Consider the following 137605-nt stretch of genomic DNA (forward strand, 5'->3'; position numbering starts at 1 on the left):
ATGCAGGGAAGGTATTCCAGAGAGCCTCGCGATAATATCACCGTCACAGCTTCCACGGTACTTATCCACAAACTCGACCAGATATCTGAGTCACAACCTATCACCAATTCGCCGCCCATGGCCTCATCGTCGAAGGAGGCGACCTCCTTCCCCTTGCGTGCTCCGGCGTTGCGCGTGGCCATCACACCCGTCGCCTTGTCGCGGTTATTGCCAGACTTGAGCTCGTCGGACAACACGCCGATTGGGACGCCTGCCGCGCCTCCGACGCTGTTGGCACCACCAGCCTTGCCTGAGGCCACATCGCCAATCAAGACGAAGGATATGGTCCCCTTGCCCTCTGCCGGATCTTCGATGGCACTGACCTTGACCGTGCGCTTGCTGATAATGCTAGAGGAGACATCCGCCTTCACACTGGCCGGCTTGTCGCCGTGATTGCCGAACTTGAGCTTAGGTTTTTTGGAGATCACGCCGATTGGGACGCCCGTCGCGCCATCGCCAGCGCTGTTGGCACCACCAGCCTTGCCTGCGGCCACATCGCCAATCAAGCCGAAGGATATGGTCCCCTTGCCCTCTGCCGGATCTCCGATGGCACTGGCCTTGACCGTGCGCTTGCTGATAATGCTGGAGGAGACATCCGCCTTCACACTGGCCGGCTTGTCGCCGTGATTGCCGGACTTGAGCTTACGTTTTTTGGAGATGACGCCGATTGGAACGCCCGTCGCGCCATCGCCAACGCTGTTGGCACCACCAGCCTTGCCTGCGGCGACGTCGCCAATCAAGCCGAAGGATATGAGCTTGCCCTCTGCTGGGTCTCTGATGGCGCTGGCCTTGACCGGGCGCTTGCTGATAATGCTGGAGGAGACGTCAGCCGTCACATTGGCCACCTTGTCGCCGTGATTGCCGGACTTGAGATCACGCCGATTGGGACGACTGCCGCACCATCGCCGACGCTGTTGGCACCACCAGCCTTGCCTGCGGCAGCGTCGCCAATCATGCTTAAGGATATGGCCCCCTTGTCCTTTGCCGGGTCTCTGATCGCGCTGGCCTTGAACGTGGAACTGCCGATCATGCTGGAGGAGACTTCCGCCTTCACATTGGCCTCGTCGCCCTGGCGCCTGGCCATCTCACCGACCGCCCCGACAACTTCCTCCTTCCCTCTGGCCTCGTTGCCAATGCTGCCTAGACCCCTCGTTTGAATTTGAATTGGGCAGCCGTGGAACGGTGGAAGTCGACGGGGAGCCGTGGAAGACGACGGAGAGCCGTACTTATATGTGGGTGGGTGAGGCCGGCGACTACACATCTCCACCAACTGTAACCGTTTGATTTCATTAGATCGGACGGTACAGACATTGCGATCCACGAGAACCGGTCGTATCCAATAGATGATTGACATCTGTCAAAACGACCCCCCACCCAGAAGCCCAGCAGACGGCTTGCAGTGCAAGAAAATGGGCCAAGAAATGCTTGCCAGCTGTAACCAGCGTTAAATATATATTTTTTTGAGCATAACCAGCGTTAAATATAAGCACCGTTTGCCCAACAAGTGAAGTCCACAATGGCCAATAAAAGAGGAGCATGATAGATGCCTCCGTTGGATTGGATGCACTGCAGAACGATCCAAGTGATTAGGAACATTCTATATAATACTGTCTCATAAATCTTGCGTTCAGTTAGCGATTTTATAAATTAGATCTTATGTTGATATATTTTGACGACTTTTTCATCCGAAGTTATCATGTTATGGTCACTTGTTTACCAGACTATGACCAGGTGGTTGAGTGTTAATATTACTTGGTTATTAGTTATACACATTTGTTTTTTTAAGGAAACTACGACGGCCAGCCAGCGCCACTTTTAATTAAATGAAAGAATGAGGATACGACGATTACAATGGCAGCATATGCCAGGAGAAACACAAGAAAAACCTATGATCTCTATGCATGCTAATTACGGAAGAAATGCACAACAAGACGCACCGACGATGCAATCGGAAGGCATCGATTTGCCGAGTCCACCCATGCACTATGTCGTCACCGTAGCCGAAGGGCAGCACACAACCAAGGCCTCGCCACAACACTTAAAATATGAAGCTGGCACAGTCGATGGGCCAATTGCCGCCGAGACACACCGTGACGCCGATGTGACGCAGATGAAGTCGAAGGGCGACTCATAGCCAGGATCATACCTCCACAATCTTGTACGGCATAGTCAAAGGGGCATGAGCCACCGAGACCCACCATGACGAAGATGTGTCGCCGATGAAGTCGAAGGGCGACTCATAACCGAGATCATACCTCCACCCTCTTGTGTCGCCGGCTAAGCCGAAAGGCTACCCACCACAGAGAATACGACACGACAGCTACGTGCCGACAGGCAAAGACGAAAGGCATCTCACGCGGAGAGCACACAAAAGAAAAAACAAACGCACTCTCCCGTCGGACACAAACCAAGAACTTAGGTGGCACAAGAAACCACCGAACCTCCGACAACCCTAGGCGAAGCACTCTCAATGACTAAGCACGGAACCAGAAGCGATCTAGAGTCAGGTTCTCCAAGGTAACGCCTCCAAGCCTCCAAGGAGGAAAACGACATTGAGATGTCGTCGTTGCCCGATCCGGCAAAGCAAGATCTTAGGTTTTCACCCTGAAAACTCCAAACATCCAAGCGGAAGGAATTCAGCTCCTCGATGAAGCATCCAACGAGGGAAAGACACCCAAAGGCTCCGCCATCATCGGAAGAGATCGAGAATCCCTGCAAGTTTTCACTGGGAGCTGACATCCAACACACAAGTAAAACACAAGTCCCAGAGCACTAACGGCCGGTGAGAACAAGCACGAAGCCGTAGCAACCACAAGATGAACAGAAGAATGGGGTTGTGGCTTGCAGCAAATTTCACCGGGCCATGCCGGCACCGCCGCATGCGGAAACGGCGAAGAAGCGCCGGATCTAGCCGCATCCGCGCTGTGCAGAACCAGATACGGCCTCCCCGCGCCCGATTCCACCTGCCAGCCCCTCGCCGCCCTGCGCAGGCGCCAAGACAGGGGCGCCGGCAAGAAGGGCCTAGCCCGTCGAGGAGCGGCGGATCTGGCCGGCCATCGCCTCCAAGCGCAGGATCCAGCTGGCCGGCACGCGACTTGGCCGCCGCACGCCTGGGTCTCGACGCACATCACCAGAGAGCTCGCCTACCAACACAACCACAAGAGAAACCAGAACAGAGAAGCCGAGGCACGTCGACGAAGCCTCGCCGCCGCCGTCGGTCGCCCGAGACTTGCCCGGCTGCGTCCTCCGACGGCGACGTGGATGGGGATGAGGTGTAGATGAGTGGTAGCGCCTAGGGTTTGGGGGTCCGCCCGTGCCGCCCAGGAGCGAGCGACGCAGGTGCGTTTTTTCTTTCTCTCAATTATCGTCCAGTTGCCAGCTATAGACATTTGTACCAGGTCAATACCATTCGGTTACCAGTTTGTTGAGCATCAATACTCAATATGTACATATATAATTAAAGACATGGATCATGATCCGATGACATCTTTAACTTGTTGAAACACTTCAATGCTCGCTCACTAAACTTGCAGAACATTTGAATGTCTAAATACATTTTTTTACTTGTTAGCCGTATATTATAATGGAACGATTATTAATAGGTAACCCTTCATAACATGATGATATGATACAATATCTCTAACTTGTTGAAACACTTCCTATACTCGCTCACTGGACTTGCATAACATTTGAATGTCTAAATACATTTTTTTTACTTGTTAGCCGTATATTATAATGGATTGATTATTAATAGGTAACCCTTCATAACTAACATGATAATATGATACGCTAACAAGTAATTCCGGTCGATCGGAGTGAGTAGTTTAATCTAGTCTTGTGTTGAAGCACTCGTCGAGACAACTGAACGGTGAAAATAGATCTTTAATCGGGTTGACGGTTTGGTTTAGAGATAAATCATTTAAAAATCAAATTTAGTAATTGATGCTTTCAGGCGGATGCTTCAACCCTTATAGGTGCAGCTCTATTGGGGACGCCCCGCGCAGGAAAGAGACCGTGTGCTTTGGCCATCGCTTGACCGCACTAGGGCACTGCTCCATGCATCGCCACCACCCACCGAGTCGTTGTCCATGCTTCGTTTTTTTGTTTCGAAAAGGGCATGTACAAGGCGGCGACCACGTCGAAAGTTGGTGGGATGCCGACCCTCTAGGCTCCAGAGGTGCGCTCCCATACACTATCCACGCTATCCAGCAGAAGCTTGTGAGCTTGTCCCTGAGGAATAAGCTGAGGATGCCGGCGGCTTGTGCCTGCTCGGTTGGTGCTTCTCGCTGGCCAAGCACGTCAATAATCTCCCTGGCTCCCTCTAGAGATTAGCCATCGTGCAGATGTCCTTGGATGCCACGACGAGAGGAAGACGTAGACACGTAGTCGAAGAATGGGGCAAAGCGGCTGCACACATCGCGTACTGAGCTTCTTCTCGGCACGTCTGCCCGTAGCTGCAGCAGGGCCTCTGTGGCGTCATCGAGCTCCTTGACATGTTTGTCTTGGCTCCGTTTTTTTCGGCTTCTAGTACCGGCTTCTCCTAGAGGCTGTCCTCACATAGTTTCTTGGAGAAGTCGCATCTCAGATTTAGTTAGGTTTTCAATGTAGTTTACGCCAAACTAATTTGGTAGCCTAACCAAATTTAGGCGGCGGTTTTTCCAAAAAAACTGAGGAAGACAGCTTCAGAAAGACGAAAAGAACCGAAGAAGAGCACTAGGAGCGCGCCGCCGAGGGCAAGCACATCGACGGGGTCGGCCTCCTCGAGCGCGCGCGCCCAGTTGTGGGCCCTGTGGCGGCTGGCGTGCGTGTCCTACTGTCCTCAATGCGGCCGAGGATTGCTACAGAAAAGGTAGCAGGTTTGGGCTGGCAGTGCCTCCTTTCAGCTCGATCCAGTTTTTCTTTTCTTGTTCAGAAAACTAATAATTACGAGATGAAGTTTAAGCGTCTAGTTATTCGCCAATAAAAGAAACATGCCTCATTTTAAGAACTTTAGGGGTCCTTGTGTCGAACATTTTGAGAATTGCACAACTAACCGATTAGCACACATGATTCAAATACTGGTACATATCATATCTCAATTGAGACTCGAGGGCAAACAAGATCATCTCAGGCACTTTAATGTTGCATGATGTGTCCTCTGAAATACAAAATTCTTAAAAGAAAAACGCATGAATGATTGAACAGGGTGCAACAAATCCATACAACGCAGTATTTATGTCCAGTTGGGTTGGTGAGTATAATGAGAGCTATAAGCAGAAATTAGACCCTAGATGAACCCAGCTTGCGCTCGAAGAGACGCCGCAGCAAGTAAATCTGCACAACACTGGCTGCAATAAGGGCAGCTGATTCGAATAGTGCCTTGTGAACCGCCCTCTTGCTCATGTTCTCGTTTACTGCATCACAGTAGGGAAGAAACTCAAGAAGGTGCTGCACTTTTAGCATGATAAGTTTAGTTGGTAATGTCAAATACGCAAGTCAAGAAGACATGGTAAATGGTAATTAATTCCTGCATCAAAGATTAGACATCACGGAGAAAGATTTTTCAATGGAAGGACTCTGATTAAACATGATTCTTACATAGGCATGTGTTCTGACGTTCCTAATTAGTGGAGTACACAGTAGTTCCCAAAATTCAATACAGCCATATCTTCGCAAGTTGGTAAGTGAAGATGGTTCTGTTGGTATTTTTACACTAATGATCAAATAACAGGCTGGACCTCCTAACAGTAAATATTTGTCATAAGTAACATTAGACATTAAGTTACAACTAAGAGCAGCTATTTCATACAAGAGTGAGTGAGAGGACAGCAAAATAGCCTTAAAATGTTACTCCCTCCATCCCATAATTCTTGTCTAAAATTTGTCAAAAAATGGATGAATCTATTCCTAAAAAGCGTCTAAATACATGTAATATTTCGACAAGAATTATGGAATTGAGGGAGTACAATTCAGTAGTACTTAGAAGAGAGCGTGCAGACACTTACGTATTGCTTGGCGGTCGGTTTGGGCCTCCAGCCAGTGTTGTTCAAACTGAATGCTGTAGAGAGCTTCGTCCAACTTAAGGATTTGTGCAAACAGAGGACTAAAATGCTCTGTTATTTCAGAAGGAATCAGTGTAATGTTGTTTATTAGACAAGTTAAATGAAATAAAAGGGAACTCTTACCATCTTTGGCATGCTGGTCAAAATATGAAAAATGACCAACATGCACATCAAAGTCTACAGTTTCATGATACGGGGACTTGTTAGTGAAGCAGAAGCGGTGGACACCTCTCTTCTGAACTACGAATTCAAACTTATCGCTAGTCTTGGCACGGGAATCATGGATTTGGTTGCCATTAGGGTCTTTAACCTGTAATAAATTATGACTGAACAGGCTTCGCCCAATGGATGTGACTTGTAATAAAATAGCTTAGTAAATACAGAGATATTTAGAAATACGAAAATAGTTAGCTAATTATTGTTCCTTCCAACAGTGCAAGCAACAATTTCACCATACTATGGGAAATTGGTGTCTTGCACAAATGGACGATGAGTCTGGTGAGGAATAAGAGAAAGAAAACCATACCACAAGATCGACACCATCCTCAGAATAATGCCAGGGAGTTTCCGCCTTGATCACAACAAAAGATACATGAACTGTATCCCCTTCATAATCAACATTGTGAGAGAAGCACTCTTCTCTATCCATCACAAAGCGAATAGCCACGGCATGGCGCAATAAAGGCATGAGACATAGAACCAAGAAATAAATTAATCTCAAACTCCTCCCGTCCATCAGCTTACTGCAGAAATACAAAAGTAACAACATTATATGCTATCCAACTAGGACTGGAGGATTAACAAACGACTTTGATGCAACAATAAGATGTCATTCAAGACAGTTGGACTAGAGCTTCTCAACTCATACTCTGATAATCAAGGCCACCAAACTAAACACAAACATATAGCATTTGCCTCTCCAAATTCGCATGACTGTAGTACTCCCTCTGTTCCATAAAGATTGGCACGGTTTTGAACTAGAGCTAGTTCAAACCCACGCCAATCTTTATGGAACGGAGGGAGTACAAGATTACATTAATTCACTACAGATTGTGACATTAAATGACTGTCAATATGACAATTTATCATGAACAGATTAAGGGGTGAATTAACCCAGCACCTTCAGTGGATTGCTTAATTCATAAGATAAGACACAGTCGTGTACAACTACAAATTCTACTCCCTCCGTCCCAAAATAAGTGACGTGGATTTGTGAGAGTACATCACGGAAAAAAAAATCTCCCTGAGGTCGCGACAGCTCTGACACTGACTGATCCACGGTGCAAACACACCGAAGCTAGGTAAGAGTAAGAACTGGCGCATTAGCGCAATGGCCATACGGCGAGCCAAGATTTCCCGCTAGATCTAGACAGCTCTAAAAAAAATGCGCGCATTCTCCGTCTCGGCGGGGAACTGGGGATGCGGAATGAGACGCCGCCATAAAACGTTGCATCTTATTAGTAAGGAAACTGATTCGAGCTGATTCGCAGAAAGTAGGAGCGGAATCGAATCGCGTATTGGGGAACAAGGATGGATGGGCCGAGCTGACCTTGGGTGCAGTACGCGAAATCTTTCCCTTCTGCCGGAGATGTCTTGCAGTGTGAGAACGGGGGCTCCCGCCGTTCCGGAATCGGAAGGGAGGAGGTTCGCTTCAACGGAGAGCGGAAAATACGTAGAGCTCACGAGAAGTTGCCTTTCCAGTGGCTTACGCTATGGCCTTGTTCAATTGGGCTTTCTTGGAATTTGCGCGACCACGGCGTGAGACAGCGTGTCAATATGTGGATGTAGCCACGACGTGGTGCGCAAGATGGGCCGGGAAATTGCACCACGAGCAGATATTAGGCCGCACGGACAGCCCAACAAACTTCGTTCCTATACTGACTTTTTTGCTCTGATCCTTTATGTCCGAATTTCTCGGCGACGCGCGTTATAAAAAGGAGGCCTTTGGAGTGACAACATGAATTAAGGATGACCAAAAAACAGACTGCTGTGAGACAAGTTCAAATAAAAATAGAGCGTATTTTTTCCAGAAACACAAGCTCTGCACTAATTTGACACGCTCAAGACAGCTAGACTTAGGGAAGGATATTATGACATATACTCTATAGAAACCAAACATAACAACCACTTCTGATCTTTGCATAGTTTCCCACAAGGTCTGGCGAACACAACAAAAATCAGAAAACCATAACATGATTCCACAGCGCTAAATGAGTTCGAGTTCCTCGTCAAAAACATGACAATGAAAGGGAAACTAAAGAAGAGCATGCTTTGCACAGGCTAGAATTAGGTCATCCGCTGCGCAGCCTCCTTGGCGATGAGCCTTTCCCTGGCCTTGGTCTTAGCTTGTGACTTGGAGCCCATGACACCGCCTCCCCACTTCTTCCTGACCTCATCGAACTTGTCGTTGAAGTTCGCCTGCAGCATAGTAGCCAAACAATTCGTTAGAATAGCACCAAAAGGAAGACACAGTAATGCATAGGGTTTCATGAGTTCCATACCTTGATAGCCTCCAAGATCTTGCTGAAGTCAAGCTTATCCTCATTCTTGACGGTGGTCAGGCACAGAACGGAGGAGGTCTTCTTGTGAACAATCTACAAACGATTATAAGAGAACAGTGAGCATTTGTTCCCAGAAGACCAGTGTAGAACAGAGGGCAGCATAAGAAAATATACCGATCCAAGGCGTGATTTTCCTTTAACAATGCAGTAAGGGACCTCCATCTTCCTGCACAGGGCTGGGAGCCACACAACAAGCTCAATTGGATCAACATCATGAGCAATGACGACCAGCTGGGCTTTGCCCTACAGGAGGAAGAACAACAATTTATCAAAAGATTGTCCATGCACCCACAAAAGCTAGCTATGAGTACTGAAAATGAGGAGAAATCAAGAGAAAACCAAGAAAAGTACCTGCTCAATGAGGTAAGTCACATGGTTAAGGCCATACTTTACAACAATAGGCTTCTTCGCCTCGACAGTTTTTCCTTCAGTCTCAGCCTGGGCCCTCTTCAAAAGCCGCTCCTTCTTGGCAGCCTTGTCCTCAGGGCGGTACTTCAGAAGCATCTTAAACAAGTTGGTAGCTGCAACAAGAAAATATATCAGACATTTGCAACAAAGTTTTTGAGCATATTAAAAAGATGAAGGAGAGAAATTCAAGTTTAAAACATTTTCAATCCTTTTTTAGACATTTCAGCATAAAGAGCAAACACATCTACCAGAATGTGCAACAACAGCAGCAACTATTACTCTAACAATTAGCGACCAAATAGAATCAGCTAATGAACTAAACCACAATGACATCTTGTACTGATTACAAACTCTTTAGTAACATCAGATTAATGTCAATATCAGTGAAACATTAGACAAGCTTAAATAGTCTGTTGTGAAACCGCAAGTTGAAAAATCAAAAACATATTCTAATTCATGTAAATAGAAGGTTCCATTCATTAAAAACATCACATGTAAATTAACATATCAAAGAAGGTAGTGTTGACCTTTTTAACTGGCAGAGACCAGGTATTTAGCACACACAACATACATACCCCTTAATCATGCAACATTAGGACTCTCAATGTCACCTACTCGAAAACTCACTTGACTATCTTCATCAATTTAGGAGTCGTCCATTAAACTACTGAACTGTAACAACCTAACAATAAATCTGCCAACGACATCACACATGACAGGATTACCAGTCAAGTGAATGCACAAATAAATGTATATACCGAGGTTCTTGTCGAGGGTGCGGGTGAACTGGTGGAGCGCCGGGGGAACCTTGAGGCGCTGCTTGAGGATGCGGCGCTGGCGCTGGATGCGCACGACCTTGGGCCACTTCACGAACCGGTGGAGGTCCTTCTTGGGCGGCAGCGCGCCACCGATGCCGAACTGCTTCGGCCTCTTCTCGAACAGCGGGTTCGTGACCTTCTCCTGCAACCAAATCCAACAAAATCACGCACGGTACAACCAAGAATACACAGAGATTTCAAGCGATAACAGAGCGTAGGGTGCCGTACCGCTTTCTTCTTCGCCGGAACTGGCGCCCTGCCGCCTCGCTTCGGGGCCTGCGAGATTTGCGATCCACACTCATTAAGTCATATTCCAAGATTCACACATGAATTCCAGGCAAACGTTAGAAAGATAAGCTATCTACGAGACGGCTGCTCCTAAGATCCACAAAGATGGCTAAAAACAACGCACACAGAATCGGCTAACACTCCAGCCTTTTGACCGGTAGGAAATTGGAACAGCAGCGACATACTTGGACCAAGAAGGAATCGACGGCGGGGACGTACCATTTCGCCGACGGGGAGCTTGCGGTTCCGCGAGGGGGGCGGCGACGAGGGGTAGGAGGTGAAGGAGTAGGCGGCGAGGGGTGCTCCGGGGCAGTTTTATAAAGGAAGCGTATAGCCGGCGTGGACGTTTTCTGAACGTCGGATGCGAGGGGTAAGCGAGGGTTGGCAGGTCTCGGCCGTCCAGTGCCAGGATTAGGGTTTATGTGATCCCACCTGGGCCGTGGCCGAAAGACAGATTGGAAAGTAGACGGGCCGGGCCGGGCCGAAACAAGATGGGCCGGTTTGTTCAAGAAAGTGTTTTCTGGAAGAAAAATAATGTTGATTCGAGTCGAGACGATTGCTTGGAAACTTTCAATTTCAACCCCTCGAACATTTTAATAACGTAGGCGCCGGTCCGTCCATCCAACCTTGAGCCATGGCGAAGAGGCGGAGCGAGCGAAGCAGCGAGGCGAAGCCGCGGGAGTCGCCGTCTTCCGCAGGAAAACAGAAATCACATCTAGTTGTAAGTATTCAGCATGTAGCCTTGCAAAATTCATGAGACTCCCGGGGTTTCCCTCTGCTATTTTTGCGGTATTTTGGGGATGCCGACACCAAGTCTCGCGGTTCGTTCTTCTTCTTAGTTCTTACCTAGGTCAGAGAAATTTGGGGATATGTAGAGATGTGCTCCCTCTGTCCCGTCTTAAGTGACTCAAATTTGCTTTTCGTCACTTAATGTGAGACGGAGGAAGTAGTTCGTACATGGCCTTGGTGTGTATGTGTATTTATTTTCTTCCAGAATAGGCGATTGGTGGTAACTTTATTGTGCCTGCATATTGTGATGTCTTGGTTAGTTCTTTCTTTAGTACTACCATACCATGAGAAATGCTGAATCGATATCAAATTGCATAACTGATCTGAGTTTCAAAAGGAGCTGCAGTCACTATCTGTGCCAAGTTTTTATCTTCGTTACTAGTTTTTCCTTTTTTAAGTATATTTGGTTTGCTGCCATAGGCTGGACTTGTACCTTCCAAAATTACTTAACGGTTTTGTTCCCCTTCTTTTCTTCCTTTTTAATCTTGTATTTACTTCTTGGTTGAGTTCTTCTCGACCACTTTGGCAATGAAAAGCACGATGTGCTCTTTTCGTCAAAAATAAATAAATTTGCTTAACGGAACTTCAAGTCTTCAACCCGCTTTTTATACCACTATACCAAGACATGTTGCCATGTATAGTACTGGGCGTTTCACCAAGCTCTTGGCCCCAGCTTTTCAGATAAGTTGGAGGTAGTGAAAACAAGATAGATCCAGCTTTTGACTCTGGAGGAGTCAAATTAAGATGGACCTTAACTCATTTTTTTTTAACGCTGGCACACTCCTGTTGGTGCTTCAAATGCTTCGAAAGTTAGCGTTGTGTTAATTAGTCAATGATTAAGGCAATATTATATAAAGATCTCTACATCTACATATCGTTCCCAGTTGTTCGTGGGTCAGAAAGTGTTAGTTGCAATTATATAAAGGAGAGGTTAGAGATAACGTGATTATGCCTCTAGAAACCTTGGAGTACAAGTGTTAGCTGGACCCAAAACTAATGGCTATATCTTTTCCATGCCATTGAATATATACAGTACCAGAGATTTGACAAACCTGGCAATGGTCAATGTTGTAAAGGCTGTTTATCAAGAGTTCAAGACGTGGTAAACATACGCTTTCCTGGTTTGTCTTTGGATATTCAAAATATCCTCCACCTATATTTTTTTTCTTCTAATCATGATAGTATAGTGCGGCAACTGTAATTCTGTAACTGGGTTGGACTGATTGGTTGGAAGTTCAAACAATAGGAAAAAGCTAGATCAATCAGTTCATTATTCTTATTATTTTTCTGGAATACCTATACTAAGCAGTTGGCATTGGCTGCTGTCCCCCCCCCCCCCCCCCCCTCAATCTACTGATGCTCGATAGCAGGCTGGTGGCCTTCAGTGCTCTGAATGAAACAAATAATACGGAATCGATAAGCTTGTCTGGGTTGCAGGACGTCTGACTCAGCGAACCTGGAATTCCAGTTCTTCTAACTGTTTGCCAGCAAGCATCAGATGCTGCCGGGAAAAGAGCCTGAAGCGCTGTTGAAAATGATAGCTTGGATGTTGCTGGTATGTACAGCAATGCACTAATAAAATAGCTTTGTCTTGAATAAATTTATGTGCCTAGAGTAATTAATCTTAGTCTTTCCTTTCCGTTGCTGAGACTTGGAATATACTGGAGTATTATACAGATGGCAAATCTTCCTTTTAGTAGACCAAAATGGAACAACCATGGTTGGTTGTTTATCTACTACTACTTGTCCCTTGCTTTTTTTTATCTTTTTTTTTGCGGGGAGCATTTTTGTATCCATACCATTAAACCAATATAACCGAGTTTCCCTGTTTTTGGTTCTTTAAAGTGGTAGGGTTTTTTTTTATATATTAGATCATGTTATTGATGCTAAACCTCTATTGTTGTGACGTGTGTCTAGTCGGCAACCTTTTTATGTGCTGCTAGCTTAGGGATTAAAATATTTGGAATATGAATTGAAGCTCTGTTGTCCTGTGTGCCAATGGACTTCAGATAAGTTCTGATAGCAAATCAGTGAACTATAAAAGAAGTCACTATAGTTGATGAATCTAGCTCGTTCGGCAGCCCTCATTTCATTTCATTTGGTAGAAATGAAATAAAAGAATCGATAGGATTTATTTGGTTGATTTGAATTCAATATTCAAAATCATGTTTGTCTGGCACATGAATTTTTAATGCAAGACTAAACCAGAGGAATGATGTATTTTGGAGCGAAATTGGGGTTAGGTATAGGAACAACTCCATAAAATTTCAGATTGAATTACAGTACCCTATTCTATGCTAGCCAAACAAGTTGGTTTCCTAGAATCCAAAATGAATTATAGGATTCTATACCCAAATGATGGGAACCAAACGAGCTTAGAGTAATTCCATCTGAATCACTTGCAATAGTGTGAGATATATTGAAATGTGCAATTTTACTTTGATATTTCACCATACAGACCACAAAGAACTGACAAAAGCTATTTTGCATTTGTAAAATACTTCCATCAGCAGTTACCACAACTTTGGAGGGGAATACACATCAACATCTAACATTACCTCTGCTCGCAAAGAAAAAATGAGAAGAAAAATATCTAACGTTGCCCAGTATATTATGAGGTTGTTTACCATACTTGGGAAGCCTAAGGTTGCTATCAAGGTTTACAATATAGTTTGAGAATATGAGCTCAACACAAATTCAGAGCTCGCCAACTCAGCATATAATCCAATCCAATGCATGCTATGACCGGCCGATGTGGACCAGCCGGCCGCCGGTGCCTAGCAGCCGGTAGGCGGACTGGCCCCTCGCAAGGCCGCACCCCTTCCCCGCCGCCGCCTTCCTACAGGCCGCCGCCTGCTTCTCCTCCCTGATCTGCTCCAGCACGCCAGTGAACGCCTCGGCGTTGCACGGGAGCTGGAGCGGGCCTGTGGCCGCATACCCGAACACCTCCTCTGCCTCCTCCAGCAGCGCCACGAACAACGGGTGGTTCACGCACTCGGTGCGCACCACAAACCGCTGTCTGCCTGCGCCGACATAAACTGAGAAACAGCCCTCTGCTGGCTTCTGCCTCGCCGTTGGCGTGCTCCGGCATCGCTCCAGAGTCTTGGTGATCAGCCCACCGGCCTTCCTCCCTCTCACCTCCGTTGCCGGCCTCTTCTCCGCAATGCCCATGAGGTCCCCACTCGTGAAGCACCGGTGCACAAAACTCAGCAAGCTAGGTGTAGCTAGACGCTAGTTACTTGAAAGTTGCAAAAAACTTTAGCAAGCTTAGAATTTTGGAGGCGGAGAGGAGAGGGGTGGAATGACATATATATGGAGAGACGGATCGACCAAACGGTGGCTCTTCAGAGAAAGGCCATTTAGTGGTAGGGAGACGATGAGAGTGACCCAAGAACTTTTCTTTTACTAGAACACGCAGAAGACTTGGGCAGCATTTCATTAAAAAGAGAGAAAAAATCAAGAAAACAGTCAGGCAATTATTGCGTATATAGAATTAAGGTTGCGCCTTGTATCTTTTAGCGGCTCTTGTCCTATATTATTCCATGATACATGCATATATTAGTAATAATTTTAATCAGGGTGCGATTTGGCAGGCTCGGAAGGTTAACTTAAGGAGGAGCTGCACAAAGCCTGCGACCGTGGAAACGGGTGACATCATGGACGTCGACTCAGATGGGCAAAGGCGCGTCATGGCAATAATGCATTAGATTTAGCTGCAAATTAATTAAGCCTATCTGACCTGTGTGCATGATTGTGATTAGTTTGGAGGTGTCAAGCTCCCCAACCACAAGGCTTGTTTAGCTTAGCGACTCTGTTGTTCATTTTCTGTATGCATACAACGCTCCAAACCGACCGTTCCTCCGTAGGTTTGTTTTGTGGATTCAGGCTTGCAATTGGGCGTCTGTGTTATCAGCGCTCTAGGATCTGACACCTGGGTCCAATAATGCACGAATGATACTTGATAACTTATTACTGGATAATGTTTGTGTAGATTTAAGGGAGCTAGATGTGTGTCTCCACCTGATTGCTGGAATACTGTTCAACCTTGAAGCCGTTGGCAAGAGTTTTTCAGGAAGGGAAACTTCTCTTCTGAACGCATGAAAACAAACACCATGTCGTCTCTTATTTTTGTTAGAACCAGAGATGAGATAGAATCAATTTAAATAAAGTACAGGATAACTTGCGAACTGAGCCTAACTCAGGTGGCCTGGTTCTTTCCTTGTGGTGGAATCAGCCCACGCAGGTTCAAATCCGTCAACAGCGAGGCGCTTGCGGTGACTTCGTCATTCTGTCAAGATCAGCCGGTTCAGTTTTTCACAGGTGTTCATATGGGTAAGGTGTGAGTGTACGCGCGTGTTGTGAGCGTCTGTTTGTACTGTGCTTCTAAAAAAAGTACAGTGTACTCCTGTCTATCTTACCCTTTTATTTCTTCTTCTTTTTTGACGGCAAAACCCCTTTTACTACTCTAAAATAAGCGTTACGGAATATATCTGAAATCAAAAAGAGGTATTCCCTCCGTTCGGAAATAAGTAACCCGGATTTGGCTAGATTCATATGTATTTATACACTAAAACGCATCTAGATACGTATGAATCTAGGAAACGGTATTTGCTTCACGCAGACAATGCTCGGAACTAATCTTCATGAAGTCGAGAGACAGGTGATAACAATCGTCAAGGATTGCCGCTGTGCACCATAAGATTGCAAGCCCGTTTGTATCTCCCTCAGCACAGCGATTCTAACTCACGAGCCATGAGGTCCACACGCGTGTTGGTAGGATCCAAGAGAAAAGCCAAGGCAGCGATTCTGATTCACTCTATTTGCAGCAATCAGTTACAGGCACGCGTGCAGCTATTCCTTCTCGCCCACACGCAGATTGGGCAAACTTCCAGGTCCCTTACGTGGGGCGAGCAGATAGCCGACGAAGCATTTTATGTCAATTCGTGGGTTGTATGCCTCTGTTCTTACACTAGCTAGAAACAAACAGAGCACGCTAATGGTCGTGGCTAGGATTAATCACCACGTCGGTCCATGCATTCATCAGCTCAATGAATTACACACCGTGGCATCATGGTACTACAACACATAAACTACCCGGGCTAACCAACAAGGCTAAATTCTCGTGTCTTGTAGTAGTCAAGCTTTCTTCACTGACCCCGGCCAAAGCCTATGGCCCGGACGCCGCTGCCTGGGAAGGCGCCGATGCCGGCTGATAGAGCGGGAACGGCAAGAAGGGCGGCCGCAGGAATGGCACGAGCCACTCCGGCACCGGGAACGGCCACGGGAATGACACCGTCCCTCCTGCCGGGAACGGGAGCCCCCGGAACGGCGGCCAGAGCAGCGGCATGAGCGGCCAGAAGAAGAGCGACTCCCCGAAGCCGCCATTGCCGCTGCCGCGGCAGAGCGTGGCGTCCCGCTTGGCGGGGCGGAAGTTGAGCGCGTTGAGGTTGAGGAAGCACGACGACGCGCCATTGCGGGGGCGGCCGCGGAGAGCGATGTGCTGCGAGGAGCCGCGGAGGCCCGGGACGGCGCAGGCGGAGGAGGAGCTGCGGAGGAGCGTGGCGCGGCACGAGGACCGGAGCTCGTGGCCCTCGCGGCACTCGAAGCCCTCCACTGGGGGAACGTCAAGCTTGTACACGCCGTGCTGGTCCGTCATCCGCTCCGCCTCCAGGGAGATCATCTCCGACAGCGTCGAGTTCGCCTTGAAGCTGCACTGGATCAGCACCCGGGCACCTGCACGGAACCATCCATGGACATCAGTGATGGTGGATAGATTAAGATTCAGTAGCTACGTTGTGTGGAGTGGCAGCCAGAGCTAGCAGGGGATCTGTTTCAGTGTGAGGCCGTGAGGATGAAGCACGCTGTTCGTATCTCATAGGCGTGCAATGCCTTTGCAGCTCAGACACACGTGTGTCAATCTTAAATCTCTGAATTGTTCATGTCATAGACAAAAATTTACTCGCAACGCCAAGTTAAGTTGCTCATCTGCAAGCAACATGAATCAATACCTGTATGCCAAGCTTTAAGACAGGAGGGCCTGCCTCGTGAAACTTCAGTTGTAAAAACATCTTGTCAAGCATGAGTCTGAGCTAAACTACGTTTCCAATTTTGGGAGCAATGCAATAGACTAAACATACTGTACTACTGTAAATCCAGAACATTACACAGACATATTTATGTGGTTTAATCAACTGTTGTATTCTTTAGCTTCGTAAGCAAATCAATATAGCAAAAAAGTATGCCTAATGCCTCCTCATCTCATATCAGGTCGTCAGAGTTCAGACTACAGAACACCTTAAGTCTGAAGTAACTTGTGATGTCTGCTTATCAGTTTTCAGTACACCTCTAAAAGCCAAAACAAAAAGGAACGAGGGTACAAATAGCTAGTCCTCCTAAGACATCTGACATCTATAGCACTGCACATGGAGCAACAGATACACACAGCCTGTAATAGTACCTGAAAATACAGAAATTAATGTAAAAGAAAAGAATTGATACGGAGTACTTGATTAGCTAGCGCATTCCATTACAGATCAAGCTAAGGCAATGCAGGACGAGACAGTGGCCGAAACCAATGCAGGAAGAGACAGGGTTGCACGGGATATTCTGTTCACCTTTGAGGAAGAAGCTGTGCTTGGAGAAGGTGTTGTTGGAGCAGGCGTCGCAGTAGACGGAGCCGACCACGGTGATGTTGTTGGGCAGGAACGGCCTGGCCTCGGCGCCGCTGACGAGCGTCAACGCAACCGTCGCCACCAGCAGCGCCATCAACGACGGCACGGCAACAGGAAGAACTCTGGAGCTCGCCATTGCGGCCATTACGAGATCGGCCTAGCTAGGCAGCAATAGAGATGAGGTAGCGGGGAGAGTGACGAGGGAGCAGGGGAGGGGGGGGAGAGGAGGTGAGGAAGGATACAAGTGCATGTGAATGGGCTTGGACTGGCGCGGAGACATGGAGAAGCTGGTCAAGCACTAGCTGCTGCTGTGTGGTGTTGTGGTCTCCTTTCTTTTTTCCCATTTTCTTTTGCTCCGTGAAGGTTGAGATAGCATTTGTTTGGGTTTACCCGTTTTGGGACCAAGTAGAATTCTGAAACATGCAATTTAGGGCGCATACTTCAGTGCGAGATCACTAAAAAAGTACATAAACTCGCAGGCTTCACATGGTTCTGGATTTGCTTAAGCTTATGGATAAGACTAATCTGTTTTAACATGTCCAATCTCCTGAACAAGGCGTGCAAGTGTCACCAAAATCTGTGAACAACTGAACATGTGTGAACAACCTTGCAGAGAGCACGGAGACAATGGGATTTTGGACTGGGCTGCCGCCTGCAATGGGCTTACTAGACGGGCCATGTTCACGCGCAGCCTGTTGACCGACTACTGGGCCACGGTAGCTAACCGTAGGTGAACGAACACCAAAATTTCCTTTGGTTGCTTTGCAAGAAGAAGAACTGAATCCAAAAAGGTCCCACTTTTGTAAAGGTTCAATTTTCATTCTATAATTTTTGTGTGTGCAAAATAAATATGAATTTTCAAGAAACTCTACTTTTCGTCCTTAAACCGGTTTTTAGGTCGATTAATTCAACAACCAACTTCAGTTTTTTTTTTCGAAAAGGAAGATAACCTCCGGCTTCTGCATCGACTTCATGACATGTTTTGCCTATCTTGTCATGCCTCTTCTTCCTTTTTTCTCTCGGGTTTTGACAAATTGGAGAACACAAAATGAAAAGACGTGTTCGAGTATAAGCGGATTGCGTTTTTTTGTCATGATCTCAAGCTGGGTGAATTGACTTGGTGCATGCAACTTTACACGGTATCAGAGTGAGTAGGTCTAACTCTACAAGAGGAGAAACGAGAGAGAATCGACTTGTCTAAGTTGCGTCTATTTTACTATCGGTTCGAACTTTTGAGTGAACTGGTTAGGTGCACCTGTACATGACTCTAGAGAATGGCGGAAAGAAAGATAATCTCTTCTTCTTTTTTTGCAAAGAGAAAAAAAAAGATAATTGGCTCGTTTAAGTTTACAGCATTGAGAAAAGCGTCTGTTTTTACCCAAGATTTACACATAAATTCTTCGCATCCATGATGTGTAGATAATTAAACCGAGGGTAACAAACAGTTTCTGGCCTCGCGCGGGGGGCGTACGGCCGGTTGTTGGGCGCGCACTCGCTCACCTCGCATCGCCTGCAGGCCGACACGACACACGTACGTACGTCCTGGCGCGATCCTTGGAGGGAGTTCACTTCCACAATATTGCCGGTGGATCCAGGGGCGCGCCCTATCCTTGTAAGCTTTTTTACGGCTTGAACCTCGAAGCATCCTCCACCGCGCGCATCGCCTTTCAATTCCGTAACCTCTAACCTAGCTAGTCCTGTGGCTAGTGCGTCGGGTTCTTTCGGTGATCGAAATCAAGAACATGCCATGCTCGCTTTAGTTTCCGTTTGCTTTTGTTCTTGTACATGCATGAGCTAAAACGGACTCCCGACACTCCGAGATTGATATGCACTTTGGCACTTGAAAAGAACAAACAGGGACATTTCACATTTGTTAATGCAAACTAAACACGGGATTAATTCATCATTAATTAGTGGCAGTACAAGCAACGACGAGAGTACGTACGTGCCTGATCTGTTTACAAGCTTATTGCCCAGGGCATGTGAATGGTAGCATATTGCCCAAGAGAACCTCTGATTAACAACACACGAATGTAAATTAACCGTACACAAAACAAACGACTGCAATGAAAGCAGCTGAATGATTAAGCAATACTACCCGTTTTGTTTAGATGATCGCAATACTACCAGTATATATACGTATTTCTATTAGCGGCCGGCCGTGTTGCCGAATCATGAGTGAGTGTGGATTAAGCCTTGGTCAGAAGGCCTTGATGTATCCCTTGCGCGGGGTGGGCGTCCCGATCTCCTGCTCCATCTTCTGCAGCTCCGCCAGCACCGGCAGCGTGCTCACCGTCAGCATGGCCACGGCCGGGTGCGTGCCCGCGGGGAGCTCCACCTCCTGATCCGCCGCCGCCGACGCGGCGGGCTCCGTGGACACGTCGTCGATGGACGTCGGCAGCACCAGCGCCGACGTGCCGGGCTTCCGGTAGCAGAAGTAGAGCGTCATCTGGGCGATCCCGAAGAAGAACCCGCCCACGTTCGGCAGCTGCATGCATATTTTGGCATAGTTTAATTAATCAGGAAAAGACATGCATGCATGGATGTATGATTAATTAATGAAAAAGGAACTGATTAAGTGTGCAATGATATTTTTACCGTGACGTAGATGTCCTTGGTAAAGAGTCCGTAGAAGAACCAGGCGACGGCGCTGAGGGTGAGGAAGAAGGAGAGCGAGAAGGGCATGTACTCGGCGCTCTTCGTCTTGATCACCACAAACTATATATAATCAACCAGTTAATGAGATCAATTCTGATCGACTCCGTTAATTAATTAACCAACTATATATGATAAGTAGCTTTGATGTGACTTTTAAGTTCAATAAAAATTCCCTATATCGAAAAAAGAGTATGATAAGTAGCTTACGATGACGCTGAGGGGCGCGACGAAGACGGCCATGGAGAAGGCGAGGCAGATGGAGCCGAGGACCTTGACGCGGTGCATGGGGGCGACGAGGAAGACGGTGACGGCGACGATGAGGGAGAAGGCGGCGACGTTGAGGAGGAGGAAGGAGGCCAGGGTGCGGAGCCTGGCGGGCCTGGGCGCGTACACCAGGTAGAGCACGATGTAGGCCGCCTCCACCACGCACCCGAAGGCGTTGATGGTCAGCAGCGGGCTGGAGTTGGTCTTCACCAGCGCGTACAGGATCCACAGCGTGCAGCTGAAGAGCGCCACCACGTAGGGAACCGAGCTGAACCCCTCCGTCGACTTCTTCCGGTACACGCGCAGGAACGTCGGCCTGTTTTATTTGTTTGTTTGTTTATTCCCCACGCAAGCATGCAAAAATCAATTACAACATTGACCAGAACATGCATGTATGAATGGCACTTACGTTGGCGCGAGGAACACCAGGAAGGAGATGATGTTCCCTGCATAGATCGAAAAAGAAACAGAGAAAAATGTATGTCAGTAAGATTCATGTCTCACAAAACATTCCTGCATATACATGCATGGCGATGGATGTGCGAACCTAGGATGCCGAAAGCAGAGGCCCATGGGTGAGCCATGGAGAAGAGTGCTCCAGCCATCCTGCGGCTCTCACACAAAAAGACTAGCTAGCTTGGAGCTCCACCGGCCGGTTGAGCAGAGGTACGTACGTATCTACCAGTGCAAGACAGAACACGGCTGCACGGTTACAATAGTGGAAGGCTAGATCAGAGATGTTTGCATTGACCTCTGTTCTTCTCCTTCCCAAAGAACAGGGCAGGAGAGAAGCCAATGCTGGTGTGGTTTTCTGTAGGGGAATGGGTCGTGTATATATAGCAGAGCAGAGAGCACGAGTGGTCTTCCGTTCGATTTAGGTCTCGTGCAAGGGTTTGGTTAAGCGTGCCTGCATATCAGCGTTTAGATGCGTGTATGCAGGCTTGCCAGATGTGCTATGTTATCAGAATTTGGACACATTACCGGAAGAAAAAAGGTGGCTATCCGGCCGTTAAATTCTTGACTTCCATGCCATTGCCATGCATGCGTACGTGGCTTCCACAAGGACATGCGAAAATAGTAATACACACGTGTACATAAGTAAGCTAGCTTACTTAGTACGGAGTACTCGGCTGAGAGCGTGTATGGGCCCGTGCCCATCGGTCGATTAGGTACACAACACAGTACAGTGTGTGTGTCTAGCTTGAGCAAATGGAAGCATGAAACTTATGTATACATCTCAAAAGTTTATACATTTGGAAAACTATTCGGCGGCGTATATACCTACGTGCACAAAATAACACAGGCATCATCGTGCGTTCATGCGCACGCGCGGTTAAGTAATTAAGACATGTCAATATCGATTTTGCATGCGGCTATACAGACATAGGGAGCTGAACCAAAAAAGTGCAGCAAATGGCCGGTGCAGGCCAGGATTAGGCATTTTCCTTTCCAGTGTGTCCATCTGTGACAAGCCAGCGCTCAACAATGCAGCTTGCTAGCCGGTGTATCCCCGCCGATGCGTGTATATGATTCACCATAGATACAAGCCGCCGCCGCCGGCCCTCCCTCCCTGGTCGCCGCCCGACGGCCCGAGAGAGCGGCGCGCCGGGCAAAGTCCGTGCGGCGTCGGCAGGGCCTATTCGCGTGGTGTGAGAGTGGAGACGGAGGGCGGACCGACGTGCGATGGTCTGCCGCCGGCATCGCCGAGCAGACGTGGCTGTCCGGATTGTGCGACGGAGGGCAGATCCGGCACGAGGATGGGGGTGGAGGGGCGGACTCCGGTGAGTCGCTCGTTGGCAGCGCCTCTCCTGGGCTGCAGATCGGCGGTCGGGTCCATCCTTGGGGCTCTAATGCCCATGGCCGTGGTGGTGTGGATGCAGTTGCGGGCCTCGGAGGTCATGACACTGGCTTTGGTTGCGGCAAATGTGTTGGCTTTCGTGTTGGCGACGCGGGAGTGGCCAGCGGCCAAGAAGGAACGAGCTTGCGGCGCTAGTTTCTTGGGTTGTCCTACATGTGGTTGCGGCCAATTGTTCCATGACCACAATGGTGGTCTTGGTTGGGGACGGATCAGTGGCTTCGCTGGAAGAAGCGGTAGTGGTACCAACTTCGTTGGAAAAACTAGTGGCGCCGCCCAAACTAATGTCCTGTGCTGCTTTCAAGGGCCATGCGGAGGTCCTCAAACATGAAGGCGGCCATTGTTGACGATTCTTCTGACAATGCTGCGGCGATCGATATGGTAGCATCGTTTGTTGGTGATACCATGCTGTTGGCTACTGCTACGAAGAATGACAGATGAAGATAGATCCGACAAGTGACCTAGGAAGGCCGATGATCTGAATTCCCTTGAAACTGCTGAAAGGGTGTCTCTTTGACGAGTTTTGAGGTGACACCAGGACGACAGGTTGTGAGAATTTTTTTCCCTAGTTTGTTGTTATTTTGAGTTGTAATCACTGAGATGTGATATTTTCTACGACTTCAATAATGTAAATGGTGTGTGCATTTTAATGCAGAGGCGGGACGAAAAGTACTCCTTTTGTGGATGTTGGGTGAGTACTGAGTAGAGTACATTGGAACCAGGGGATCCCAAGCGTCCACTCAGATTCTAGTGGCTACTGGCTACTTGATTCAGATGATGAGATATTGAGATTGTACGTCGACCGATCGAATTTTTTTCCACGCAGCTGACTAATTTGTTTGCATCCGTTCGATGAGACGGGAAGACGGGAGTATGTTAGAAGAAACGACTCAAAGATAATCTGGGTGGCCAGGTACAGAATTACCGTGACACCAGGTGTCCAGGTCCCTGCGTGACACTACATGTAGGAGTATTAATTTGTAGCATAAAATAGGGGAATTAAGCAGTGCATGCAGGGCATGCATGGTCTTCAGCCTTCACTCTTCACCTCTGTGACATGCATGGCATTAATTAATCCCTAATTAGTTGTAGCCACCAAAATTACCCATCACTATCTTAGTTAAGTTACCCATCACCATCGCTTCGCCTGATCTCTCGCACCCTCTCTTGTTTATCTCGTGTGCCTTACTTTACAGTTGCATCGCATTTGCTGCATGTACATCGATCGATCGATCGACCAACGTTCCGGAGTCCAGATCGACTCCAGAAACGTCTGTTACTTCTAGAGTATAGTTATGTACATTTCGCAACGGAGCTTTTCTGCTTGTTGTCCACTGGCGAGGAGACGAAATCACGAAACGGAAAGAAACGTTTGGGTGCTCGTTTCACTGGCGCTGATCGGTCGATTACACTTGCATGTAGAGTCCTATGCTGCGCTGACGACGGCTACTGGACTACTGGTCCAGTGGCTGAATAATGCAGCTAGCTGCGCCGGGCGCGTCGAGAGACGTATGTGCCTTTCACCGAGATCGGGTCGACTGGCAAAGCTGATGGCGATGGACACAAGTGCCTGCGCCATCCATCCATCCTATGCATGCATGCATGCCACTGGTCAAGGTGGCTGGCGGCCTGCTAGTGGGGTTCGTACGTGTGCGACTACACGAGCTTGGAGAATCTTTGCCGGTAAGATCGGCGCCCGCGCGAGTAAGTGGCATGTAGTATCATTGTTCGTGCGTACCATGTTTGTGGAATGTGTGGAGACGCGAGGGCAAAAGTGTCCGTACTCCGTAGTGCTACTAGACAGGGTTAGCTTGGGATGGCTACGAAAGTTTTTGTTTTTTGACACGCCATCCATATGTCCGTTAACTCTGAATCGAATTACCACGCAAACACCAGAGTAGAGAACACGCACGTTTAGCCGTTTTACTAGATCGAGGCGTGCAGGGATGGAACCCGCAGCAGGTTTAGCAGTGGGCAGAGATGGTGCCTTTCCATATCCTTATCCGTTTCCTTTAAACTTATCCGTTTCCCGTACCCGTATCCGTCAACGGGTACAAATTTTTCTCGTACCCGCTACCCGTCAGAGTAGACGGGTACCCACATGTAAATCTATCCATGCAAAAATTTGATCACATAGTCATAAATAACAATATATTCCTTGAAAGTAATAATATATTTCTCAAAAAAACCGCAACAATCTTGTCGTAAACAACCCAACCTTAGCACAATATAAACAACAACACATAAAAAGACAATGTATCGTTAAGAATGGCAACACCAAAATTACAAAAGGTGCAACACATTGTGAGTCTTTTTTCTCTGTAAAGATTGCACTCATACGATAGTTGGTATATGAGTAAACTACTATGTGTAGTTTGCACCGCGTTGGCACGTACGGCTAGCTGCATATCCTGGTCCTGGGTGCTGCTCACACACAGCTCACTGTGTGTTTGCTGCACACAAGCGCGGGATCATGGATCTTTTCTCCTTTTCGACACTCACTGCGATCTGCTCTGCGCCTCTGCCACTGAGCGTATCATAGCTTGCAATTTGCCAGTTACAGCGCCCATTGTCTCTCTCTCTCTCTCTCTTTTTGAACAAGTGCCCATTGTCTCTCTGTTCTGCTAGGGAGATGATGGGTGTGCGAGTGTAACGATACCAACAAATATGTCCACGTACGTGCTGTGGTCGAGTTCCTTTGCTCTTTCCCGTGAAGAAAAGAGTACCACGGCGTTTCTGTTGCCAATTTGTGTTTGAGGACGCCGGCCGGTGCTGCTCAACGTGGAGGAGACCAGTAGGCCAATGCACTGCACCGCATTGCCCCTCCACTTCACCTACCGCTCGCCTCTACTTGCGACCGGACAGGGTAACATAGATATTTTCTCGTCACTTGCCCTTGCTTGGATGGTCTCTGCTGTTTCTTCACACCATAACATGCTTCACACCAAACTTTATTTCTACAAGAATACGTACATAAATAAACACAGTACTTGGCTGTGCTCAGATGGTTGGAACGGGTCGTTTTACACTTCCACTTCATTGGGTGATCCATGTGGTTAAGCTTGCAGTAACTGCCAACAAATCACGAAGCAGCAGCAGAAAGGAGATGGAATTCAGGAAAAAAATTTCTTTATAAAAATCCAACATTAATTTCTGACTCTGGACCAATGCTTGAAAGTTGAAAACTACTCAACGCACTTGAAATAGTCGGCGCAGCAACCGACACCACCAAAGTTCCATGGGGAGCAGCTAGGAAGGGAACCAATGCTACAAGAGCAGCAAAGTGCAGTCGAGCAATTTTGACCTTTGGCGTTGGAAAAGTAACAGCACTGGCTGAGCTGTGGAATCTCTCTATCCAGTGGAGCCCCTCGATCGACGAGTGAATGAAAGAATATACGCATGGAGATTTCCATATTCTAGAATAGTTTGCACGACCTGGCTCCTTGTAGCCTTGCAGCCTGCAGGAGAGCATGCCCTGACGATTGTGACTCGTGATTCCACCAAACCTGTTGGCCTTCACGAACTTTCACAGCTTAACATGATTTCCCTGATTCCAACGAAGCAGCCTCCATATCTCTTACACTCTTAATTTTAATTTTCGGCAGCCATGTCTCTCACAATTCACGATCCTAAAGTAGATGGATGTCGAAATCTAAACTGCTATCGAAAACACGTGGCAGATGTCGAAAGTCTCATCAGTCATCTAACTTGCTAAATTCAAGTCTCACGTTGCTTGAATGGGTATGTTGTACGTACAACAGATTTTAATGTCGCTTGAATGATGTATGTTATCAACTGATATACCTAACTGCTTTAACCCATCAATTATAGAAATCCAATTAATTATAATCAATCTCAATAGTTCCAAATCGTGACTAACTTGGAAACTTCCGACCAGTTACAAAAACCATCTATTCAATACAAATCAATCTCACTAATTTAAAATCACATGTAGACAATTTTTCTCACGGATAGTTTTTCATGTATTAGTCACATGTAGACTAATTTAGTAGGCACGTGTATTGCAAGCACACAGTTACTGGTATACACTAAAAAATACATGGTTGCGAACAATAATATTACTGGCGCGAAAACAAGCAGCAAACCAAAGAGAGGAAACTTTCTTACACTGTTCCAATAATATATATATACAGATAGGTAATCCAACTATCCAAACCACGCGTAGTCAAAGCTCTTCTGTTATCTTCTTCGCATAAAACACCAAACAAGTGCGTCAGAAGAACTGATGCTCTTCCAGGATGAAACAACAGACACGGGTAAGAAAGCAGCTGACTCAAATCCTAGGTGAAAAGCACAAGCTCACAGAGTACACTAAAAGTTGGCCCTTCGTTGTTGAGATCAGACGGTTGCTCACTGTTGAGATGAGACCCAATACGGCGTCAGGAGGTGGAGCCTGATTTGTTAATGAGTTCCACTGGTGGTGCCATGGCCGCTACTGATTGAGCCCCAGGTACCATCTAAAGCTCCCATCTGCACGGCAATGCTGTCCATTGACTCTGAGGTCCCACTTCTGTGCCCCCAGCTTGATCGTCTCGAATGCATACCAGCCCTACCTTCCATAAGCTCAACTGGACGGGCTTCTCTGCTCAGATCCGGGGATGCATGGGCTATTCTGCCCTCTTTCTCATCCAACATGCCCCCAAGACCAACTTCTAAATCTCTTATATCAGCTGCTGACCGAGGTTCGTCCCATGATATTGGCTTCCTACCCAATTCAAGATCTCCAACAGGTTTGCCCATGTTTGGGCTCATAAAACCCCTAGCTGGTGCACGTGCTTGCTGCAAACCTTGCTCTGCTGGGACCCTTGCTCGGAACTTGTTCTTTGAAGCAGGGACAGCAGTGCAGAAGATCTCCAGAAAGTTGTTCACAACACCTTTGTTATATGGGTTGGCCCGTCGGTCATATCGATATCTAAAGTTCTCGTAGGTAGTCTGCAAAGGCATAATCAGTTGGATGAAAAGATTACCAAGTTGTCACAAAATGCTTAAAACACTAGTAACTTATGAAACAGAGGAAAGAGAATCACCTGGTTGGTGCTCATCAGGTAGAAATGGAAGACAGAAAGACCACCAACAAACCACACACAAATAAAGCAGTAGATGATCAGAACCATGGATGGTGGTGTCTTCAACATTGCCTTCCAAATCGATAAATTTTCTGCATCTCTGATCTTGATTATGTACACCCAGCAGAAACCAAATACGTAGAGGCAAAGCAATGTGGTCGAGAATACGAACATATAGAAGAAACGATAATTACGCTGCATCAGGTAAGCTGGTAGTTAGCATTGAGTAATAATTAACAGTAGCAATAGAAATCCACCATGAAGAATAAACCGTGAGGCAACATACTTACCAGTCCAATGCATTGACCAACCCAAGGGCAGTGATGATCAAAACGCTCGACACAGTTGTTACAGATAGAACAGTGGGAGCATCGAGGCGGTCGGTACAGCATGCAGGTGTCACAGTACTTGACCTTTACAACAACCCCATTCACAAAAACATCCTTTGTCCGTGGCAAGCGCAATTGTTGTGGAGTCTGACCATTTCCAACATCATTGTTTGCATCAATGGATTCAGGTTCAGGAGGATGAGTGTTACGAGGAACTATACCAGGATCTCTACCAGAGGTAAGAAGCAGCAGCGTCAAATCCTGGAAAAGAGAAGGAACAAGGGTTCAGACAAGCATACAACAGTTCATATTCGTATGAAGAGAGGTCCAAAAACAGAAGTAACAATTTTATCCTTTTAGGCCTATCACAGCCTCCCCTCTACCATGTGCCTTTTCTCAAGTCCTGTGTGTCCTATTAAAAGGATGCACAAGAAGGGTCAAGTGACAAGAGTAAGCCCGTTCCAGCAACAGAGCACGGTCTTTAAAAGATTAGACCAAAGTGACTCACAGGTGTGCCAAAACAGAAACTATGACTATTGTGCAAACATACTCAGACTGCAGCTAATCAAAGCAAAATACTCCCTTTGAGTTGCCAAGAAATTGCCGCAATGACGTCCATTCTAGTAGACATATGTATCACGATCTTTTGAATACTTGATTCTGTTCATATATTTTTTGAAATATTTTATTACTATTTTGAACAAAGTTAGGGGCTGCAGGTTAAATAACTCATGCAATACAAAAAAAAAACTTCTGTAGCATGCTCGTGCATTTAGCTAGTAAAAATTACGACAACTAATCCAGATCATTGATCAAAGACTAGACCAATATTGAACAAAAATTCGACAACACAGAAAAGTTACATCTCACTTATATCCACTGCTTTGAAATTACTTAACAGGGGAAATAGTTGTGTACATAAAAGCCTAATTCTTCTGCTTTTTTTACTATGATAATCGGATCCCATTTGTTCCAAGATTTTGGCGATTGCCCCCTACTTCCCTTGGAGCGACAGTTAGAAACCTAATTATACTGTTGACATGGTACATGGCATGATTCCCAATTACCATTTTCCAGAAATATGACGTGTGTGTATGTTGAAAGAAGATGAAGGACTCGAGAAAACTACTCATTATCAGACATACTCCCTCCTTTTAGTTTGTAAGGCCCATCTCAAAAACCTCAAATTTTTATAGTATGTAAGCCTAAGCCCATTTGTCATGGGAACAAGCAAACTTTGGTCTAGTACCTAATGGCATTTCTTGGTTAATGTGAATTAAGAGATAGGCCTTGCAATCTGAAAGGGAGGGAGTATGTACTATGATATCACCTTGCATAACCCCTTGAGTGTTTTAATGGTAGGCCTTGTTTTATGTAACACTATATGGTTTCCTTTAATAAACTGGAGGGGAGGCCTCTGTTTTTCAAAAAAATGATATCACCTTGCAGTTCTATGTCACTTTTGTCTTTATTCAACATGAGTAACTTCTGAAAAGGTTATGCAAAACTTTATCTAGAAACAGGATTGGAGTTTTTTTTTAAAACACCAGCCAAACTAAGGCAGGAAAGTTGGCATGAGAGAAAGAGAGAGGAAAACCCAGAGGCCAGTGGCGGCTTCTCCTGCTGCTCTGAGCTCCAGCGCCTCCAGATCTGCCCGAGCAGGGCGACGCTGGCACCTTCCTGAAGCTTCTCCTCTCCATCTCCTCAAGGTTATCTTCTCTCTGCCATCTTGCACGCAGTGTTGCCACCCCCTAAGCTGCTCTGTTCTGTATTTTGTATTTTCTCTCCCCCTCAATGGAGGCAGCATGCAGGCAGAGAAGGGAAGGGAAGAGCTGGTGGAGAAGAAAGAAAGAGAGGCAGCGCATGTGGGAAGGCACTGGATAAGACTATCACAGTGGGGAAGAGTTCATGCGCTCTGATTTGCATCATCTTCTTTCTTTCTTTTATTTTTTAAATGTTTTTCCATTTTGTGCAAGGCAGGAACTTTCTGCAGCTGTTTTCTATAGTAGGTTAGGTTGGGCGTTGTTACTTAATTTGCTAGTGTGCTAGTGAGTGTGTGCTGTGACTTAATTTGCCATCAAACTAAGTTGGTGTTGTGATTTAATTTGCCTGCCATACTAAGTTAGTACGTGTCTATGAAGTCGTCTCGCCACATGCCATAAGTGCTAGTTGTAAACTTGTAAACGGGGTTGACCACCACGATTCGTCATATGCTTTAAAAACCATGATGAGGATGCAAGGGGGAATGGTGTAACTGTCAATAGGAACTACGGAACTTCAGACTAGCTGGCCAAGATTGTTCTAAAATGATAAGAATAAAGCAGAAATGTAGTATAACAATACTTACATATATTGTGAAGACAACCACTACAACCATAACTGAAATCCCCCAGTGATCAGGGAAGTCATTAGTCAGATGCCTGGCCACAAATATACAGAATACCAACACTGGAGCGAGAATGAGGAATACAGTGAGAAACAAGGATCTCACATCAGGTCCAAATATGAACCGGCCTTGCAGGAGAAATTCCTGCAGAACATTCAAAACTGACATCAACAAAGACCAATTGCTGAAAGTATGAAGCTGAAAGCAACAATTGTAAATGCAGAGGTATTCAAATTGGCAATGAGGACTGATTCAATTTGCAGAAACTTGGCCCATTCGAATATCTCTCAATACATCAAGGTAAAGCGCTGCTAATGGAAAATAAAAGCAAAGAGCAAACCAAAAGCTCCAAAGAGCAAAAAATATCCGAAACTAAAGAAGAATCAAACATGTACTTGCAGCTTTGTGAATAGGAAGTGGCACCTCTGCAGGCACTATATGCCACTTGGATGTGTCTCGTTAGTTGTTACCATGAGACTTATGAAGAACTTAGTGAGGACAATTAACTGGGTAAGTTCTCTAATTTGCGACAAAATGGAAGGCAATTTCTACAATTCTATCCAAAATCAATGAAAATGCAAAGCGCTGTCTTCCAAATGCACCCTCTCTCCTTGATAGTTTTGTCTTGCCTGGATCCCTGATTCTTTACAAAGCCACAGCTATTACATGAATAAAACACAGCCAGGGCATGGTCGTCAATAAGTTTTGGCCTCAACAATGCAGGACTAAATTGCCCATACAGCTCATTGACAAAATGTATTGAGGATTACCTAGCACCAACTGATAAAGGATGCTGGAACAGATCATTTGTCAAACCTGTTGGCTAGCCCAATAATCTAGAGAAGTAAAAAAGGATCGGTATGATAGGAAAGATATAGACATGCTTATCCTTGGACGAGTGTCTCTGTCAACACCTGTTAAATAGATGGAGAACACATTTATTTATTGACTGCACAGAGGCCTATCTGTGTAGATAAGGTGGATTTTACCACTAGCACCGAATGTAAAATGCATCAAAATCATTTCCTTAGGTAAACTTGCAAGGATCAGCCTGTAATGTAGAGCAGAAACACCACTCTCCCATTATGCTTAAGCACCGGCTTCCGTCAGTTACCCAACTGGTACAGCAAAACATATCTCCACCTGGAGAGTTTTACAATCCCACAAAAACTAGTATTTTCCACCATAAGCAATCAATGTACTTATAAATATAAACTCTTTCATAGTTGCAAGCCTGCAATCTACATACCATGATTCATACAATCATACCAGAGCAAAGAAACGCCATTATTGGCAACTAAAGTATTTTCATTAAGCAACCTAGTATATTTCACACTACTTGAGCAATATGCTGCTTTGCACTGCATGTACTCGATCATGCCCGAACAAAGGAAATCATGAACCGTCACTACCTTGGACCAACATTCCTATCACCTGGAGCATGTTTTCTTTCCCTTGCTTGTGATGATTAGTCCATCAAGTTAGAAACGCAGCTTGGCCATGCCATTTGATACAAGCAAACTAACAGCAACTATATTTTCCAACTAAAAACCACTACAGCACATCCCTCGGTTCAATGTAACTCAATTTGCTGCGATCCGGTACCCTACCCGCGTATTTCCAAACCTTGCAGGGCCACAGATTCCAGACAGGTGAACCAAGCACATCAGCAGAGCATCTAATTCCCTACCCACTGGAACAGAATCCACGCACGAAGCCGTTGCTAATCATCGCACGGGCGACCAGATCCAGATCCGATGTGCGTGAGCACACAGCATCAAAATAACAGAGGCCAAGAGCGAGAGCGCTTACGTTGCTTCCCCGCCAGACTTGGTAGACTCTAGGCTGCTCCGCAGAGGAACCAGCCCCGCTGCGGGACTGCGGCGCGTACATCCCCGCCGCCTGCACGACGACTGCCACTTCTCCTGCTGTACCTCCGCCGTGCCCGAAACCCTAGGCTGCCTCACCGGACCCTCCCAGCAACCACCACCGCTCCCTCCTCCTCTTCGATGACGCGCGGAGTAAACCCCGAGATCTCCCCGCTCAGAGCGCGCCCAGACCCAACGCAGCCACGCCGCCCAAGAGCAAGCGCCTCCGGGGACGGCCTCAAACCACCCGAGCTGGATAAGGCGGCGCGGCGGCGGCGGGCGCCCGATGCGAAGGCGGAATGGGGAAGCGAGCAGGAGGGGAGAGGGTATGGGTTGGGGGGGGGGGGGGGGGGGGACGAATAGTCGTCTTCGAGGAGCACCCACGAGAGAAACAGAGAGATGTGTACGCTCGCTCGGGGGACAAGTCGGCGTGAGCCAGTGGTGGGGCTGCGTGGTTTAGTCTCCCGGGGTTTGCAAGTGGGGCCCGGATGCCAGGGCCCGAGGCTTAATAATACGTTTACTTTGGAGCTATAGGAGGAGGATTTTGTTGACCTTTTATAGTTAGCTGCTGATGGCACTGCTGCTGTGGCGGGTGGGTGAGCGGATGAACGATCCCCGCATTGATCCCGTCATTTGACTTGGCTGGAGTTGCCAAGAAAGATGTTGGTTGGAGAATTTCACCATGTTCTACTTGTGATACTATAATAAAAAAAAACAATAGATTAACCGAGTGGGTGTTGGTTAAGACTGATTTTTAGCGATGGCAGTGGTTAAATTTGTTACTGTCTCCTGTTCTAGGTCCATTTTGGTTGGCGTAGCTGGTCTCTAAGATGGTATCCCAGCAAAACGATTCTTAGTTTTCTAGTTTGGGGTTGCTAAAATCTGTTGCGTTGAACTTCTTTTATAACGTGTTGTGAAAAATATATACGAAAATAGATTAACTCATCCTAATGCACCTCAATGCTAAACTCATCCTAATAAAGCAGTGTTCAGAAGGCCAAATGTTTGCTCTCGCGTCTAAGGAAGCAAATGCTCATAGGAGGAGAAGATAAAGGGAAGAAAGAGGGGTGGAGGAAAGGTAGGCTGACTGGCGATGATGGCTGAAGCGATCAACACCAGGCATCCGAGGCTCTCCAACATCGAATGGGTAAATTAATCTAGCTAGCGCTGAGGAGTTTAGAGTGATTCTTGATCAGGACGTAGACACCCTTCCTCGATACCATCAATGTCAGTGGTGTTGATGAGACTACGATTTGGTGGTGGGGGAAGAAGAAAGAAGGAAAGGGCACTCGGGTAAACAGGAAGAGTGTTTTGGAGTTGAGACAATGCACAATGGTGATAGGGAACGAGAGAGGGGTGGCGAGGAAAGATGCATGATGAGCAGGGTACTCACGCTAAAAACCTTGGGTGAACATAGTCTTCTTTTTCCAGTAAAAAAGAACATAGTCTTGCTTTTTGTGAGATCGAGATAGGCAATCAGAGGGGGGTGAATGATTGCGCGGAAGCAAATTAAAACTTTTTCCGAAAGTTCAAACCCTAAATCACCTTTCTGTCCATGATTGTCCGTGATAGTAAAACAGCCGTAACTTTTGATTGGATGAACCAAAAAATATGTATGAGTATGCAAAAAAAGTATTGAAATTATCTAACCAACAAAACAAGAACCAGCTCAGTCGGACGTACCAATCAAAAGATATAATCGAAACAGTAACATCTGACAGAAAGTTACGAGAATTAATCTATAATCGATTTCGAGGAGTAACAAAAAAGATGAAATAATCGCGATCTTTCCTTGATCTCATGATAAACCTGCAGCAAAGTATTATGAACTCGTGATAAATCTGCAGCAAAGTGTTAGAAAGATCTAGTACGAATAATCCACGAAGATCCGAGAAGAACAAAGATGACACCGCCAACGAATCTCTTAATTGCAACGATGTCGATCGATTATAAAAGATACAACCATGCATCCAAGAACTCTCCAATAATTGATCTAGATCCAAAGCTCTGAGTACCCTCACGTCCCTTGCTAAAACCCTAGCTAGGACGCCCTCTATTTATAAGGGAAAATTCGCGACCCTAAACCGAGTCTCCTCTGTCCCGGTCGTTATTCTGCCCGTGGGGCCCACATACGACCTCGGATTGAGATAACTCCAAAAGCAAAGTTGTTCGCCTCGACGACGCGCACAACTTTCATGTGAACCACTTTTCCATCGGACGTCATCTTAATAATTCTACTGTTTAATATTTAAACAGCTCACATCCAGCCATGACTGGACCTACATGTCTTCACGTCTATGCCACTCCATGCCATCAAGTCTTCTTGTGATGTTTTCAAAACTCAACCATCACGTGTCGAATATCTCCAATACCATACATTTCCGGTATAAACAACGTACGACAAACCGGTGCCCTTCCGGATCATCGTAGCGTTCACTTACACTGTTCCTTCGCACGAACATCCCGCATGACCTTGATCCCTCGACCTCAGCTCCTCCCAAGCTTCGTCCCTCGATCCTGTCATCGACCACGTTCCTCTAGCTCCGGCAACACCTGAAAGTGAATACACAAATAACCAGTACGAGCACAAGTTTGCGACTTGACTCAGGGTAAGTTTCACACAACTCACGCCATGTTTTCATATAATAAACTAATGGATCAACACACCACTAGCAAAGCACTAAGTCCAAACAAGATACATGTCATCACATAAGTATCCACATTACCAAAGTATCCACATCAATGTTTCACCTCAAACACTTGCCAATGTTACACATCACCTATGATTTCACAATCTCCCCCTTGATGAAAACATTGGCAACACTCTTTAACACTAGACATTGAACATTGATTGGCACACACAATCACTTAACTCTCAAATTTTCAAGGTTTTGAAAAGAAAACGAAAAACATCAAAATGTTGGAGAACACCAATAAACACCAAAATATTGGTAAAATATGGTATGTATATGTGTTGAAATCTCTCCCCCTTTGACAATGAATTTCATCAAAACCACACAAAAATATTTTTCCCCCGCTTCAAAAAACGTTTCTTTAAACTAAAAGCGATTTTTTTGTCATATTTCATTTTTTTTGTACTTGTAAATCTAAGTTGTTATGATCAGCAAGGCTCACTTGTTGCTGCACCTAGAGAGTGAATTGAGGGAACTGTGCAAGCATAAGCATTTCTCACAGCAGCAGCGCGTGCTCCATGTTAAATCATAAAGCAAAGCTCGAAGATATCGTTGCGCTAAATTTCAATTTCATATGATGTATTTAAAAATTTGATTACTGAAAATAGTTTAGAAAAATATATGTCGTAGCACGGGGCTTTGACACCGGGGATGCGCGGGCACCCCCTTTTTGGTTTGGCAGTGGGCGGCGGGGATCGCTCCGGCGATCGCCGGCGGGGCCAATGCGAAGCGCGCCAACACACAATGAACACGAGCGCGCGTTTTTACCCAGGTTCGGGCCACCCAGAGGTGTAAAACCCTACGTACTGCTTGTCTGAGCTTGTATTGACAGAGGAACAAGCGTTTACAGGTTGCCGGAGCCCCCGGGTGCTCTCTTTTTGGCTAAGCGTCCTTTGCTACTTTGGGCTACTGGTAGTGTGGTACTATGAGTTGGTCCAGCGAACCCTTTGACCGTTGGCGGGGGTCCTCCTTTTATAGCCAAGGGGATACCACATGTGCCACGGTGCATGGTTTACAAGTGGCGAGCAGGGAGTTCGGGCAGCTCCTCCTCGGTGCGCTGGCATACATGCAAGAATACTAACCCTGTCACTAGGGGTCTAAAGGTCTAAAAACTACTCTTGAGCAGTCACTGTTTGCTTGACTTGACGGGGAATCCCCTTTCTGTCGGTTCATTAAATGCGCCGTGCACGTCACTCCTTGTCCTGACGAATCCTGCGCCCAAGGTGCCTGCCGCGCGCCCATGTGGCGTCGCTGTTCTGCTTGCTCGGTCCCGCTCTCGCAACGAAAACCTATGCCCGAGAACGCCCCTCCCGGCAAGTAGCTTTCCGGGAGGCGCCCAGGCGGGAATTTTCCCCCGAAGCCCCGCTAGCCCTGCCGGGCTGGTAGCTTGCCGGGCAGCTTGTACACTGCCGCCCGGGGTGTGATCGTCCCGGGGAGCAGGCGAGGCGACCCACGCGTCGTGCAGCGGTGGTACCCCGGGTGCCACTGGTGTGACAGTAGCCCCCGGGCGTGGGCCGGCAACGCCTGTTCCCGGGTGAGCTCCTCCCTGGTCGGTTGGCGGGCTACGCCCTCAACCGACGCATGGGTCCTGAGTCGTCTCGGGCCTGCGTCTCTCCGTCGTCCCAAGGACTTCGCCGTTACGGACGGAGTCGTGGGTGCGAGATTTCCGCCGTAACCCCCCCCTTAAACACGGGAAGTTAAGGCCACTCTTCGCATTATCCCCACGATTCTTAATTATCCCAGCGCACCCGTAGGGTGCGGATGCGACCGTTACTGAGCAGCGGGGTGCTATAAGGCCTCACTGTTGCGCCGAGGGATAAACACTTAGCCCCCCAACCTTTCTCCTCCGTCTTCTCGTTCCTTGCGCTCACGAACCTTGCCAGCTTCTACCCACGCTCCCCATGGTGCCTGCCACAACCAGGAAGGAAGGGAAGGCCCCAAAGAAGCCGGCGGCTAGCAAGAGCGAGGCGGCCACCAAGGCCGTCGCAGATAAAGAGCAGAAGAAGCGGGCGATGAGGGCCACGCTCGCCTTCTTCCGGCCCGGCTACAACGGCGAGGCGCTGGACAAGATCCGGCACGCCGTTGCCTCCGGGTTCAACGAGTACGAGGAGACCCTGATCTTCCCCGCCGGCGCCGAGCACCAGGAAAACGACTTCCGGGTGTTCGGGCGCTTCATCCTCGCAGGGTTGGTGCCGCCGTTCTCCCTGTCCCTCCATGCGCTCATGGAGTCGTATCAGTTGCGGGTGGCGCAACTCCACCCCTCCTCCCTCTATCTCCTCGCCATCTTCCAGTTCCTCTGCGAGGCGTTCGTCGGAGTAATGCTGTCGGTGGCGTTGTTCCGGCACTACTTCTACCCCCGCATCGATAACGCGAAGGCGATGTCGTCGGGGGTGGTGTTCCGCGCGCGCGACCGGCTAAAGTCCGAGTTCATCGTCCGGTCGGAGAAGAAGATCGAGAAAGAGTGGCGGGGCGACTGGTGCTGGGTCCGCGTGGAAGACCCCGAGGAGTTCATCTACGCGCCCACCGAGCTGCCGCAACCCAACGGCGGCTGGCGGGATCGGTACCACCGCGACGCCGATCTCCTCCCCATCGTGGAGAAGATCAAGGCCCTGCGGCTAGCGGGGCTCACCGACCTCGATGTGGCGCGCACCTTCATCAGCCCGCGTGTAGCGCCGCTCCAACTGCGCTCCTGGCCCGCGTGGATGTACACGGGGTCCGGGGACAGGACACGCCTCCAGCACGGGGGCGTGGACAAGGAATCACTCCAGGTGTGGGTGAAGGGGATCTCCGGCGAGGACGTCCCCGTCATGGGGTTGCCGCCGGGGGTAATCTATCTCCACGCCGGTGTTCCGGGGCTGATCGACATCATCGCCTCATTCCCGCCCTACAACGAGTGGGGGCTGATGGACGATTCCCCCATTCAGACGCCGCGTGCTCCTCTGCCTGCACCTCGCGGGAAGCGGGTGCTTGAAGAGAGCGGGGGCGAGTCGGAGGTCAGCTGGCCCTCCATTCCGTCCTCCGACGATGAGGTGGGCCAGCCTGCCGCGACTCGGGTAGCAATCCCCGTGGACAAAGAGGAGGATGAAGAGGAGGATGACGCGCCCTTGATCGTGCGCAGACCAAGGGTGCCTGCAGCGGCGGCGACCGCCTCTGCCACGGCCGCCGGCGCCATGGCGACGAGCCCCCCAGCAGTGGCCATCGGCAGCGCGGTGGCGACCACCTCCGCGGTGGCCGCCAATGCCGCGGCAACTCCCTCGATAGCTCCCGCGGCGCCCCGGGCTGCGGTGACCCCACGGGCGCCCACGGCCCCGCCTGCGCGGGGGCTCTTCCGAGGCTTCAAGCTCTAGCTCAACCCCCCGAAGGACGGCTTGCCGGCTAGCGCCGGCAAGAGGGTGCAACCGTGGCGGCAACCACCGCCGCCACCGAAGCGGCGCTTGGCGACACGCCAGCGGCCACAGAGGCTGCCGGCACGGACTCTTTGGCCAACCACCCTGCTGGGGGCGCGGCAACCCCACCAACCCGCAACCCTCAGGCGCGGGTGCCGAGGAGGCTGCAGCGGAGGAGCGACAAGACGCTCCGCCGTAAGCGGACGACCCCCTGATAGGCCAGACAGTGGCAGCGGGCGCTTCGTCGGCAGCGGCCGCCACCTACAGCACGGACCTCGGCACCCTCGCCGGGGTGGCTTGGAATCCCATCACTTGGGACCCGAGTATTTTCGACAGGGGGCACCGGCTCCTTGACGCTGTCAAGGACCAGCAGCTGGCCTTCGTCAAGGACACCGTCAAGGAGCCCCACGAGATCGCCAAGAGTCAGCTCGGCGAGGTGCGACTGGCCGTGGAGAAGGAGCGGCAGGAACTCTCCCAGCGGCAGGAGGAGACACGCCTCGCTCGGGAGGAGGCACGCCTCGCTCAGGAAGCCCGGGATGAGGCCACCGTGCCGGTCGACCCGAGGAGGAGCTCTACCGGCGACTGGAGGCTCAGCACGCTGAGCAACAGGAAGCCCTGGACTCGCTGGTGGCGGCGCAGGCGAAATCCAAGAAGGAGCACGCGGAGGTGCTCGCCGTGGCTCAGGCTCGCATCGACGAGAAGAGCGACCTGATCAGCAGCTACCTCGGTCAGATCCAGGGCCTCCGCGTCAAGCTGGAGGTGCAGACTAAGGCCACGGAAGACGCGGTAGCAACAGCAGCATGACAGGAGGTAGAGCTCAACTCTTCCAAGGATAGGAGGGCCCGACTCGAGACCGAGCTGGCCACCGTCCGGGAGGAGCTCGTCAAGACGGGCGAGGATAATGTGGCCAAGGCCGCACAACTCTCGGCGCAGGCGAGCCTCCTTCGCAAGGCCAAGCACGCCGTGCAGGTGGCTCAGACCAACCACGGCACGCTGCCCGGGCAGCGGGAGCGGGAGACCAAGAAGCTCCTTGGAATCGCCCAATCGCTGCGCGACCTACTGCCGCGTTTTGAGCTGCGGGCCGCACGGGTGGACGGGATGGACGTCACCACGCTGATCCCGTTCTTCTCCGACTTGGTGGGAAGCTCGCGGCGCTCGATGTGTGGAACTCCAAGTTCTGCAACGAGGAGATCGCCAATTGTGCCCGGGAGGTTGCCAGGACGATCCTTCCGAGGGGGCACCTCCGGCACCCTGAGTTCCCCTTCGAGACGCTGGTGGATGCTTGGTCGGACCGCGAGGATGCCCCCACCCACTGCCAGGCGGTGAGTGGGTTCGTCGACGAAGTGGTCGAGCGGATGCAGCGAAAGCCAGGCCCCGAGCCGGTGGCGAAGCCCCCGGCGGAGGGCGTCGGCAACTAGTCGCCGCCGCCTCCAGCGGAAGCCGCCACAATCAGTCTCCCGCTGCCCCCCGCCGGCCCTTGCCGTTCCTTAGTGTTGTTTTCCTTTGCTTTTGTTCCCTGCAAGTGTGGCGCCTGGCGCCGTTTAAACAATTAATGCCTTATTGGTCTATGCAACTGTTCACTGCTTAATTCTTGTTTCTTGTTCCCGGGGTTGTCTCGCGGGGTGGACCCCTTAGCCTTTGTGTGTTATGCCTTGTGTTGCTGGGGACTCGCGTGCCACGCACTCAATCGGACCAGGGACCCGGGACGGACCCGCAGTGCTGACCTGGGCCGAGTAGCGGCGACGAGCCACTCCGCTTGCGGGATAGCTACTCCCAAGCATGCGCTCCCGGGACGGACCCGGCAGCCGCACGGGGAGCGCATTCCCCCCGCAAGCGTCCTTCAACACCCTAGCCACACGCAGGGTTTGGGCCATGCTAGCGAGGCAACGTTCAGTTTTAGACAGTTTATCGTTCAAGTTTATGCATTTAGCTTTTCGTTCGTTCCTGTGCTTGGAATGCGTGCCGGAGGGATGCGGCAGGGACGCTATGGCAGTGCACCCAGCGGCGCTAGGCACTGATGGCATGCACCACCATAGCGTCGCCGCGGCAGCCCTCGCCTTTGAATCCGCCTGTTTGAGGGATGCGGCAAGGATGCTGTGGTTGGGCAGCCGCCGGCACCGAGCCCCGGTGGCTGCGCCACCACGGCACAAGGACCACGACTGTCCGCAGATGGCAGCGTACGTGGATGAAGTCTGCAAGCTAGAACGCAAGTCCAGTTGCGCAAGTTCTACCCGTGAAGCGGCGGAGCCAGACCCACGCGTGATGCTGCTGCAGCATGCCTCTTGAACTAGTGTAGCCGGACAACCCCCGCTTGTAATCCGCTAGTTTCTATGAATAAAGATAAGTGATTTCCTCTAAATTTCAAGTTGACTCGATTATTGCATGTGATTTCTTCTGTCTCCTGCTCTACGTGCACAGAAGTCTCTTTCCACCCTTGGCTGTGAGCAGGGGGCTGCCGGAGACTCGAAAACAGAAATCCCGTTGCCGGATCACTCCGACACGGGGTCGTGCCGTTGCCGGTTCCCCCGCAACGCGCACCACGCGATAGTAGCGTCTTGGGAACGAAATAGTGCTCACACCCAAGTTTGGTATCGACCCTTCTGTGCCCGAGGGCTGGGAGGCAGGAGGGTTGTCTGTGCTATACCATTTTTCGTGCATTCCGAATTTTTTTTGCAGCATCTCGAGCTTGGTAAGAATCTGACATGCAGGATAAGGATAGGGATTGTACACACTTTGATGCTCGTGGAGTACTCACAGACCGTGTCGTCTAGCGGGGAGCCACTGGCGCATGGCGACCGCTTCAAGGTTCTTACCGCAGGAGCGTGTCGCCACGTGTGCCGTGGTGGCTCGGGGGATTCTTCACCATGCCTACAAAAGGACATGGCGGCCACGGAGCAACTCAGAGCAAAGCTAAGGAGATGGCTACAAAGGCGAGGGAGGCCGCAGAGACACGGTGGGGGTGCATGCCATCAGTGCTCAGTGCCGATGGGTGCACCGCCACCGTGCCCTTGCCGCGCCCCTCCAGCAAGCGTTCCAAGTGCAGAAAACTGATACGTTCGACATGAGAACAGACAGCTAAGTGCATTATCCTAGGCGCCTAGCTTTCTAATACTCAACGTGGGCTCGTTGGTGTGGGTCGGGTCTGGCGTGTAGCTGGAGTGTTAGAAGGACGTTTGCGGGGGGAGTGCGCTCCTTATGCGGCTTGCGGGTCCGTCCCATGGGCGCGTGCTTGGGAGTAGCTAACCTGCAAGCGGCGTGGCTTGCCGCCGCTGCTTGGCCCCAGGTTGGCCCGCGGGTCCGTCCCGGGTCCCTGGTCTGGTTAAGTGGGTAGCGTGCGAGTCCCCGGCAACACAAAGTGCAACACACGAGGACAGGAAGATCCACCCACGAGTCAATTCCAGGAGCAAGTGCCAAATAGAACCAGAAAACAAGATTTCTAAAAGTAGCAAATGATTACATGGACTAATAAAACCATAATTGTTCAACGGCGCCAAGCGCCACTTGTAGGAAACAAAAGGAAAGACAAAAGCTTGCAGGGGACTATGACGGCTGGTTGCCGGGGTCTTTCGCGGGGGGGCTCCGGCTCCGGCTTCCTCTGCATCCGCTCCACCACTTCGTCGACGAACCTGCCCACTGCCCTGGTGTGGGAGGGGCCATCCTCGCTGTCCGACCACGCGTCCAGCAGCGTCTCGAAGAGGAAGTTGGGGTGGTGGTAGTGCACCCGGGGGAGGATCGTCTCGGCGATCTCCCTGGCGCACGACGCTATCTCCCCGTCGCAGAGCTTGGAGATCCACACGTCCAGCACCCCGAGCTTCCCCACCATGTCGGAGAAGAATGGGATCAGGGTGCTGACATCCGTGCCGTCCACCTTTGCGGCCTGCAGCTCGAACCTTGGCAGCAGCTCGCGTACGGCCTGGGCGATCTCGTGCAGCTTCTCGGTCTCCCTCCGCCACTGCTCCGCCAATTTGTCGTGGTTGCCGCGCGCCAGCGCCAACGCATGCTTGGCCTTGCGGAGGAGTTCCATGACCCGCACGATCTTCTTGGCCTTGCCCACATTGTCCTCGCCCATCTTGACGAGTTGGCCCTGGGCGGTGGCCAATTCGGACTCGAGATGGGCGCTCCTTTCCTTGGCAGAATTTAGCTCCTTCTCCCGAAGTGCCAACGCCGCTGCCGCGTCCTTCGTGGCCTTGGCCTGCTCCTTCAGCTTCGTGTGCAACGCTTGGAGCTGGGAGGAGTAGTTGTTGACCAGCTCGCTCTTCTCGTTGAGGCGAGCTTGGGCTGTTGCAAGCACCTCCTCGTGCTCCTTGTTGGCCTTCTCCCGCACCGCGGCTAACGAGTCCAATACTTGCTGGTGCTCGGCGCGTTGGGCCTCCAGCTGCCGGTGGAGCTCTGCCTCGCGGACGACCGGCGCTCGTCCCTGGCCTGCCGAGCCAGGCGGGTCTCCTCTCTCAGCCGGGAGAGCTCCTGCCGCTCCCTCTCGACATCCCGCCACACTTCGCCCAGCTGACCCTTCGCGAGCTCGTGGTGCTCCCTCACCTTGTTGAACGAGGTGACGAACGCCAGTTGCTGCTCCTTGATGGCGTCGAGGAACTGGTGCCCCTGATCGAAGATACTTGGGTCCTAGGTGATTGGGTCCCAAGTCGCCCCGGCAAGGATGCCGAGGTCCGGGCTAGAAGTAGCGGCGGACGAGGGCGAGACCCCCGCGGCCCTGGTCTGGCCGGGGGGGGGGGGGGAGCATCATCCCCTTGCAGGGGAGCCACCTGCTGCTCCCCAGCCACGTCTTCCTCCAGACCAGCGGCGAGTACAGCGAGACGCTCATCTTCCCCGCCAGCGGCAACCACCAGGACAACGATTTCCGGGTGTTCGGCCGCTTCATCCTTGCCGGGTTCGTACCTCTGGGCTCTCATGGTGGCGTACCAGCTGAAGGCTGCGCAGCTCCACCCCACCTCCCTCTTCCTTCTCGCCATCTTCCAATTCCTCTATGAGGGGTTCATCGGGGTGATGCCATCGGTGGCGTTGTTCCGCATTACTTCTACCAGCGCGTCGAGCAGTCGGGAGCGATGTCGTCGAGGGTCTCGTTCCGCGCCCACGACAAGATGAAGTCGGAGTTCATCGTGCGGAGCGAGAAGAAGATCGAGAAGGAGTGGCGCGGGAGCTGGTGTTGGGTTTGTGTGGATGAGCCCGACGAGTTCATTCATGCGCCCACCGAGCTGCCGGCGAGTAACGGCAGCTGGCGAGACTGCTACAGCCGTGACGCGGAACTCCTTCCCATCATCCAGAAGATCAAGGCCCTGCGACTAGCGAGGCTCACCGATCTGGATGTGGCGCACACCTACATCGCTGCAGCTGCGGTCCCGCCCCGCGTGGATGTACACGGGGCCCGGCGACACCACGCGCCTGCAAAGCATGGGTGTGACACCGGAGGTGATCTAGAAGTGGGTGAAGGGAATCATCGGCGAGGACGTTCCATTCACGGAACTGCCCCCGGGGGCTCCATCCCTTCACGCCAGCGCCACGGGCCTTCACGACATCATCGGCAGTTACCCACACTGCAACGAGTGGGGGCTGATGTCCGATCCCCCGGTCCCAGCCCCGAAGCCTCCACCATCCGCAGCCCGTGGGAAGCAAGTGGCCGGGGAAAGCGAGGTGGGATCGGATTCCAGCTGGCCCGGCGACGAGTCCTTCGGCGACGAGGCTGGCGGCGTTGCCGGAGCCCGGACGGTCCTCCCCGAGGCGGAGGGTGAGGACGAGGACGACGTGCCGCTGTTGCGGCGACCAAGAGCGCCAGCGGCTGTGGCCACCTCTGCAACGGCCGCAGGCGCCTCGGTGGCTTCTGCAGCAACCGGGGCTGCGGCAACTCCACGAGGGTCTGCGGTCCTGCCCAAGCGGGGAATCTTCACCGGCTACTCTCGGAAGCTCAACTCTCCAAGGTAAGCTGACGTCTTTCCTCCCCCTTTACTTACAAATTTGTGCTTGTCTTGATTCCTTCGCCTCTCCATTGATGCCTTGCAGGGACAGCGCTACGGCCGAAGCCGGCAAGAGGGGGAGAACCGACGCTGCGCCCGCCGCGCCTAGCAAGAAGCCGCGCATCCGGGCCAGTGTTAGTGCCAGCCAGGCCAGCACGCGGGCCAGCGTGCCGCCACTACGCCTGCCGCCGACCTGGTCCCAGAGGAGGAGGAGCCCGCACTTTCATTCTGATCTTTTTCAAACTGGACTTCCTCTCTATCTGATCTTTTTTCAAAGTGGATTTCTCATTTAGACTTATCACCATTAGAACTTCAGAGAACTGATTATGTCAACGTAGACACAATATAGGATATAACTTGCTGCATTATCAGTATGCGTGTAGTTGGTCCATCCAGCCAGGAAACCAAATAAGAACACTTGTCATGTATGCAAGTAAAATTATGAAAGACAGATTATCAGTATACGTGTAGTTGGCTAATATAGTCAAAGCAACAAGGACAATTTATATTTGGAAGACAGATTCAAAACTGGACCATTGTAGGAACTGAGAAGGCATGCCATTCTGAATAAAAATTAGCACATACATGTCTTTGAGAGAAGATGTGATGGCTGCAACCTGCAGGTTCTGATGTTTACGTTGTCTTCCCAAAAAAGCTTTATTTGACAAAACAGGTAATGTTAGTAGTAAAACAGAAGCAAACACTAAGACAGAAATTTCTTACAAAGCAGCAACATTTCTCCATTAGTTAACTCAGGTCTAATCGGAGCAGAGGAAGCCAAGCTTTGTGGAACAATCACTCGATTGCTTCCTGCTTCCATAGTCGAAGAGGAAATGCATGACACCGGTGGGGAATGAGTAGGTTGTCAGATTCAACGCGCGTAGGGAGGGTGGCTGCCGTCAGAAATGTCGCGGAATCGACAGAGCACGTGGTGAAGGATCTCGATGAGGTACACAGCGGTGGTCGTGGAAATCCCAATTTGGGTTAGAGTAATTAGGCTATGTAAAACGGTTACCTGGAGAGGATTTGGGCATCGCTGAACTCCTTCGTCTTGCCGCCGCTCGCAATCGTCACTGCAAAACAACACCGCCGCATCTGGGACGGGTGGCCTTCCCCAGCTCCCGATCTGGCCGGGACCATTCCGGCACGTCCGAGAACGCGGCGTCCACCACGCTGACGGCGACATGGCTGGGAGAGCAGGCGGAGGGACCGGCAGCTATGGACCGGAGGTGCGCGGATCAGCGTGGCGGCGGTGTGTTAGGAGAGCGGCGGCGGCTAGGTCGATCCAGGCTTCGGCTTCGGCAAGATGTGGCGGGCAGCGGATGAGAGGCGCGATGGAGGGTTAGGAGAGAAGAGATTTGAGAAGAGATGCGGGCTTCCTCCGTGGGGAGCGGCAATGAATCGGGGGCACGGGGGCGGAGCTGCGGAGGGCTCCGGTTTTTTTCCTCTGATTGGTTTTTCTTTCGCGTGCGAGGGAGGCAGACGAGGGAGGAGGAGGACGTACGATGAACTAACACAACTAAAAATTAAGGAACAGTAAAGATAAAGATAAGCGAATGAACGGATTGAAGCAGCCTGTCGCCAAAATCATACCTCCCACCATTTTTAGAACTGGGCTCGTGATTAGGAGAGTCGGGTTAAATCTGCCGTGCGTGGACATCGAGTTCGGAACTGATGCTGCCCATCAAGGCCCAGTCCTGATTAGGAGAGTTGGGCTAAATCTGTCTAAACATAAGTACTCCTTTTTTCTTTTCTTTTCTCATTCTCCTGATGTAAATGCAGCCGCGAACCAGATCCCATCAGCGCTGCAATTTTCTCTTGTCGCCACCACAGGAAAAATATGCGTGCAATCTACGGTCATACAGTACATGCATGGCCCTTGTCAACTTAAAATGAAGGACAATCCTTAGCTACAGAAGCAGAGCAGAGCTGGCCTGTCAGTCAGGCGGCACAGGAAGAAAAAAAAAAAGAACATCCGGTCAAAATTAAAAATGAAAACCTAAACCCCACCAAAAAGCTCGAGCCGACCACAAGATGCGTCCCTCCAGTAAAAAAAAACTGAAACGGCAAAGTGATCGATGGAAAAAGCTGAGTAGTTCCCTGGTCCTGACCAGTTGCTTATTTGGGGACACAAGGCATCAACCTAGAGCCTGTTCAATTTTCCATTACTTCGATGGGGTCCTCTCACCTCACACTAACCCACTACCACTAAACTAATCAGGCTGGTAATTAGAACGGCAGCGTTGCTTGGCCTCACGGGTAACGTACGTACGTCTGTCTCACGACGCACAAGTCAGAGGCGCCCGCACTCTAAAGGCATTGACAATCTGACGGATAGGCGTATAGCGCTCGTAATTAATTGGTCCTTAGCTTTCAGTCTTTCGGCGACGAATGACGAACAGCAAGGCCACTGTTCACGTTACTCCAGACGCACATGCATATATGATCCGTCGATTCGATCTCTCGGCCGGTTTCCGAGTTCCTACGTTAAACATTGGCAGCGGTAGTAATAGCTTGTGTTTGAGGAAACGCAGGGAGGACGTCCCAGCTAACCGACCGATCAGCTCTCCTACTGCTACTAAATCTGATCCTATGATTGATCTTTACCTACTGCTAGCTCAGCTAGCTTCCTAAGCTAGGTAGCCTGCCGCCGGCCGGTAGCTTTCTCTCGTTGCTTGTTATCCGCAGCCATTTCTGCAGCACTCTTCCTAGCTGCCCGGCTAATTGAGGCTTGTTTAAGAAATGGACATGGCAGGCAGGTGACTAATTGGCTGGATTGGCACCAGCTGATCTCTCTCTCTAATATGTATCTGTGTGCATTGTCTAGGCCTGGAAACCCGCATGGTGTCTTGCGGAAACGTGGAGTCCGGCTGGCCTTTTGTCGAGCTAGCTGATGTTGACGCGCGACAGCAAATGGACGAGGAGGGTTTTTCGAGCTCTGGGGAATATCGTATCCGTGTGTGGTTTCGAGCTCTGGGGGGTTCCTGTTTCCTGACGCCAGGCCAGGTTGCGCAGCCAGCCTTGTGGTTTTCGTGTGGGGGTTTCAGTGAGCTACCGGCATTGGGCATCATTGATGGTTGCATGATTGATTGTGCTTTGCTTGAGGAGTTGGAGGTAGCCGACGTACCTTCAGCTCTTTTGGCCTTTGGGCAGGCCAACTTAGGCCTAACTCTGCCTGCCCATCCTGGTTTCTCAAGTGTAAGCCTGAAGACATGCGTGGTCAGTGGCGAAGCTGGATTACCAAATCATTGGGTTCATTGCCTTTATTTATAGTGTAAATTTTCACTAATGAGGAAGACAAAGACTGAGTTAATGAAGGATTTGCTTAATTCATTGGGTTCAAATATTGGGTTCATTTGAACCCAATGGTTATACAACAGCTCCGCCACTGTGCGTGGTAGCTTATGACTGTCATTGAGATGTTCCCATCTGTGTACTTTTCTTTTGGCACTCTCTTAGAGTGTAAATCGTTGTGCTTGTGCTCCAAAACCACGCGATGTTTGCAATGGTTATGTGGACTAGTCGTCGTACGGTACATAATTATCTCGTTTGACGTTTGGAGTACAAAGACGGTACACTATTTTTCTCCTTTTTTTCAACAGCACAATGTAAGATCAAATTTTTTTTGCACATTTATTTTGCGCACTACCATAATAACACATATGCGTTGCCAAGGATTGGCTTATTTGGTTTACATGATTACAAAATCATAGGAATAGGAAAAGTGAAGGATTGTGATGTCATGCAACATCTCTATTCCTTTGAAACGAATTATACACATGCTCAGTAGAAAAAAATCATAAGTTTGAAATTCTGTAAGAATCCTTTAAAATTCCTACAAACCGAATGAGTTAGGTTTTACACTACATGTCTCTTCTTTGGTTACACTCATATCTCCACAACATATGACCCCTTCCATTGGCAAAGGGCTACAACACCCGTTTTGATCGGAAAAAAAAGGATCACAATGGTTGGTCCTAAACTTTTAGCTATGAAATTGCCTACACTTACTCTTAAGATTCTAAAACCATTTACATGAACTTGGACGGACTTTGAATAGAGATTTTGCGGGGTTTAAAATTATAAAGATGGGAAATGCTTCGAAAATAATCAACCAAGATGAATATAATTATCTTTTGTCACTTGTGAAAATGACAAATGATAAATAGACGCCCCCTATCTTTTTTTTCCTAATAAAACATAGGTGGCCACATTGTTGTATGAATTTGTTTGTATCTGTCTCTATATTAATTCAGTGCTTTTCTTAAATGTTTCTTAAACATCGAATGTGCAAAATCAGCCTAAACATGCGATCTAAGGTTTGGAGGGGTGGTTTTGTTTCCGGCGGTTTCCAAAAACTACTTCCTCCGTTTCATAATTCTTGTCGAAATATTACATGTATCTAGACACTTTTTAAGAATAAATACATCCATATTTGCGCAAATTTGAGACAAGAATTATGGAACGGAGGAAGTATCCAAAACTGTGTTGGTGTGCAGCTTAACTAAACAATCTTATAAATATTCTAGTACTTAATATAGACACGATTGCATAATTCAGGATTTAAGACGGACAGAGCACCACACTTTAGGTACAACAAGTGAACTTTTCTTAGTTAAAAATAATAAGTCTAGCGATCAAGTTGCTAGGTAGTAACACTGGAGAAGTTACCTCGTTTGGGTGTAAGACGATCTCTCCTCTGATCTCACCAAAACGTCACTCGCATGACTCGATTCGATTCGCGGCGAGGCAAGCAAGTCCACAAGTTTCATCCATGCTAAAGTTATTCCAACCCAAGCCTGCATCTGGCAAGCAAACGATGACAGGGAGATCGACCAAAGTTAAATTACCCTCTGGCTTATTACCTCGGCTTGCTTGCACCAGTTGGCTCAGTGATCTACACTTTGACATCACACATGCGGCTGCCTGGATTTCTTTACCTCGAAGATCATTGGCCGCCCCCCGGCGGATATACATTCGAGCCCGTTGTTTTCGCGTGGATCTTGTTCTGCTGAAGCCGGTGATTTGGGCGAAGAAAAAGAAGCATCGTAATCTAAAATTTAAAGAGCCCATTGAATTATAAGTTAGTCAGTGGTTTCAATGGGAGCTAGAGACACGATCACACAAGGAAAGCGATTAGCATTAATTGGAGGACGCAACTGCAAAGTCAGAGGCTGATGCAGGTAAATCTATCACCTCGGCTGAATTTTTCTGGCTGTGCCCTTGAAATGTCTGCTTGCCGGTCATTTTTTTTAACTTAGGAAATATCTGCGTGCTCATCATCATCGTGTGGACCCAAGGAGTTCCTGAGATTCGGTAACTTGTGACGTTCGATTGCCCGGAAGGAGGAAGCAGGAAGCAACTAAGCATGAAGCAAGGATTAATTAAGAGTTGCAAGCACATGCACTGGGTAACTTGGTGGGCTGCATGATTGCAAGCACAAACAAGGAAAGGCGCCCGCCCACCGTTCTCTCCAGTTCACACGCTGACACGCACGGTACACGTACGGTACAATGGAGAATGTCTGAAGTAACATCTAAAGCAAGAACAGCAAGCGATGGCGGCTTTCAGTAGCAGCTAAGGCAGGGTTCTGCATAACAATGATCACAAAAGCCAAGCCGCCAAGACAAGTACGTAGCACAGAGCAATGAGAGAGAGGGTCAGAGACCAATAAGTACATACACCTGTATGACATGACATGATTACATTACATCTCTTAGAATTTTCTTCTCTGTGTTCACCTCGTGAATACTACTAATTCTCATTCCGTGGTCGAAAGAAAATGATAATGAATCGGAGACAATTTAAGCGGTGACAGGGACAGGATCTTGTCAAGTCGAACAAGGAATCATGCTTTTTAAGCAACGGGGAGACGGGGCGGCCGACGGGATGGTGTACGATCCACGCCACAGGGGAGTTCGGGATCCCTATAAATCCCCCGCCTTTTCTTCTCCACTCCACTCATCAAACCCCCCTCTCTCTCTCTCGCTCGCTCGCTCTCTCCGTGTCTCTAAAAATTATCGCTGATCAGCTTCTAGTTACAGCTTCACTGCACACAAGCAAAAGGGGAAGCTCTAATGGAGAGGCGGCCAGTGGCAGCAGGGGACGCGGCAAGGCCGCAACAACTGCCGCCGGGGTTCCGGTTCCACCCCACAGACGAGGAGCTGGTGGTGCAGTACCTCCGCCGCAAGGCCCTCGCCCGGCCGCTGCCCGCCGCCGTCATCCCCGTCGTCCACGCCGCCGCCACGCTCGACCCCTGGGATCTCCCCGGTGCGTGACGAAATTAATTGGACGCATGCTCAGATGGAACAAACTGTACAGTACATATCTACTGGAGTAGAAGGTTCTGGAATCTGGAGTAATTAATTTCGTTGCGTTTTCGATTGATCGGTTGTTGCAGGTGTGAGCGAAGGGGAGGCGGCGTACTTCTTCAGCCTGCGGCAAGCGCCGGCGACCGGCCGCGGGAGCCGGAGGAGAGCGAGCAGTGGGTACTGGAAGGCCACGGGGAAGGAGAAGCCCGTGTTCGTGCAGTTCCCTCCTTCGTCTGGGTACGGCGGCGGTAATGGCAAGCGGCAGCTCGTCGTGGGCGTCAAGACGGCGCTCGCCTTCCACCTCGGCAACGGGAAGAAGCCGTCGCGGACCGGCTGGGTCATGCACGAGTACCGTCTCGCCGCCGCGGCCGCCGAGCAGAAGAAGGCGTCTGGAGAGTGGGTCGTGTGCCGGGTCTCTCTCAAGAGCGGAGCAAGGAGGCCAGCCGGCGCCGAAGACCGTGCGCCCCATGTCGTGCACCGGGAAGAACCTGGCCGCCGCCAGCCATCGCCGTCGTTGTCGCCGTCGTCGAGCTGCGTGACAGACACCTGCCAGGTTTCGGACCAAGAAGAAATCAGCAGTAGCCAGTAGTGGACTCGGAAGATGCTCCAACTGCATATGCATGTCCCCTCCCAAAGACAGGCCTGGCCTAGAAGGCATGTTGAAGTTTGAAGTTCCGAACCTTTTCTTGTACCATAATGATGGGAATTTGAGCAGCGGGTTGAAGATGAAGACAGAGTCCATCTGAAGAAAGCTCCGTCAAGCCGCTGCGCCATCAGTGTCAGTTGTAACTTGTAAGCCTCTCTTAAACGGGAAACTGGATCAAGCAAAAACGTCGGTTGCTGCAACTCGTCGATCAGCTGTCTTTTCCTTTGCCTCTTCGAATCACCACTCACCGCCACCATACAACCTGAACGAAAATATCCATGGAACTGGGCACCTGTATTTCGAAATAAAAATTTAACCAATATTAGAAACAACGGCCAATGTTTCCAAGACAAAGTACTCCAGTCTCCAGGGAGAGGGACTTGTCAGGGACAGCACGAGAAACTTTCCGGATTTCCAGAGGCAAAATTAGAGAGACCATGCAACTTATCGGTGGGGCCGGTGACAAACACTTCGCTTGGCCCTTTGCCAGACTGAATCCGCTCCGAGATTTTGCTTTGAATCGAGGCGCGCAGCTAGCGATCACGTCGCAGCGCTGGTGGTAGTTCAGCGGAGTATTTTGCTAGGGAGTAGCCCCGCGACTCTGAACTCTGTAAAGTGACGGGCGCCACAGGGGCCGTTGAGTTGATATGTTGCCTGTTCAGTAATCTTAGGCACAATCGCCATTGTTTTTCTTTACTTAGACCACGATGACGTGCGTTGCCACGCCCGTGAGTTTCGACGATTAATTGATAGGAAAGATATAAATATATAGAGGCGTAGAAAATGAAAGTTATTTTTTCATGAAGTTTATTAGTAATCAAGAGATGAATGTTAGCTAATAGCAGAAAAAATGGATTTCAATTGTTTCCAAATATATCTCAAATGCTGCTTGCCAGATATATTCGACGGCAAAGGATGATTCAAACGCGGTCGGACGGCTTAGGAGAGTGCATGTTGAGAGCTCCTTGAGTGTCCAGCTATGCGAATTTTAATTGTTTTGAAGATATTTTTTGGCCATTGTTTGCCTGATAGATTCATACCATTGTTGCATTAGGCTGGTTGTCGACTTTTATGACTACATGAACAAAAAAGGGGGTATAAGGTATCATCCCACAAAGTTTTAGGTGAAAAAACATCATAGGTGTACCCTGGACTATGAAGATTACAGGACCCTGCATTGGGTCTCATTTCCTTAGTACTGTTAAAATCACATGTCATAATACTATTAGTGCTGAGTTCCAACAGATATCCTGAACATGCTTCATGAATGTTTGGTAACCTGATACAACAACGGAAAATTCAAAGGTAAAAATGGTAAATAGGAACAGAGATTCCAGTGCACCAACCTTCTGGGCCTCAAGTTTGTACTTGTTTTTGTAAATTTATTGGAGTAGACAACAGGAAGGAGCAGCACCTACAGATGAAGGCTTGGACGTCCGTGGAGGCGTGGTCGAATGTCCAGAGCCAACCAACAAAGCATTTGTTGCGCATCCTTTGTCCTTTGCACCTGGCCATCCACTGGAGCATCCGAATCGCAACTACATGCATCTGAGGTCTGGACAAACGCCCGGAGGTCATTGGCAGCAAATTACCCTGCTCAGATCTTGAGAATTGTCAGGATCGTCGCATTAGTGGAAAAAAATGTGTTCTGCAATAGTGCAATTTCCGGCTTGATCTTAGAAAAAAAATTGTTACAAGGAAAATAGAACCAGCATTTGTTCATTCTGCGGTAGCTACATTTAGTGGATCACAAGATTAAAATAATCGGTTTGTCCTTCTTGCACGTAATGACAATAATGTGCGTGTTCTATGCAAACTATGCAGATCTTAAGAAAAAGAACATAGCAGCACATCATGATGCTTGATGCATCTATTGATGCAAATCTCCCATGTAAAATAACACCAAATATCAAAGCTCTGGACCACTTACTCGACACAAATCTGCAGAGAGAAAATTAAGAAAATAAGTTTAAGCACTTCGTACAGTGGAACAAATAACCAATGAAAACAAATGATTTTTTCTTTCTAAATGTCTAGAAATAGCAAAGATCCAATGTAAAAATACACACTCCCTGTTGGAATCTGTCATGCTAATTAAGTGCTAACTGTGCAGGTGTAACTGTCAGAAAACGGTAGTAGGCCATGTTGTCAAACATGATTAAAGTATGTAATCAATATTGTGTTAGAACAATGTACTTAATAGAAAATGCCATTCTGATAATGAGCATGAACCAAAGTTCAGAACCGTGGCCTCTGAGTGCTAAGCTGTCGATGAATCTCCAACTCCAAACCTTAATGTTGTGAGCTTAACTCCTACTTTGAGTTCATCTTCTTTTATTCCTGATATTATTGGATAGGATTTATAAATGACAATATATCAGATAATATGCTTACCGTTACCAAAATACATCATGCGCATATACCAATGTCAGGCAGGGACGACTGCAGGGGTCTCAGCTTTATTTGATGCGATTGACCTAGGAAGCAAAGATTACAATAGTTCTTTAGACCAGGAGCTGAAATTGATAGCAGCAAAAGTACCCTGTCTAGCGTTCGGTGGTGAGGGTTTCCTGCATTAGAATCAAGGACGTGATTCGAGATCAGCTGCAGATTAAGAATCCTATGAACACATGATTAAGAAGCATGGTTGTGCGCCAGTCAGAAAGGTGGGGGGAATGACTTAACTGATTCTTCACCTCTCATATGTATGGAGGCCATGGCACAACGACGGTGTCAAACTCCGGCGTGGACATGAAAGCTGTCGGCGGAGACCATGGCAATGTCGCCCTCCTAGCCCTCGCCTCTGGCATGGGATAAGACGGTGTCGAGGCGAGCGAAATACACAAAGGAGCCTCTTAGGGTATGATATTTACCTTTGATGAAGGCGAAATCAAGGGTCTCGTCGCCAGTTGCAAGAGAGGGCGATAGTGGCGGCTGGACTAAATAGTCGTGAGGATTGAATCGAACCGGTTCGAGCGGTGGGGGAGAGGAGAAGAGGATCTTCCTAACCTGCCACCGCCGGAGGAGAAGGAGGGAGGGAGATGCCTAGGCTCCTCGTCGGTTGCTGGAGTGAGCGCCTAGACCTAGACCCGGGTGCGCGCGTACGGTAGAGGGCAGAGAGGAGACGGAAGGGAGGGGAGGTGAAGCGAACTAATCCTTGCGCGAGGGACAGAGGCAGTGCTCGATCGGGAGGTTCCACGTGCCTACTGGGCTATAAACCGGCCCAATTAACAGGGTTGCTGCAATTTTCCTGGCGAAGCAGCAGCCCAGCCAGCGGGCTTGAGGTCCAGGTGCGTTTGGACGGCCGGAGGCCAAAAAAACCGATTGGACGGCTGAGAGGGGTGATGGCATGAGAACGCTCGGAGTCCGTTCCATTTTGTTGTCTCTACTGAAATGCAGCTAAAAAAAAAGTTAATTTGATATACTCCCTCCGTCCAACAAACGATATCTCAAGTTTGTTAAAATTTGGATGTACCTAGATGTAATTTAGTGTATAGATGCATTCAAATTTAGTCAAAATTGAGGCTTCCTTTGTTGCACGGAGGGAGTATAACAATTCAATTTTTGCATATTCAAAATATGTTACCATAATTTTATTTTTTGAAAGATGAGAATTAGAGCTCCGTGGCATTTTTCAGATACACGAGAATTCTTGTACCATATATCAAATTACGGGTCTCGGCCTGACCCGCCAAATACTCTACAAGTTTTGGTTGGCTAGTTTGTTTGTAAGAGCATCTTCAACAACAAGCCATTACTAATTTTTATTCCATGTGTTGTAATAAAATAAAACCCTTATATGGGCCGGGTCATAAATTCTACGTGGCGATGACCAAGTCAACATTCCGCAAGCATAAATCAAGACGCTCACGTGACACAGTCAATCCTACATGACAAAGGAAGACTAGTCAACAAGGCAAACCTCTCATGCCATGGTCAAAGGGTCAAATGAACTATAGTAGGGGGCAAGAAAGGTGTGAGGAGGGGGCCTTTAGTCCATGGTGGACCGTGGACCAAGCCCCACTTTTCTCACATGGTGCACACAAAAGCTATGAACCAAAGGAGTTACTTTTACCATTTTGCCCCCACTTTTCTCTCTCCCTCAAGAATAGCCATGATCTTTTGTCATGGACCCTTGGGCTATAAATACCCCACCATGGGGGGCATGTACCATTCATTCTCACTTGAATAAACTCAAGGGGAGAGAGCTAGAGAGCCTCTTTGAGAGGAGCTCTAGTTTCGGGATCTCGGGAAGCCTCGTTCGGCCCGAACCCGAAGGAGAGGGAATCGGGTTAGAGTATTAAGGGTATCTCGACCTCGCTACTTGGGAAGCCTCGTTCGGCCCTAGTACGAGGCGGCCCCTTTCGACCTCTCACTAAGTGATTCGGGGAGCCTCGATCGACCCGAACGCTTTGGCTAACGACCCATTCGAAGCCTCTCCTAACATAGAACTAAGTCGCACCCGCAGGATCGACTGAACCTATACAAAAAATATCGACGTGCCAACTTGTCCAAGTGTACGGCGACCTTCGCTATAAGGCCGGCGTATACGCCCTACTTTTATACTCGCACTTGTGCCATCGAGTTTTGGCACCCCTTACTCTAATTGTTGTCGAGAACAACAACACCACGGTTTTTCTCTTCTCTTTTCTATTCACTTCTTTTTTCTAATGGGTCCACATGCCATTTTTTTTTGTTCTTGGCACTTGCGTAGAAGCTGTTACTTCTGCAAGTAACTAGTACTATGTTTTTCTATATGTCTCTCCTCTACATAGGACTAGTACCTGCTAAGAGCATGTTCAATGCAAGGTGCTTAGGGAGGTGCTTGCACAGAAAAAACCGGATTTTATCTAAGCATTGGAGCTTGTGTTCTATTATAAAAATAAGCATTGGTGCTTGAGAATAAGCCGGTTTAATTTTGTAGCACTACCTTAAGCACCTTGCGTTGAACATGCTCTTAGTATCAACCATTGGAGATGCCCTAAGTATCACCCATGGGCATGGGCGGGCCAAGGATATTAATTGAGAGGGGGCAAAGCATGTAAGCATTTGAAAATATGCAATAAGATTAAAAGAATGGGGCAAATGTTTAGCATAAGTGGGGAAAATCTCAATATGTCATGAACAAAATACAAGAGATTTGAGTGGGGGCAGTTGCGCCCACAACCCCTAACGTGGGTCCGCCCATGCCCATGGGACTAGGTCTCCAGTGTACTCATTGGTTTCGTTCTTGAGCGTAATTGCAACTGAAAGTGGACAAGTCTATGGTTATGTCTGTGTACTCAAAGGAGGTTTTTATTCATTATGAGTGTCATCGTAATTTTCGGCTTGAGCTTAGTGCACGCTAGAATGCGCGAGAGAAATAAGTTCACGCCGACAGCTTTCCACTCTTATCCTCATCCATCTCAATCTCTTTTGATGTCCATCTGCATTTTGATTTTTCTTCATGCATTTGCAATATATCATGCTTGCATAGGTTGAAGTAACCCTATAGATGTTGAAAAGCCACATGAGCCGTCAACATTAGAAAGTGAGAATGTAAAATTGTTCATACCAGGTCAGCGATACACCAACCATACGATAAGCTGTGAAACCACCATTTCGTCGATGAATTGATGAAAATATACTTTAAAAAGTTAGAAAGACGGGACTCAACAACCATTGGCTCTATACAGTATGTTGCAACGTCTATCAAAAAGAAAAATAGAGTCACAGAACTATATCCACCGCCAACCGCCAAGACACACACCGAAGAGAAGCAAAACTAGATTTCATCAGATGATTTGTTGGATCCCATCAGATTGGCTACAGAAGTGACGAGAATCGCCGAGAGATTGAAGATCTTTTCAAAGACGGTGGATTGGGTTTTCCGTGTTTCTCGATTTTGTTTTTATGCCTACATGTGTGTTAGGAGGCCCATTATCTTGCTGGGCTCAATTTCAAACAGCCATGCCCTAAGACCCAGTTTATCTGGGCAAAGATGCGGGTCCTACATCATTAAACTGTTAAACTCACATTTAGCCGGGGGCTTTCCTGCAAAACGCGCGCTAAATAAAAAATCTCGCGCAGAGACGTATCCACGCTCTCTTCCTCCTCCACCTACTAACGCATCCCTCCTCCTCCCCATCTCCAATTCCACCTTTCCGAGGCGGCGTCTGCACAACCATCGAATCCATTCCTTCTGCCCGCTGCTCTGATCGCGAAGGGGGAAGATGCTGGGCGCAGCGAGGAGGCAGCTCGGATCCGGGCCCGTGAGTGTCGAATCCCTCCCTCGTCTCGTCTTCCGATCATTTCGCGATGTTTGTTTGAGTTCGATCTGTTACCGACTTGTTGACGGGATCGGTGTTTCGCTTTTGCGTGCAGATGCTGGGGCAGGTGCTGCGGAGGCTCCGCCCGGCGTCCGCGGACGCGGCGAGGGGGTACGCCGCCGCGGGGAAGGAGGTGAGCTTCTGTCGGAACCCTAGTTTTTTAATCGTGCTTGCTGCATTGGTCTGAAATAACGTGCTCGGGGCCGGGGGTTGCCTCAATTGTGTTGTTTCGTTTGTTGATTGGCTGGTGCTTAGTTTTATTTATGGCGTTGGACGATTACGACTGTTGTTATTATCATAATGGTGCTATTAACGAAGCGATTTTTTTCTAGTTTTATGTTGGGGCTGGTGGTTGGTTCTGAAAGTTGTTGGTGGGTCATGATATTAATTCAATGCTCTATATGCGGCTTTGCCTAGTGCAGTGAACTTTGTTTTTTTTAGGGCTGTTTGATAAGTAAAAAGTTTGACTTAGGACAGAGCTAGAACATCTTATATTTTGCACTAGAGGGAGCATGACGTATCCACAGTGTATTGATTAGGTTACTGAAGTAATGGCTGCTGTAATGTTTCAATGTTGAGCCATTAGTCGCTACTTTGATTGTGGTGCCATAATTGAAGTTTTGGCTGTTGTAATGTTTTGATGTTAAGCCATATTGATGCCACCAGTTTCTCAAAAAAAAAAGAATTGTTGCCACCACTGTTTTAGATTTGTATATTTGCAAATTATGGCTACCTTTTGACACGGATTGTGTGGGCTAATGTCCTCTGGACTGTGGAGGGGTAGAGTCAAAGTATGGGAATTGCTTTATCCTAGGGTGGTAGAGCCTATGCTTTCAACAATGATTGTCACACAGCTTAGAAGATGAGGCGTCTTTGTGGCCTGGCTTACATAAATTTGATGTTTTCTTTGTCTATATCGTGATAGTCTGACAGTACCTTATGATTGTGAACTTCTTATTTGCCAATTTACTCCTGCCTTCGTTTGGCAAGATATTTTCCTATTTGCACGATGATATCGAATTTGCTTATGCAGGACGGTCCTGTTCACCTTCCTTTCTTTTTTCTGGTTGTTCTTAAAATGTGATATTATTATCTAATGACCATGCCTATGGTGATATGTTGGTTATACTTTGCATAACAAACACCCATTGACTAACATTAGGGAAATGCTGTTCAAATCATATAATGCCAATGTATTCCTTGCATTTTTCATAACTTTTTTTACAGCAAAAGGCTAGAGTACAGTTTAAGCTCTCTTACAGCACCGCCTTAACATGCGCCAAAATGTCAGAACATAAATACATAATAGACAGCTAGGATCAGATATGTTTTGTCTCTTGCTCAAATTGTCTCTAGTAATTAGTTTATTGTGTGACAGTAACCTTAAGAACATCTGCACCCTAGGGGATCTATGTGTGGAATATAAACATGATTTACTCCCTGAAAGTTAATAACAGCATAAAGGGATTGCACATTATAGAGCCCAGAGCTATGCAGCTTCCGAATCATTTGAGCTTGTTCTATATTTGAAGAGATTTCAGATAGCATTTGCTCTAAATCGTACTTGCGCAGTTACAAAATATACTGCGTATTAGGTTTCGTTAAGATAAGGCTTTGAGCAAGAATTGGGTGTAATAGTTATCCCATAAAGTCCTTCATACTCACCAACTCCTAGTTAGCCAACTGATATTTCCTATGGCCTTCGCAGTTATCCCATAAGCAGTGAGCCATTTAAGAGTTAATGGCCTGGATAGCCCAGGAAGTAACTTAATGATGGATAACAGATAAATTGGGATTCTAGCTAGACAAGCTCTAATGAGCACTACTTTGCCACCATAAGACAGTAGTCTGCCTCCGTCCTGCAATCTTATTGATGATCTTGTCAACCACTGATTGCAGATCTTCCTTTCTTAATTTGCTATGATGAAGTGGTACTCCTAGATATTTAATAGGTAACTCACTAGTTTTATACTCAAATTCTTGATCCGGCACATTAGTATCTCAAGGGGTTAGCAATTGGTATGAGATCACTTTTAGGAAAGTTGATACTCATGCCAGATATTTGTTTATACAAGGAGAGCAACCATTTCAGATTTTGGGCTAAAGCCAACTCATTTTAAAGAAAAATCAAGGTATCATCTGCACACTATAAACTGATTACCCTCAGGTCTGAAGGAAGGTAGGAAACCAGAAATCAGATTATGTTTTTTTTTTTGACCGAAAACAGTAGGAAAGGTCCCTAGTGCGTTATAAATTTTGTATATGGTATGTACAAAAGGCCAAAAATAAAGATTACAATGAGTCAAGCCAATCAGAAATTCCCTCTTCTAAGCTTGGTTTGGCTCTATGCCTAACCAGGATGAAATATTCCTTGAAAGTAGAAAAAATGTCTTCCACATTCCTGGTGGCTGCATTAAAGATGATAAGGTTTCTGTGATTCCAAAGACTCCAAGCAGCCGAGTGTTAAAACTTCCCGGAAGCATGATATGTGATGGAGATGCTGGTTTGCCATTAGAATGTCCACAATGGCTAGTTCAGAATCCCATTCAAGCCCAAGCATCCACCAGAATTGTTGACTGAATTCACATCCAAGGAAAAGGTGTTCAACTATTTCGTCAACTAGCTCGTCACAAAGAACACAATTTCTTTCCTGTACATAGAAGTTTTTCCTAGACATCATATCCCTTGTGTTGATCCTGTCCTGGATCATCAGCCAAAAAAAGATTTCTGCTTTGATAAGCAAACCTATTTCGAAATCCATTTGAAGGGACTAGGAGCATGTTTTTGATTGATGTATCTCAGATAAATTTTATGAGATTGATATCTCATATTGTTCCATGGGAATATCCATGAGTCCTTACCATCATTCCATATTGAAATCAGATTATGCTCAGCAGCTTTAAGCAACATTCTAGTTAAAATAGCAGCTACAAGGTTAAAAGCAGAGAACAATAGAGACACAGTATCTCCCTGCATTAAACCCTTTCCTGTCTCAAGAAATGGCTTTCAACTTCATGATTCTCACACCCACATAACCCTTTTGGATTGAAGTTCTCTGGTTGAGCATTAATATCTTCTTAACTTTTTGGTTTTTACCTGGTACCTTCTCTTTTTAACTTAAGTATCAGAATGAATGGCAGTGGGACTGGATAATATTGTTCATTGGTGTGATTCATAGTATATGTTATTGCCCCTCTTTGTGGGAATCAAAGGATGGTTCCTGGACTGGCCAGTACAAACTGCTTCACAGTTCTGTTGGTCAGATATGTTTCCCCTCTTTGGAAGTCCAGATAACATTTCTATCTTGTTCTTGTGCTGAAAATATCTGCCATTGTATGAGAGTTAGTCTTTTGGGAAGCGTGGTTGGTTGTTGCTTGGGAAAAAGGGAAAGCATTGTTCTTACCTTCGAAGTATTTTTTTTGGACAAGGCAAGTTGCATACAATATTATTTTACCTGTTCAGATCACCGTTCGTGAAGCGTTGAACACTGCACTAGACGAAGAAATGTCCGCTGATCCTTCGGTCTTTTTGATGGGCGAAGAGGTAGCATTTTGTATGAAAACTATTTTTTTTTTCTTTATCAGCTTCTCTTTTTCTAAAACTTCTTATTGGTGGTAGGTTGGAGAATATCAAGGTGCATACAAGGTGTGTAAACTTTTTAAAGATTATTGTTTTGGCGTTAGGCTCATTACCAACTGTTATCAATTTCTCTATGATTATTGATCTTTCATTGTTTTTCTGCAGATTACAAAGGGCTTGCTTGACAAGTATGGTCCTGATAGGGTGCTCGATACTCCAATTACGGAGGTTGGGCTCTTACAATCTTCAAACCTTCCAGCTGTTGCTGACCATTTGTAATTTTTTGAATTGAAGCAATTTTGTTCAAGCATTTATCTGTTTTTTATATGGTTGTCCAGGCTGGTTTTACTGGCATTGGTGTTGGTGCAGCCTATCAGGGTCTTCGGCCAGTCATAGAGTTCATGACATTTAATTTCTCAATGCAGGTCAGTCATCTGATAATATTAGTGTAGCACTATAAGGATCGGTACTTTGATTTTTAATCACTTAATTTCTAATGTTCTGGAATGCCTGTTGGTTCAAGATGCAAGAAGCACAAGAATGGTACAAGCCTTAAAGCATCGCAACGGTTAATTAATAATAATCAACTTAATTTGTGCTTTATGAATTGTGTGATTATCAATGAAGATATCGTGTAATCACCTCTCAGGAAACATTGGTTTTTTACGTTGCTATACTTGGATTTTGATGTAACTGCATGTTCTTACTACCCTTTTTTCTTGCTAGTTTTCTAAAGAAGCGCCTCGCTGTGTACCTTATGTTTGATTGGTAGTAGTTATGTTTTACGAATGATGTTACTAAGATGCTAGGTTAACAGCGAGGCTTCTGAAGCTGATAATAGTTTCTCCAGTTTTTCCAAGACTTACACAAGAAATAGCTTTGATGTTTGACAATTACATATATGTTTTTCTTGTTCGTTATTTTAGAAGCATTCACAAGGTTGGCAACTTTCAGTCTGGTCGTTTGAAAAGCAATTTATAGCCATGGTTACTCCCATGTAGTATAATTAAAGTTTAACATCATACATGTTTTCCTCATGTGGCTTATATGATTCCCTCATCTGTTTGACAAGAAGTTTGTCACTCATGGTCCACTGACCGCCTGCTATATAGAGCAGATAACACGCTTTATATCAGTCTTTCCAATTTCTTTGCCAAGTGAATCTCGTTGCAATATACTTTTCTATTTTTTTTTATTATTTGTATCAATTCAGATTTTAGTTGTTTATGATGTAAAAAAAAACTTAACGATTTGTATCGCACATTCAGGCAATCGATCATATCATCAACTCAGCTGCCAAGTCAAACTACATGTCAGCTGGTCAGATAAATGTTCCTATTGTTTTCAGAGGACCAAATGGAGCTGCTGCTGGAGTTGGTGCTCAACATTCACAGGTTTGTAACAGGGAATGGCTCATCTATCAGTTCATCTTAGTACTTGAGTGATTTTGAAGTGGCTTCGTTTCTTTGTACTGCTATTGCCACCTGCTTGAGCTTGGTTTTAGAAGATACAGTAGCCATGTAAACTATTTGCTAATACTAAAATGTTAACGTCATGGACTGAATGATATATTTTAAGCCAATAGACCTTAATTATCTATACGAGAGTCCTTTATCCAAGTCTGCAATGCTGTCGTCAACTGAACAAAAGAGGTGTGAAGTTAGTTTTTACCAGCTCTAATATATGCTCCATCTGTCTCCCATACATCGTGATAGCATCTATTATTTTAGCACTAAATAATAATGGTTAAATGGTGCTCTAACTATACTAATTGAACTGGTATACAGTGCTATGCAGCTTGGTATGCTCATGTTCCAGGGCTTAAGGTTCTGGCGCCATATTCTGCAGAAGATGCTCGAGGCTTGCTAAAAGCTGCAATAAGGGATCCTGATCCTGTTGTTTTTCTGGAAAATGAATTGCTGTAGGTGCCATCTGTCATTGTTGAGATATTTAACTAGTGACTACTTATCATTTTATTGAGATGTTGACATGTTGCTTTCTACAGGTATGGAGAATCATTCCCTGTTTCTGATGAAGTGCTTGATTCTAGTTTCTCTCTGCCGATTGGCAAAGCTAAGGTATGCTTGTTATGTGCATGTATTTGAAACAAAGTTGTTAGACCCTGGGGATTACGTAACAACAAAAAAGCAAAGTAACCGAGATGCATTCCCTGCTTTGGTGGTTTTCTAGTGTTAATTTTCAATGCATGCATGGTTTCAGTGATAAGATGCATACTCTTTAGATATACACTTCTTGGGATAGAAATAGAATTACTGAACTTCTATGCAGCATACACTTACCTGTGGATCTCTGCTTTCTGTAGATAGAACGCAAGGGAAAAGATGTTACCATTACTGCATTCTCCAAGATGGTCGGTTATGCTCTACAGGTGTGGGATCAGGATGAAAATGTTTTGCATCAACTCTATGATTTGATACATCATTAGCTTCCATTTGTCAATGACGTGACATGTCTTGTTTCGGGAGGAGTCGAATGAACTGCGTCAATGCCCTTTTGGTATTCGTTAAACTGATATGCAAAATGGCCATTTGGAACTTGCATTTTTCTTTTTGGTATTTTGTTCTAATGAAAGGGATGTTCTGTTCAACAGATGGATTGAAGTACTGTTTCAGCATTTTTGTTTTGCCATATTATAAATTTATAATGCTCAATTTGTTTACAGGCTGCAGATATATTGTCCAAGGAAGGAATCAGCGCTGAGGTATATCTTTTGTAAAACTCTATGTTCAGTATATATCCTATCATTTGGACTTTTTTTTATTTCTCTACATGGTACATGCCATCAATGATTCCTTCTTTTCTATGATATTTGTCAATAGGTGATCAACCTTCGATCAATTAGACCACTGGACAGAGCTGCCATAAATGCATCTGTTAGGAAGACAAATAGATTGGTGACTCTTGAAGAAGGCTTCCCCCAGCATGGTGTTGGTGCTGAGATATGGTTCTCTCTCCCTCTCTCTCTCTCTCACACACACACACACACAATCAATACACACAAGATTCTTCTTACACATGTATCCCTTCTTTGCAGCATGTCTGTTGTCGAAGAAAGCTTTGAGTATCTTGATGCACCAGTTGAGAGGATTGCTGGAGCTGATGTACCCATGCCCTATGCTGCCAACCTTGAGAGATTGGCTGTTCCACAGGTCCTGCTTAATGCTTCTTGTCTTTCGTCAGATTTCTTTCTGGGTCTTGTATACACTGTGTGACAATTCTTTCTCTTCAATACATTTTATGGCTTGGACTTCCACATGTAGTGCTGTCCTGCATGACTGCTTGTTTTTCTAGTTGCTTACATTTATTTTCTTTGAAGTAACTGCTTACTAGGTGCTTTTATTTGATCCTTTGCATTTGGAGGTGCATGCATGTATTCGTGCCGAGTTGAATGATGATAGAATGGTTAAAGACATGTTTGAGTGTTACGTGAATTGATTGCATTATCGTTCAAAAATGCATGTCGTGCATGAGTGCATCCAAGAATAAGGAAACACGAGTTTTAGTTCATTGTAATGGTACCCTGTGCATGGAAGCATGATTGCTAGATCATCCCATGGTTGCATTCAAGTGAGGTTGGATATTCGGAATATCTGAATTTTTATGATGAACATTATCTTCTATTCTTATATTGATTGCAAACAGCCATCACCCTGTAATTACCTGCATACTGGATTCATGCATATGTCACAAGTTGTATCTGGAACTAGTCAGCACGACAGCACCTTGTTGGAATAACCTGCAAATCAGATTCATGCATATATCTGCACATTGTATCTGGAATTGTAGTATGTCTAGACTCAGGTTGGTCATTTGCACATACCCTGCTAGGTCAAAATTTTATTTTTCATTTCAATTATCAGATGTGCACTGCCATTTGACCCATAATATGGAAATCATATGGCCACAAATAAAGTGGGGGCACAACAGTGCAACATTGTCAGCACCAACATTTTCCATAGCTTAATATCACTTACTCCCTCCGATCCATATTAATTGTCAAGATATTACATGTATCTAGACGTAAATTTGTGCAAATTTGAGACAATTAATATGGATCGGAGGGAGTACCTTTCTATGGAATGTTGTCTGCCACCCTGTTATGCCTGGAGGTGTCCCTTCATAATTAAGAAGTTGGTGATTCCCTACCCTGTTGTCTAGTTGTTGATACCAGGTGGCTATTCTGGTCAAGGTGGTCACCGCATCACTATTATTTGTTCTGCTGCACTTGATGCGTGGTGTGTGAAACTGGTTTGTACATGACTCTAGCGACATTTAGTGGTCCAAACTCCAAAGTTTAGATGCATTTCTGACCTTACATTATTGACAATGGCGTGTTTTGGTCTGGGGCTCCCATGCAAAGGGAAGGTCCAATGCTGTCTGCCACCAAATTTCTTGCCATAGCTATAGTTTCTTTGCTGCACAAATAGGCCTGTAGATCGGGAAATGCACCAACGTGCTGTCATTAGCAAGAGCAATTAGAAGGAAGCAGTGAAGCATTGTTGTCGTGTAACGTATTAGACTCTGTCCAATCATTGCTCTGTTCTGCTCTACTTAGCATCCTTGCTCTTGTCCCTGCAGGTGGAGGATATCGTACGTGCAGCGAGGCGGGCTTGCTACAGAGCGGTGCCATTGGCGGCAACTGCCTGATCAATTTTCCTTTTACTTTCTCTTTTGCTTTTACCACTTGGCCAGGAAAGAGAAACTGTGTTCCATAATGGTATCCACAATTGCCCAAACTCAAAGCGAGCTGATTTTTGTAGATGTAAGCATTCGTTTGTGCCTGTCCATTTTATTTTTGTTGTGAATTATGCAGCTTACGTTGATTGATTTGCACGGCCAAATCATGCTGGCTATATAAATGGAAAACTGAGGTTCTCGATCAGTTCGCTAATGGTAACGACTAATGATAAAACCGCTGTGTGCGTGCCGTGTGTTTTTGCCCGTGTCTCGTACGGAGTATAAAACTACCGGGCTTTTGCCATGCGTCCTGGTTTTGAACATTTCATGCTGGAAGCAGTGCATGCTTGAATGCATCCTCATTCGTCAGGTCTATTGAATGCAGGTTTTACGAGCAGAAGCCAGGATTCTTTTACCTTGTCACTAATTGTCTTTATAAAAGTAACATCTACTCGTCATCCATCCATCCTTCCGTTCCCTTTTTGCCGTTACTCATCAACAATCACGAGCTGCTCTTACCTACTTTGCCGGTACATCAGTGACGACAACTTTGCTAACTGCAAGCACCAAACGATCCAGTCAAACGTACCGTCATAACTGAGCACGGATTCGGTGCCCGTAAGCCTCACATTAATTATCATCGCCATCGCTGCATCTTCCATAACCTAACAGAAACACGTTCCAATTGATAAAGCTATTCTTAACATGAAAAATAGAAGGGTCGATAAACAACTCTGCTAAAAGAGGTCATAGCTTAGATGGAGTATCTCTTTAGGCAAAAAGGTCACGCACGAGAACCAACAGTGGCAAAACTGTAATCCTGCTCCTAAGTTTCAATAAATAAACAAATCCTTCGTCTAGTATCTTTGTCTCTTTGCTTGCTTTCCGGAAACGCTATGTTTGACCGGACCAGAGACCGCAGCAAGCAACAGCTAAAGAAAGAAATATGGAAGCAAGAAAGGAACAAATGGTCCAATTAGACAGGCACGAAAGGGCACCACACCGTAGCTAAAAAAAAAAAACGGTAGCGACCAAACGCCTTCTGATTGCTCTCTTTGACCAGACAAAGACCGGAGCACGAAACAAAGCTTAAAAGCAACCGGGAGAAAATAAAATTAAAGAAATACCAATAAAGGAAACCGCTCGCACTTGAGCTCGGAGAGAAAGGAGGAAGAGCTCGAGAAAAAAACAATTCCCCATTTCTCCTCTCTCTCTGCCTCTCCCTCTCAGTGGTAGTGGTGTGTCATAGCTAGGGTTCCCTCGCGCGAATCCGCCTCGGCTCGTCGGGCTGCCGCCGCGATCTGGAGCATCGGTTCGGCGGCGCCTGATCCGGACTTGCGGGGGCGGGGATGAAGTCGTCCCTGCGGAAGCTGCGGGGCTTCGCGCTGCAGCGCCAGGAGCAGCGGGTGGACCGCCACCGTGACCACTCGACCGCCGCCAAAGTGGCGGCGGACGAGCTCCTTGCGGCTGCCAAGGTGCGGATGCCGCTTCTTCTTCTTCCTTCTCTCCGCTGCTGCGCGCAGTTGGACACTGCGCGAGTGAGCGAGTGGCGTGGGGTGGGATAGGTGCGGAGATCTTGCGAGGGGAGCCACTGGGCATCTGGTTTTGCAGGGCCCATGCCCGAGCTACTGAGCAGTGTAGAGTGTTGGGTGTCCGTGGGCGATTAGTTCGCGATGCGTTTGTCAGAGTTGGCGTCGTTATAGTGCCTGGTCTGCCATAGACCATACTGCCATGCGAATTGCCTGGGAAGTTTCCCTGTAAGATTGAGTGCCAGCGTTAGGATCTCTGTTCCATTTCAGTAGAAACGGTTTTGGGAGATTGTCAAGACTGAAATGAAAGGGACTAAGGAGCCTGGTGTTGTTTGTACTTCCTTGTTGACGTGTGAATTGTTTGGTTCCTGTGTTGAAATCTGCGAGTTCTAGCATCATGTGCTCACATTTGCTTTGTCATGAATGGAGTTTCATGTAATTCTCCGAGAGTTTCCCTTGATCTCCTCTCCTGCTGATGTGGTGATTTTTGTCCAATTTCAACTGAAATTTTAATGGTTATTCTGGAGGAGTCATGCACCACTGGGTTTTCGCGCCAGTTGTTTTGTTTTGATTGGCAACCTTGCTTCATTTGTTCAGTTAGATGAGAATGTAGTGATTATGCTGCTTACATGCAGTATCACTCTTGAGTGAGAAAAAACTTAACATCTGAGAAGTTTAGCGGCTGTATTCTTGGAGCCAACACCCAGCAGACCTCATGACTAAATGCCTTATAGAGAACTAGGACATCATTATTATTTTACTCTGTTTTGCTATGAAACCTCTACCTAGTTGGATATGACAAGAGACTGCCCCATTTCCAAGTGTCAGTTTGTCGAAGTGTTTAATTGTTCAAAATCAAATCCTGAGTGAGACTATCCTGAATAATGAAAACTGTGACAGAGTGTGAGAAATGATGTGGTGATATTTGTCAAAAGTACAACCCAATCTGAATTCCAAACAAACTCCTTTTTAAAATCTGAACTTTTTCATTGTGTTAATAAGAGTTTATGCATCAGCATTCTGTCAATTTAGTTTCAAACTGCTACTTTATTTTGACAGGATATGGCGGATATGAGGAGCTGTTACGATAACTTGCTTGCTGTCGCAGCAGCAATAGCAAACAGTTCATACGGTATTTTTCTTGTCTGGAAATATTTTTTTTATTTGTGAGATCATTTATATACCTTTATTTCCATGGCGGTTCTAGGTGGATGCCTATGTGTTGTAGTTTTGATGCAAAAAAAACTGTAACTCGTATAGTATTTGTGATATTCCCGCTAATATTTGATCTATATATGTGTCAAACATGGCACCCCCCGTGATAAGATCTTAGATCCACCATTCACTTTGCAGATTTTCTGCAGTACTAGGTGCAAATATTTAGTTGATCATTTTCTTTTGAGTACTAGGGCTAGCTGTCCTTCTTTTTCAAATGTATGGAAAAATCTTGTCTTGAAATTTATTTATTTTGGTTGACTAGGAGTGTATTTAGGAAATAAATTTCATGGTTGTTTTTTCACAAACATATTTCTGGGTTGTTTTACAATTCTGACATTGTGTGACCTCAGTTCATTTGCATTTGTCAAATTTTAGCATCTTTATGTTTGTTGTTTTATGGGGTTACATCAGCTATGATTACTGAGTATCTTTGTACTGTATCTGATTTCAATAATTAGTTGATGTGTGCATGCAGAGTTTTCTGAAGCATTACAAGAAATGGGGACTTGTTTACTGAAGAGAGTCACACCAAATAAAGAAGGAATTAATGGTAATCATTTTGTTTATTCTCTTGTGTGAACTCGTCTGTTTGAGTTATTTGTGGTTATGCTAATACATGCTTATAATCAGTTGTGATGGTAGCATTTTGGATAATAAATAAGTCATGTTCTGCACCCCCAGCTTAAAATATCTCTTGTAGCTACATCAATTAAGTTCTTCAAGGAAGACGAGAAAGTGAAGTAATGCATATTATTTACACTAGCCATCTTCTCTTGCAACTCAGTACTCAGTAGGAAGTACCTTTTAGCTTTCTCCCTTTGCAAGAAAGTAGTCACTATCACATGAAGGAAAGTAAAGAAAAGGGTAAACAAAAAAGGCCAATGTGTCCCTCTTAATGTTGTGGAACATACTATATAACTGTTCATTGCTGCACATTTTGGTGCTTGATGCTTACATTTAACAGTATGCCCTCAGATAAGGTTTTGCTGTTGCTCGGGAAATCGCAATTTGAACTCCGGAAGCTTGTAGATAGTTATGTAAGTTTCTAGTTTCTTATTTATTAAAGCTGCAGATTTAATATGATCTTCTACTGCTGATTTGTTTCATCACTTTTCCTCAGCGTGTTCATGTTCTTAGTACCATTACCGCTCCATCACAGTCCCTTCTTAATGAGCTTCAAACTGTAGAGGTATGGTGTTAAGTGTTCTGTGCGTCTCTTTTATTCTCATGCCCTCTTCTGTATGGTCCATGAGCTGAAAAATATTCTTGGGCCTCATACGACATTAGTTTGTGTTATGAAGGGGCTCATAGCAGCATGTAGTATAGCTCATGGACTTAAATTTCAAATTCAAATCCATTGTGTAGTAAGAGCAACAAAAATGAGGAAAACTGATGAATGAGAATTCAAAAGAAAAAAAAACACGAGTCAAGTTCTACTATGAACAGAAAGCTTTTAGATTTTCTTTCAAAGAATTAGATTTAAAAAAAGGGTACTACTCCCTCTGTCCCATATTAAGTGCCGAAATATTACATGTATCTAGACATATTTTAGTACATATATACTTCCATTTTTAGACAAATTTGAGTCACTTAATACGGGACGGAGGGAGTAGAACATTTCATTTCTTGTTTCCCAAAATAGAAAGTTGCTAAGATGTGATCTCCAGAAACAATGATTGCATACCATATTCTACTATTGTTAAAAGGTGCCATTAAGCATGCAAACATGGTACTGCACATGCATCGTCATAATTTCTAGTTTGAAACCAGCTCAATGTTTTGTCCTAGGCAGGTTGATGACTTCAGTGTTTTTTTTGTAAAATGTGCTTGTTTAAAGTACTTCAGTATTTGTAGTTTGAACCCATTAGACAGCCATGTGCCTATTCCTGGAGGAAACACAATTAATGAGCCAGGATTTTTCCATTGCAGGAAATGAAGCGCCAGTGTGATGAAAAAAGGTATGATGTTTGTACAAATTATGGCTTTCATTCTTATCCTGGTGATGTGATTTTTAAGTCCTTAATACTCCTTTCAGAGAACTGTTCGAATTCATGCTAAATGCGCAAAAAGAAAAGGGGAGATCGAAGAACTCGAAAGGTGATAGTGCATCAGAGCAATTGAAACAAGCTCAGGAAGATTATCAAGAGGAAGCAACTCTTTTTCTATTCCGGTTAAAGTCATTGAAGCAAGGACAGTTCCGAAGTCTTTTCACTCAAGCTGCCCGGCATCATGCTGCCCAGGTGCACATTTCATCACTGAGACACTGACACTCAGGAATGGTCCTCTTTTAATGTCTTTCATACTCTGCAGAAATTCATATTGTGTTCTTGTGTCGACCAGCTAAATTTATTCAGAAAGGGTGTCAAGTCTCTTGAGGCCGTCGAGCCACATGTTAGGATTGCTGCTGAGCAACAACACATTGACCATCAGTTTAGTGCACTTGAGGAGGATTGCTCTGTTGAAGACGAAAATGATGACGATTACAATGACAGTCATGATGGAGAGCTGTCTTTTGATTATGGAGAAAGTAAGGAAGGCACAGAAGCTGGTCATGCTTCCAGGAGTCCTTCAGAGGTACTAATATACTCTCTCCGATCCATATCAGTTGTCGAAATATTACGTGTATCTAGACACCTTTTAGGCATAGATACATCCATATTTGGGTAAATTTGAGACAACTAATATGGATTGGAGGGAGTAGCTTGTAAGCTGGACATTTATCCTACTGAAGGATATGCTGTAATTCTGCCTGATCTGGTATTTTTACAATTGTGCTTCACTGCACTCATGTAAAACTGTACGGCTTCATGAGAATTTAATACATGTGTTTTGGTAGTTATTTCCCAAAAATCGATATAAATTCATTATTGAATTAAAAAAACAAGGGCATAATTAAGGAGTGTCACCCCATATTTAAATTCCCTCAAACAATTTATTGTGCTTCCTATAGCGTGGTGGCTGCTCTGAACTCAGGTCACTATGTTAACTGAATTTAGTTTGTGTACATCTTAATATTTTCGTTACATTCTTTCTTCGTTCTCCTGTCCAAATTATTCGAGTTTGTTATCGTCGACTGTTCCTTCTATCTTCACTATCTTCGTAGTCTGTCAACTGATTTCCTTATTTTTGCAGGAATTTTTTGACAGAAGTGAAAGGCAAAGACCTGTAAGTCAGTCAGCTCCACTATTTCCTGAGAAAAAGCTTGAGGCAGCAGAAAGAGTAAAAGAGTTGCGGCGTTCTGCAACGAGGAAGTTGAATACTTATGTTTTGCCTACTCCAAATGATGTTCAAGCCACCTCTCATACAGTTTCAGGGAATCCTACAAGTGGATCTCATGTAGAGACCAAAGGTGCATTCCATTCATCTCCACTCAACCAGAGTACAAATATGGGAGATTTGAGAGACAATAATAAGCTACCAAGTCCTACCAGATTATCTAATGCGCAGTCAGTGCTGAAAGAAAGCAATACCAATACTGCAGAAATCAAAACAATGCTCCCTGTGAGTGATCTCGCTTTACCAGGCTATCATGAGTTAAAGACTTCTTCTGACAACAGAAAAGTGAAGAGAGGGTCCTTCTCTGGACCAATTCCTCCCCGATCAAGGTCAACAGAGAATATTGATGTTATTTCTGCACCGCCAAGGCACAGCTCTGCACATCAGCCAACAGTTCATGTGAGATTGTCACCAAGTTCCTCCCCACCACCCATATCTTCACCCAAAATTAAGGAGCTTCATGAGCTACCACGACCTCCAGCCAGTGCATCAAAAACTACAGCATTTCCTAGTTTAGTCGCTCACTCTGCCCCGTTGGTACCAAATTCTGCCCCTTTGGCACATAGAGGCCACTTAGGGCATGACCATTTCAATTTTAGGGCCAGGCAAACACCACCAAGCGCTCCACAAACTGCATCGCCTCTACCAACACCACCTGGGCCTATAGCTCGAAGTTTTTCTATACCCTCTAGGGGCATGAGAACAGGTATTTCAGATGGTAAAGAAACAGAAGATCATCATGATAAAGGGGCTGCCAGAATGAGCCTCTCTTCTCTTCCTTCAGCGCAAACATTCTTAGATGATCGCCAGCCTTCCTCAGCCGCCGCCGAGTCAGTTAGCAAAATATAGGGTGAGTTTTCATTCTGTGTAGTGCAGTGCTACAGCCTGTTTTCGAACTTTTGTACATTAGTAGCCTTCTTAAGAGCAACTTATTCTTCTTGGATAATTTATTATTAGATCATGGAAAACACAGCCCATATTGAATTTCTTTGAAGAGCTACTCTGAAGTAGTTATGAATTTGACTGCCACATGGGAAGGGGGCTAGGGATGCCAATGATAGAGTTTAGATTGTACATTGTAGAAGCTCACATGCCCCCTTTTATTGACTTGGTTGATGTTTATTCACATAGACAGCGTGTAAAGGGAACTAGGAATGCTGGATCATGATTCATGTATGTGTATGCATGCAAACAATATGTAAAGGCACTAGAAATGCTGGATCATGATTCATGTATGTGTATGTACACCATGTGGGCTTTACAAGTTTTAATGACAGAATTGCGTTCATAATTTCTCATGTATATATGACTTTCATAGTTGAACTGAATGTAGCTTTGCATTGTTCAGTGGTTCCCTGACTACTTTTTGAGTCAAAGAAATTCTGCATGATTCAACACACTAATTTAAAGTGCCTCCCTTTACTTTTTCTGCGCAACACATCACAGCATAGCCATGTGAGATTAACCCTAGTCCCTGTTACTTCCTGTGCAGGTATTTGGTGTTAACCTTGAGTTTTACGATATATCACGCTAGGCAGGGAGGCCCAGCTACTCTTCCTGGAAGAATATTGTACATACTAGTATGTGAACTCAGCTCATATTGCAAAATGGCTGATGTTTGGTGTCCCCTATGGTCAAGAATGTAGTTGTGCAAATAACGAGCTGTGGAATAAAATATCCATTTTTCTCTGATCTATTTATTCGTTTTGAGCCATGGTGTGCGTCCATGTCTTTCTTCTGTTCTCAACCTGATTCAGGGTCCGTTGCAACAAAGGAATTTTGGAGGAAAACACAGGAAATTCCTGCTGATGGTATTTGGGTTTTACGTTTGTTTCAAAGAAACCTCTATGCATATGATTAGGAGAAGATCATAAGATTTCTTTTACGAGGTCTAATGTCATTTTACAAATTCCTTTTGAGGGTTTGAGAGTCCTAATGCATTTCATTTTTCAAACATCTACATCCACTCAACGTTCCTTGTTTTTGTTATGTGGTTTTGTTTTGACGTCTTATGTAGTTACATTCCTTCGATGCCTTGCGTAGTTGGTGTTGCAATCTAAAGGAAGTCATCACTGAAATGCATTCCCTGGTACCTGTAGCCTCTTCGAGCTGCACTCGTGTTTGCCTAGCCAAGTAACCACTTGTAGTGGGCGTGTGTCCAGACTCCTGAGGCCCTGAGTTCGCCGGAAACTATCTGACTAGGGCTGCCTCTGTTTAGGCTCGGCGTGTGTCCAGACTCCTGAGGCCCTGGGTTCGCCGAGATGGAAACTATCCGACTAGGGCTGCCTTTGTTTAGGCTGGAGAAAACAAGCTAGCTTGAGCTGAAAGAAGCTAATTTTCTACTGGAGCTGGAAGGCTAGAGCTGTACCTCACTTGTTGTTTGTTTAGGATGGCAGTGAAATTGTGACTAGAGCTGGATGGGGGATATAATGTCTGAGATGTCCCTGTTTGCTGCAAAATTTGATCGAGTGCTGAATTTGCTGATATAAGTATAAATGACGAGTTTAAGAACTGTTATTGGTCGGAGGGAGTAGGATTTACTTGAAATTGTGTGTTTTGGCAAGATTTAGCATGAGTTTCTTGATTTTATATATCATTTAATTTAAGTGAATAACTGAAATTGGTCGGAGGTCTCTTTCTTGCCAAGTCGAAGGTTTCCTCCAGGACATTGTTGTTGCTTTGGATTGTGTCTCGGTGGTGCAGCTGGTGATCTCTTCTTTTTGAGAGGTCAAACCTCCCCGTAACCACGGTGGTATCTACCCCACGATGGGTACCAACCACGTGTCCTTACCTTTTTTTAATCTTCCTGCGCTGCCTTTTTCATCTCAAGGTGTCTCTATAATCTTTCTGTACTCACGTACCGCTGCCCAGATATCTCTCACTCCTTTTCCGTCTCTCTCTCTTCCTCCTCGATCTCTTTCTCTCTCGAGTTGATCTCTCCCACCTTGATCTCTCTCCGGTCAGGCGTTGATGCAGCATCCGGCATGGGCTCGGCCTCCCTGCCTCCTCCTCGCGTGCCTGGGCTCGCCCTCGCTTGCATCCCTGCGCTGCCACGCGCCTTGTGGAGCATTGGGAGAGATGGGGCCAGGGCAGGGCCTCAGCTGCTAGCCGCTGCAGAGGGAGGGAGAGGGGGCTAGGCCGCCTCCCCGCACCATGGACGGGGCCGCCAGATCTGGCCGCCCCGCCCCCAGGGCATCGGCCGGCCTTGCGGCGCTGCTCCGGCCGTCTACTTGGCTGCGGCCGTCAAGGAGTGTACTTGGCTTTGTTGAATTTAAAATTGAATTCGACTTCTCCTCTTCGATTTCTTCTTTCTATATCTTTGATCCATCATTTGCTGATTGTTATGATTGAGGATAGATGATGTACTTACGTATTGTGATGTATCTTACTGTGCTTACATGTAACTTGATGTATTTGCGATGTACCTTGATGTACTCATCATGTATCTATCGTATACTAAATATGTACTTATAAACATGTAATGTATTACAATTTACCATGTGGAACAAAGAGTGAGAGAACGAGAAAGAACCGGAGAAAAATAAAGAGTTGCCATGTGGCTGGGAAGGTGCAGATAGCCCCGGGGTTACTGTCTCCGCGTTAGAGTTGGGAGCCGTTCTGCTGGGTATCGATCACGAAGACTCTTCTTTCGCTTCGGCCTCTTAGGTGTCAGCTGGGAGACGAGAGCGGCGGCGCGTTTGTTGGATCGTTCTAGCGAGGTTCTATTTTTTATTCCTTTGATGCGGTTATTCCAGGAGCTTATTCGGGCAGCCACTGAACAGTGATGCAGTTCTCGTAAAACATTTTCAAGGGATGCTTTGAGATACAACTGAACAGTTATGCAAATCGGATCTCGCTTCTAGACCACCAGACTTGCTAATTTATTTACTCACTTTCTCCGATTTTGATTTCAAGATTTGGAGGTTGACTAGAAATGGGATAAATGTAAGATGCATCAGCAAAGCTGAGGTCAAGAGTTGTTTGTCTGGAGGATTCTTTGAGATTAGGGATATAAATGGTTCCGATATTTTTCCGCTCAGTATCCGCATCTTTATCCGTTTTCCAGGTTATGCTATGCAATTTTGGAAATCCGCAGATAGGATGTGGATTGCGAATATTAGTCAACCGGATGTATGACATATATGGTAGCAGATATAGTATCGCTAATAACCTGCAGATGTGGATTATACGGCATTTTTTACAGATTATCCTATGTCTTCAATTAAGATTATCCGATAAAATTGGTCCATCCCCAAATGCCCAGTTAGCCCACATGCAGAGCTCTTGTATGGTTATTTTGTTAATGCCCTTTGCTTACTACGAACAGGAAAACAAGCTTTGGTCACTGTTTAGTGTTATCCACTTAGATAGATATTTTGTTGATGTTTTTTATATGGTAGAAATAAACTTATACTCCCTCCAATCCATAACACTTCCTCCGTCCAACAAAGCATGTTTTAATTTTGACTAAATTTGAATGCATCTATAAACTAATTCATGTTTTGATACATCCAAATTTTGTCAAACTTGGAACATCTTTTGTTGGACGGAGTGAGTAAGTGTTTTGGATTTAACTTTGTTCTAGATTGAAGACATTTATTATGGAGGGGGGGGGGGGGGGAGTATCTTCTTCAACATATTTATCCGACAATGTTTTACTCCCTCCGTCCCGAATTAACTGACGCGAATTCGCGTCAATTAATTCGGGACAGAGGGAGTAGTTCATTTTTGGTCCGAATCCGCTAAGTTTTCATTTTGAATCTGTAGTTGATATATTCACATTCGAATCCGCATAGTGTAAGGGCATTTCTCTCCTAAGTGGTTTTTGTGATGATGACAGCACATTGTGTGGACTAATCGTGCGTTAAGTTTTTCATATTGATATCAAATGGCGCAAAATGATTCGATGCCCTCAAGATTGGAAAAGAAGCGTATGGAGTTTAGCGCCATTTTCGTTTATTGAGTCGTAGGAACTCCGTACTATTAAGAGGGAGTCCACATGGCAAGGTAATGGGTGAATCTCTTTTCAAATACACAAACATACATCTTGCACCCACATAAAGCCTACCAAAAAGTGAGAGAGAGCAAATTTCTTTATCTAGCTGTTGTGCCTGTGTTTGCCCAGGTCCGGAAGCTCTGGTTGAGTTCCGGGAGACCGAAACTTCCACCCTACCTCTGGACTAGCTCCGCGACGCTACTGGAATCCAATATGGATTTTCGGAGGTTGAGCCGGAACTGGACCGGAACTTCCGGTCACCCGGAACTTTCGGTGAAAAGCGGAAGTTCCGCCCCTGAAACTCGCAGTGCATAACGGTTAGATTTTGAGAAGTCCATATAAATAACCCTTCGCCCCCAACGGGTATTTCGCCCGCGCACGAAGCCAAGAACAACACCCTCTCACCCAAGAACTCCATAAGCTTCAATCTACTAGATCTCCCTCCATAGAGCTTCCCCTTTGTTGATTCTTTGAGAATTGGAGGAGAAGAGCTAGATTTAGGGTTTCACCACGTCACAAAGTTGATTCCTCCTTTTTCGCTTGTGGATTTCGTTTCTCTTGGGCTTTTGGGTGCCCTAGATGGAAGCGGTTGCCTTGAGCTCTTCCTTGGTGTGAGGAGCTCGGGGATTGGATTGGGAGTCTCCAATTGAATTGTGGAGCTAGCCCCAATCAAGTTTGTAAGGTTTTGGACTTCGCCCCTAAGGAAGCCACTAGTGGAACTCACCTCACCTATGTGGTGTTGTGAGAGCTCATCCCACCTTTGTGGTGTGGTGAGTTGGAGAGTACAGTGAGCCTTTGTGGCGCCTCTATCTTTGTGGTAGAGCACTCCTCCAAACGGAAACGTACACCGACCCCAATAGGTGAAACTCCGGTGAAATCTTCGTCTCCGCGTGTGGTATCATTTTCCGTTTTACATTCTTACTATCTATTGTTGCTTCGGCTATTGCTTCGGCTAGGGTTGCATTCACTTTAGAGAATCTAGTGAGTCTTAGGATTAAGTACTTTGTATCTTTCAAAGAAAAGAAACAAAAGTTAAAATTTGTTAGTCGCCTATTCCCCCCTCTAACCGACCATATTGATCTTTCACATAGACTCATTTTCCGTCCCACTCCGAATACGCCAAAAAAAAAGAAGGTAAAAGCCATGAAAAGATTATTATCCGATCCGATGGTCCATTCTATTCTTTTTTTTTAGAAAACTCACCCGACCTTTATTAGCTTATGAAGTTTAGAGGAATACAAATATTTTCGGGAGGAGTAGAGAGCCAAACAAAGCGTCCGGCATCTAGAGAGATGGCCATCTTCTCAAGACGATGAGCGTCGCCATTAGCTTCGCGCCTCTCGAAGCTAAAACTACAAGCTTGGAAATTCTTTTGTAGATCAGAGATATCTGCTATGATCATACCATACGCTCCCTTCTGCAAACCATCATTGATATTGTTCATCACGGCCTGACAATCCGAGGCTACTTTAATCCGTTGGATGTTGAGGTCGGCTGCTAGGGAAAGTGCTTCTCTGCATGCAATGGCTTCTAATGTGGGCGGATCAACCTGTCGAACGACCGCCGTAGCGCCCAGAAATTGACCATGCTCATTCCGACAGACCACACCTGCCGCTCCTTTGCTTGCTGATTTTGCCACGGCACCATCAGAATTCATCTTCGCCACCGACAGATTGCTGGCCTTCCAGCCTTCAACGGCGGTGAAGCTACCTTCAGCGACCCAAGTCAGATATATACCGTGTGATAAACAGATGAGTTGACAGAGGGCTTTGAAATTCTCCTTCATGTATTGCTTTCCGGCGCGCCCACCAGATCGCCCATAGGGTAGTCAGAACACTAATAAACTCATCTTGCATTAACGATTTACTCAAGGAGAATAGCCATAGCTTCAGATCAGGTGTCTCATCCCCATAAACCGGCACAGCCAGATCATCATCACATAGTGCCCAAACATTTCGCGCCATATTACAGTCCAGCAGGGAGTGGCGCCATGAGTCGACCGCTCCATTGCAGATGGAGCAGGAAGCAGTCAAGGCCATCTTTCTTCGCGCACGCTCTTGGCATGTGGGCAGAGATGCCGTTGCCAGTCGCCACGCTAAGACCTTCAGCTTTGCCGGTACTTTAACTTTCCATATGGTCTTCCACCTATCCTCTTGTTCCTTAGTGCCGGAAGGCTCAGAAACTCCATCGAGCCACATCTCCTTTCTCCTCTTCGTCTCTGCCAGCATCTTGTATGCAGATCTTACAGAAAAGACTCCACTTCTTTCATAATGCCATGCCCAGAAGTCCGGCTGTACTTTATAGCTAACAGGGATTTGCTTAATCACCTCTGCATCCATCGGCAGACACGCTTCCTCCACAGCCCCAACATTCCATGGTCCATTCTATTTGAGATGCTACTTTTTTTTAGATGCTACTACTACTGAAGTATCCCTCGCCACCCATGGGCCGTTTTGGCAACGAATGAACGATTACGAGACCTTGAGGGCCCAGTTTCAAACCCAAACCTCCGTTCAGCCCCCCCCTGTTCTTCTCCCCCCGACCGAAGCTAGGGTTTTAGCGATCCTCAACCAGAGGGGGCGGGAGCCATCGGCCATGGACAGCTCACCGGAGCTGCAGCAACTCCTCGAGGTGAGAATTCCTTCCGCGCAGGGTCTCCTTGGTCTTAAGGTTTCCCAGTCTAGTCTCGTGTGGTCTCCTTTGCGAGCGTACCTGGACGCGCTTTCATTGTGGTCGGTTAACCCATGACTGCTCGAGGCGTTGCGCAGTATATTTTGCTTCTTAGGAAGTGAGTTTTGCTACAGCACTAGTCCGTGGCTTGAGTGCCAGTGGGTCATTTTTTTGTTAGTAGCAAACTATTTTCAGGATGTTATTTGGAGTATTGATTGTATTATGCGCCTGCGTGGTATATGCAGTGGTGTAGCTCTGAAGGTTTCATTTATAATTAATGGAGCAAGAACGTTTAGTTTGTGATTCTGGTAGTAGTGAATTTCATTTAGAAGTCCCTAACCTCTGATTGGTTGAGCTAGAGCAGTGTATGGATCTATTGATGCAGACTGCTGAGTGATACTACTTACAAAATGCAGTTTATTTTTTTGAGCTGTCTGGATCTATGGAGTAGCAATTAGTTTTACTAAATTATCTCTAACCTGAGCTGTCCTCTCGGTTCTCCAGTTAACTTTACTAAATCAAAGCTCATTATTTGTTTGTTGAACTTGGCCCAGAACAAGATTATTTTTTCCCCCTTTCTCTAAGGTTTTATCGCTGAACAAATAATAGCCCTTGAGCTTGCGAGCAGTTAGTAAGGGTTGATTCACTACATATTTTATTGGTTGCTGAGAACATATCCAGTGTTACCGATGCTCTCAAGCCCCAACCTTGTGAAAAATGCACGGATAGTCATGGAAAGTTCCTAAAATGAACTGGCAACCTATACATATACTTAACTAAAGAGCGCTCACACTCTCCTTTAGGAAAAGAACAAAAGTACATTCAGACCCTTAAACATTATGTTATCCCCAACTCATTGCACATGGACACACATTCTATTAATTATTTCCTTGTTTTGTTTTACGTCCATGAGAACAATTATGTAAATACTGTGGGCTGCCTACGAGCATCGGCGCAATATAGTTCTGATAACGTTAAATATTTGTGTGGTAGCCTGTAGGACGTGCTGGTGTAACTGGTGCTCATGCCTTCCCAGTTAGCTGAGTTAACTTTGCACTCATTGTGATGCCACCTAAATCTTCAATAGTCCAATACATGCTTTATGTTCACTTTTCATGGTTGGCTCAGGCTTATTAAGTTCATAAAATTGGTGCTGTGGCATATAATAGAAGCTATTCCGGTATCTCCTCTCTAATTCCACTTTTTAGCACCTTCTAAAACCGAAACATAAAAGTGTGCATCATTCGTCACATTGTCATAATAGTGTCAGCATGCATAGAAGGACCTCTTTGTGTGTGAGTGATTGCTTTACTAGTTTGGTAGAAAGAAAAGGACAGGCAGTGCCATGGTTTACTCGCCTCAAGTAAATTTTTGACCAGTTATCATCAATACCTATTATGCCAAATGCATAAGCTGATAAAGACTGTTAAAATGTAACTTTTATTTTACCTCCTGTTGCAAGTCTCATCCCAATTTCTGATTTTGTGCAGCAAGAGAAAGAAAAAATGATGATGAACGAGATTGTTGGCAAGCTAACAAATGAGTGTTGGGACAAATGCATAACTGCTACTCCTGAGAGTAAATTCAGATCTGGCGAAACCACCTGCCTGAGCAACTGTGCACAAAGGTTTCTTGACATGAGCATGATAATTGCCCAGCGATTCGAGACGCACTGAAACCATGCTACTCCGCGTGGTTACACCTGATGTCGTTTCAAGTTCTGCGATTCGACACCTTTGGAGTTTGGTGTAGCGGTGAAAGTATGGGTTCTGCAGGCTTCATCTCTGAAGCATGGTTGTCATCCTTCAAGTATGTTATGCAATTCCTTGGATCTATTTTAACTCGATAAGCCTAGTCTCTTTTAAATGCTGAAATTTATTGTTGGTCTGGCTATGCCTTTTTTTTCCTGTTAAGTTATAAGTTATTAGTCTAGCCAGTAGTAACCACTACTGATGTGTTGCTGGAGAAGTGACAAGTGATTTATCTGACATGTAGAACGGTTAAACTGAACAAAAGATCTGATAATTTTAACTTGTATGCATCCAAAGTTCTTGCGTATGGAGATACCTGAGATCCAAAAAGAAATGCTAGTACCCTACTCAGTTCATGGACAGTCACATCAGAACACTCCAGATCGTACCAATATATATCCGACTACAGGGTCATGAGATGTTTTCTCTTTATGAGAACATAATTAAGGTTAGATGGTAGACCAAGTTTTAAAAGGTGATGTACCAGCAGAGAAATATCAACACCCAACCTATCTTGAAGCCTTCATGCAGATGACGACCGTTCACCTTTGCCGCATGCCTCAATTATGAGCAGGAAGGACATTGGACCAGAAAAGGAACGGAACAACGCATGAGTGTCGGCGTGTCCCCCACGAAATGCTTGTAAATTAAGTTATATATGTACTGTTTCATAGCTTGTTGCGTGTTTGGACTTTGGACTTTGCAGACCCAGCCGGATCAAAAACTAAAATAAAGATAACACTAACAGCATGTACTCCAGCAAGCAAGCAACAAAGTGGAGAACGAAACGAGGGATTCGAACTGAGATGGACGCAGCTCCCAACGAGGCCTTTTGTTTCCACGTGCTTGGTCGGTGAGATTTCTGTGCGCTTTTCCTGTACGGTCCGTTTCTTTTCTGAGGTACTGTAAATGCGGCGGCGAATGGCTCAACCGGCTGCGCCCGCTTTGTGTTGCCGATCGAGCAAAACTGTTGTCATTCTTCGCGCGTGAACGCCTACTCCCTCCCCGTGCTAATACAAGGTCCGGATGACTGAATCTCCTCCCTGTTGTTGTTTGTCGACAACTCGAGCGAGTATTTTAATTTAACATCACACGTTGATTAAATATGGAATAGGTTATACCAATATGAGGTGTTTTCTCTTTGACGAAAAAGATGACTTTACTAAATTAGGCGTAGTTATTAACTTATCGCCCACCTGTAAATTGTGGAATTAAACCTCGACCCAGTCTAGCCAACGAGACAAAGCCGACTTACGTAGTTCGAACTACGCTGACTCCTACGCTATCACGTTTCTGGTTTTTTTTTACAATCGATGATCTTGACCTCTTTAGCTTGCCGCCCCAGTTCTTCTTAGATACCCATGGCATGAGTGAGTTCCTCTCATCACCCTGTGTCCAAGAATGCATTATAACAAAAAACTTTACAGCTCGTCTGGCACCCATCATTTAGGCATAAAATTCTGGAATTCATTTTGAGTTCTAGAAACCAACTTGTTTGGTTGACACGGAATTTGTCACATGAATTAAATCTCAAATTTCATGGAATTACACTATAACTAGCCTCAATTTCTTTCTAAAAGTCATCATTTTTCTGAAATTGTCTCTCACTCTACAAATGCATGTGGTAAACAAACATGATTTTTGAACCTGAAATTCAAATTCAACCAAATAAAATCTTATCAAAAATTGAATTTCATTTCATTTCTACCAAATAAAATGGAGGATGGATGCCAAACGAGATGTCAATATAATAGGTCATGTTTTGGTCAAATGGACCACCGCTATCTTGTTTTACGAAGCAATAACATAGTGTACGTATAAGCTGTGAAAAAGGTGCACGTATAATTTATTTCACGCTTTTCCTCTAAATTATTATCTTATATTCTTTTACATACTGCTCATATATTGGAGTACATTTTTTTACAAATAATAGGATTGGTGAAAATATGGTTTCGAAAAGAATGAAAGATAGTGGTAAAAAAATTACAGTAAGAAAAGTTGTTGCTGAAAAATAGACCGCAAAACGAAAACCTTAATTTGTAGGAATCTATTTAAGTCACGGAGGAGAGGAGAGAGGAGAACCCAATGCCCAGGCAAGCACATCACAAAGCAGAGGTTAGGAGAAGAACCACACAAGAGAGACCAGGAGCGGAGAAGGGGAATGGCGAAATTGCTCCAATAAATGGCGAAATCTGTTTCTTGGTAAATCACTAGATACATTATTTTGCATAAATTTTCCAATGGTCCCATCGAAATAGTCCAACTTGCAGAAAACCCAATCCGATTCCGCATTTTCTGGAAATCCCGATCGCCGTTCCGCGGCTGCTTCCCGGTCCGTTTCTGGGGGCTGATGGCTGTTGCTCTTGATTTCTGCGGCTTCCTTTCCTCTTCTGTATGGATTGTATGGATTTTTGTTCAGATAGCGGGGATCTTGGATTCGTTGCTGCGATTCTAGCTCTTCTTATGTTCCGGTCATCGATGTGGTGATCGCTCACAGATTGTTTTTAGTTTCTCGATCTGATGCCTTTTGCCCCCCTCAGTTGCCGAAAGATTTATCCACCAGAATTTCTTTCAGCCGTAGTAGTTCTAATTCTAAGACTGTTGATGTGCGCTGGATGGCCTGATGTTTTATGAGTGTGCTGCATTGCATCATATATTTCATCATTGATAGCTCAATGTTGTTTCTCACGTGTAGAAGCTTTGTGAAGTAGACAATGCATCCTTTTTCTGTAGAGGAAAACGACCATGCAACTCGTACAGCAATGTGGTGACAGCCTTTGATTTGTTTCTGCAGAACTGCGATCTGAACTCTTGATATGGTTCATCCTAGGTTTCTTGTTGCTTGCTCAGGCTCCAGATTGTGCTTCATCTCGAATTGTTGCAGTAACTACAGGAATATGATTGGTGGTGGGGTGATGGCATCTTTACTGCTGACAGGTTTTAATCACAAACCGCAGTGCAGTTGAAACCTTTGCATTTTAGCAGAGTCGAGTAGATTATTATTAGAACAATTGCTACAGTTTTGGAGATTAAAAGTAAGGGAGTTTCTGATCCAAGTAAACACATTTTGGGAGCACGGGCAAGTTTGTTTATCCTTTTGTTGAAGGGAGTCAAGGGACATTGCGATGGGCTTGCCTCAAGTTCCTGCGGTCAAGGAGGAGGTGCCTCCTACACTGAATTCATGTGTACTTAGTCCTCCTTGCTTTGGTGGTAGTGGCACCGGTAATTTGGGTAAGCTTTCCACAGGAAGTTCAGATAGCCGGGCAATCCCATACCCATCCATTAGTGATCTCAAGAGAAAAGCTGCGTTAGATACTTTCAATAGATTTGATGAACATTTCGGAGCCATCCACGCTCCAGATGGGCCTGCAGGCTTCCAAGGGCTGAAACCTGATTCGAGGGATCCAAGTTCTAGATCATGCCCTAAACTGGGATCTTCTGTTAAGATGCCTGCTGTGAGGGTTATTGGGTTTGAATCAAGTTTTGCTGGTTCCACCGGAGATTCCGATACAATGGTAGCAGACAAAATGCACTCATCTTTAGTCATTGATATTTCTCATTCACCGGTTGAACAACATGGGCTTCAGGCAAGGAAAAGGGTGTTATCACCTTTAACTAATGTGCTCCCTGGAAAGCTCCATGGTGATGTGCTAAGTATTGGTTCTGATGATGCCAAAATTCAGCATTCTGATTGTGTTAAGCAACTTTATACTTCTGGATTTCAAGATTGTAAAAAAGCCCACACTGCAACCCTTGATTCGGTTGGTTCACCTACTTGGCCAGCCTTGAGCTACTCCAGTTGGAGCAAAGGGCAGGCTGTCGATAAGTTTAGCAGTAATATATTCACAGATGGTCCTTTGCTTGAGAGGAGGAAGTCATATTCTTGTTCAGATCACCTAGAGGCTGAAAGGGCTATGAATCTTGGCAAGGTTGCTGTACCACTAGCAAAATTAGCACATTCTCCTCCACTCACCTTGTCTCCTCTTGGCCCAAAATGGATGCAGAGAGCGAATAATTCAGGAGCTCACAGGGATTTAATGAGAGAAACTGAAAATGATTTTCTGGGCATGAAAGAAACAGAAAGATCGGTAGGTGAAGATTATTCAAAACAAGGTGATAGAATTAGGGTAAGGGATGCAACAGGAAAAACTACTATCTTACATATTGACTTTGATAAGATGGCCCCTAAGAGTTCTTCAGACAGAAGATTTCAAAACTGGGTCCCAGAATCACCCCCTGTATCTCCACACGTTGGATGTGCTCGGGGTGTAAGCCTCTTTCCTGTCAGAAGGTCACTAGTTGGCTCCTTTGAGGAGTCCCTTTTATCTGGCCGCTATTCATGTGGAAAAGATAATCAGGTCTGCCGTGTGTCTTTTACTACATTCCTTGTTATATTAGTGGAGTTCTTTAGTTGTATACCTTATGCTTTTTTGTGTATTTATTCCATATTATCCTGAAATGCAGAATATTAATGGTTTCCTGGCTGTCCTGAATGTGACGGGTGGTACTTTCTCTCCCCCAACTCAGAAGCTTCCATTTGCAGTAACGAGCATCGATGAGGATAGCTCCTTACTGTACTATTCGTCGATTGATCTTGCGGGGCGGTTGCCTACTAACAATAGCAAAAGCCCAAAACACAAAAGAAGCTCCAACAATAATGATTCAAGATCAGCGAAAAGTCGCTTACACATCCCAGTTAAAGGGCGCATACAGCTGGTAATGAATTATCGACCTTATTAAATAAAATACGGTCTACCTGTTTACTCTGTGTTTTGCTGGATTGTTTGCAATGACTTGATGGCTTGATGCATTGCTATGTATGTGCTTGTATTGGGCATGACTTAAGCTTTCTGCAGGCTGCCTATCCTTGTATGTATAGTAGTTTCTGCCCAATATATAACACTCTGGGTGATGCCTTGAGATTTTATTAAGCTAATATAATGACGAGCAAACTCAGTGTATATAATAGGTGGGACATGGGTGCTACTTGTGTTTGTACTCTGTGTTGATTATTTTCTTTTCCTCACCCTATCGCTAGATCATTACTAACTCATACCTCTGTGCAGAACTATCTAAACAACTAAAACCTGTTTGTCTCTTCATTATAATGAATGCCTCAAATATACCTGTACTATATTCTGCCAGTTTGAAAATGCAATGTATACATGTACAATTTGCTCTTCCTTCTTTTAATGTGCATGTTAATTGAGAGGGTGTCGTATTACTTCCACCACCATCCATTTCTTCTTTTGTTGGCTCACCTGATAAAAGTTCTATGAAACTATCATATTTTGATGCACCTATTTTACCATAAGCAAACTGTTTCGCTTGACAGGTAGTCAGTAACCCAGAGAAAACACCGCTGCACACCTTCTTCTGCAACTATGATTTGAGTTGCATGCCTGCTGGAACCAAGGTATGAGAATTTGGTAGTTGTTGCAAGGCATATAACTTTCGACTATTTTCATTGTCTTGTAGACTTGAACACTGAAGATAGTTGTGGATTTTCCTTATTGTCACATGGCTTAGATTTTTCTTAGTTTCATACGTGTTGTGTTGACTTTCTCAATTGCGTTGAGTTCATATGGTTTGTTTGTCAATTTTGCTGAGTTATTGTGATGGGATATCTGGAACTGTTAAGTTTCATAGCTGTTATGTTGGAACTTGGGAATCTCTAGAATTCTATCTATTGTGCTCAGATTCACAATTTTGTTGAATTCCTATGATGTCTGTAAGCTGTTTTATGGCCCTTAAATACATACTGGACACATAGACCTTAAATTTGCTCATATGCTATTCATAAGTTTAACAAGCAAAAGGTTTGGACATTTCATTTCAGTAGTTGTACCTAGAGATGATAATATAATTGGAAAGGTAGAATTATCCCAGATTCATTTTTCTTTCTTTGTGGTAGTTTTTTTTTGTTGAAACGGGGTTTTGTAATTTAAATATTTAGAAATTAGTGTTGCTGTGGCGACTAGGTTAATATACAAATCTTCTGCCTATTGCCTAGTAAGCTCATTGCCTGCAATATAGCTTGTCACGTGTCAAATAAGTCATTTCAAAAGTATTTCCAGGTGCAGGAATGGCACTTGCCTGCTTAGAAGGGCTCATGAATCATGACTGTTGGCCTTTTTTTCTCGAGCACACATCAAAACGTGTATCATTTGTATTAGAAGAATGTGTGTCGTGATTATCCGTCTTGTTTCTTTACTTCTTTTCTCAAGTTCATCTTATTTCTGTTTTTTCCTAAAATGGGACAGACTTTCGTGCGGCAAAAGGTCACTCTATCATCTGTTCCAATCTCTAATCCAATGAAAGAAGGAAGCTACACCAGTCACACAAAGGTCGAGTCAGTTCAATATGGAAGTGAACTTAGAGAATGCGGCGATCTGTTTTCTGAATGTAATGTAGCCAATACCATTGATAGCTAAATCCAAATTGTAGAGTTATGGTTGCTGATGAATTGTTTTAATTTTGTAGGCTGTGAACAGGGGCAGGACTGCTACTCAACCGATGAACCAGGAAAGGGAGGTTACACAAACACCACATGTTGCTCAATGGATTGTGACATTAGAGAATCAAATGATTCAAATCCTATTCGGAATTCAGAAAATTGCTCTAATGCTAATGGATGCAACTGTCAAATAGACACATTGCACTTGGGTGAAAAGAAGTCTTGCTGCAGATCCTCCAAGGTCAATGATAGTTCAGCTGGAGGCGTTCTTCGTTATGCTTTGCACCTGCGCTTTCTGAGCCCCTTCTCCAAGAAATCATCAAGATCAATGCAGCGGAGCAAAGCTGGCCTGTCATCAGAACCACTGAATCGGAATACTGTTACCGAAGAAGAGAGGCGATTCTATCTCTACAATGATGTTAGAGTTGTCTTCCCACAAAGGCACTCAGATTCAGATGAAGGAGAGGTATGCATTATGTGAGATAACTCTAGCTGCCTTCTCATATTGTTCTATGTATTGGTTTGCTTTTTGTGCTTGCATCTGTAGCTCTAACAGATATATTATCTTCTGCAGCTGCGGGTCGAGCATGACTTCCCTGCTGATCCCAAGTACTTCGACATAGGCAACTGATGCTTGCACATTAACATGAAATCTGTACATCCCCACTAACTTGTTAATTTGCTAGTCTCCTGTTTATTACCATTTCCCCATATGCACAGGATTAATTTCAATGAAATATCTCATTTCGGTCAATTTTGTGTTTTGTCTAGAAAGTAATGGTTTTTTCTTTAGAGCATGGTGAACAATGTTCTTCATGCATGTGTGCCTTTTCAGCAAATTACCATTGTAATGACACTCGGCCACTGTGCGTGTTTTCTTTTGTTGACCTTTAGCACAACATATAGTGGTAGATATTACCAAAATAACATTCAGGGAGCGGATGTGCTTCTGGTCTTGTTCTCATACACCATTCAGAATGAGAGCTCCTTTCTAGATTAGCATCTCTACTTATGTACTGTACATAACATCCGAAATTTACAGTTCCAAACTGAATTTTAATATTTGTTGACCTTCCTAGTTTGAATAAACTGCTCAGTGACCATGTTATTTTGAGGTAAAGCATAAAAAAATAACTATGTGTAGAAAAGACTCACAAGAACAATGTAAACAATTGATTTGAATCCTAACTAATGGTATTCTGGAAGTGAACATCTCAGGGCTCAAATGTCGGTATTTCTGCACCGGGGCCATGAGCTGCCTGATAGAGAAGCCTGGGAAGTATACTCCTGTAAGGGTCCTCCTCTCTTTTCTCTTTCAGATAGTCGATGCAGCTCTCCACTTCAGATTTGACATGCAAATAGAGGTGCTGGGCCTTCTCTTTGGCTCTTAGCTCCTTTTCCCTCCCTATGCAGACAAGCAAACCAATTGAAAATTAGAAGCAAACTTAACCACATATGAGATCTCAGAAATACATCCACATGCATTGTGTCATTGTTCAATTATCAAAACAAAAGTATGTTAACTTGTCACGAGGACATCTATTTTTTTTATGACACTACTACTTACTAGCAGATTACTAGCGCAATTCTTTAGAGATGTACCTCTTGTTTCAATAGGCTTCCCAAAGATGAAGTAAAACCTCCCTGGTACTTTTGGCGTAACCACTACGGGATGCATATCTTGATTTTTTATCTCTCCCGTAGAATCAGTTCTTCGAAACATGGTAAATCAACATCAGTAAATTCTTTTGGGCATAATATTTTGAAATATATAGTAAAACTCACTTCTAAAAGAAAAATCAAAATATACCTTAGCTTTAGACCATCTTCATTTAGCTTCTTGTCAAGGATGTCATAAAACGGGAGCTTCAGAAGATCGTTGTAGTCTAACAACACCTGTTGTATTAAATTGATATTACTTACCAAGTTACCATTGAAACGTGATTATTAATTAATCATGGGTCATAGATTCATAGTGAACCTGGAAGGGGCATATGCATCCAACAGTGTGGCACAACATTGTTTCTATACATTAGCTGAAATGCCCGTGCGTTGCAAGGGAACAACAAAATAAATGATACATTCCAAAACATGCATCAAAACCTCTCTTTGCTCTTCTTTAACGATCACCAAATATCCATTTTTTTCTTGTCTGATTCGGAGTTGTTGCCCGACTCTGGTAACGATCCCGCTGCGATGGATTTCCTCTCGGAGTTCCAGTCCAATTCGGTGCAGGAAACGGGCTAAACGGCTTAGTAGACCTAATATACATGCAATTTTGGGGGGCCCATAATTTTTTTTGGAAGTTTGACGGACGACGGTGAAGGGAACGGTCCGTACTCAAATTCGGAGTTGTTGCCTGACTCGTAACGATCCCGCTGGTCATGGATTCCCTCGCGGAGTTCCAATCCAATCTGGTGCAGGAAACGGGCCAGCCGGCTTAGTAGGCCTAATATACGTGCAATCTTGGGGGCCACAATTTTTAGAAAGTTTGATAAACAACGGTGAAGGGAACGGTCCGTATTTTTTAGATAGTTATAGATTAGATCAATCAAAAGGAAAGGAAAGGACAGGAAGATAACATACTTTGAAGGAAGCACTTACATCACATAGATCATCTTCTCCGACCACTCCAAATGGTATAATTGTTGCTCCAAACCTTGATGCCATCCTCACAAATTCAGACTGCTCCGGCCAAAACAACTTGTATTCCTCTCCCTGTAGTCAAATATATCATGTACCAATCGATGTTTTTACTGTCCTCATGATAACTTATTTTTCTCGCTCTATACCAAATTCTTACCTTCCTATGAAGAGCTTCACGTGCACCTCCCGGGTACAGCAGCACGAAGTTCTTCTCAGAAAGGAGCTTGTAAAAGTTCACCGGAGTGACAGGCACCGCGCCCATGATCCGGTGGAGATCGAAGTGCGATGAATCCGGCATGAGCTGCTCTGAACTCTCGCTGAACATAAATGGGTGTGCTAAGCCGCGGATATGGATTCCAGTGTTCCTCAGCACTCCTGTGACCAAGGGTCCAAGCTCAAACCCCATGAGCATGTGGTACCCTACAAGCACGACAGGGCCTTCCCTTGGGAGCCCAGCCAGTCCCCTCACTATCTTCCCATCAGGCAGTGTCGATAGCATCACTGGGTCGGTGGCAAAGTTCAGAACCCTGAAATTTCAGGAAATTCAGTAGCAGTTAAATAGTCATAAAACAATTCATCAAGCTTTATTTTTTTAGGAATAGTACCTGTCGCGATCAATTGCCTTTTCAAGCTCACCAGCAGTTAGTGGTAGATAGTCTGAAACAAAGTCTGTCTGCCTGGAGCGGCGATAGTATCCAGCTCCTTTAATAGTCGTTGCTAGATCAAATTCATCTTCCTGCCAGAATATTTGGAAAGGTCGGTTAGAATTTTGAAATACTCGAAAACTAGAGTTCATGCAACTTGATTTTGGTATTGGTCCATGGAAGAAGTGGTGCTTAAGTGCAAACCAATAATACAAGAGAAGAGGATGTTTCTTTATGCCATTGATCAGTGAGTCATGTTTATATGTATTACCAACAAGATTTTGTGGCCATTGTCCCTGAAGTGACGGATTCTGCATTTCTCTAGCGTGCCCTGTAGCCTTTCAGCCTCTTCGTGGCTTGGCAGCAGTTCATCATTTCCACTGAGAAAAATAATGCCTACTTCAGATCCAGTCTAAATGACCATAATATGTTCAGAAATAAATTTATCAGAATATGTATAGAGCCATGTAAAGCGTTTGCACTTTTTGAGACTATACTATGTTCTTATCCTTTGCAAAAGAACATCCCTTAAGATATGCTATTAATCAGGTAAAGAGAAACTCAAAAAATTGCTATTTTCCAAGGAAACAATCTTCTCAGATCTCATCTCATCTATATTTTGTCACTGGCTATTTCAGATCATACCTAGCAAGCACCAAACTCTGGGCTTTGACCGCATGTAAGCGGGAATTTACAAATGATGACGCTGTTCTCAGCATTTTCATCTTCCAAACAATGGATTCCTTTGGCAAAATATCAGCCAGAAACTGCATAAAGAATAGTGTAATAGCATCATAATTATTGTGTCTTACAAAGAAAATGGGGAGAAGCATATGTCGAGTAGAATGCCAAATCCATTCAGACATGAACTGACGGAAGTAACATATGCTAGGATGTGCATACATGACACAAAAAATGGACATCAATTTCGTCAATACTTTGCAGCTCACCATTAGAGAAGGCAACAAACCAGTGGTGATCTCTGATAACGCCTGACCAGCTCCGTCAAAAGTTGATGACATCTTCATGAAATTCCCTAAAAGCATTTCAACTCTGGTCAGTAGATGCACAACAAGTTTGTCCAACAAGTCAGTAAATTTTCCTTACAGAGATAGTGCACAACCTGTCAGGAAATTTAGGAACTGTGGAGTGCTCAGATGGAAAGGATCAGGGACCAAATCTAAGAATGCTGAGAGAGAGTGCAGCCGTGACTTATGGAAAGATGTCCCTGCAAGACACCATAGAGAAGATGAGATAGAAAGCACAGCTTATCTATGGAAGAACAGATAGACACAACAAACATGGATAATGGCAGCAAGACCTGGGTTGATTAGGATCAGTACCAAATCGATGTCTCGGTTTCGCGCCGCCACGGCAAGAGCAATGCATGCTCCAACAGATTCTCCAACAAGATACACTGGTCTATCTGGTGCTCTTGACCTATCTGATTTCACTGTCCTCTCTACATACTCAACAAGTCCTGCATTGGTCGGTGAAGTTTAAGAGCTTTTATCAGTCAAGGTATCGAAATATGTTGGCAATAGGCAAATTGGAGTTGCAAGGTCATTGACACGAAACTTCCTAAACTACAAGCACATGAACATTTTCCTCACAATTATCAAAGACTAAGGTAAGGCATGACTTTTCTTTATCCATTCTGAAATAACATACTTTCGAATGGTGTACGGTCTTCAACAGGTATATGCAAGCACCACATCTCGAACATCCTGCAGAGTTGAAACATCCATCAGCTGCAGTGGTGGGAAAAGCATTAATTCATATATTTTTCATCTGATTGCTCTTACTTTGATAATCTCTCATGGTGCCGGATCAGCCCTAAGCCAACTCCATCAATTCCTGTTGGTAAAAAAAAACTCCATCAATTCCTGCAATACCAAAATGGCAAAGATGGTTACTCCATTCCTCCCTTTTTTTTTTTGGTTCTAGAATACACTCCGTTTTGAAATGGCGTGAAACAACGTAATTCAAGCAACGAGAAAATGTCCCAAAGTTCCAACCATCCAGCCATAATGAAGGTGGAAACAGTAAAAAATAGGTTAACACATCTAAATCTAGCCAAAAAAAAAAACAAGTGGTGCTACAACTGAACCCAGGCTTCGCACGGGCAAACAGTACATAGGGTCTCTATCCATCTGATCCTGCTTCCTCTTCCAATGGCCACCAGCTGCCCAAGAAAGCCAACTTGTCCCATGCTATTAGTGAGAAATTATGCCAGCACGTGGTCCGTGCACCGAGGCTTGTGCATGAGGTTTTTCAAACTGGTTTTGTTGGTTATATGGATTCGGCAGGATCTGAAAGTGGCCAAGCAGGTCAACATCGTCGGCTGGCATGATCAGGTAACCCACCTAATTAATCTTTGATCCCATGCCTAGCTCTTATTCTGGTGACGCTACACTGTTCTTGATATGCTTAGATACTACTATTGCCGGTGGTTGGTCCTAATTCTATAAGCTAGTAAAACTACCAAGTATGCTGAGTAAGATCGAGCACTTTTGATTTCCTGGTATTTTTTGACATCACAAGTGCATGCGCACACTAAGAGAAATTGCAATAAGACAGCGCACCACCACTTTGAAATACACCCAAGTTTACTTATAAAAAAGAATATCCAAGTCCATGCTTTGTCAGCATCCAGGAGCAGGAGAATATTCAAACGTGGAAGTGTTGTCTTCAACGCAACCCACGCAAGCCAGAAGAACGGTGCGTGCGTACCGGGCAAGTAGAGCAGCGTCGGCGCGCCGGGGACGCGCCCGCCGGCGCCGCCGGGGTCGAGCGGCGCGAACCACCTCGGCGGCCCTCCGTCCGGCGCCATCTCCCGCGCCGCCTCGACGTACTCCCTCATCACCCCTCTCCTCACGGTCGTCGCGTCCGGCGACGGCGACGCCGGCCGCGGCCTCGGCGCTCTGTTCCTGGAGGAGGCGGAGGCGGCATACCGAGGGAACGGCGGCGCTCTCCTGCGCGGGCACCCCGGCGGCCGGCGGGGCAAGAAGGAGGGACGTGGCGGCGTGAGTGTCGGCGGCGTGGACGCGAGGGCAGCCATGAGCAGGCCGGCTCAGCTCTTGATCACTATACTAACACGGCGCGTTTCAGTGTTTGGACTTTGGAGAGAAGACAGAGCCCTGAGGAAGACGTGTCTGTGAAAGGCTGTCCAATAGGTGGTGGCCTTTTGTAAGAGGAAAGAACTCCATTTTAGGCCCTATTGGGTTTGCAGGAATCTCATAGAAATTTTACAGAATTACCGTTCGATTGTGAAGTTCAACGATCACAGGGTTAAGAAAGGCGACTACTACTGTACTAGTGATATCTAGGAGAACCTAGCTAGGAATGGCCAGCATCCGATCATTGTCAGCTGCTCACCTAGTACTACTACTCTTTTACGGATCCGGTCAGATGGGCAGCAGGAAAATGTGCACCGGCCACCTCGCTCTTCCTCTCCAAACTCGACACAGACGGCGGGAAAGGATTATGGGATGGTAGTGTGGAAACTACAGGTAGAACACAGGGGCACGCGCAGTGAGAAGGTTTACGGGGCTATCGATTGTGTCAAGTTATGTTACATTTAGCTGTTGCCACAGGGACATGTTTTGGCTTTTACATCCACCCACCCATCATCCATCACTATCGTGCCTCGTTTGTAGTCTCTAAACACTCTTTGAGTGTCGCAATTCTCTTCGGAACGAGCGAATCTACACAATAAAATGTGTTCAAAATTTCGAATACATACGTTTCAAAACAAACTTGCTACTCCCTATGGGTCGGAGAGAGTACACTTATTTTGCGACATTTATACTACATACGTATTATAAATTCGGGAACCCAATAGAAATGATGAGAAATACGTATGGGCATTTATACTACATACGTATTATAAATTCGAGAACCCAATAGAAATGATGAGAAGTACGTATGGGCAATAGAAATGATGAGAAAAAAATGCAGGTCTTCACTCTTCAGTAGCAAAATGGACGCTAGAAGGAGGGCTCGAACCTCCGACCTTGTGGTTAACAGCCACACGCTCTGGCCAACTGAGCTATTCCAGCTTTTGTTGATATCATGTCGATAATGTTTAACAACTAAGCTAAATCCCTGTGTGTCGTGTCGAGCGGGACAGGCCACGTAGTACAGTACTGAAGACCTGTCGATTCCACGAGACCCACGAGAGTCCCTTTCCCGGCCCGCATCGATACAAGCTGAGGCAAGTGGGAAGCCGTGGCGTGCGTACACACGGTTAAATGGTTAATCCTTGCTCGGACGTCAACTAGAAAGGGGGCGACGACCCTTCCGCAGATCAGGAGGAGCCGAGGAGAAGACGAAGCGAAGAGATCGGCCGCCGACGGCGAGAGAATGAGCTACCAGAAGGTCCCTCCGCAGGAATCCTACCCTCCGCCAGGCAAGTCCCGACCCCATCCATCACTCGCGCATCCCCCAAGTCCCCAACCCCCTATTCCCCGTTTCTAACCCAATCGATACACAACGGCATCGTCCAGCAGCCGGCGTCTTTGTGATCTGAATTCCGACGCCATGTTTCTGCCAATTGGCACGAAGTAGTATTTTCTTTGATCGATTCAAAGCGCGTGTTGAGTTCCCCGTGACGCCCCGGTGTTTGGGGACAGATTGTTTCATGGTCCAATCTAATATGTTTTTTTTTCTCCTTCTGTGCGGCCTGCAGGGTATTCGCCGGTGTACCCGCCGCCGTCATCCGGTGGGCAACAGGGCCCGTACTACCCGCCGCCGTCATCCGGTGGGCCACAGGGCCCATACTACCCGCCGCCGCAGCAGCAGCCGCCTCCGGGGTACCAGGGCTACTTCAGCGAGGGGCAGCCACCGCCCTACTACTACCCGCCGCCGCATGGTGGCCATGACCACCACGGCCACCACCATGACCACCACGCCGAGGATCACCACCACCACCACCATGGTCATCACCACCATCACCACGGGGACGATGACTGCTGCCTTGGGTTCCTCAAAGGATGGTAATTCTACATGTTTTGTTTTATTCCTATTTTATTTTGGGTATTACTCATATGCGTGGCTGCCTGGCTGGGTGTAGTTAAACTCTTTTCTGTTTGGGTGTTGAGTTTCAATAACAGTACTACTGCTCATGCTCATGTAATCTGGATACTAGTGGTTTACAGGGTCTTTTATTTTATTTGGGTTGGGCCCCTTTTCTAGTTTATGTTTATGGTTTGTTATATGCTGATTGTTAGGAATTTATATTGTTCAGCTGTGCCTAGATGCTTTATGAAATTGTTGGCATTTGCAAAAAAAAAAAGTGCTGGCTGAACCGCTGAAGTAATATGTAATGAGAAACTTTTGTTATTGTTGCTTATACAAAACTCTGATTATGAATAGGTTTGTTTTGACCTTTTTGATTTGAAACAGCAAGTAACATGATTTGGTTTGTGAAACAAATCTGCCGCAGATGTGAATTATATTGATTTGTACTGATGTGTGTTTATCTCCATATTTGGAAAATATTACAGCTTCGAGATAACGCCAGGCCATAGCAGGAAATCTTAATGCTATTTGATTTTCTATTTACCAGAGTGATATTTGATTAATAGATGTCGTTCACTCCATTTTCTATCATGGTTAATCGACATAGTTTTTGCACTTTTTACATTTACTGGCATGTAAATCGAGAACGGAGGGAGTATATTTCTGCTACATAGTGCACATTATTGCCTGATGCAGAGTTGCAGACAGTCATCGACCTACAGTAGCAATCTCAAATAACTGAATAACTGATACTCCCTCCGATCCTAAATTGTTGTCGAAATATTACGTGTATCTAGACGCTTTTTAAGAATAGATACATCCATATTTGGACAAATTTGAGTCAAGAATTTAGGATCAGAGGGAGTAGATGTTTATGTTCTCTAATATTTGCATCAATGTTTCAATAGCTCCATGTAACTAATTTGAATATACCTGTTGGCTGAACAAACAAAATATACTAATCATTGCCAATCTGTTACGCAAGCACTAGTAAAAGCACTGATGGGTGCACATGTCATTTTGGACCATACTAAACTTAAACCTGTGAGTTGGTTAAATGTTTACCTTTCATGCAAAATAACACCAAACCTTTAAGGAGTGTTATTAAAGTAAATTGAGATAAGGAATCGCTACCTGGAAAAGGTTGGACACACAGTTGCACACTATGGCACTGTACCTGAATCTTAATGTAGGTTCATACTATGCATGCTTATGTCAATGTACAGATGTTTGGTCAACAAAGATGTGTATATAGGGCACAAAACAATGGATGAAACATTTTATTTCAGAACACTGCAGGATTTTCATCCCGTTTTTCAGTTATTACCTGCATAACCTCGCTGTGTTTTCTTGGGCAGGTTGGCCGCTCTATGCTGCTGCTGCATGCTGGAGGAGTGCTGCTGCTGCTGCTGGTGACATGCCTGCTTCGAAGCTCCTTGTGTCTTGCATTTTGGAATCTTCAGACTTATTATTATTCCCCAGTATATGCATGGATCCCGTTACCTGTGTAAAATAAATCGTGTTTGCATTGTTCAGCATAGCTCTTGTTTGTCTTTTCTCAACTGATTGGTCCATGGCGGAAGAACTGTATTGTGGAAAGAATATTTTTTACTCATTGATCGCTGAAGGCTGAAGTTTGCTGCTGAAATGCTCCTGGATGGATATACTAGATGTATATATAATCCATTGATACACGAGTTTGTACTTTTGACACTAACCGGGAGGTCCCGATAACAAATCTCCTGGGATGGATATACTAGATGTATATATAATCTGTTATTTTCATTGTGTTATTGGTTGGATTACTGACCACTCATTTAGAAACCTGATGCGCGGAAGGTGTTGAGCAACTCGTTAATTTTGCAGAAAAGTGGCGATGGATTATATGAACAAGATGTTTGGCTTGAGCATGACTAAACGACTATGCGATTCTTATGTTATGTAGCTCGTTGGGTTTAGGGTTTAGGGTTTAGGGTTAGGGCTAAGGGTTTAGGGTTTGTTGAGTATTTGACTGGAGCATGACTAAACGGCTAGGTGATTCTTATGTCCTGTAGCTCGTTTAGTTTTGGGCTTAGGGTTAAGGGTTTAGAGTTTAGACGTTAAGGAGCATGATTAAAATAAATCGTGCGTGCATTTCCCAGGGCCAGGGGACATCGTTATTTTGCGGTCTTTGGCCAAACACACCGTCCGATTGTGGATTTGCTGAGTACCATTACAATTCTCGGGCCATTTGCTGAAACACACAGTCCGTCCAAAAAGAGAAAATTGACTTTTTTTTCTTGCTCATGAATTTTTTTTTTGCTCTTGGGATGGTTGTTTTGAATAGTTTTTTTTTCTTTAATGAAAATTTTGGCACTTTCAGTCAGCAGGTATGTGCCAATTTTGGACAGTTAGCATTTTGTTTCAATTCGAAATAAAGCAGTCCACAAAATCATGGATTAAAAAATGCAGACATATATGAGAGGTAATTAGAGAAAGGGTAAGATGGTAATTAAACACACACAAAAGTCAACTTTCCATTTTTGGACCGGTAGTGTGTTTTAGCAAATGTCCCAAGAATTATAATGGTACTGGACAAATCCATGATCGGGTGGTGTGTTTGGGCAAAGTTCACAAAAGGTGTCATGTGGGCAATTGCCCCTAGTTTTGTCGGTCTTTATCTTTTGGTCTGTAATATGCAAGCTTGCTTTTTCTGTTTGGCCTGTTCAGAAGTACCTGGTAGCTGTTTTTTTTCCGTTGTGATTTCGATAATGAAATCGGGAGTTTGCTCCTCGTTCTAAAAAAATTCAAAAGAGTCAGATGCATTCTTATCGAGCATATGTATTTCAAAGATTCGATCATAACCGACCTTGTCAACTGCTGCGGTATTAACAGATTACCTTATTCAGCGAGGTTTGCAGGAAAATAAACAGTTGCATATCGCTTGAGTGCAGACAGTAGAAAGCTCTTCAACTGCATCACCACAAGAGGTCTAGCTCGTTGCTACTAAGTCGACTGGATCTGTGTTGGAAATGATGTCGTATAGAAATACGTCGTAAAGAAATCGAAGAAAAACACTTCATGAGTCGTGGTTAAAAGAACGAGAAAATATACAAAGTTTACAAAGGAATAACAAATTATAGTTATACAGGAGTCGGAGAAAAACCCTTAATGAAACATGGCTAAAAGAAAATAGGCAAAATTTTCAAATGAAAATAAACATTTTTTGTTGACACCAAAAAAACTACTTTATTTCTTTTTTTACTACTCACGGAATTATTAAACTACTCCCTCCGATCCTAAATTGTTGTTGAAATATTACATGTATCTAGACGTCTTTTAAGAATAGATACATCCATGTTTGGAAAAATTTGAGTCAAGAATTTAGGACCAGAACATACTTCTTTCTCAGATAGGCCTTGGATTCTTTTTTTTTTCGGAGTAGGGCTTGCCGGCTTGTGTCGGAGCTCATTTATCTCTCACATTTTCTTTGCTAACGTTCCCTCCCCTGGCCCATCTCGCTGCCGAGCGCCCCGACGGCCCAACCACGTCGCTCGTCTTCCTCCTCGAACGAGCGCCGCCACCGCTGACGAGCGCCCCAGCACCCCTCGCTCCGTCGCTCGTCTTCCTCCTCGCGCGAGCGCCTCCACCGCAGGTATATATCTCCCCTTCAATTCTCTCGTTCCCGACCGTTTCTTCCCGTTTCATCTCCTTAATCTTCCCCAATTCGTGACTGAGGCAAAAATCAAGGTTGGTCGGCCGCCCTACCTTGCCCTACCGGGTCATCCGCCCTTGCTGCTGGCTGTACATTTGGGGATGGCCATGCTGGCGTCTGTGTTCATTCTAGAAAAAAGGTTAAGAAGGGAAATAATTAGCTACAGTATGTACCAACTGAGGAAAGGGATGGTATGAGGATTGAGGTTTTGAACAGCACAATTTGAAGAATGAGAAAAATGGTGTAAAAATGCTTAGGCTTTTTAGAGGAGTTTTCTTTCAGTTTTGTAAACTCTTCAGGGTCGTGGCTTACTTCAAGGCTATGCGTGTTGAGCAGCAAGTTGCCATGTTTCTGAACACAAGTGGGCACAACTTGAGGAATAGGTTACTTTGGCACTAACTTTGATAGGTCAGGTGAAACTGTTAGCCGCTGTTTCCACTTAGTGCTACCTGCTATTGGTGAACTGCAACATGAATTTGTTAGGCCACGTTCTTTGGAGACCCAAACCAAAATTGCAAGGAACTTCTGATGGTCCATACTTCAAGTTATGCGGATTGGAGAAAAAACATTTTCATGTTTGTTGGTTATTGAAGCAAATGGTTCTAATCCTCTTGGGTCGATTGTTCAAAAAATAAGATTGCATTGGAGCTATATATGGCACAAGGCCATGGAGCCACCTTTTCGTAATAGAAAGACTTTTTATAATCAAAATGTGTTGGCAGCAGTATATTTTGATGGGAGGTTCACTTATGTCTTGACTGGTTGGGAGGGCACAACACATGATGCTACCATTTTATGAGATGCTGTAGAAAGTCGTAATGGCCTTTTGTCCCACAAGATATCCATACTTAGTTGAAAATCTGTAGCATTGCAAGAGCTTTCATGAAGCTACCGTGCACAGGCCAGCTGACTGGGTTGCTAGGTACATCAGCAATGAATTTGAATGAGGATGTTCTTGATTTTCTGTTGTGAACATCCTGATGTTGTTGAGGGGTCAATGTCCTTTGCTGCTAGAATTAACTACCTAATAGTTGACTGATTGTTATGAACATTAGTCATGTGCGTACGATCTGATCCCAGATTTCTAGCGTGTCATGGATCATCTACTAGTATCATATATGTTCAAATTTCCTATCTGTATGGATCATCTACCGTACTGAATGTTCTTAGATGTCCAATGTTTCCAATTAGTAAAAACTGCTATTTGTGAGATCATGCAACAGTGATTATGTGTGATCCGTTATTTTTTTTACCTCTATCGTTGGTATATCTTGTAAAATTTGGAATTGTAGCTAATGGTGCGTGATGTGTGATCTCTATTTTTACCTGTATCACATGTGTTAGTATCAAATTTACGGAACTTGAAAAACTGAACCTTGCATCAATCTGTTGAAATCTGTAGACATGCAGAGTGGTATTCTCATCACATCTTCGTTTTTTTGTAGAGATATTGCAATTTTTGTTAGTGATTGTGTATCTGCAGCCCCTAACTGCTGCATCTACGAAAAATTGTGAAATGATGGTGTTCTCATTTTGGTCTTTTGTTTTGCAGTTTAGTTGGTTTTACAAGCTTGGCAAAATGTTTAAGAATACATTCCAGTCTGGGTTTCTATCCATTCTTTACAGCCTCGGGTATGTATTATGCCTGCTTTGTATTGGTTTAATTGTACCATGGCACTTGCTTTAATTGTTCAAGGGAAGTTTTAACTTTGGATACCTCACATTTCTTTTCTTTCTTTTTTTCTGTTGTATTTGGTCAGGACCAAGCCATTGCAGATATGGGACAAGGAAGGTGTGTCACATTTATTCCTTTGGTTTTCTAAACTTCAATTCTCTAGTATTCCTGCGCTGTAGATGCATTTTGTTTGTCTGGGCTCAATCTGTCGAATGCTGAAGCAGCATCTGCTTCTGACACACTAACACAGATTTGCAAATGGCTAATTATCTTTTTGCTATCTTTGTGGTGGATAGGCATTGAATATGGTGTGGTATAGTGAATATTGCCTATTGACTATGCAAACTAATTGTGTGTAAATGTTTGCCTTTTGGTTAACAAATTACATAGTTCTTCAGAGGAAAAACATGTGTTCTGCATGCTAATTACATTTTGTAGACCTTAATTATTCCTGCTAATGTAATTTGACTTGAAGTAGTTACTGATACTCTAATTGCAGTTAATGTTTTGCTAGGTAAGGCCAGTAAATGTACTTTCAAGTCCTCAGTGTCAATACATGTCCTGTATCTTGGGATTCTGGAAATTCAATACTTATGATCCGTTATGATTTACTGTACTATTTAATCAAAAAATATGTTAATCTTATTACTTCCATCTTGATGAAGAGTGCCATGCTCAGTTACTTAATACCTGTTTGTTGTGCAGTTGTAGATGGGCACATTAAAAGACCCCAGGATGACGATATCCAGTCTAACGTACTTGAAATTATTGGAGCAAATGTGCAATCGACCTACATCACCTGCCCAGCTGATCCTTCTGCCACTCTTGGAATTAAGCTTCCGTTTCTTGCCCTCATCGTGAAGAATCTTAAGAAATACTTCACATTTGAGGTGCAAGTTTTGGATGACAAAAATGTCCGCCGAAGATTTCGAGCATCAAATTTTCAAGTGTGTAAGAGCTATGTCCATTATCATGTAGAAGTAAATCCTGTGCAGTACTTATCTATTAAATTTGAAGGTTTTCTTCACAAATCCTCACATGTTCTTCTGGATGATTACTTCAGTGTTATCAAATGCCTTTTACTGTTAAAATCCATTAAGTTCTCTTTCAATGTACGTAAGCAAGTGTTGTGAAACATAGGTGGAATAATATCAGTTCCACTAACAGTTCGTTTGGCACCCATCATTTGGGTTTGGTTGGCACGGAACTGGCCACAGGAATTCAATCTCAAATTCCATGGAATTGCACTATAACTAACCCTAATTCCTCTCTAAAAGCCATCATTTCTCTGGAATTCTCTCTCACTCTACAAATCCATGTGGTAGACTAACATGACTTTTGAACTCAGAATTCAAATGAAATCCTATCAAAAATTGGATTTCATTTCATTTCTACCAAATTAAATGAAAGGATGGATGCCAAACGAGCTGTAATTGTGCTATCCCTGTATGTAAGGAAGGAAGTGTAGTGAGACATAGGTGGTATGCCAAACGAGCTGTAATTGTGCTATCCCTGTATGTAAGGAAATGTAGTGAAACATAGGTGGTAGTATTTTATAGTACTACCTCCGTTTTGGTTTATAAGGCATGGGCGTGTTCCAAGATCACCAATTCAACTAACAAAAATATAAGTAATTTGACAAAAAAAATCATCCGAAAGTTCATTTGACTATGATTCTAATGATATACTCCATATTTTGTTCATTCGAGTACTACATACTCCCTCCATTTCACAAAGGTTGGCGTATTTCGTTTCGTTAAGACAAGTCTTTGACCAAGAATTACTCTATTAATATGTAAGTTATATGATACGGAACCATGATCATTATCAAGAACTTTTAGAGACGAATCCATTGATCTAAATTTCATGTATGAAAAAATACATATCAATAGAGTTTTCATTGGTCAAAACCTTGTCTTAACGAAACAAAATACGCCAACTTTTGTGAAATGGAGGGAGTATTTTGTTACTAGTTAAATTGGTAATCTTGGAACACACGCGGGCCTTATTTAAGCAATCCCATCCAGCTTACAGAAGTTTTGAATTTCAACTTTTCCCTTGGGAAACTTGAAACGATAGTATACCCTCTAGACTTGAACTTTTTAGCTTCATACTCAGATGAACCTCAGGTGGTTTGTGTTAATGCTAAATTGCTAATCTGTAATGCCCCTTTATGAGCTGATTGGCACAGATGGCCCTTGGACATGTGGTGTCTGTACAGTGTAGGCAGCTTTTTAAAACATTTGTGTAAGATATGGTTGTCAAAAATGTGCATTGTGCCGTTCTGATTCCTACACCTGCATTCCCCCTTCATTGCTATAAGTATGTAGTGCCTGTGTGATGTGATTCCTTTTCCAGTGTAGATTTAGGTCTGCCCGGATGTTTTATTTTGCTCTGTCTGGATAGTATCTAAACTTTGTTTGTGGAACCAGTGCTGCATACTGACTTGTAACACTTACTCTTTCTCCAGTCTGTCACAAGGGTAAAGCCATATATCTGCACAATGCCGCTGAAGCTTGATGATGGCTGGAACAACATTCAGTTGAATCTCTCTGATCTGACAAAAAGAGCATATGGCACAAACTATGTCGAGACGCTCAGAGTGCAAGTTCACGCAAACTGCAGGCTCCGCCGAGTTTACTTCTCTGATCGCCTCTACTCAGAAGAGGAGCTGCCGCCCGAGTTCAAGCTCTACCTTCCAATTCAAGTGAGGACTCAACCATGTCTATACTTTGATGTAAACACATTTCCTCCTTGCTTAATCATCTAACATATCCTCTTATATGGACTTCAGAAAGCATAGAACTTCGGGTCAAGCATGGAGAAGCTACTGGTTGCGACTTCCCAGGAGCCTAGGAGACGTCGATGTGTATCACTGTGATAACTGTTAGCGTGTAGTATGCATAAAGCATCAGAATCTTTCTGATTGTACGCTGATTGCCATCTGAATGGCCTTATGCAAAACTGTTGTTCATCGAGCCCCCCTCCGGCCTCCGCTGCTGTACCTACTGGTCCAAATGCATGGTGGTTAGAAGCAAGCACGAAGGGGCCACTGACTATGGCCTATGGGTTGCCTCCTTTCCATTTACTCTGCTTCGTCCATAGTACCTCACCACTTGTTTGTTGGATGGACATGTCAAATTGTCTGGGCCAAGATTGCCATAATAAAAGCTTGGTCAGGCTTTCAGTCCCTGCTTTCTTCAGTCTGGTGGTGGCAATGGTATCATCGGCCTTCCCGTGAGCAGGACCAATTCGTTTTAGGTCTACCCTTTGCCACTTAGAATTCACCTGGCTAATGGATTTCATGTCTTGAGACTGAACTATTACATGTCGTCTATAATGTGCAGAGTGATAATACTGCCGGTGGAGTTGGTGTGCAACCTGACCATTTCCGTTAGCTACGACTCAAATTTGAGGGCCTTTTTCCTGCCTACGTTAGCAGATGTACGTGATCGCTTCTGCATACATGCACATGTGTTTTAATCTACTCCCTCAGTCCCATATTAAGTGACTCAAATTTATCCAAATATGAATGTATCTATACCCAGAAGTGTCTGCAATTTCTCTCGGAATGTAAGAAAATATGCAAATGAAACATCATCTTCGTAACGTAACCATCGATCCATGTGGTGGAATAGCTTAGGTGTACCTGCTGCTAGGTCCAAGCATGAATCAACATCCAAGCACTGTAGCGTAGTGGTGGCATAGTATGCTCATTCATTGTGCAAGTTTGGTGATCACCAGCCGTTCGTTAGGTAACGGCCGGGCGCGCGCGCGCGCGCGTGGGCACGGGGCGTGCCCACCGGACCACTGGCCGTGGCCGGCGAGCACCGGCCATGATGCCGACGTACGCACGCAGACGCAGCGCGCGGCGCGGCCCACGTACGCCGCAGCCCGGTTCATGTGTATGCGGCGCCGGCGCGCGTGCCCACCTGCAGTGCACTGCACGTATGTGTGTGAGGGCCGGCGGACCCCCAGCTGCTGCGCATTTGGTTCATTGGTTGGCTTGGCCGGTCGTTTCATGACAACATCGACAATCGGTCTGGTCTGGTGGTTACTGGCCGTTGTGGGTTCATAAATGGGTGTGTGGATCAGCCATATATGCGAGATCCCTGCTGGGTTACCAGCCCGGCCCACACGGTGCATACGGATATGATCCCACTCGCATGCTCTTTGACAACACGAGTTATTTTTTTTTCATTAGAACGTCTTCGACAACGAGAGTTAACTTACAGTTCGCCCAGTTCTGTTTCTTTTTTGCCAATAGGACCATCGATCCATCAGTAATCATTAACAAAACCACAAAGAGTCTTAAAAATAAAAATAATAATTACAACTAGATCCTTGGACCACCTAGCCGTTGTGGGAAGGTTCGGCAGCTGTCGTGATAAGGCCCCAGAGGACCAACGGAACAAAAAAACAACCATTGTCAAAAATGAGAACTATAAAGGGATTCGCCGGACACACAACTCCACGTGCCCTCCGCTGGCGCTAGGCACACCGAAGCGAGATCAAGGTGGAGAGGGACCTTATTGTGACTACAAATGTTGCCACCGCCTCACCATCTCAAAGAAGACACTGAAGAACCGAGAAGTCTTTCCACCAACGAGCGGCCGGGATCCGCCACAACTCCGAGGCCAGAGAAGCCATCAGAGGCGGGATGGACTGGCAGATGCGCCCACGGAGGGGATGGGAACCCTAGCTATTTGCTGCCTGGAGATTGCCTCTCTCACTCTCATAACGCTTCAGTGGTTAGGATAGGATAGGTCTTCAGCTCACCGAGTTCTGACATGCAGAATTTGTTTCATACAATAGTTGAGAGGCCTATATGTTTTGATCACACTATGGGAAATAGCCTCTGCCGAATGCCAGTTTTCTATGACTCTCAACGTACATGATTAGTTGCCGAGTGCCCAATAAAAAGCACTCGGCAACTTCAAAGCCACTAAGGCAAACTTGGTTTTTTGTAGTGTGAGTCAATCTGGAATGGTGTCGGGCGGTTTATTTTTGTTATGAATTAATTACGGATTTGATATTGAGAAGTCGTATGTTTTTTAGTTAGAGATAAGTTATTGAACGGCAACATGTGAGAAAGGAGAGAGTAAAGATTACACTCAGATCTTAATCAACGGCTCTGATGCCTCAAGTGAGATTTAAATATATTTTTTTCTTAAAAATTGGCGACTGACGTATAGTCAGACCCATTAATTAAATAATTATTTCTAAGTTGGTTGAGCTACACATTACGAACCTTAAAGTTTCATGCAACAGTGTACACTGTTTTGAAAAATGTAACCGCTTACATACCGCTCTCAGGTTAATTTCGTTTCTAATTGTGCTCGCTAGCTAGGAGTTTCAGTGTAAGTGTGCCGTGGTAGTGTGTACTCCTTCCGTTCCATAATTCTTGTCTTAAATTTATTCAAAAATGCACGTATTTATTTCTAAAATATGTTTACATAAGTGTAAAATTTTGATAAGAAAAATTATGGAACCGAGAGAGTGAGTGCGTGCGCGTTTACGGGTTTTTTAAGAAAGCAGTACGTACCTAGCTAGGACAAGCAAGTAGCTAGACAAAGTACGTACGTACCCTCCATGTGGAACACGAAAGTTAATAATCGACCAGCAAGCTAAAAGAGAAAAGGAACCCGAACTTAACTAACCATCGGACAAAATCACGGTCCCAGCGTTTCATTCATCAGAGAAAAAAAGAAAGAACACGGTCCCATAATCGTGCTGCCTACGTGTTGCCGCCGCATTGGCTCCGGTCGGCCGACCAGCTGCCAGCGCCACGACGACCCTCGCCCACACGCATGCATGTAGATCGACTGGAGTCTACAGGTGCAGCCCCCAAGCCAAAACACATGCATTTCCATGGTCACATCGATCTGATCTGATTGATTAACACACCGATCGGGACGACGTACACGGACTGAGCTGAGCAGCCTGCCGGCCGGCCGGGGTCCACGTACGACATGCATCCATGGCTAGTACCGGGCCGGGGACGATCCAAAACCCATGCGCGAGATCGCCGCCTCCCATCCCTCGCTGCCGCCGTACGCACGCACGTACGTCCCCGCAGCATCAGCTGCGTTGCACGCATCTCCAGGCTCCAGCGCGCCATCGAGCAAGTGCACATGAAGCGTGCATGCCCGGCGCTGCCGCGGTCGGGTAACTGTGGCCGCCGGCCGGTGTGTGCAGTGCAGTGATCTGATGGTACATATGACGCTCGGCCGATCTGATTGGATCGGTAGCTTTTAAGACGCTAGCTAACTGTTTTTTTATTCTGATCCGTGTAAGTACGTGCATGATTGCATACATACAGCATACGGACCATCATTCATTCAAGCAGGCTGCAATTTAAATTAGCAGCTGCATGCACGCGACGCGCGCGTATCGGCTCGCGATCGATGGACTGTTTTGGGTGTCTAGCTAGGTAGGAGTATCTAGCTAGCTGTGGCAAGGCAATGATGCTGGTTTTGTCGTCACCGTGCATGGATGGAATGGATCGTTGCAGGGGCTGTCTTTGACCAGCGGCAAAATGAAATGGGTGCCCTTGCTGTCCGGCCGGAGATGCGTGCCCATATATAAAGCCGGAGGGGCTTGATTTTTCTTTTTCTTGAGTTCAACTGACGGCTAACGTATAGTGTAAAGCGACGTGCATCGCATCACCATCGTCTGGTTCAGTAGCAGTACACATTGCAGTAATCTGTACATGCATGCATGTCAAAATGTTTTTATTTTTTTCCTTAATTAATTACAACCATACGGCCAGATCCTACCATAAAAAAATAACGGAACAATGTGAAAATGGCTAGGGCATGCAAATTGCCTTGAGAATATTTGTTTTACCAGCGGGTCCGGGATCATGTATGTGCCGGCGCATTGAAGTGTCACAGCCGACCGGGGCCAAACGGCGGCCAGAGGCCCAGGCATGGGCCGGCCGATGGTTAATTTCGAGAGAACGCTCCGCCCCGGCCGTTCCATTGCACTGGAGTATATGGCACCAACACTCTTTTCGGCTGACCGAGAAATGCATGCATGCTTGCGGGAGCGACACGTATATACGTGACCACCCTAGCTAGCCAGCCACCTAATTAAGCTCGATCCATTATAGCTCACCGCCAACAAGTCGCCAACTAACCGAGTCAACCAAACGCTAAACACGGGCGAAATCACTTTGAATCGAACGACGGAGACTCGACCGAGATCGACACGTCATTATCGAGCGCGGTCGTATGCGTGTCCCCGGCTGGCGAGACCTCGGGAGCCCACCCAGTACACCCACCCGACGTCGATCAGGCACACCCATCACCGGCCCGGCCCACTCGGCCCATGCAGCGCTGCCGTCGTCGGCCGCGCGCACCGTCGCCATCCGAGATGGCGAGATCCACCGCCGCTTGCTAGCTTAGCTCGATCGAATGTCACCATCGATCGGGGTAATGTCACCAGCTGATCGAGCTCAAGTACGTCCGTCCGTCCGTCCGTTGCCGGTCGGCCGGCCCCGGCACGGCGCCGCGGGCCAAACTAGCTCCATCGATCGATCCCCTAGCTTGTCGCGCGGTCGGGCCTATCGCTGCGAGATTCGTGACAGAGTGATAAGGAGATGGATGGATGGATCATGGATGGATAGGTTGCAGGACAGATCCTGATTTGACTCCCCGGCCGTGTGTGTGTGTGCGCGCGCGCGCATGTAGTGTTGACTGTTGGCCAGGAACGGTTAGATTGGGGAACCGTGGGGATTATTATGTCATGTATCGATTGGATATGATGGAGCCGCGATCGATCGACTGATGCCGATGTATCGAGCGTGGAATGACTGACTGAAGAAAAATCTGGACCCGATCGAGAGAGAACCGGACCGTCTTGTGCCTTCGTTTCTGATTCTGGACATGAATATAGAAGGGATGCATCCATGATATCCTCGCGTATCTTCCAGCAGCTAGCTAGCTATAGCTGTAGCTTGCTTGGTTGCTAATGCCTACCTACTGAAGCTGCCACTGAGCCAGCATGTACTTACTGTAAAACGCCCAGCCAGTAATTTGGGCATCACGTACAGATCAGGCAGTGTCACCCAGTTAAGGCTCGGCCGGGCAGGAACTTCTTTTTCTGCAGCCTCAACTCGTCTTCCTGCATGCATTCCGGCCTTCTGTGTTCCCCCTTAGGCACTGTTCGTTTTGTCCCAGCCCGGCCGGGATCAACCAGGATTATCAAGATTTTAGCACAAATTCTTGTTGATCCCGCCTGATCCCCACCGGAAACGCACAAAGCAACGAGCCCTTAAGATTATCATTGTGCGTCGTTTCTTGCCTGTCAAAGAGGCTGTGATGCAAACATATATATATGCAATGACCGTCGACCGACATGATATGTGGATGTCAAAGATGTGTTTGGTTTCTCTTTGTGCCAGCAGAATATATGCAAACCGTGATTAAAGGCGCCAATAGCCACTAATTAATGGCGGTGGATCAGAACAGAAGAGACGGTGACGGTGTGTCACTGTGTAATGCTAGCTGCTGCATTCAATTTAGGGGTTCAACTAAATTGTTCGCAAGGTACGTACGTACGTCTCCAAGGACCAGAGCAGAGGCCACTATAAATGTCCATGCAGAGAGGGACCTCTACCTAATGCCATACCAAACATTTACTACTCACTTACCTAGCTAGCTCCCCAATTATCAGTGTAAAGTGGTGCTAAGATCTTATAGGTAGGTGCATGCAAATGTTCACGACTGAACCAACACTGTAGAGATCGATATTCAGAAGAGAAATCAGAGAGATGGATCATTTTTGTGTTGTTTTCGGTTCAGAGTTGGGAGAGGCGCCAGAAATGGTCTCGGTCGTCTTAAACTTCCTTTAATTTGGCTAAGTACGTAGAGTACAACAATGGCGATGGCAATGCATCACACTTGAAGATATGATTGCTAGCTACTAAATATGACAGGTCTCTCTCCTACTGCTAATTAATCAATCCTAGTTACTCCTGCACTGGATCTCTACTGCATGCATGCCACCAGACAAGGGGATGGACTAGATCATCCAAACATCTCAAACTCATCTGGTGCTTCAGTTTCTATAGCCACCGTGGGCCAGCATTATTTCCTCCTGCTAGCCACACACAAACAGACAGTGCAAACCAAAATTAGTTAATTATTTACCTAAATTTTGTAAGATTGACCTGAGTATATACATCGAATGCAGATCAACCTTAATTGCGGAATTACCTGTTGCCAAATGTAGGGTCCTTTCACTACTGGAAAGAGCACATGTAGTTACTGAACACCACTTGATTGAATAGTTCCTCCCTTGGCTCACCTACTGTTTGCATCATGTAGCCGATGCTGCTGCCATTGTCCTGCAAAATCATGCACACATGGGCAGCCTGATCAGCTGTGTACAGTGCTTTGGAATTGAGTCCTGAATGATCATGTAGCTAGTGTAGGAGAGAGAGAGAAGTGAGAGATGGGGGCCAGACCTGGGAGAGAGACATGCCTCCGTTGGTGCCTTGAAGTGAGTAATGTGGAGAGGAGGAGGAGGTGTCTGTGTCCATGATGGCTTGAGATGGAGCTGGACTAGTTGATGATCTGTTCATTGCAGGATCAGAGGGCATTGCAGCTGCCTCATGGCAAATGCCTTCAATCTTCTGAAACAACAGGATCAAAGGGTGTAAACTTTTCAACAAGAGGGAGAAGACAATGAATATTATAATCTATATTTGAACTGATTAATTTCCCCATACCTGCAATTGATCACTGAAGCTAACATCTCTGTCCATGCCAAACCCATACAGCACAGGGCTCAGGGAAGCAATCCTCATGGACAGGAACTGCATCACAAAGTAGAAGGATATTATTTTTTGGTAACTAACAGCTCTCTTTGGTAACTTTTTCACACTTAGTATTGATTAATTTTTCTAACTTTAGTAGATACCTCAACTTGGTTTTGCAGGGACTGCACATAATTGATGATCTCATCCAAAATGAGGGCCTTCCCAGTGACCTGCACAAATCAATGCACATTTTGTCTTTAAAATCAGTATCTGTATACAGCAAGCGAACATGTAGAATAGTAAATAAATTAGCAGTAATCAACTAACTTAAACCTTGTCACAGCCAGGGACCAGGGCTTGCAGCATCCTCATCCTCTCACTGATCCTCTCCCTCCTCACCTGAAGGAAAAAAAAAAGACAGAACAGATAAGGAAAAAGAGAGGCCCAAATAACCAAGATAATCTAGCTACTCAAGCCACAATCACACAAGAGAAAGGATACTAAGAACATCAGAGTACCCTCTCTGAAAGACTGTGGCTATCTGTTGCCTGCCCTCTCCGTGCCCTCACATGGATGTACCCCTTAGGTTCCTCCTCTTCTTCATCCACCTCCTTGCTTTGTTTCTTCCCTCCCCTCTTCCTGGTATTCTCCTTGGGTTCCTGATTATTTTTCAAACAATGCAAGCTCTAGTTATGCCACACATTACGATGGGAAAACAATTTAACAACCATTAACTGCGTGTTAATAAAGGTCATGTGCTACCTTGGGGGAGTGAGCGGACTTGAGGCTGACAGTGTGCTCTTCCCTGCAGGGCCGCCTCTTCTTTTCCACAGAAGAAGTAGCCATTGGAGGAGTGTCAAGAACCCCAGATGAAGTCTCCAGTGAGGCTGCATCCTCAGGGTTAGCTGAAGCTGCTACAACATGGCCGTGGCAGAACAAGAAGCTGCCAGCATTGGTAAGGCCATATTCCATCTGCTGTGGGAGGTGGGAGAATCCTGCCATTTTGCACAACACCTAATTCCCTCTTGTGTTGGAGATGAGGTTTTCTTGGCAAGGAAGAGGGGTTCAGACTTCAGAGACAACTAGCTTTTGGCTCCTTGGTGAGCCTGCTGCTTGGTTTATATAAAAGTTGGGGAGGGGTAACGGGAGAGGGATGATAAGACCAAATCATTACTTCATCTCTATTAATGGAGAAGATGGCAGTGTGGGCAGTGTTAAGAAAGGGCCCCAGTGTCTCTTGTTGTAGATGAAATAAATAATGGAAGAGATGCCCACCAACAGTGTGCTCTGAATCTTGATAGGTAGGCTCCCCTTTCTCTTTTCTGTCTCTTCGCCAAGCTGTGTGTGGAAGCCCATTTTTCCAACCGTTGTTTCTGTGTGGATGATTACCCAAATGTTGAATTTGTTGAAATATATTACCGCTTTTCTCCAAACAGCTTGAGTTTTTGGATGATGAACTGGTTAGATGCATGATGCATCAATTTAATGTGGTATCCGAGCTAAGAGGTCTTAGGTTCAAAACTCAACCAATTCATTTCTTTTTAGAAATGATGCGGCCTTCGTCGAGCCCATGCTAAGGCCTAAATTGGCATGAACGTGAGGAAGAGTGTCGAAATATATTACCGACATTTCCCAAACAGTTAGAACTTTGGGGTTAACTGGTTAGGTGTTGTATTCAAGTTAAATGATTTGCTTAGTGCATTAGGGTGCATCGATTCAATCAGGGCCGGGCCTGGGAGTGCATCGTCCTGAATCAGAGCCCCGAATTTTATGTTTGCATTGGGCTCCTGAAATCTCCGGACCGGGCCTGAATTCAATAGAGTTAAGATAACATGTTTAGTTTTTTTTTTGCGAAAAGGCCAAAGCCATATATTAAATCAACCAACCCTTACAGAACCATCTTTGAGATAAAAAAACTTACATGCTTCATTAGGTCAAGAAAGACTTCTTGCCAAGTGACAGTGTTCAAATTAATTGTGGAGGCAATTCCGTCCATCAGGACATATCATATTATTCACAAGTTTTCCATAATGGGCAATTAATCAGTATCAAGCTGATGCTGATTGCATCCACACTCTGGAACAATATAATGTCAAAATCCACTTGAGACATCGAGAATGCAGACTGCCAAATTAATATGAAGGAAAACAAAATTTTAGAAGAGCAATGGCTACAAATCATCGTCTTCAAAAAGAAGAGTGTGACCACCTAGCGCCCCTTAGCTTTATGTCAACACCGCGGCACCAAGAAGGGGTGAGGTTCTGAAACTCCAAAACAAATACCTCCAGATTATCACCGGAACCGCCAATAAAAACCATAGGTTTCAGCATGGAGAAAGAATAGGAACCCAAAGTAAGAGCTATGTTAGACCCACAAGATGACACCTTCAACACAAGGGAAGTGACACCAAGGACTGTCGGGCCTAGAATTTGACTCGTACAAGTACGTAGTAGTCCCCTTGTTTCATAATATAAGACCTATTAAGTTTCATTAAGACAAGGTTTTGACCAAAATTATTCTATTAATATGTAGGTTGTAATGTATGAAACCACAACTATTATTAAGTACTTTTGATAAACAAATCAAGCCATACTAATTTTATATCATATAAACCTCGTGTTAACAAAAGTAACTTGTGGTCAAAACTTTGTCTTAACGAAACCTTATATGCCTTATAAAATGGAACGGAGGGAGTAGGAAGTAAACTGAGGACAAGGCATCACTTCAACCCAAAGTGATCACAACCAAAGGTGGCCTTTGCTGGTCATTGGCGTTCAGGATAACTGATGACGAGTCAGGACTTTAACGCAACATGATCACAACCAAATGTGAATTAACTCCCCTAGGCCTCCTCATCCTCCTTCCAGTTTATCATTCCTCCTCCTCCATCTCCTTCTATGCTTCGATCTCCTTCCTCCTCGGCCTTCCCCTTCTTTCTCCCGTGTTGCACACTTGCGCAATTAACCGGAAGGGAAGGGTTCACTCCCTAAGGCTAGATATAGAACGTTTGGTTTCTAGTTCTTTCATACAACCAAACTCCTTAAAAGAACGATGTAAAAAACTACTCCCTCCAATCCATATTATTTGTCGCAAATTTAATGCTCTCTCAGTCCTATATTAAGTGACTCAAATTTACCTAAATATAAATATATTTATGTCTAAAAAACGTCTAAATATATGTAATAGAAAGTTATTTAATATGAGACAGGTGAAGTACAAGGGTTTTGGAGGGAGTAGGTACGTACTTAAAAGAAATATACTGGTCAAAGTTTAGTAGATCGTGCGACGAGCCGACGACCTTGCACGTACGACAAGGTCAATGGCATGCATGTAAAACGACGGAGTTATAACAAACGACTCCTGGTGATCTGCACTCACATGAATGCATGACGAGACGTATACATGCATACACGTACGTACGCATGGATTCAATCGGCCTTTTCCACCGCTAACTCCGATGCAAACGTGAAAGAAAGAATGCATGATATGCATGGCCACACAACAAGTCGAGATGGGATCGATTGGATGGGATGGTCCAGACTCCAGGCTCTATGCATGTCTATGGCTAAAGTGCATGCAGCAGACTCTTGCAAAGTTCCATGGATCCTTTCCACACTTTTTCTAGTACAGGAAAAGATGGCATGCATGCACCGTCACATCGATCCAGCGGTACGTTTCCCTCTTGCCAGCCAAGACAAGCTAGTACTTATAGCTAGCTAGTCGAGATGCGACGATATTGCTGCTATGTGCCGCCGTGCGTACGTGCCGTTCGATGCATATGGCAAAGGTTTTCTCGAAAGTTAGGCCAGAAATCCATGGCTTGTAGTACTATAGTTGTATGCATGCCTGCGTCTCTAGATACGTAAATTTGCTATCACGCGTACACACTAGCTCAGGTAGTAGCTCTCGCTAGATTAGGTATGGCCATTGTGTAAATGGAAAGTATATATGACCCAGCCAATTGACCATATCATTACTAAAATACTCTAGGTGAAAGCAACAAAACCTTAGGAATAGTATGGTGGGTAAAAAGGGCTTTACCTAGGGGCATTTTCACATCTCTAGGGAAACATTTATATACCTAGAGGATGGAACTCTAGAGAAAGTTATGACATGGCAGTTGTATGGCAAGTGAACAGTTACTATCCTTAGGGTCAATTTAGCTCTAGGGAAAGGTGTGAGACCAAATTGAATCACGTATGCCATATTTGAATCCGTATTGACCATACTTGAAATATATTCAAACGGAACCAAAATTAATGACCAATCAAAACTGCACAGAACAAAAATTATTTCAATCAATCTCAGTCTCCATTCAAATAACATGTTCATGATCAACAGGATGTGTTTCTGCTAAACCAAAAAACCATCCTCATTGTTGCTTTAGCATATAAGTAAATGGCTACAGTTTTCTATACTCATGAGCAGCGATGAGAAAGTGCTCCTATCCGAGACTCATGGGCGCAACCTCAAAAAGCGGGTTAACATGTTCACTTGAGGTGGTGGGTTGTGGTGCTGGTTGTTGTTGTTGTTGTTGTTGTTGTTGTTGTTTGGGCTGTTGTTCATTTGCTGAGTCAATGCTTGCAGATTTTGGGTCTGAGCTGCCAGCAGTTGTTGCATCGTGGCGGCATTGTTGTCCTGCCCCTCATTGTCGGAAGCACCGCGTCGAGGTTCACGTCTCGGCGGCATTTGTTTTGGGACAGCATAGATGAAGACAATAGATAGACAGAGTCTAAGGAAAAACTAAGCCCCACAACACAGGTAATACAACAATACAAACAACAGGCATATCACAAGTATAGCAATTTCAAACATGAACAAGACAAATATAACACGAGCAAAGCATCACTAAGATTTATCATCCAAAAGCAAATAGTTCACAAGGCATACAAGCCTAAATCGTAAGTAAAGAGTTGCAAGCAAACACACGAATCTACATTGTCATACCACATCGACGACATGGTCAATGACTATCACGATTAACGAATATAATAAGATAAATAGTTTGGCGGGCTCCAAGCTGAGTCTAAGGAAGGGCGATAAAGTTGGCGGCTCCGGAGGCCCTCGCCCCGGAACGGGTGTTGGTGGCGGGAGTGTTCATCTCCTGCGCCTCCTGAGGCTCCTCCTCCTGTGGCTCCATCTCCTCATCCTGAGGGGGTGGCGGAGCCTGTGCTGGTGCAGGTGCAAAGGCAGGTGCAGGTGCTAGTGCAGGGGCGGCGTTGGTGACTTGAGCTTGGAGCTGATCGAAGTTGAGCTGCAGGAGATCCTTCTCGTACAGAATCTGCTCCATGAACTCATGCATGTTCAGAATGGCGGTCCCCCTGTGGGTCAGCTCAGTTGCCTGCTGCGCCAGTTGACCCTTGAGTATCCCCACCTGTTCTTCAGCTATGTCTGCTCGGGTCATCTCATTGTAGAGGCTCTTCCCCATATCCACCGTGTTCTGCTCCAATGCTTGAAACTGAATATCCTCCATGTGCGGGTCTTCGCCTAGGACTTCCTGTCCCACGGCATTCCCGCCAACAACTCACCTCCCGAAGCTACGGAAGACGGAGTCCTGCGGCAGGTCGTCGTGGTACGCCTCGCACACACAAGCTATCGCGTGCTGCATGGCGAACTGTAGTCCCAGCATGAAGTCGTGGTAGCGCACGGAGTAGGTGATGTCGGGCGTCATTGGGACAACATCCCGTCCCTTGATCTCGGTGTCGATCTCCCAGCGGCATGCTCCTCCCTGAGATCCCACCGGCTCAGCGCGTCCTTGGAAGCAGGGTGCTGCCAGGTGCAACGTCGTGCACAATGTTGCCAGCTGCCTTCCAAAGGGGATGTCGTCCTCAGTAGTTGGGTAGTGGACGTGAGTGAAAGGGGGTTCGTCGCCGAAGTTTGGTGGGCCGTTCATCTACAAGATTTTTTTGGTGGAAGGAGAGAATCAGTCATATGCTCAAGTAGGTAGATGAATAAAGGTAACAATGACAAGTTGGTGTGTATGTTATGCAAACAAGACGAAAAAAATGCAATGGTGTAAACATGGCAGTGTAGTATGAGGTGTATATAGATGCATATAAAATCTGAAGATGCATGAGAAGGGATAATCTTTTGCAAGTGTAGATGAAGTAAAACACAAGTAGTATGTATGTACTGAACAATGGTATGATTTGCAAGTGTATATGAATATGAATGTAACTCAATATGCAAACTCAAAGAGGTAAGAAATGCATAGAATAATCCTATGGTCTAGTCAATGGTAGGGTCACGTTCCTACATGCAACACAATGCTCTGATACCATCTGAAGCGACCGCCCCCGTACACGGGTTCGATCTTTGTGCTTTTAGTGCTAGTCCCTGGATCGACTCACTAGCACACACAGTTTCAAGATGTAATATCATAGAACAAAGGTCTCAATGTTACAACGCAGCATCCAGAATTTAAAAGTACTTACAAACTCGCATAACCTCATGGGTTAGCTGGAAATAAAACAATTGTTCAACAGTGAAAAACGGAAGATACAAGGGCTACATCAACACCACGGTGAGAGCGTGTTGGAATATAGGCCCGTAATCCAAAGACCAGAACATACTCTTACTCTTCGTCGGAGCTTCCTGCATCATTAAACGATGCAGCCACTAGGGTCAATACATTGAATGTATTGGCAAGATCACTAGGAGTTATATCAGAACCTACCAAGTATATGCATAATCTGGCTGGTGGGGTTCAGGCTATTTGCATAAAAGCTCAGTTGTTTAAATCCTATTATTTTAATCAAATAATTTTATAACTATTGGACATGGGGTAGACACACCCATGCTCCTATTAAACTAAGGACATTGAGTAGACACATCAATGTTCCTAAACCCAAGTTCAAACCATTCATTTTATTAAGAAATTAGAATGAGTGAGACTTTCCTTACAGCTCCACTATCCAGCTGCTCATGGTTATCCATAACCGGGGACATGGCTAAGTACTTAGTTTTGACGCTCTCGAGAGTTTGTACACATTCCCCACAAGAAACCGACGGGTTAATCCCTTGCTGTCCTCAGGGTAGAGTAGCAACGGCGTCGATTACGAGATTTTCAGAGGTAATTCCCTAAACCACGAGAGAATCACGCTCCCCCTACATAGGCTACCTCAGTACAATTCCTCGGGTCTAGGTTCATACAACATACTCTATTCTCGCCAGAGCCCATTTAGCATTGTGGTTGTACTGGAAGCTACTAAATAGGAAACTAGCCCAGTCTCGGTTACTCCAGGTGGCATTCCACATTTGCGACACAGGCGCTCCCATAGACATGGAGAGACGGCTCATAGAAATGGACCCATAGAAATGGACCTGACGCTGCATAACATCAAAATCCTCAAAGCCGTCCACCCAGGATGGTTCATTAAATTAATTGTTTTGCCTTACTCTAATAAAACATCTCATTTCTCCATAGACGTAACAATATCATAATGTAGTAATTTTCCCCACGATATTACCATAGCCTAGCATTCAACTACAATCGATGGCAATTTGGTAGCAAGGGATTGGCAAGGGCAAAACTATACTACCTGGGATGTATAACTAGCATAGAGGTACAGTAATACTCCTATTGCAACTAATGCATAGTAAAAATATTTGGAAAATGATCAAAGTGAACTTGCCTTGTCCAACGTTGTGGTAGTTCTCGCACTCTTCGCAACAACAAACTTCACAATCCACACAATCTAAAATAAAAGAAAACACACACACATAAACATGTTATTCAATACAAAAACATGCCATGATGCAAAAGTCATGAAGATGCACAGTAAGGTTGGTTTTAAACTTAACATGTTTAGCTTCTGTTTTTAAAAACTTCACAAAAGGTTTGGACAGATTATAAATTAATAACGGGGTAATTACTTTGTATGAAACAAAGATGAGTCTTAATTAGAAGCTTATTTGATTTTTGTAAAGCATGGAGGAAGATTAAATTTGTGTGGCAATATTATTTACAAAATAATTTCCCTTCTGCTCCTAATGGACAGAGAGTATACCCAAACATTTTCCAACATGCTAACATGTTCAAAACTAGTTTGAAATAATTCAAATGAATTTTAAACCCTAATTAAGCATTCTGCAATTTGCTTCTGTCAAAGTTGTTCAAAGTCATAATTAAACTTTGCCAAAAGATTCTACATGTTGTGAGAATTCCAGAAAGGTATAGAACTTCAAATTTGGTCAAACGGTTTAAAAGATATGATGATTTGAAGTTCCAGGGGCTTTTCTGCAAAGTTACCATTTAATTTGGCCGGGAATTAAGTTTTAATTAAAAATGGGTGTCGCACCAGTGGCACCCGGGGTACCACCGTTGCTTGACGCGTGGGCTTCGTCTCCGAGTTCCTGGGAGGGTCTCATCCCGGGCAGCAGCCACAAGCAGGCCGCCAAGCTACCAGCCTAGAAGGGCTAGCGCGGCTTCGGGGAATATTCCCACCTGGACACCTCCCAGCACCCGGGAGGGGGTTCCCGGGTGTAGTAAGGCCGGGGCGCCTCCCGGGGAGCCACTTGCCGGGAGGAGGGGTTCTCGGGCACAGGCTCCCGCCGCAAGGGTGGGGCCCAACGGGCAGAGCAACGGCGCCACGCGGGCGTGTGCCAGGCGTCAAGTGCGCAGTCTCGCCAGGGCAAGGAGTGAGGCGCACGACGCATTAAATGAGCTGACAGGAGGGGCGTTACCGATCTAAGTCAGGTGAACAATGGCTGTCCAATCCTACTTTTAGGGTTTAGGCCCCTAGCAGCAGAGTTGGCGCTCATGCATGCTCACCAGCGCATCGAGGGGGAGTTGCCATGTCTCCCTGCTCGCCACTTGTAATGCATGCACCCTGGCACCTATGGTATCCCCTTGGCTATAAAAGGAGGAACCCTGCCGACGGTCAAAGGGTTCGAATCCTAGTTGGTTCCAGTAGGCTGTCCTTTGGGTTCAGCTCGATCAGCTCACAGTTAGTTTCTAGCTTTAGTAGAGCAGGGTAAGGAACACTTGACCAGGAAGGAGAGAGTACCCGGGAACTCACCCGGCCACCTGTAAACACTCGGTTTTGCAATAATACGAGCTCAGACAAGCAGGACGTAGGGTTTTACACCTCCGGGTGGCCCGAACCTGGGTAAAAACGTGTGTGCATGTGTTTCTAGCTTGCATGCATTCTGGGTGGATCACTTTGCAGTTTGCGTACGCCATCGGCCACGCCGGCGATCGCCGGAGCGATTCCTGACGCCCCTGCCGAACGTAAAAGGGGGTGTGCCTGCACGTCCCCGGTGTCGGAGCCCCGTGCGACGACAATGGGCGACACGTGGCATGATTTCACTGGCCGGTACCGGTTCGGGTGAAAGATCTAATCCTAACCGTCTAAAACAGATCCAACGGCAGGGGAGCATCGGGCTTACCGGCGGCGGCGGGGACGGGAAACGACGGCGCGACGGCTCCAGCGAGGCTGAGGCTTCGGAAACGGGCGGAGATGATGCGGCTCGGCGAGATGAACTCGAAGATGGCGGCGGCTCTCCTCGGGGACGGCTGGGGTGACGCCTAGGAGGACGGGGACGAGGCGGCCGGCGAAGGAGCTCCGGGCGAACGACGGCGACCAGCTGTGGTGCTCCAAAAAAAAAAATAGATCACGTCAAACGGAGCGCCAGAGCGAGAGGGGAAGAAAGAAGCAAGCGGTGGCGCGAGGTGCTCACTGGTTCGTCGGCGGCTATGAGAAAGATGGCGGCGGTAGAAGCTTTTTCCGGCGAGAAATTCCGGTGAGGTGGAAGCGAAATCGCGCGAGGGAGTTGGGGCAAAAGAGAGAGAGAGAGGTGTGGGCTTCAGGGTAACGCGCTCAAAACCGAAAGCGGGGCTGCGGGCGCGACGAAATCGCGTGGAGGCGTCGTGGGCGCGGACTCGTGCTTGGCTGGGTGACTCGGGCGGCAGTTCGTGGGGAAGACGGAGCCTGACAGCGGGCCCTGCTCGTCAGTGGCAGCGGCTCGGGCGCAGGTGAGTGGGTCGGTTCGGCCCATTTGGCCGGGCCGGCCGTCCTTTCTCTTTTTTTTTTCTTCTTTTGCTTTTTCTTTTTCTATTTTCTATTTTTGAATACCAAATTTGATTCAAAGCTCCAAATCAAACCAAATAAAATTTGTAAAATCATATTTTCATATGATTCAACATTTGGGACAAGAATTCCCTCAAAATAAAATATTTAAAAATACTTTTGCCTATAAACTAGCCCTGAGGGCTTTTTAGCTATTAAAATAATTAGTGTTTCAAATCAAATTCAAAAACCAATAAATGGGGTAGCTTTATAAATGCATTAAACCCCTTTTTATGCCAGAACCCTTATGGGTTAAAATGCAATTAACCCAAAAGAAAGAAAAGGGCCAGATTCAAATAAAAGCATTTTTGTTAAAGGGTTTTTCTGAGCTAAACTTTAGGGTTTTAAATGTGATTAAATGCAAAGGTGACATGATGCTTATGAAATGCAATGCATATGAAGGGTTTTGAAAATTGGGATGTTACACAAGCATAGGGGTACCTAATCTCAGATGGCAAAGTGACAAAACATTCCCTTGGCATCAGCCTGTGAAAGGGCATTTCGATCCCTAATGAGTTTTGGTGTTAATCACAACATAACTTGTGGACTAATCGTGCGCCAAGTGTTTTCAGATTTTGTAACTAGTGTTGTGACATGATTCATCGCTCTCAAAAAGGAAAGAAGAGTATAAGGATTTAGGGCTTTTTACTTTATTGAGTCGTAGGAAAATTCGTACTATAAAGAGGGAGTCCATTTGGGAACGCTTGGTGTGAATCAACTTCACGTACACAAATTAAACCCAATTTTGAGTTGAGAATTGTTGTTATCCTGCTAAGCCTGTCAGACATTTTCAGAGTTAGCCGGTACTACCGCCTAAATATATAGCCGGAGGTTCCGGTGGCCGGAAGTTCTGCCCTGGTACTGGTCAGGTACTGAAACGCTACTGGAATCCTACTGCGTATAGCGGTAGCAGACCGGTAGCAGGGCGGAAGTTCTACCCCCTAGAACTTCCGGTCTACTACTGCCCTGGTACTGGTATAACTGAAATGTGTCTTAACGGTTGGATTTCGATGGGGTATAAAAGGGGCTTTGTCCCCAACGGGTTTCTTTGCTCGAGCACACCCAGTTCATCCCCATTCTCTCACTCAAGAACACCAAGAGCTTCAAATCTAGAGATCTCTCTTCCTAGTGCATCCCCCAAGCCAATACTTTGAGGAAGGGTTGAGAAGAGCTCGATCTAGGGTTTCACCAAATCAAAAGTTGATTCCCCTCGTTTTCCTTGGTGGATTTTGCTACTCTTGGGATTTTGGGATCCCTAGTCGGAAGGTGTCTCTTGAAGCACTCCAATCTTGTGAGGAGGTGTTTGAGGATTTGGGAAGGAGCCTCCAATTTAGTTGTGGATTCGTGCCCTTCTCCTTGTTTGTAAAGGTTCGGCGTTCGCCTTCAAGGAAGCCATTAGTGGAGCTCACCTCGCCTTTGTGGTGTTGTGAGAGCTCATCCCACCTTTGTGGTGTGGTGAGTTGGAGAATAGAGTGAGCCTTTGTGGCGTCTCTACCTTTGTGGTAGAGCACTCCTCCAAACAGAGACGTGCACCGATCCCAATAGGTGGAACTCCGGTGAAATCTTCGTTTTCCCGTGTGGTATCATTGTAACATCCCAAATTTTTTCAAATTCGGATGTTTGCACCTTTACATTTCTTATGCATATCACCTTGATCATATCTTAAAATATTGATGTTCGTTATGATGCATTATTGAAAGTGTTTGAAATGGTGTTTTGGAATGTGATAGGTAGATAGAAATTGAATTGAGAATTTTCTAGAGTCTAAAAACGCATTTTAGGATTTTATTTGGGTTTATTTAAAGCTTAGAAACATTAAAAGTATTTTTAAAAATTTACTTTTGAGTGGGAATAATTTTCCTGGACTCTAAATGAAATATATTATTTTACAGAATTTTTGGGAATTTTTCTGAAGCCATTTGATATTTTAAATGATTTAAATGGAATTTCGGGTGAATTATAGATCCTGAAAAGCAATTTTTATATTTTTTCTTTTATTCTTTTTCTTTTTCTCTGAAAATACGCTTTCTCCGCAGGGAAGCGTATTCTCAGAAAATACGCTTTCTCCACAGGGAAACGTATTCTCGGGAAATACGCTTTCAATCTCTTGTCTCTCTCACTGACAGGTGGGGCCCACCTGTCATCTTCTCCCTCACCTCCGCCGTCTCCCGCCGCCGCCCGCGCTTGCCTGCCCGCTTGCCCGCGCACCTGCTCGCCGCCCCCGCGCGCCTGCCCGCGCAGCCGCCGCCGCTCGCGCCGCCGCTGCCTGCCGCGCGTGCCTGCCTGCCCGCTCGGCCGCGCCGACCCCGCCGACGGCCGCGTCGCCCGTGCAGCCGCTGCCGCCGCTCGCCCGTGCGCGCCTGCGCGTGCCCCCGCGTCCCCGCCCGCGCGCCCGCGCCTGGCCACGCCCGCGCTCGCCAAACCGCCGCGCGCACGACCGCGCCCACGACCCCACGCCCGCGCAACCGCCGGCCAGCCCGCCCACGCGCCCTGAGCCCTATAAAGCACCCCGCGCCCCCTCTCACGCACTCCCTCGCCCGCCCACGCTCTCTGCCGCCCACGCGCCCCCAAACGCCGGCCAAAACCGCCGTCGCCGCCGCCCAACTCCGGCGAGAAATTGCCGGAGCTGCGCTGCCCCGTTCGCCGAGCCGCCACCGCCCTAGTGATCCTTGCGACGCCGTGAAGCTCCCCCATCTATTCATTTTCTTCCCCGAGTCCCGATTCGTCGAATCGTTCATCTCCGGGAGGATTTGGGTATGAACTTGTTTTAAGTTCACTGCAGCTGTTGTTCTTCGGTTAGCTCTGTTTAGGCATCGTTTGCTATCAAACCAATGATCATTATGTGCTCTAGATTTCACCATTTTGTAGAGTGAATGTTCCTCTACAAATTCTCTGTAGACATTAGCCGTAGATGGTTCATCTAGTGCTTTGCACCGTCGTTGCAATATGGTATTCTAATCAGTTTCTCTGCCGTATCTCTGCCGCGGCAGAAAGTTGCAGCATCATTCTTAGGGGGTAGCCTTATTCGCAGCAGTTCTCGATGTTGCCCGTAGCATCATTTTAGTTGTTTATTTTTGTATATTGAACTTTAGGAACACCCCTTCACAGCCATTTTCTAGTTGGACCATTTCAACTTCATCTTCACTAGCAGCACGACGGTAGAAGTTCATATCCTATTAGGTTCTGTTTTAGAGTAGCCACATTCACCTGTTCATAGCTACTGCCTCATATCTCCATAGTTAGTGAAACCAGTGACATTTGAAAGAGTAGATCATATTCTTGAATTTCTTTGTTTATTTCTCTGTCATTGGAATAGTTTAGCACCAGTAGATTTTCAGTAGAAGTTAGTATTCTTTGTCTGTCAGAATCTGATTAGCCACCTTTGCAAGCCAGTAACTTCTGATCTGTTTATCCAATTAACCTGAAACCTGTTGCGTTAGTTAGTACAACCTTAGAACTATACTGTAGCGTAGATTTCATGTCATGTTCTGTACTTTAGCACCTATTACTTGTCAATCCTAGTTGCTATCTGTTAACAGTAGCATATTTCTGAATTTTCAGACTTGGCCACACTAGCCTTAACCTTAGGCTTTAGAACTTGAATTGTTAATACTATGGTATTACTTAGATGACGGTATTACTTAGATGACGTTTAGGTTCTGTTTTGTATGCTTGTGATACATCCTTTATCCGATGTTCATTTGGAGTTATATTTGGATTTTGAGAGATGTTTGGAACTATGCATTTATTGTCGTTTCGTTCTACGCGTTAGATTATTCGGATTGCGATTGCGAAGAGTGCCAGAGAGTTGACGACCGCAACAACTTCTCTGATCCAGGCAAGTTACACTTATTGACCATGTAGAACCTATATTTTTGCTTATGCTATTTTGTTTACAACATCATAGGGATGCATGTTAGAGTTATTTCTTTATGAAAGTATTTATCAAATGCGTTTTCAACATGTTTAGTTATTCCTAGTAGGTTGCTTATAGGATTTATTGCCATGCCACCAAATACCATAGGTTATGTATATACATTTTTCCAAAACATGCTATACTATTATAACGAGACGGGACCCAAACTATATTGCAAAGTATTAAGTGCTCTTTATGAGCGAGTATGTTTTTGGAAAAATGTTTTCGAATTAAAACCAAAATGTTTTATCTGGATGGAGTGGTATGATGGAGGCGAGGCCAGTTGGCTGTCGGCAAGTGTTGTAGCCCCGTAACGGGTACACGCTCAGGAGAAGGTGGGGACCGCTGTCCAGAAATCAAAGAGTTCAAACCTTCTCATGTACCCAAAGGCTTCATGTGCAACCACTTGCTATTATGGGCTCTGGCTTGGTCGACTAACTAGCGGGAAACCCTTACTTGGGTATCGCCATCCGGAGAGGAGCCAATGTGCTCATATGGGGCGGGCGGTGCCAGAATTAGGTATCAGGGGGCTTCTAGTGAAAGACTTCGTCACAATCTTTACCTGTTGCGCACGCTTGTCGTTAGGCAACACTTTGGACTGATTGTGTCAAGTGGGTAAAGTGTACAAACCTCTCGAGAGTGTCAATCTAATCGATTAGCCATGCCCCTGGTTACGGGCAACTTTGAGTCATTAAGTCAGGAGAAGTGGAGATCTTCAAGTTTTGTTTTCAAAAACCCCAAAACTGTTTTGACTCGATGGAAGGTTCCACAGTATGAGTCAGGAAAAAGGGATGCTATGTGAGTGTCAGTTGACCCAGAGTGCATAGCTAGGTCGTGGAGTGAACATCCACAGAATGACCATACTATTGTTCAAACCCTGTTTTATCAAAAACTTCGGGATAGAGATTTTCAAAGGAAAATACTATGAGTATTTCGAAACCCCAAAAGCAGTATTTTGCATAAACAACCCTAGTAGCCAAACTAGGAAATCCTACATCATTTCCATGCATTCCTCCTAACCACACAGGTGTGACTTGCAAGTACATTCAATGTACTGATCTGCACCTATCATGTGCAGAGTGTGACGCTTAAGAAGAAGACGCAGGGTCGCGAGTCTACACTCAACTTGCCTGTGGCATTGATGGGACTCCCTCTTTATCAGTGTGTTTTTATTTGAACTTCCGCTTGGCTTGTATTAAGTACTCTGGATTTGTTAATCGAACTGATGTAATAGACATGTGTATGATATTTCATCAATGGAACTGTGTGTGCTAGCATTTGATCCAGGGACTAGCACAGTTTACACAGAGGTCCGGATCCTTACGGGTCTGGGTTGCCACAATCATACTTGCCCCCTTTACTTACTTGTATTATTTCATTGTCTATACTTTGCTTCGGCTAGTGCTTCGGCTATTGCACTTCATACTAGGGTTGCATTCCTTTTATAGAATCTAGTAAACCCTAGGATTAAGTGTTTGTATCTTTCAAGAAAAGAAAAAGAAAAAAGTAAAATTTGTTAGTCGCCTATTCACCCCCCCCTCTAGTCGACCATATCGATCTTTCAATTGGTATCAGAGTCTCGTCTCTTAATTAGAGCTTTACTTCTCTTAAGAGTATGTCCGGCGATGATGGGGAACCCACCATGAAACCCCAAGAAACCGAAGTGATAGATGATAATTCTGCACTAACTTTTAAATCCATCAAATTGCTTTTGGATAGCATGCAAAAAGTGATTCTACATAGTGTGGACAAAAAGATTAGTGAGCACCTACCTAGCAAAGCCTCTTTTTCTTCTACCGAGTCTGTCCATGCCCAGCCACCAAGTGTGGTGGATTTGACTAAGGAACATTCGGATGCCGAAGCCCGTAAAAAGGTTAAGGCTATCGAAGAGAGTGCTACCAAATCCCAAGGTAGGGGTGGATATGGGTTGTATAGTGAGGTGGCTCGACCACCTCAATATAATCATCGCTACCATAATTTGCCACCTATGTACAACCAAGGTGATCCCCCCATGCTAACATCTACTAACTACGTTGATTGGTTTCATTCCATGAGGACTCACTTCAAGAGCACATCAACGGAGTTGTGGAGAATTGTTGATGAAGGTTATTTTCATTATGATCCAAAGAACATGTCGCCAAGAGAGTATGTGGACAATCAACTCAATGAGCATGCCATCGGAATACTTCTAAAGGCTCTACCTTTGGAGTATAGAACCTATGTCCGTGGAGTTGATTCCGCTAGAGATGCTTGGAAGCTAATTGGTAATCACTTTGACAACAATGAGAGTGTCAAGAAATCAAAGTTTGAAGTGGTCATCAATGAATGCAAGAATTTCTTCATGAAGGATGGAGAGGTTTCAGATAAGCTATATAGGAGAGTCATCACTCTTGGAGCCAAGATGAAGGATCATGGAAGTCGTGACATCGGTGATGAATGGATCAAGCGTCTATTCTTAGAAGCCATCTCCCCACACCGAGATTCCATGCCGCAATGATTAGGCAAAGAACGGACTACTATAGTTTGACTCCAAGTCAAGTGATGGGAAAATTTGTGGCTATGGATATTCTCAAGAAGACCTCCAAGGACAACCTCATGCGAGCCAAGTATCTCTCTCAAAGCTCAAACCTTGCATTGAAGGCCAACGTGACTCCCATTTCAACTCCATGTGAAGCACCGCAACAAGAAGAAGTTGAGGTCACGGAAGAAAATTGCAACTATGAGTTCAATGATCACATGGCTCTTGCGGCTCAAGCTTTTTGGAAGAACAAGAAGTTTGTCAAGTCCAACACCTTCAACCCCAACAACTACTACAACAAGGGAGCTTGAAGCTCCAAGCCCAAAGGTCAAAAATCTCGTAAATGTTATAAATGTGGTAATAATGACCATTTCGTTGCAGATTGTATCTATGAGAGGAGGGAGGAGAATGGTGGTCATCTCATCCTTGAAGGGAAGACCAAGCCCTTTTTGAACAAGAAGCCAACAAAGAAGAGGCAACCAAGAATGTTTCTTGTTCAAGAAAAATATACTTCGTGTGACGAAGATGATGATGAGGAAGAGACCACGGAGAGGGCGAACATTGCCGTTGCTCCTTCACTTCCATCTCTCTTCGACTCCCCCAATGAGAACAAGAACCACTCACCGAAGTGCCTCATGGCCAAGACCTCTTCGGTAATCCCTCCTCCCACCAAGCATGTCATTCCTAAGAGTTTATCTCTATCTGATTGTGTGGAGGAGAGTAGTGTTGTTAAGCATAACATGAATGAGTTCGAGATCTTCATGGCAAGCTTGGAAGATGAGTCCAAAAAGAGGTTTGAGGACCTCTTGGAAAAATTAGGTGAAGCTCAAGCTATTATCGAAGAACATGATGAGCTCATGGATGAGAAGGTAAGACTTGAGTGCGTTGACGCTCATGAGATTGCGGAGCTTAATGAAGCTCTTGAGGAAGAACAAGCAAATAGGAAAGCAATTGAGGAGTCAATTACTAAGGAACTTGCTAAAGTTAAAGATTCTTATGATAATGTTATTTCCCTTGCTAATGATTACTTGGGTAGGATATGTGAAGTTGAGAATGGTCATAGGGACCTCCTTGAGGACTTTAACAAACTTGTAAAGGATCACAAGTACTTGACAAGTGAGTACAAGTCTTTCAAACAGTCTTGTGATCATCTTCTATATTCTCTTGTTAAGAAATTAATTTCTAATGATAAAGATGCTTCAACTAACCCTTGTTGTAAGCATACATCTATGATTGAGGAGAATGCTAGGTTGAAGGCTCAACTTGAAAAGGGCCTAGCCATTTGCTTCCAAGGGAAGAAGAACCTCCATGATCTTTTGAATGATCATAGAAAATCTTTTGGATTGGAGGGAATTGGGTATAACCCCAATGAGAAGAGCAACAACAAGAAGAAGGCCAAGGCTCCTCCCCACACTAATGTTTATTTTGTGAAGGAAGGGGAGACGGCCAAGGAGAAGCCAAAGAACAAGAAGGGTGGCAAGGCCACCTATGATAATAGTGCCGGGGATTTCAAAACTTCATATGTTCTTTGTCGTACTAATGATGGACATGTTTATACCAAATTTGTTGGCTCTCTTTATGAATATGTTCATTGGTCTATTCGGGTTCCTAAGATCCTTGTTGCTAATGCTAAAGGACCCATTCAAAGATGGGTATCTAAAACCAAAGCTTAAACTTGTAGGAAGTTGCTTCCGGTGGATCTTCATGGATAGTGGAGAGTGGATGCACTAATCATATGACCAGGAGCAAAGAATTGCTTGTGGACGCTAAAATGAGTACATCAAGGTCCAAACAAGTTACATTTGGAGATTCTTCACAATCAATGGTATTGGAACTAGGCAAGGTTGTCATCTCTCCGGATAGATCCATTGAGAATGTCATGCTTGTTGAGTCCCTTTCGTACAATTTACTTTCGGTACTTCAACTTGCACATATGGGTTTTTATTCCTTCTTTGGCACAACTAGTGTGATCCTTTTGTGGAGCAAGACTCTTAAAGTAGCCTTTGTTGGATATGTGAAAAATGGTCTCTATGTGGTAGATTTTGGTAAGAAACCCACTAGAGAAGAAACATGTCTAATGGCTAAAGTTGATGTGGGTTGGCTATGACATCGCCGTCTAGCCCATGTCAATATGATATCTTTGCAAAGTCTCCTCAAAGGTGAGCATGTGCTAGGACTAACCAATGTTTCATTTAATAAAGACCGTGTGTGTAGTGTTTGTATTGAAGGGAAGTTACATGAGAAGACACATCATCACAAGACAATTATCACTTCAACGAGGCCTTTGGAGCTCCTTTATATGGATCTCTTCGGTCCTCCTACATATGATAGTCTTGGTGGTAAGAAATATTGTTTGGTTATTGTCGATGACTATTCTAGGTACACTTGGATATATTTCTTCAAGCACAAGAGTGGGACCCAACAAACCGTCATCGACTTTGCCAATGAAGCCCAACGCCAATACAATGCAAAGATTATGGCTATAAGGAGTGATAATGGCTCCGAGTTCAAGAATTACACCTTGATTGAGTTTTTGAGTGATGAGGGTATCAAAAGACAATATTCCGCTGCGTATACCCTTCAACAAAATGGTGTAGCGGAGAGGAAGAATAGAACTCTCATGGATGCAGCAAGGACAATGTTGGCGGAGTTTAAATCTCCATACAACTTTTGGGCCGAAGTAATCAACACCGCATGCCATGCTACTAATCGCCTCTATCTTCGCAAGATATTGAACAAGACACCTTATGAAATTCTCACGGGACGCAAGCCCAACCTCAAGTACTTTCGGGTATTCGGTTGTAAGTGTTTCGTACTTAAGAAAGGTGTTCGTTTATCTAAATTTGAGCCTAAAACTTATGAGGGCATATGTTGGCTATGCATCAAAGTCCCACACTTATAGAGTCTACAACAAATCCACCGGATGTGTTGAAGAATCTTGTAATGTGGAGTTTGATGAGAATAATGGCTCCCATGTGGGGCAAGTTGATGTTGTGGATGTAGATGATAAAAATACTCCCAAAACCATACGAAGAATGGGCATAGGTCAAATTATGCCCGTTGAGGATCCCCGTATGGAAGAAGGAGAAGGACAATGCTCTACTCAAGTGGAGCCCTCATCTCCACAAGATACACAAGCTAGCCAAGAACAAGAACAAGTCCCTCATGTGGATGAACAAGTTGATCAAGGGCAAGATCAAGCAAATGTTGATGTTAGTTTCTTCACCAAATGATGTCCAAGATCAAGATCTTCAAGATGTTCAAGCTTCCATTGAGCCTCAAGATTTATCTCAAGAAGTTATGGAACGTCGGGCCATGAAGATGGCCTCACGACTTCAACGACAAGAACATACCTTGGACAATGTCCTAAGAAGTGTGAGGAAAGGGGTAACTACTCGTAGACAATTAGCTAACTTTTGTGAACATCTTCCTTTTGTCTCTTGTGTTGAGCCCCAAAAGGTACAAGAAGCACTCGAGGATCTGGATTGGCTTAATGCCATGCATGAAGAGTTGAATAACTTCGAGCGCAATAGAGTATGGTCATTGGTGAAAAGACCAAAAGATTGCAAGAATGTCATTGGCACCAAATGGATATTTAAGAACAAGCAAGATGCACTTGGACAAGTGACAAGGAACAAGGCAAAATTGGTGGCTCAAGGTTTCTCCCAAGTCGAGTGTATTGACTACGGTGAAATTTTCGATCCCGTTGCTCGCCTTGAATCTATTCGTATCTTGCTTGCATATGCATCGCATCATAACATTACTTTGCAACAAATGGATGTGAAAAGTGCATTTCTAAATGGTCCACTAAATGAGTTGGTATATGTCAAACAACCACCGGGGTTTGTGGACCCTCAATTTCCTAACCACGTGTACAAACTTGATAAAACCCTTTATGGTCTCAAACAAGCACCTCGAGCTTTGTATGAGCACCTAAAGGAGGTACTAGTGAATCGTGGCTTTGAAATTGGGGTAATTGACCCCACTCTTTTTACTAAGATGGTTGGTGGTGATTTGTTTATATGCCAACTATATGTTGATGACATCATATTTGGTTCTACTAATGGTGTGTTCAATGATCAATTTGCTAAGCTAATGACCGAAAAGTTTGAGATGTCTATGACGGGTAAATTGGAGTTCTTCCTTGGATTTGAAATCAAGCAATTGAGAGGAGAAATCTTTATTAGTCAAGCCAAATACATCCAAGACATGATAAAAAGATTCAAGATGCATGATGCCAAGAGTGCCAAGACCCCAATGCCTGCATCAAGCTCTCTTGATCTCGATCCCAATGGTAAAGATGTGGATCAAAAGATATATCGTTCTATGATTGGTTCTTTGCTTTACCTTTGTGCATCTAGACCGGATATTATGTTGAGTGTGGGTATTTGTGCAAGATATCAATCCGCACCAAAAGAAAGCCACTTAGTGGCGGTCAAAAGAATCTTTAGATATTTGGTTCATATCCCAAACTTTGGTTTATGGTATCCTAAAAGATCAAGTTTCAAGCTCATGGGATATTCGGATTCGGATTGGGCAGGAGACAAAGTGGATAGGAAGTCAACTTCCGGGACATGACAATTCCTTGGTAGGTCTTTGGTGAGTTGGTCTTCTAAGAAGCAAAATTGTGTGTCTCTCTCCACTACGGAAGCCGAGTATATAGCCGCCGCAAGTTGTTGTGCACAATTATTATGGATGAGGCAAACATTGTTGGACTATGGAATCATTTGTGAAAGTATGCCTCTCTTATGTGACAACGAGAGTGCAATCAAGATAGCCCACAACCCTGTGCAACATAGCAAGACGAAGCATATTGAGATTCGTCGTCATTTCATTCGAGAGCACGTGGCCCGTGGTGATATTGATCTCTCTTATGTTGCCACCGGTATGCAACTAGCGGATATTTTCACGAAGCCACTTGATGAAGCAAGATTTCGGGAGTTAAGGCATGAGCTAAATATCGTAGATTCTAGTGTTGTGGTTTGATGAACTTGCACCCGTACCCACGGTTAACATTTGTCTAGTTTAGATGTGCGCATAGATGTAGGAGGAGCATTGCTCAATTCATGGGCAAATGCTACCCTTATTATGCTAACATTAACTTCATACATTGAGCTTCAATGTGAGTTTTGAGTCTTGAGCCCAAGAATCTATATTCGCGTTGTCAAGCTCATACATACTCAAATATGGTGGCCTAGGCCACCGCCCTCACTTTTGTGAGGTTGGTTCCTTTTTAATTCATTGCAAATCTTGTAAGTCAATATATGACATTATATGCTTATATATGGAGAAGTACTCAATTCTTGGTATTTAAAGTTGCATCTTGCAAGATTGAGTATATGCATCCCTATTAATCACTTTGTGTGTGTCTCCCATCCAAAGCATATTCTTATCTTACAACATTTCTAGTCTAGATCACAAGTTCTCTGTTTGATCCTTGTGTGGTTGTCTTTGTGTGGTGGGCGGTCTTACCGGCTATTAACTGGTAGTTCCGGCTAATTTGCCGTACTACCGCCCATGGCAGCTTCGTTTGGTATAAAAGGGAGTGGGGCCGACCAAGTGGGGGTTTTCTTCCCCACTCAGCCCGTGCCCAACTCCCATCTCCACTGCCAACCACGGTGAAGCTCTTCCCCAAGTTGAGGCTTGGATCTAGCGGAACTACCGCTTAATTTTTTTTTAGAACGAAGGCACAGCAGTGCCCAGCTTTATAGATAAAGCCTGTTAGGTTCGTTGCATAGGAAACAAAAATTTCCTACGAGAAGTGCGGAAGAAAACCCAAGAATATATATACTAGATGTATGTAACGAGAGGGATCATGAACACCATACCCTCGTAGACCGCTAAGCGTTACGATCACGAGATCGTTGTTGGTGTAGTGGAACTTTCAATGAGATCAATCTCAGTGCCGAACGGACAGCACCTCCTTGGTATCCACACGTTCAGCTTCACGTTGTCTCCTCCTTCCTCGATCCAGCAAGCGAGAGGGAGAGGTAGACGAGATCCCGGCAGCATGACGGCGTGGTGACTATGGTGAATATTCTCACGGGCAGGGCTACGCCGTGCGCGTGAGAAGAGGAGGAGAGGAGGGCTCAGGGGAGAGAGATCCAACTGAAAGCTTGGGGTTTCTCTCTCCCTTGCCCCCCCTTCTATTTATATAGGGGTAGAGGAGGCGTGGCCGGCCAGGACTATCCCGCGGCCAGGACTCTCCTCCTGGCCGCATGGGCCCTGTGGGCTAGCCCCTCGGCCCATTAAGGCCAGGGTGCTCCCTCACAGGCCCATTTAGCCCAGGGATAGGCGGGCCTCAAGGTGGAACCCTCCGGATCCCTCCGGAACCTTCTAGAAGCTTCCCGGTCAAAACCGGGAAATATTCCAAACTTTCCAGAACCCTGAAAACAACTTTCCATATATAAATCTTTATCTCCGGAACATTCCGGAGCTCCTCGTTGCGTCTAGGATCCCATCCAAGACTCCGAATCATAATTCGATATCATCATCATTTATCTCATCTAACCCAAGCAACATGAAACGTTAAGTGTGTGACCCTACGGGTTCGAGAACATGTGGACATGATCAAATATCAATAACCAATAGCGGGACCTGAATTCTAGTTTACATTGTAATAAATCTAACACCCATGGAGTCTTGGTGTTGATCATGTTTTGCTCGTGGAAGAGGTTTAGTCAACGGGTCTGCGACATTCAGATCCATATGTACTTTGCAAATCTTTATGTCACCATCCTTGACATATTCACGAATAGTGTGAAACCGGCGTCTAGCAAACGTGTCACGCTGCAGTGTAGGCACCTGTGGTATCCTCTTGTCTATAAAAGGAGGACCGGCGCCACCGGTCAAAGGGTTGGACCTCAGTAGGATTCGGTTCTATTCAATTCAGCATTCACCCAAGTAGCCTAGCCCTTAGAGGGACAAGTAGCAAAGCCCGGGAACTCCCCGGCAACCTGTAACAACCGTACTAAGAAATGCAACTCCTAAGCAGGAGGTAGGGTATTACACCTCCGAGTGGCCCGAACCTGGGTAAAACTCTTGTGTGTCTACATTTCGTGTCTATCGCCACACCGGCGATCGCCGGAGTGATCACCTCGCCCTCCACTGTCGTCGCTCGGTGCTCCGACACCGGGGGCGTGCAGCCACGTCCCCCTTTTAGGTTCGGTAGGGGCGTCTGGGGTGGAGACCAGATGATCGCCGGCACGGCCGATGAGGCCCTACGGGGCCGGCGAGGCAAAGTGCGATGATTTTAAGAATTTTGTTGCATTTTATTTGGAGTGATTTGGAGCTCCGAATCAATTTTGACGTTCAAAAACAGAAAATTGATAAAAGAAAAGGAAAAACCGGAGGAAACCGGTCAAACCGGACCGAAGCGGTCAAACCGGACCGGACCGAACCGGACTAGCCCAGCCCGAACCGGCCGGCCTGCTCTCACTGACCGGTGGACCACACGCGTCATCTTCTCCAACTGCCTCATCCGGAGTCCACGCAGAGCACGCCCCGCGAACTGCCCACGAATCCGTTCCGATTTCTTCGCGCACGAACCACCAAATCTGAAACCCCGCGCGTCATATCGAAGCCCCCGAACTCCTCTACCAATTCCCCCAAACCACTCGCCCAATTTCGCATCGGTTAGGATTTAATTTCTCGCCGAAGTTCTTCACGGACGTCGCCGTTCATCGCGTTTTGTCGCCGCTCCGGTGAGCTTCTCCCATCCCCGGCCACCTTCCCGTTCTCCCCTCTCCCTAGCACATCCGGTGACGCGCTCGGTTTCGAGGTTGGACACCGTCCGCACACCGCCGTTCGCCGCCCGTCTTCCCCGCCCACGCGACCCGCTGCCCCGCGCCGCCAGCCCGCGCCGCGTGCGCCGCGCCGCCTCTGCCCGCTCCGACCCCTCCGCGCCGCCTCTGCCTGCTCCGACCACTCTGCCCGCCAGCCCGTGCTGCGCCCGTGCGCCGCCGCCGCCCGCCGTTGCCTGCGCGCCGCCTGCCGCGCCGCCCGCAGCCGCCCCGCGCCGCCTCCGGCCCGCCGCCGTGCGCGCGCCGGCCCCACCGCCTGCCCGCGCCGCCGCCGGCGAGCTCGCCGTCGGCCGGAACCCTAGAAACCGGCCAGTCCCGCCATGCCACGTGGCAGGGTTTTCTTTTTTTTTTAATTCGGCCGAATTGGATAATGCAATTTTGCAGAAAAGCCCCTACAACTTCAAAACCTTATATCTTTCAAACCGTTTGTCCAAAATTTGTGTTCCGCACCTTTCTGGAATCGTCACAACGTGTAGAATATTTTGGCACTGTTTATTTCCATTTTTGAATAACTTAGACAGTAGCTATTTGCAGAATGGTTGAATATGGTTTAAATTTCAAATGAATTGTTTCAAAATAGTTTTGAGCATGTTATTTTGCTGTAAAATTATTTAAACTTGTTCTCTGTCCATTAGGACCAGAAAAGAAATTATATTGTGTATAATCATGGCATACAAGTTAAATATTGCTCTATGTTACAAAAGCCGCGCAATCTTTTGTTTTAAACCCTATCCATGTTTCATGCATATTTGTTAACTCCTTATTGGTGTATAATCTGTCCAAATCATTTGAAAAACTTTTCAAAATGGAAAACGAAACTTTTACTTTAGAAGTAACCTTCGTTGTGCATCATCATAGCATATGCATCATGGCATGATTTTGTATTGAGTGTTGTGTTTCTTGTGTGTGTTCCTTTTATTTTAGATTGTGTGGAGTGTAATCTTTGTTGTTGCGAAGAGTGCGAGAACTACCACAACCTTGAACAAGGCAACTTCACTTTGATCATATCACATTATTATTGTTGTTTTAAAATACTTACGCATTAGTGTTGTTGGTAGAGATGCATTGATAGGACTATTACTCGTACCTCTATGCTAGCTATAAATCCCAGGTAGTATAGTTTACCCTCGCCATTACCTTGCCACCAAATTGCCATCGATTTTAGTTGAATGCTAGGCTATGGTAGTATCGTGGGGGAAATAACTACATTATGATATTGTTATGCCTTTGGCTATATGAAATGTTTTGTTAGATGTAAGGCAAAACAACTAATTCAATGAACCATCCTGGGTGGGCTGATTTGAGGATTTTGAGGATTAGCGGCGTCAGGTCCATTTCTATGGGTCCCTCTGAGTCGAGTTCCTGTGGATTCAGGAATGGATCGTCCATGGACGTCTCTCCCGTGGATTCGGGGAGCGCCTACGTTGCAAATGTGGAATGCCACCTGGGGTAACCGAGACTGAACTAGTTTCCTATTTAGAAGCTTCTAGTACAACCACAATGCTATATGGGCTCTGGCGAGACAAGAGTAAGTTGTATGAACCTAAACCCGAAGAATTGTACTGAGGTAGCCGTGTAGGGGGAGCGTGATTCTCTCGTGGTTTAGGGAATTACCTCTGAAAATCTCGTAATCGATGCCGTTGCTACTCTACCCTGAGGACAGCAAGGGATTAACACGTCGGTTTCTTGTGGGGAATGTGTACAAACTCTCAAGAGCGTCAAAACTAAGTACTTAGCCATGTCCCCGGCAACGGACAATTTGAGCGACTAGATGTGGAGCTGTAAGGAAAGTCTCACTCATTCCCATTTCTTAAATAAAATGAATGGTTTGAACAGGGTAGGAGCACTTGAAGAATCCACTTCAATGTACTCTAGGTTAATAGGAGCATGGGTGTGTCTACCCCGTGTCCAATAGTTAACATTATTATAACATTCCTTTGTAGTAGGGTAATTTATGTTCTGCTTCCACGCAAACAGCCTGAACTCCACCTTGTCAAATACTGCATATACTTGTTAGGTCTGATATAACTCCTAGTGAATCTTGCCAATACAATCAATGTATTGACCCTAGTGACTTGTTAGGCCCGAAGCCGCGGACGTGGCCGGCTCGGGCTCACCCGCCGTCCAGCAGGGGACGACCCCCGCCGGAAGCAGGGAACCCTCTCCAACCCCGGTGTCCCGGAGCCTGGGCTCGGGGGAAGTTGTCGGGGAAGAACGGCAAGACCCCCGGGAGCAAGTTGGCGACCCCGCGCCCAGCTCCACTTCGGCAGCTGGGGCTCTCCCCGGCACCGACCTCGCCACCCTCG

General features: G+C 45.7%; 14 protein-coding genes, 1 long non-coding RNA gene and 1 other non-coding gene across 32 annotated transcripts; 7 read left to right on the forward strand and 9 right to left on the reverse strand.

Annotated features, from left to right (window-relative positions):
- Positions 1-5133: 5133 nt before the first annotated feature.
- LOC100844623 (transmembrane emp24 domain-containing protein p24beta2) lies at positions 5134-7898 on the reverse strand. 3 transcript variants are annotated; one of them, XM_024463033.1, is made up of 5 exons: positions 7630-7898; positions 6607-6823; positions 6204-6390; positions 6024-6131; positions 5134-5471 (listed from the first exon to the last, which is right to left on the reverse strand). In XM_024463033.1, the coding sequence occupies exons 2-5, from the start codon at positions 6814-6816 to the stop codon at positions 5299-5301; spliced, it is 678 nt and encodes a 225-aa protein (XP_024318801.1). In that variant the 5' UTR covers positions 6817-6823; positions 7630-7898; the 3' UTR covers positions 5134-5298. The 3 variants fall into 3 exon arrangements, with proteins under 3 accessions (XP_024318801.1, XP_024318802.1, XP_010238339.1); XM_024463034.1 differs by having other exon boundaries at positions 5134-5466; positions 7630-7888; XM_010240037.3 differs by having other exon boundaries at positions 5134-5432; positions 7630-7836.
- Positions 7899-8155: 257 nt separating this feature from the next.
- Positions 8156-10486, reverse strand: LOC100844931 (60S ribosomal protein L7a-1). Its single transcript, XM_003578349.4, has 7 exons — positions 10375-10486; positions 10096-10143; positions 9808-10009; positions 8993-9162; positions 8756-8884; positions 8582-8674; positions 8156-8498 (listed from the first exon to the last, which is right to left on the reverse strand). The coding sequence occupies exons 1-7, from the start codon at positions 10375-10377 to the stop codon at positions 8367-8369; spliced, it is 777 nt and encodes a 258-aa protein (XP_003578397.1). The 5' UTR covers positions 10378-10486; the 3' UTR covers positions 8156-8366.
- A 252-nt stretch (positions 10487-10738) lies between these two features.
- Positions 10739-14945, forward strand: LOC106866639. Of its 2 annotated transcripts, none has more exons than XR_001407591.2 (3): positions 10739-10876; positions 12312-12499; positions 14538-14945. It is a non-coding gene; the product is annotated as an uncharacterized LOC106866639 (long non-coding RNA). The 2 variants fall into 2 exon arrangements; XR_001407592.2 differs by having other exon boundaries at positions 12315-12499.
- LOC100820837 (indole-3-acetic acid-induced protein ARG7) lies at positions 13362-14459 on the reverse strand. The gene has a single exon (XM_003576673.4). The coding sequence runs from the start codon at positions 14113-14115 to the stop codon at positions 13684-13686; it is 432 nt and encodes a 143-aa protein (XP_003576721.1). The 5' UTR covers positions 14116-14459; the 3' UTR covers positions 13362-13683.
- Positions 14946-15732: 787 nt separating the features above from the next.
- LOC100821140 lies at positions 15733-17893 on the reverse strand. Its single transcript, XM_003576674.4, has 2 exons — positions 17559-17893; positions 15733-16677 (listed from the first exon to the last, which is right to left on the reverse strand). The coding sequence occupies exons 1-2, from the start codon at positions 17758-17760 to the stop codon at positions 16112-16114; spliced, it is 768 nt and encodes a 255-aa protein (XP_003576722.2). The 5' UTR covers positions 17761-17893; the 3' UTR covers positions 15733-16111.
- A 1591-nt stretch (positions 17894-19484) lies between these two features.
- Positions 19485-21336, reverse strand: LOC100845240 (bidirectional sugar transporter SWEET11). Its single transcript, XM_003578350.4, has 5 exons — positions 21085-21336; positions 20947-20983; positions 20481-20853; positions 20214-20333; positions 19485-20103 (listed from the first exon to the last, which is right to left on the reverse strand). The coding sequence occupies exons 1-5, from the start codon at positions 21140-21142 to the stop codon at positions 19816-19818; spliced, it is 876 nt and encodes a 291-aa protein (XP_003578398.1). The 5' UTR covers positions 21143-21336; the 3' UTR covers positions 19485-19815.
- A 4970-nt stretch (positions 21337-26306) lies between these two features.
- Positions 26307-32475, reverse strand: LOC100845542 (probable protein S-acyltransferase 7). The gene is made up of 5 exons (XM_003578351.4): positions 32007-32475; positions 30156-30338; positions 27770-28069; positions 27441-27674; positions 26307-27345 (listed from the first exon to the last, which is right to left on the reverse strand). Exons 1-5 carry the CDS (start codon positions 32085-32087, stop codon positions 26815-26817), a joined length of 1329 nt encoding a protein of 442 aa, XP_003578399.1. The 5' UTR covers positions 32088-32475; the 3' UTR covers positions 26307-26814.
- Positions 32476-50028: 17553 nt separating this feature from the next.
- Positions 50029-51396, forward strand: LOC100821743 (NAC domain-containing protein 41). Its single transcript, XM_003576676.4, has 2 exons — positions 50029-50377; positions 50508-51396. The coding sequence occupies exons 1-2, from the start codon at positions 50185-50187 to the stop codon at positions 51005-51007; spliced, it is 693 nt and encodes a 230-aa protein (XP_003576724.1). The 5' UTR covers positions 50029-50184; the 3' UTR covers positions 51008-51396.
- Positions 51397-57136: 5740 nt separating this feature from the next.
- Positions 57137-65857, forward strand: LOC100845850 (pyruvate dehydrogenase E1 component subunit beta-2, mitochondrial). Its single transcript, XM_003578352.4, has 14 exons — positions 57137-57315; positions 57428-57505; positions 60835-60915; positions 60991-61017; positions 61117-61179; positions 61290-61376; positions 62220-62345; positions 62739-62872; positions 62957-63029; positions 63275-63340; positions 63635-63673; positions 63792-63916; positions 64007-64121; positions 65551-65857. Exons 1-14 carry the CDS (start codon positions 57277-57279, stop codon positions 65617-65619), a joined length of 1122 nt encoding a protein of 373 aa, XP_003578400.1. The 5' UTR covers positions 57137-57276; the 3' UTR covers positions 65620-65857.
- A 930-nt stretch (positions 65858-66787) lies between these two features.
- Positions 66788-73386, forward strand: LOC100846152 (uncharacterized protein At2g33490). 3 transcript variants are annotated; one of them, XM_024454488.1, is made up of 10 exons: positions 66788-67124; positions 68238-68310; positions 68872-68946; positions 69372-69433; positions 69517-69585; positions 70326-70354; positions 70432-70636; positions 70707-70970; positions 71529-72522; positions 73165-73386. In XM_024454488.1, exons 1-9 carry the CDS (start codon positions 66999-67001, stop codon positions 72519-72521), a joined length of 1896 nt encoding a protein of 631 aa, XP_024310256.1. In that variant the 5' UTR covers positions 66788-66998; the 3' UTR covers position 72522; positions 73165-73386. The 3 variants fall into 3 exon arrangements, with proteins under 3 accessions (XP_024310256.1, XP_003578401.1, XP_024310257.1); XM_003578353.4 differs by having other exon boundaries at positions 66792-67124; positions 70737-70970; XM_024454489.1 differs by lacking the exons at positions 66788-67124; positions 68238-68310 and having other exon boundaries at positions 68879-68946; positions 69361-69433.
- Positions 73387-81018: 7632 nt separating this feature from the next.
- On the forward strand, positions 81019-88366 carry LOC100820958. Of its 5 annotated transcripts, none has more exons than XM_010240039.3 (7): positions 81019-81147; positions 83884-85447; positions 85554-85805; positions 86425-86505; positions 87353-87494; positions 87573-88012; positions 88121-88366. In XM_010240039.3, the coding sequence occupies exons 2-7, from the start codon at positions 84215-84217 to the stop codon at positions 88175-88177; spliced, it is 2205 nt and encodes a 734-aa protein (XP_010238341.1). In that variant the 5' UTR covers positions 81019-81147; positions 83884-84214; the 3' UTR covers positions 88178-88366. The 5 variants fall into 5 exon arrangements, with proteins under 5 accessions (XP_010238341.1, XP_003578404.1, XP_010238343.1 ...); XM_003578356.4 differs by lacking the exon at positions 81019-81147 and adding an exon at positions 83134-83291; XM_014902870.2 differs by lacking the exon at positions 81019-81147 and adding an exon at positions 83172-83291 and having other exon boundaries at positions 83920-85447.
- Positions 88367-88521: 155 nt separating this feature from the next.
- On the reverse strand, positions 88522-94318 carry LOC100821255 (acyltransferase-like protein At3g26840, chloroplastic). 6 transcript variants are annotated; one of them, XM_024454495.1, is made up of 14 exons: positions 94215-94318; positions 92642-92693; positions 92508-92563; positions 92158-92316; positions 91960-92064; positions 91787-91872; positions 91482-91603; positions 91108-91216; positions 90798-90928; positions 90350-90719; positions 90133-90264; positions 89357-89442; positions 89149-89258; positions 88522-88951 (listed from the first exon to the last, which is right to left on the reverse strand). In XM_024454495.1, exons 3-14 carry the CDS (start codon positions 92560-92562, stop codon positions 88761-88763), a joined length of 1656 nt encoding a protein of 551 aa, XP_024310263.1. In that variant the 5' UTR covers position 92563; positions 92642-92693; positions 94215-94318; the 3' UTR covers positions 88522-88760. The 6 variants fall into 6 exon arrangements, with proteins under 6 accessions (XP_024310263.1, XP_024310259.1, XP_003578405.1 ...); XM_024454491.1 differs by lacking the exon at positions 94215-94318 and adding an exon at positions 93570-94187; XM_003578357.4 differs by lacking the exon at positions 94215-94318 and adding an exon at positions 93570-94184 and having other exon boundaries at positions 90151-90264.
- A 505-nt stretch (positions 94319-94823) lies between these two features.
- On the reverse strand, positions 94824-94897 carry TRNAN-GUU. Its single transcript has one exon. It is a non-coding gene; the product is annotated as a tRNA-Asn (tRNA).
- Positions 94898-95055: 158 nt separating this feature from the next.
- On the forward strand, positions 95056-97643 carry LOC100821866 (cysteine-rich and transmembrane domain-containing protein WIH2). The gene is made up of 3 exons (XM_003578359.3): positions 95056-95247; positions 95527-95833; positions 97217-97643. Exons 1-3 carry the CDS (start codon positions 95202-95204, stop codon positions 97272-97274), a joined length of 411 nt encoding a protein of 136 aa, XP_003578407.1. The 5' UTR covers positions 95056-95201; the 3' UTR covers positions 97275-97643.
- A 1692-nt stretch (positions 97644-99335) lies between these two features.
- On the forward strand, positions 99336-104430 carry LOC100821555 (cilia- and flagella-associated protein 20). Its single transcript, XM_003578358.4, has 6 exons — positions 99336-99492; positions 101105-101184; positions 101313-101344; positions 101933-102174; positions 103698-103934; positions 104022-104430. Exons 2-6 carry the CDS (start codon positions 101132-101134, stop codon positions 104028-104030), a joined length of 573 nt encoding a protein of 190 aa, XP_003578406.1. The 5' UTR covers positions 99336-99492; positions 101105-101131; the 3' UTR covers positions 104031-104430.
- A 5625-nt stretch (positions 104431-110055) lies between these two features.
- On the reverse strand, positions 110056-112129 carry LOC100822174 (transcription factor BEE 1). Of its 3 annotated transcripts, none has more exons than XM_010240044.3 (8): positions 111756-112129; positions 111512-111652; positions 111327-111392; positions 111155-111223; positions 110964-111050; positions 110700-110864; positions 110449-110579; positions 110056-110329 (listed from the first exon to the last, which is right to left on the reverse strand). In XM_010240044.3, exons 1-7 carry the CDS (start codon positions 111993-111995, stop codon positions 110475-110477), a joined length of 873 nt encoding a protein of 290 aa, XP_010238346.2. In that variant the 5' UTR covers positions 111996-112129; the 3' UTR covers positions 110056-110329; positions 110449-110474. The 3 variants fall into 3 exon arrangements, with proteins under 3 accessions (XP_010238346.2, XP_010238345.2, XP_010238344.2); XM_010240043.3 differs by having other exon boundaries at positions 110056-110332; positions 110700-110867; XM_010240042.3 differs by having other exon boundaries at positions 110700-110867; positions 111756-112127.
- Between the last annotated feature and the right edge of the window lie 25476 nt (positions 112130-137605).

This window comes from Brachypodium distachyon, chromosome 4 (genome assembly GCF_000005505.3).
Source record: "Brachypodium distachyon strain Bd21 chromosome 4, Brachypodium_distachyon_v3.0, whole genome shotgun sequence".
Taxonomy (NCBI): Eukaryota; Viridiplantae; Streptophyta; class Magnoliopsida; order Poales; family Poaceae; genus Brachypodium; species Brachypodium distachyon.

Bases quoted from the DNA above. Each gene is read 5' to 3' on its own strand.
- LOC100844623 (XM_024463033.1), bottom strand. From the start codon at position 6,816: ATGGACGGGAGGAGTTTGAGATTAATTTATTTCTTGGTTCTATGTCTC. The intron at 6,391-6,606 runs GTATGGTTTTCT...AATTTATTACAG, and splicing joins AGGATGGTGTCGATCTTGTG to GTTAAAGACCCTAATGGCAA. The intron at 6,132-6,203 runs GTAAGAGTTCCC...CTGAAATAACAG, and splicing joins TGACCAGCATGCCAAAGATG to AGCATTTTAGTCCTCTGTTT.
- LOC100844931 (XM_003578349.4), bottom strand. The intron at 10,010-10,095 runs GTACGGCACCCT...ATTTGGTTGCAG, and splicing joins TTCCGGCGAAGAAGAAAGCG to GAGAAGGTCACGAACCCGCT. The intron at 9,163-9,807 runs GTATATACATTT...TTCTTGTTGCAG, and splicing joins CACCCTCGACAAGAACCTCG to CTACCAACTTGTTTAAGATG.
- LOC100820837 (XM_003576673.4), bottom strand. From the start codon at position 14,115: ATGGGCATTGCGGAGAAGAGGCCGGCAACGGAGGTGAGAGGGAGGAAG.
- LOC100821140 (XM_003576674.4), bottom strand. From the start codon at position 17,760: ATGGCCGCAATGGCGAGCTCCAGAGTTCTTCCTGTTGCCGTGCCGTCG. The intron at 16,678-17,558 runs GTGAACAGAATA...GGTTCCGTGCAG, and splicing joins GCACAGCTTCTTCCTCAAAG to GTGCCCGGGTGCTGATCCAG.
- LOC100845240 (XM_003578350.4), bottom strand. From the start codon at position 21,142: ATGGCTGGAGCACTCTTCTCCATGGCTCACCCATGGGCCTCTGCTTTC. The intron at 20,984-21,084 runs GTTCGCACATCC...CGATCTATGCAG, and splicing joins CTCTGCTTTCGGCATCCTAG to GGAACATCATCTCCTTCCTG. The intron at 20,334-20,480 runs GTAAGCTACTTA...GATTATATATAG, and splicing joins TCGCGCCCCTCAGCGTCATC to TTTGTGGTGATCAAGACGAA.
- LOC100845542 (XM_003578351.4), bottom strand. From the start codon at position 32,087: ATGTACGCGCCGCAGTCCCGCAGCGGGGCTGGTTCCTCTGCGGAGCAG. The intron at 28,070-30,155 runs GTAAGTATTGTT...TCTCTTTTCCAG, and splicing joins TGGTTGTCTTCACAATATAT to GATTTGACGCTGCTGCTTCT. The intron at 27,346-27,440 runs GTGATTCTCTTT...ATGCCTTTGCAG, and splicing joins ACCTGATGAGCACCAACCAG to ACTACCTACGAGAACTTTAG.
- LOC100821743 (XM_003576676.4), top strand. From the start codon at position 50,185: ATGGAGAGGCGGCCAGTGGCAGCAGGGGACGCGGCAAGGCCGCAACAA. The intron at 50,378-50,507 runs GTGCGTGACGAA...CGGTTGTTGCAG, and splicing joins CGACCCCTGGGATCTCCCCG to GTGTGAGCGAAGGGGAGGCG.
- LOC100845850 (XM_003578352.4), top strand. From the start codon at position 57,277: ATGCTGGGCGCAGCGAGGAGGCAGCTCGGATCCGGGCCC. The intron at 61,377-62,219 runs GTCAGTCATCTG...TCGCACATTCAG, and splicing joins CATTTAATTTCTCAATGCAG to GCAATCGATCATATCATCAA. The intron at 62,346-62,738 runs GTTTGTAACAGG...ACTGGTATACAG, and splicing joins TTGGTGCTCAACATTCACAG to TGCTATGCAGCTTGGTATGC.
- LOC100846152 (XM_024454488.1), top strand. From the start codon at position 66,999: ATGAAGTCGTCCCTGCGGAAGCTGCGGGGCTTCGCGCTGCAGCGCCAG. The intron at 69,434-69,516 runs GTAAGTTTCTAG...ACTTTTCCTCAG, and splicing joins GGAAGCTTGTAGATAGTTAT to CGTGTTCATGTTCTTAGTAC. The intron at 69,586-70,325 runs GTATGGTGTTAA...TTTCCATTGCAG, and splicing joins ATGAGCTTCAAACTGTAGAG to GAAATGAAGCGCCAGTGTGA.
- LOC100820958 (XM_010240039.3), top strand. From the start codon at position 84,215: ATGGGCTTGCCTCAAGTTCCTGCGGTCAAGGAGGAGGTGCCTCCTACA. The intron at 85,806-86,424 runs GTAATGAATTAT...TTCGCTTGACAG, and splicing joins TTAAAGGGCGCATACAGCTG to GTAGTCAGTAACCCAGAGAA. The intron at 88,013-88,120 runs GTATGCATTATG...TATCTTCTGCAG, and splicing joins CAGATTCAGATGAAGGAGAG to CTGCGGGTCGAGCATGACTT.
- LOC100821255 (XM_024454491.1), bottom strand. From the start codon at position 93,897: ATGGCTGCCCTCGCGTCCACGCCGCCGACACTCACGCCGCCACGTCCC. The intron at 92,694-93,569 runs GTACGCACGCAC...TTTTACCAACAG, and splicing joins GACGCTGCTCTACTTGCCCG to GAATTGATGGAGTTGGCTTA. The intron at 90,720-90,797 runs GTACTATTCCTA...CTGAAATTTCAG, and splicing joins AAGGCAATTGATCGCGACAG to GGTTCTGAACTTTGCCACCG.
- LOC100821866 (XM_003578359.3), top strand. From the start codon at position 95,202: ATGAGCTACCAGAAGGTCCCTCCGCAGGAATCCTACCCTCCGCCAG. The intron at 95,248-95,526 runs GCAAGTCCCGAC...TGCGGCCTGCAG, and splicing joins GGAATCCTACCCTCCGCCAG to GGTATTCGCCGGTGTACCCG. The intron at 95,834-97,216 runs GTAATTCTACAT...TTTCTTGGGCAG, and splicing joins CTTGGGTTCCTCAAAGGATG to GTTGGCCGCTCTATGCTGCT.
- LOC100821555 (XM_003578358.4), top strand. From the start codon at position 101,132: ATGTTTAAGAATACATTCCAGTCTGGGTTTCTATCCATTCTTTACAGC. The intron at 101,185-101,312 runs GTATGTATTATG...GTATTTGGTCAG, and splicing joins TCCATTCTTTACAGCCTCGG to GACCAAGCCATTGCAGATAT. The intron at 101,345-101,932 runs GTGTGTCACATT...TTTGTTGTGCAG, and splicing joins GCAGATATGGGACAAGGAAG to TTGTAGATGGGCACATTAAA.
- LOC100822174 (XM_010240043.3), bottom strand. From the start codon at position 111,995: ATGGCAGGATTCTCCCACCTCCCACAGCAGATGGAATATGGCCTTACC. The intron at 111,224-111,326 runs GTTTAAGTTAGT...TGATTTGTGCAG, and splicing joins TGGTCCCTGGCTGTGACAAG to GTCACTGGGAAGGCCCTCAT. The intron at 110,868-110,963 runs GTATGGGGAAAT...CTGTTGTTTCAG, and splicing joins GCTTCAGTGATCAATTGCAG to AAGATTGAAGGCATTTGCCA.